General features: G+C 37.5%; 7 protein-coding genes across 9 annotated transcripts in view; 3 read left to right on the forward strand and 4 right to left on the reverse strand.

Annotated features, from left to right (window-relative positions):
* Positions 1-1,856: 1,856 nt before the first annotated feature.
* pde9ac (phosphodiesterase 9ac) lies at positions 1,857-16,984 on the reverse strand. Of its 2 annotated transcripts, XM_089121256.1 has the most exons (22): positions 15,945-16,984; positions 14,674-14,842; positions 13,516-13,609; positions 12,748-12,899; positions 10,480-10,550; positions 10,277-10,354; positions 10,140-10,183; positions 9,943-9,997; positions 9,770-9,840; positions 7,894-7,981; positions 7,671-7,752; positions 7,497-7,571; positions 7,338-7,424; positions 7,135-7,239; positions 6,968-7,050; positions 6,626-6,782; positions 6,273-6,386; positions 5,877-5,981; positions 5,668-5,796; positions 5,485-5,580; positions 5,036-5,113; positions 1,858-4,836 (listed from the first exon to the last, which is right to left on the reverse strand). In XM_089121256.1, the coding sequence occupies exons 4-21, from the start codon at positions 12,814-12,816 to the stop codon at positions 5,063-5,065; spliced, it is 1,560 nt and encodes a 519-aa protein (XP_088977382.1). In that variant the 5' UTR covers positions 12,817-12,899; positions 13,516-13,609; positions 14,674-14,842; positions 15,945-16,984; the 3' UTR covers positions 1,858-4,836; positions 5,036-5,062. The 2 variants fall into 2 exon arrangements, with proteins under 2 accessions (XP_039526362.2, XP_088977382.1); XM_039670428.2 differs by lacking the exons at positions 13,516-13,609; positions 14,674-14,842; positions 15,945-16,984 and having other exon boundaries at positions 1,857-4,836; positions 12,748-12,852.
* A 1,151-nt stretch (positions 16,985-18,135) lies between these two features.
* On the reverse strand, positions 18,136-24,596 carry hepacama (hepatic and glial cell adhesion molecule a). Its single transcript, XM_039671274.2, has 7 exons — positions 24,347-24,596; positions 21,932-22,264; positions 21,572-21,853; positions 20,164-20,257; positions 19,809-19,876; positions 18,767-18,837; positions 18,136-18,677 (listed from the first exon to the last, which is right to left on the reverse strand). Exons 1-7 carry the CDS (start codon positions 24,432-24,434, stop codon positions 18,345-18,347), a joined length of 1,269 nt encoding a protein of 422 aa, XP_039527208.2. The 5' UTR covers positions 24,435-24,596; the 3' UTR covers positions 18,136-18,344.
* Positions 24,597-30,811: 6,215 nt separating this feature from the next.
* Positions 30,812-41,782, reverse strand: nrgnb (neurogranin (protein kinase C substrate, RC3) b). Of its 2 annotated transcripts, XM_039671294.2 has the most exons (7): positions 41,737-41,782; positions 41,229-41,406; positions 40,981-41,051; positions 40,842-40,888; positions 38,984-40,415; positions 33,298-33,496; positions 30,812-31,558 (listed from the first exon to the last, which is right to left on the reverse strand). In XM_039671294.2, exons 2-7 carry the CDS (start codon positions 41,380-41,382, stop codon positions 31,509-31,511), a joined length of 1,953 nt encoding a protein of 650 aa, XP_039527228.2. In that variant the 5' UTR covers positions 41,383-41,406; positions 41,737-41,782; the 3' UTR covers positions 30,812-31,508. The 2 variants fall into 2 exon arrangements, with proteins under 2 accessions (XP_039527228.2, XP_088977384.1); XM_089121258.1 differs by lacking the exons at positions 38,984-40,415; positions 40,842-40,888; positions 40,981-41,051; positions 41,229-41,406; positions 41,737-41,782 and adding an exon at positions 35,326-35,463.
* A 1,496-nt stretch (positions 41,783-43,278) lies between these two features.
* LOC120478553 (uncharacterized) lies at positions 43,279-46,908 on the reverse strand. The gene is made up of 8 exons (XM_039670483.2): positions 46,785-46,908; positions 46,334-46,654; positions 46,195-46,236; positions 44,610-44,912; positions 44,403-44,535; positions 44,269-44,312; positions 43,619-43,731; positions 43,279-43,524 (listed from the first exon to the last, which is right to left on the reverse strand). Exons 1-8 carry the CDS (start codon positions 46,828-46,830, stop codon positions 43,384-43,386), a joined length of 1,143 nt encoding a protein of 380 aa, XP_039526417.2. The 5' UTR covers positions 46,831-46,908; the 3' UTR covers positions 43,279-43,383.
* A 1,400-nt stretch (positions 46,909-48,308) lies between these two features.
* On the forward strand, positions 48,309-96,412 carry LOC120478543 (uncharacterized). Its single transcript, XM_039670472.2, has 102 exons — positions 48,309-48,422; positions 48,509-48,596; positions 48,928-49,116; positions 49,211-49,316; positions 49,478-49,720; positions 49,808-49,909; positions 51,298-51,489; positions 52,768-52,878; positions 52,971-53,163; positions 53,351-53,487; positions 53,580-53,804; positions 54,499-54,640; positions 54,716-54,839; positions 54,964-55,155; positions 55,272-55,409; positions 56,235-56,417; positions 57,059-57,253; positions 57,344-57,492; positions 57,781-57,949; positions 58,023-58,157; positions 58,358-58,510; positions 58,591-58,792; positions 58,878-59,018; positions 60,208-60,393; positions 60,487-60,558; positions 60,646-60,772; positions 60,859-60,992; positions 61,089-61,292; positions 62,150-62,299; positions 62,373-62,552; positions 62,637-62,753; positions 62,842-62,991; positions 63,083-63,235; positions 63,344-63,559; positions 63,658-63,762; positions 64,074-64,218; positions 64,298-64,509; positions 65,146-65,364; positions 65,589-65,695; positions 65,789-65,942; positions 66,035-66,134; positions 66,704-66,870; positions 67,050-67,283; positions 67,365-67,552; positions 68,433-68,541; positions 68,617-68,767; positions 68,844-68,983; positions 69,062-69,211; positions 69,294-69,419; positions 70,386-70,541; positions 70,813-70,929; positions 72,053-72,214; positions 72,297-72,515; positions 72,608-72,775; positions 72,854-72,988; positions 73,536-73,751; positions 74,003-74,181; positions 74,806-74,908; positions 74,981-75,139; positions 75,237-75,399; positions 75,514-75,617; positions 75,707-75,886; positions 76,053-76,259; positions 76,363-76,542; positions 77,742-77,933; positions 78,031-78,180; positions 78,509-78,612; positions 78,694-78,896; positions 79,338-79,558; positions 80,111-80,257; positions 80,331-80,495; positions 80,901-81,052; positions 81,133-81,301; positions 81,376-81,484; positions 82,321-82,460; positions 82,614-82,739; positions 82,867-83,046; positions 83,902-84,126; positions 84,219-84,345; positions 84,577-84,776; positions 84,871-85,083; positions 85,859-86,004; positions 86,084-86,211; positions 87,706-87,853; positions 87,995-88,127; positions 88,304-88,453; positions 89,190-89,316; positions 89,609-89,820; positions 89,919-90,081; positions 91,536-91,615; positions 91,711-91,871; positions 91,965-92,055; positions 92,137-92,288; positions 92,812-92,878; positions 92,961-93,098; positions 93,399-93,719; positions 94,361-94,464; positions 94,619-94,725; positions 94,817-94,896; positions 94,969-95,003; positions 95,096-95,227; positions 95,316-96,412. The coding sequence occupies exons 1-102, from the start codon at positions 48,310-48,312 to the stop codon at positions 95,565-95,567; spliced, it is 15,816 nt and encodes a 5,271-aa protein (XP_039526406.2). The 5' UTR covers position 48,309; the 3' UTR covers positions 95,568-96,412.
* A 7,224-nt stretch (positions 96,413-103,636) lies between these two features.
* Positions 103,637-111,635, forward strand: scn3b (sodium channel, voltage-gated, type III, beta). Its single transcript, XM_039671036.2, has 6 exons — positions 103,637-103,733; positions 105,757-105,920; positions 106,006-106,240; positions 107,852-107,990; positions 109,670-109,751; positions 110,446-111,635. The coding sequence occupies exons 1-5, from the start codon at positions 103,679-103,681 to the stop codon at positions 109,731-109,733; spliced, it is 657 nt and encodes a 218-aa protein (XP_039526970.1). The 5' UTR covers positions 103,637-103,678; the 3' UTR covers positions 109,734-109,751; positions 110,446-111,635.
* Positions 111,636-134,888: 23,253 nt separating this feature from the next.
* The window catches only part of drd2a (dopamine receptor D2a), a 12,235-nt gene continuing 2,944 nt past the window's right edge, over positions 134,889-144,179 (forward strand). The window contains exons 1-6 of the mRNA XM_039670364.2: positions 134,889-135,211; positions 137,423-137,727; positions 140,558-140,667; positions 141,073-141,209; positions 142,798-142,997; positions 144,029-144,112. Of these exons, the coding sequence (XP_039526298.2) occupies positions 137,449-137,727; positions 140,558-140,667; positions 141,073-141,209; positions 142,798-142,997; positions 144,029-144,112 (810 nt within the window). The 5' untranslated portion in view covers positions 134,889-135,211; positions 137,423-137,448. The remainder of the gene's footprint in view (positions 135,212-137,422; positions 137,728-140,557; positions 140,668-141,072; positions 141,210-142,797; positions 142,998-144,028; positions 144,113-144,179) is intronic.

The raw sequence follows: 144,179 nt of genomic DNA on the forward strand, positions 1-144,179 counted from the left end.
ACAGCAGAGGTTGATAGGGGTGACAAAATGTAGCATTCAAATGCTGAGATAAGGCAATTCTCCAAGGACATGATTGCCAAAATATAAACTTTGCTCTCCTAAATCATGGCCGAGGCATGTGTGGCTGCTTTGCAGGAATCTTCAGGCATAAATTATGGACACAGTGTATTTTGTGATGTTATGAGCAGTATGATCTCATGCAAAGGGAGGCTAATGGGTGTCGAGTCCTCCAGACTTTTCAAGGAAACTAGCTTGTCTGTTCCATCTCCCCTGAGGCATGTTGTTTTTTTTTCCCCATTTTTTTTTAAACAAAATATTTATCGGCACATATTATCCTGACTTAACTGTCGGGTTGTTGATGAATCTTGAGATATCCACAGATCTTGTCTCATGATATTCATGGCTCTAGTCTGGTTCACAAACGGACAGTTGTTTTTTGTAGTAGGCTAGCCTATCCTGAACGCTTCACCGTTTAGACTGCATATGACCTGATGAGCACTACAGGTGTTCCCTGTCTGGAAAGTGTGAGGTGTCCTTTAAAAGCTGCCTGTCGAGGAGATTGTGCTTTGACTTTATCTAAGGAATGCCCCTGAAGCCATGCAGACCTCACATGAAGAGAATTCTCATTTTGCCTTCTGATACTCTTATATTTAATACATTTCTATTATATTAACATAACAGTGGCTTTTAAGCTGTGGGTCATGTGGGAACACGTAGCCTATATCCCAACTAATTTAGCAGGTTTTTAAATGAATCCTTACAAACGACTCATAAACTCAGGAATCAGCCTGTTGAATCCTTTTCATGAATCCTTCACTGAACGAACTCACTGAATCTGCCAGGAGATGAATCAGCTGCATGTGATTCAGGGTTCTAGTTCCATATCATAAGTTCAAGGCGAATAAAAAGGTGTTAATGTCAATAGCCTAAGTGCATTTTTTAGCGGGTTTTAGGGAATAAGCGGGTCCCACCAAACTCACAAACAAATGACTCTTATGAGCCGGTTCTTTTACGAATTATCCTTACAAACGAACGTACCGGTTTGAATCAGTCTGACGACTCCTTCCGACACTGAATTAAGAAACAGAATCCGCCAAAACAGTTGAATCAACTTACTGAACTTTTTCCGAGTTAATGGTTTGAATCAGTCAGATGAATCTTCTCACAAACACTTCACTGAATCATCAGATGACCCACTTACTGCAAATTCCATCATGCTAATGAATCTTTACTGCATTCAAAAAAAAAAAAAAAAAAATAGAAGTTAACTAAAAGAGAATAAACACATTTTCCCCATTATATTTCAATACAAAGCTCATGGTGGGTCTCAAGATGGTAAAAAAGTTTGGGAACATAGGAAATGAAACATTCTGTTCTGCACTGTTTCTTTCACTAAGGAAAATGATTCATACATATGTGGTGAACTGAAATCTAGACACCACCCCCCCAAAAGAGAGGCCCCTGACAGCCCAAACACTGACCCTTAGCTCTGGGCCCCTCTAAGAAAACACAGAGAGTAGACGCAGACTGGTGGAGACATATGTGTTTAGACAAAGATCGTATCTGGAAAGGAAATACAGTAAGAGGGAAGAGTTCTGCAGCTTTGAAGTTTAATAGAGTCTGGATGAGGAATGTCATTAAAGCTCCACTGCTGTCTATTACTCCAGAGTCATGCTTCTAAATTACAAATAGACATACCACGTTTAGTTTTTAAATCTTTTATTTTTGCTAATGTATGCAATTATATTTTAGATTTATAGATTTATTGCTAGTTTATATATATATATATATATATATATAATTCTGAGTTGTTGCACATGTGACAAACTTTTTGGCATAAAATGATTCCATTTAAAATAACTTGTTTGAATATGACACAGTTGTCCTCATACTATCCTGAAAAACATAAAACTTCAAACGGGATTCAGTGGTGGAAACACCCCTAATTAGCGAGAGGGTTTTGGAAACTAATGACAATAAAGGAAAGCAAAACAGCGTGGCCCTTTAAAGAGAATCCAAATCACTTTTAATTGGACTTTACAGTTTACACCACATCGACCGCAGTGACACAAAGCAGATTTAATCTGTTTTGGAAAACCCGTTCCAGGGAACTTATCTCCAAAACACTTTCACTGACAAACATGGCTTCAAGTTTGACACTGAACTGATAAATGATACTGATAAGGAGTTCAGAGAGAATTTTACTCGAGTCAAATTACCCAGGGAGCCGTTCTTCACACAGATAATGAGTGCTGGTTTCAATTGTGCTTGTGTTTTCTCTAGAAAAACAGAATTGATGTGCACCAGTCGCCAAAATATATTTCTCATCAACATTTAAAAACAGAGTCCATGATTTATTGATACATTTATTTGCTTACCAAGGCTACAGTTAAAACAGTAATATTGTGAAACATTATTACAATTTAAAATAACTGTTTTCTATTCTAATATAGTTCAAATGTAATTTATATCTGTGATGGGAAAACTGAATGTTCAGCTTCATTACTTCAGAAATCATTCTAATATGCTGATTTGGTGCTTAAGAAACATTTCTTATGATCATATGATCATGATACATTTGAGGTGTAAATTAAAATGTTGAAAGTATATTTTAGTAAAGATAGTAAAAAAAAATCAAAGTGATCTGCCAAAAAAAAAGACAGTAAATGTAGAAAACGGTGGCAAATTCTACAATACCAACACAGTTCAAGTAGGTTTGTTATATGACCAAAAACCAGGGGCGTTTTATATCTCTGGGTGTGACTTTCTTTATCGTTTTAAGTTTCCACTCTTGAGAATTTTTCTTTTGTCATATAATTGCTCTTCTTTTAGTCGTCTGAGTGGAAAGCACAAAAGAGCTCTTTAGATAAATGTTGCCACCATGTGAACAGTCAGTAAAGCACAGGCGACACAGAACCTGAAAGTGTCAGGACACAAACAAACACATCTCTTAATGGGTCAGTCTGTGCCTTCTGGGTACAAAACATTTTGAGATTATTTTAAACCCTGTTTTGTTGATTTTTAATTGGGACTTTTTGAAACATGTCAGAGACATAAAGAATGCCTCTTCCACTCAAGAGCAGTTAAAAAAAAATGCAATCAAAGTATAAATATATCTCGCATCTAGCTAAAAGCAAAGGTGTTGCCTGGATGCATTGGAATCAGAATGAGCGTTGTTTTTTTTTTCTCTGAAGTGGGTGATGAAACAGGCTTTGATAATCTGTGAACTCAATATGTCACAGTCGAGTGGAGACAAAGCAAGACATGCCAGCAGATGGATAATTGAAAGCTTAAATTGAGGCTCATTATCTAATAGAGGCAACAAGAGGAAGAAATTCATATCAAATGATGCCATTTATCATGAAAACAAGCCAAAGGCACTAACCTATCCAGCCAGGATGGAAAAAGCGTGACTTTAAAAACAGGTTCAGACGTACATGTTCCAGTCTGTGCACCAGGAACAATGACAGACGAACTGCACTGTGTAATTTGTGCGTGTGCTTTAGCCCTTGCGTTTTGGGTCACGTGACTCAAAACTAAGCCTATTACTTTCCATTCACCTCTTAAAATCGGCTTTAATTGATAGCTTGCAATGACAAACCTTTACACCCCAGTCACGTTTCAACAAGTTACGCAGCCCTTAGCGAAGGAAATGTGCCGTGATCTTCATCAATCAAAATTTGCTGATCTATAGAGCACGACGCCAAACACTGACAGCAAAACATATGAATGATATGATGCGTACAGGCCTAACCTTGTCATAATCGCAAACACGTGTGACCTCCTGGCGAGAGTTTTTATTACCACATTGATAAAAGGAGAAAAGAACAGCCAGGAGGCAGAACTCCCACAGACTTTATTGTCGTATTTTGAGGAAGTATTAGAAGCAAACCAGAGTAAATAGGATACAGAGAACAGTGAGAATATGGGGCCACAGGGTAGGAATACTGAGTGTGGTTAGAAGGTATGACTCACGGTGTTTAAAATTAAAAATTCTGCAATTAAATACCCCTCATGTCGTTACAAATCTGTATGATATTTTTCTTCTGCAGAACACACAAGAAGACATTTTGAGAAATGTTCAACGATTTTTGTCCATACAAAAAAAAAAAAAATGGAAAATTTTCTGAGGCGATTTTTAAAACGTCTTATTTTGTGTTCTGTAGAAAAAAGAAGATTATGACATTAAGCAAATTATGTTTATTTATGTTCTAGTGGAAATGCATTGATTTCAAAACTCAACGACCAACTAAACAATCCAAAACACATCTAGTTCGGAAACTCAACCAAAACACTGCAAAAGGAGTTCCCGGGTATCCTTAGAATGTGATATTATGGTTTACCGTGGTATTGTGCTCACACAAAACCACCTAAAATGTGAACTGATATGTTCTAAAAGGAACTCAGGAGAGAAATAGTTGATAAAGGAACAGCGTCATATTATGCTGACCTTTTATAATCATCAAAAAGCACTAGTTAGGGTTATACGTCATGCTGTAATCTGTATCTCAATTGCTTTGGGACCACAAAACGTGCAGATGCCTACTACTACGTATATGCAATAGAAATGCATATTTTTGTTGTTGAACACAGTAAATAGAAAAAAACAAACAAATCAAAAATCATATCAGCCAAAAAGGCTTTTTAACTGATTGATGACAAAAAGATTGGCCTAGTAGTCTGTTGGTAAAAGGAAGCGAGTCATGATTTCATGAGTCGATCAGGTGACCTTTTAGATTTAGTGGATTCAAACCAGCCGTCGTCAACACCAGCCCAGTGTCTCACAGATCCTCACACCGGAACTCTGTCCACACAGTGCAGATGGGCACGGGCCTCCTGAAATTACACAAGAAAACACTTCAAACATAGCATCAAGTGCCACTAGAAAACGTACAGATTAGGAAAATACCAGAAAGATGCAAGTAAATGTATAATAGTAAAATGAATGGCTTTCTTAAATGTGGAAATGTCAAAACACTGCACTCAGTGTATAATGTATCAAGTCAAGTACATCAAAACTATATTAAACACTTACACAGTATCATTACAATCGCAGAAGTCCTTATTTCTTCTTCCCTCCTAATGACATATTTTCCGTTTTTTTCTTCTGCGTCTCATTGAACAAAAAACACACCTTTATGTTAGCAAGATGGGACTCTATGATCTCAGATAGTTACATACATTTGCATGTATATTTATAATATAAAGATATATATATACACACACATTAATGTTCAGAAGTTACCTAAAACTGCACTAAATTGATCAAAAGTGCCAGTAAAGACCTTTATAATGTTATAATGTATTGAATCTTGACAATATTAAATAATTAAACACAAACATATTAAGCTGTTTTCAACATTGATAACAATAAGATTTTTTTCTTGAGGCCCAAATCAGCATATTAGAATGGTTTCTGAAGGGGAATGTGACTATTTTATTTCCATACAATAAATTACAAACTATGAGCTGAGGAGCATTTACCTCGGTCATGGCGTCATCAATTTGCTTCAGCTCCTCATAGTGGTCCCGCGAGTCTCTGAGAGGCTGCACCATAATCTCTTCAATCTGAGGGAACAGCTGAGAGGAACATATGAGGGTGAGGAAATGGTGTAAAGAGTAAAAGTAACATTTGAACGAACAACAAAAATGACTTATTTCACTTACCTTCATGACAGTTTCAAACATGGGGATGAGGACAAATTTAATGAAGCCAATCTGGGCTGTGGGCTTGGTGACCTTTTCTCTGTCCATGAAGGCTGCCACGGGAAGGCCCTCAGATTTCTCTCTATCACTCTGAACAAAGACAAGACAGCATAAACAAACCCACCTGTCACTGTAGAGCAATTACAACACAAGTTGGAGAGTCAGCAAACCTGCATGAAGTATTCCTCCAGCAGACAATCCACCCACGGCTCTGCCACCTCTGTAGGCCGGACTTCATTGGAAATGTCACAACATTTGATAAGGACCATCTTCAGCTGAACACGTGACAAACAACAAATCTTTACTTTACTTGTCAAACTTTACTTGTCAAATTCATGCCATATCCCTGCTGAAAAATACTATTTTCTACTGGTCTTAGCAGGTCTAGGCTGGTCTTGGCTTTTTAAAAATGGGTCTACCAGTCTGCTATTTACCAAACTGCCAAAACAAGTCTAAACAGCTAAAATGTGCCCCAAACCCCTCTTAAACGGACCATATAAAGACCAGCAAATCATCATAGACTGGTTTAAGATGTGTTTTTGGCAGAGAGGGTGTATAGTACATACACAAGTCACATGCTCCTCATTGGTGAAGTCAAAACTGTCCACTTTGTGCTTGAACGAGTCCAGAATCTCGCCATGCCTGGCCATATCCGTGGCCAAAATCAGTGTGATGATAGCCTGCCAATACATTACCATATAATAAATATAAATATATATATATACATACATTCTAAATAGTATTCTAAAAACACAGAGCTCAAGTTAAAAGAGGTTCCTCTTTTTAAATAAAAATAAATCTTGAGACTTCTCCTCTCTTCATTTCACTGCCCTGTCTCACATTTATAAATGCAAAAATGCGTTCTGTGTGAACTCACCCTTAGATTCCTCAAATGGGAGCTGATATTTCAATGCTATACCTGTCGGATCTGTTTAAAGGCCTCTGGGTCCACATTGGCAAATATGTTACACTCCGGCAATGAGAGTATCTGGAAGGCCACGGCGCAATGGTGATTCTCTAGAGGCGAGATGTCATTGTAGCGCACTGCCAACTCAGTGCGAGCATTGATTTGATACCTGCATTAGAAATGAATGCGCTAGATTATCTCTTCATATGTCACGTGAAATGGTTACTGAGATAAACAGCACAGATATAGGACTGTAAAATTGTCATCACGACGTGCAGGCAAATACCTGGGTACACCTGTATGTTTTTATGATAACGGACTGAGAGCATAATTACACAGAAGCGAAGATCTTACGTGTTGTTGTATCCAGGGTGGTCTAAGTCGTGACACACGGCAGCAGTCATTAAAATGCCCAGATCTGTCAGTGTGAGATTTTCCTGTGGGCCACACACACACAGGTTTCCACTTTTACTCTTCCACAGTAATTGCTGTACTAATTGCTACTTACTTAACGTTCTCACCTGGAGGTTGCAGAGGTGGATCATGCCATACATCATCTGACTCACGCAGAAACAATGGCGGAAATTATGGAACGGGTTGCTGCGGTAATTTTCCTGAATGCCCAGCTGAGAACATATAAAAAGATCGAGGAACATCAGAGCTGTTAAACTGGAAAATTCAGTGGAAATAATTCTAATTTCTACAATTATACTCATTTTCTTACCAGCCAGCGTTTGAGAGTAATCGGGTTCATATTAAACTCCTTCACAAGGCCTAAGTCATGGTACATGTACTCCAGGCAGCTCAACATCTGATGAATAAACAGTACACCATGAAAAAAGTGTCTCTACATGCACTCTATATCTCACCAAGTTAGACTTACTTCATTGTGCTCCCAGTGCCAAACATCGAATGTTGGTTTCTTCAGTGCTTCAATGGTCTCGTGAGAAAGCGTGTACTGAGGAAATCAAGAATAATAGAGATTAATTCACATAAAGAGAGACAAAATGTTCTCCCGCAGGGCCCAATCAAAGCACGTCATAAATCCTTAAAGCACCTTTGGGTAGCTGGGGACATCACGTCTAGGATTTAATTTCATTCCTTCGTCTGAGAAATTGTATTTGCATGGACAATTCACTCTAAAAGGAGAGTGGTTGATTAGTAATTTAGATACATTTATGTTTTTGAAAACAGACGCATGATGGCGGCTCTAGATGGATAAGCAGATAGATTGTCACGGTCGCTTTGATTTTCTTTGGAAAATGTTTTCTTTCACTTACCTTCCTCCTGCTCTGGATGTCATCTCATCTCTCAGTTTCTTTAGGTCGTTTTTGCACCTTTCAATCTCCACCACCTTCAAACCCTCCACTGTATAGAAAAGCAAAATAATAATAAGATTGTTTTTTAATTGTGTTGCTATGGTATTCTGAGTGTTTGCAGCGAAGCTGGTTGTTTTGCATTGCTATGCAGTTGCTAGGGTGTTTTTATCATACTGTAGATATTTATACATATGCCACATTCAACCAGTTCCTGGAACGGCCTGCTTGTTGTCTCGCACAGTAAGAATCAATGATGCCACAACAATCCATGAGTGCTTCTCATTTCTTATTTGTGCATCCTCGTTACCTTTACTCAGCTCCACCACCTGTAGGATACGAGGGAAGCCTCCAAGGAAAGAAAAGGAGGACGGAGGAATCGAATGAAAGCTTTTTTTTAATACATTGGAATACTTCACTTCACAGCGTCACCATGTAACGCCCAAAGGATTTGCCCTTATGTTGCTGAAGTTTGGTTAAATTCATAATAAATAATAATATAGCAAGATACCCTGTTGAAATATGTGAGATGTGTGGATTATATAAACTGCAAAGGTAAAGTATAAATTAAAATGATTGTGATTGATGTGAAGGGGGAGGAGAATTTATATGTGCGTCATGTTTAGGTGATAAAACACTTCCGCATAGGTAACACCTGCGTATCCTCGCTCATGACTCCTCTGGAAGCCTCCTCACTCCTCGATTCCTGGCGGTGCAATTAGAGAATTGAGATGTCCTACAAGAGGGCTGAGCTTGATTGGTTTCCGGGTCATAGGATGGAAGATGGAGGAGCAAAGAGACTAGGAGGGATATTGAGGATACTGGACACTGACAAATCAGAGGAAAGGGGCGTTTCATTCCCGCCCACATGTAGATATTGAATATGCACGCAGTTTTTAAAATTTTTCTACCTTAGAACGAAAAACAAAAAATGAAGCTGAATTCTTATTTTTCAGTTTTTTGGAACTGTTTTCTCATTTTTCTACTTTCAATATTAAATCGCGCAGTGAGGGCAATCGTTTCGTTGCGTTACTTCAACTGTGTGATATAGTCACGAGGAGTGACCAAAATGCCAGAAATTCATCCGACCATCCGATTGTTGATCGGGAGAGGTTAGTTGGCTCTCGTTTCTCCCTGTACACTGCACGACAAATGACGCACGACAAAGCTGAAAATCGGTCCGACCTGAAAAAGAGTCGCATGAGTCAGAATTCGGCTCAAAATCGGATGACAATTGCACAGTGAATGGCTGTCATAACTGTATGTTTTCAATTCCTATTCAATTCAATGAGCAATTCCCAAAAAGTGGGCGATGGGAGTGGAAAGTTCTGTGCATGATCTACTGGCGACATCAACAAAAGAACACAGATACAGCTGGATCATTTCCATAATGACCAATGCAATATACATTGGTCAGCACAACTTAGTGTCTGGTTTAAGACCAGCTTTTTTTCTGCTTTTTTTGGGGTGGTAAATAATGGTGGAAATGCCAGGAAATTGACTAGACTTAGTAAATCACCTTGCTTGATTCATTTAAAAATACTCTCCTCCCATAAATTTTGCATCTGAAAAGGAAACTCAATTGTACATACAAATGTACATGCAATAAAGTCAGCAACAAAAATAACCCTGTCCATGCGTTTTCAGCGCAAATTTTTCACTGTCTCTTTAGTAAATCCTGATCCTAAATCCTGCACTCTTAGTAAAGCTAATCTGTGTTATAAATCTGTGTTGTAAATTAGTGTTATAATATCTGTTTAGACGTTAAAAGTCATATAGTGTAAAAAAAACAGATACAAAATTAAGACAAACAGCAAACCGTAACATTGTCATTACATACGTTCAACTCTCTTCTCCAGCATAGCCAGTCTGTTGGTCACTTCCGTTTTCAGTTCGTTAATCCTGAACGCTCTGTAGAGAGAAGAACAAAAAGTTTTAGCTGGTTTTAGTACAGAAACATTACGGTAATAGAGATTCATCTCCAGTCCATGGGAAAACAAACATGTCCGTTACCTGCTGAACTGCTCTGCTATCTGTGAGATCACATTCTGAAACATATCTTCCTTTTCTGTGGAGATAAATACACAGGCTATAAATCAGGGCAGAACAAATCTTGGCTCGAAACAATGTAATGAGTGAATGAATGTAGATCTAGGGGTACGAGTAAGAGTCAAACACAGTGACAAACAGTGAAAAATGATGCACGTTACCTCCCAGCTGGCCGGTAGACAAAGGAATGACTTTGTACAGGGAGCTAAAAGGACAAAATGGGCTCATTAACTGACAGATCAAACTGAAAATTATCATAACTGCTTATACAAACAACAAGGGCCAGGCTGCATTTTACTTGGGGGTGTTGGTGGGCATTGTGGGATCGATAGACACGAAAGCACCTTCAGGGTTCACCATCATTATAGCAGTGTTCCTACAGATAGAAGAAATACAAAGTGAAATTTGATGGATTTATGATGTTAAACACAGAACATGTTGTCCACTGCAGAGAACTTGGATTGCGGTGTTGATTAGTGGTGATATCAGTGATTTACAGACCTTGGGATGTTGGAGGAGGAACACAGCAGTTCTTTGATATCACATGGGCTGCAGTGACGACTGAAAAGCACCTATGAAGGACAGATAAGGGTGTGTTAGCAATATTATGTCTGTATTTTTTGTCATACCTGTACTACAATGAGAGACACTGCAACCCAACTGAAATATGTATCTTGAAATACAAATTGTGAAATGTCATTGAAAATGTTGTGGGATTTTAAAGCAAAGAATTTAAAAATGAAAGTGTGGTGTCATACAAATCTTTAACATCTTAATAGGCAGCATAAGATTAAATTGAGACTTTGGCGTAAGGCTCTTCTTTCTCTGGTTCTTTCATTGCCAAAAACATCCTAGTAATCTGACATGCATCTCATAGTTTTACTCTTTACACTTTATTCAGATTTACAAAGACACTGGTTTGCAATAAAAAGTCAGAGCCTATAATATATAATCAAACATGCTATCCACATCATAATGCCATTTTGTTTGTCTTTTTTTTTTTTGTCAATACTAAAATAAAACTTAATTCAGAACTCCAAATCTCCCAAACTATGGTAGAGCAACCTCTGAGCAATGAAATGTTCCTCTGGGGTTATACAACAAATTATGAGATTTAATATATATGTTAGAATTTACACACTACCGTTCAACAGTTTGGGGTCAGTAAAACTTTTACTTAAAGAAATTAATATTTTAATTCAGAAAGGACACATTAAATTGATCAAAAGTGGCAGTTAAGACATTTATAATGTTACAAAAAAAATTTAATTCGAAATAAGTGGTGGCACATTTTGAAGTTTATGTTTAATGAATGAATCCTGAAAAAATTTATCTCGGTTTCTACAAAAAGATTAAGCAGTACAACTTTTTTCAACATTGTAAATAAAAAGAAATGTTTCTTGAGCACCAAAAAATAAAATAAATAATCATAATAATAATATATACTGTATATGTGTTTGTATAAGAGTATATATGAAGAGTTCAGATGCAAAAGCCTCTAAATGCCATTTGAAATTTTCTTCTTTAATGATGATTTTTATCAAACTTGTATATTTAAGTTCAGTAATTTCACTTAAATGGCAATGATAATTACCTATTAATTGTTATTTCAGTGATATTATTGAACTTAAATATACAAGTTTGATAAAAATCATCATTAAAGAAGAAAATTTCAAATGGCATTTAGAGGCTTTTGCATCTGAACTCTTCATATATATATATATTATATAATGATTTCTGAAGGATCATGTGACACTGAAGACTTGACAAATAAACAAATAAATGCAGCCTCGGTGAGTATGAGACTCATTTCAAAAACATTTAACCCTAAAGTTTTGAACTGTAGTGTAATCATTCATCTAAAAATAAAATTATTTTTTTGGCACTTATAGGTTCATTGAATCTATTATTGAACCGAGATTTAAAAATGACGAAGAGAATAGCAGGCTTAGATCCCTAATAGATCCTGTACTACAGTAAACCATGCCATTCTTAATGTTCTCAATGTCCATTTAGTCTCTCCGAGGTCTTAGGAGGTTGTATGAGCTGAAGATGAAGTGCTGAATCTGAAACATGCATGTTCTGCCATATTCTGTACAAACCTCCTGCATTTTGTGACAAAAAATAATCTTGGTGAAAAATTAATGAGTTTATGTCAAACATTTTTCATCAATCATGGATAATAATGTGAACACTTTAGAGCATGATTGAGCATCTGTGAGTTTCCTACGTAGAAAAACACTCTAAATTGGACTTGACCAATTAACACAACCATTAACAGCACTTCAGCCAGAAAACAAAGTGTCACAACATACAATGTCAGTCACCAGCAGAACAGCTCTTAAGCTTTATTTTTAACTCATACACACTGATCTCCCAGCACTCCTTTTGACAGATGAACTAGTACAATGATAAACTGCTAAACATCAGGTTTAGATTTACCATTTCAGGACTAAGATAATAGAGATAGACTGATACACTAGCCAGGCCCATTTGGCCTTTTTGAGCAAATCAAAAAGTATTTTTTTTTCACGAAATATTTAGTACATATTTTCATTTAATTTTAATAAATTTGATTAAATTTATTAAATAAATTAAATTTCAATTACACTGAATAGTTAACATTATATTGGTATTACTATTGTCAGTGAAAAACCCATATTGGTCAGCCACCAGTAGTATTCCGTAATCTTATGACAACCACTAACTTGCATCCTCGAGTTTAAATTCAGATAAACACGAGTTCCTTAAAACACTGAAGACACTCACCTTCTGCACTTTGCCATTTACATCCAAATAGATGGCTTTGGAAGTGTAGGAGGAGGAGCCAGACCCCATGTTGACCAAATGAACCGTGAGATCCACCTGTCCTGGTACCCCAACCAAGAGCAGAACCACCAAGACCAGCTCTCAAAGGTTCTCTGCAAATAAACGAACGAAATTCACATCTACAGTAGAGTCTATTAAATATTTTACCCTTTAGTATAGTACTTTCAACCAAGCAAATAAACCCTTCATATTGTGTTAACCCTTCTCTAGTGAGGAGCTACAGGGTCAAAATGTGACACTTTGCTTAACCAAGCATCAAACAATTAAAAAACATTTTTTGTTTTATTCATACAATGAGTCCAATGTTGTTTGGACCCACATCGACTTTCAAAATATAGACCAAAAACGCTAAAACAGAAGAAAGAAAATTTTCATTTTTGGATGAATTGTCCAATTAAAAGCCATTTACTATTCTCATTAACACACATCGGTTTCTTTGACTGAAAGTAGAAATTCAATAAAATCCTGTCAAGTTCACAGAACACACTTTAGTGCACATCAGTGCATAAATACAACTTTAAATTTACTCTACACCTCAATTATCATGACCAACAGACAAAGTGTCACCTGAGACTTTCTTGGAAACTTTCTTGAAGTACGCAAGGCCACGTTTATTTTAGACCATGCAACTTAATCTGTACATAATGAAATGTTCTATTCGTATAGCATTGCATCTAGAATCGTTGAGTCAGAAAATAGCAGTCTTGCCTGTGCACCGTCAGCAGGTCCCGCTTCCCTCCGCGTACAGACAGACGTCCCAGGTGCTCAATGGAGGCAAATACAGCAAGTGAGCAAGAGAAACCTGGGGGCATTGAAAGACCTGAATATAATTGTCACTCTAACTGTTGTCAGGGGGAACAGTTACTACGGCGGAAAAGTGCCCAACCCCCTTGATGTCTGTTGTAATCATTTAATTTAGTCCTTTCATTGTCCATCTCGCTTAATTTAGCAGCCCACCCCAGAGTCTATATTTACATCTGAAAAAATGATGGCCCACTGTGTAAAATCCAGCTTTTAAAATTTGAACATGATGAGTCTTTACTGGAAAGAAATTGGAAACACTTACAGAAAACTAGCTGCAGCAATTATGTGCAGACATAACTGGGGGTGAATACAATAACATTTCTGTCATCGTAATGTGCCCCACAGCCTCCTGTGCCCACTCAGAGCAACATATGTTCTGGTCAGCGGAGGAAAGGACAAAGGGCTTGTGTGTAATCACTTGAAACACTTAAAGTCAGACATTTTCAACAAGCATCACACAATGAAAAATTATGGCTCTGTCAGGTTTGCAATGAAGAAGTGATGTTGTTGGCATGTGTGGCTGGATCATTAACAGCCCTAACAAACTAGGGATGGAAGTGTGAGCAGTGGAGACAAGCGCAAACCTGTTCTCAGCCTCCTTGCTCTTTGATCTCATACCCGAGGGGCCAGGAAAGCTTCCTACGTCTTAATTCTCTGAGTCTCATGTGCCATTGACTACACTCCACAGCAGAAACGGATTAACAGCCTGGGTTGCCCAGAGGGGTTGTTTTACTGTTGGCAAGATTTTGATCAGAACAGGAGACTGGATATAGGGCTAATGTGGTTGATAAGAAATCAAAATTGTTTTTCCAAATCATTTGCCCTATGGTTAGGGTTAGTCCTTGTCTAAGTTTTACCAAAGACAGGTTAAAAGGGGACCAGCGCAAAAAGGCATACATTTAAAAGCTTACGCAACTAGGTGAGAAAGAAAAAATCACACCTCAGGTAATCAGAAATGCATGGGCTCTCTGCTAATCATGGGACAAAGGAGAGGAGTCCAGTCATATTTCAATAATAAAGGATCTAAGGGGAAGGCATTATCCTAATAATAAAAGGCTTTACGGTTGTTCAGTTTATGGATGTGTGTTTGGGTCAGATCTGGGCTGGAAAATGGAAAACTCCTCCATTAGGGTCCTTTCATCTTCTCCTTTTGCTTTTCAGCATCCTTAATGTTTCACCCGCCCTCTGTGTTTGGAACTGCAGGAAAGTCTTCTTGAAGGATTCGCATTATCTGAGAAAAAATAAAACCACACTGCATCAACTGTATCAAAATTCACACAAAACATGACGGACGAGAGAGAAGCATTTTCTCCCCAAAGACCGACTGCCTATGTTGAGGTCAGTTCTGTAGGTATTAAGCACATGATTTCAAAATATTCTTTACTAAGTATAGAAAAGGTTAAAGAGTAAGTGGAAATATTTTTCAATCCTACCACATTTAAAGTCAGACATTCTGATTTGCGGTTTTTTTTTTCTGGTTTGATTAGAGTAACTACTCAAAAATGTTTCCATGAGCATTTTGATTGCACCATTCTACATAATCACCACTTACACACAGCACTTTTCACCAAGTCAAGCGTTCATAGGCAAAAGAATAGTGCTGCTAGTGCTCTCCAGTGTAAGATAAAGCAATTCTAATGCCAAAAATTTTAATAAATCAGTTAAGTGCTTTGGTGGAGTTAATAGAATATAACTCAGATATTAATAACATCATCCTTAACCAGATAGCTACTGTATCTCATATCTCATAAAAGAACTGCTGCACATTTGTACTCATCCTTACACATTTTAAAAGAATGTGAATGTGCTATTTATGGAGCTATTCTGGGTTTCTGTTTTGTTTTTCAAGACAATTATTGTGAAAAGAAAGTCTTCTCTAGTTTGTTGACTGATCACACAGCTAATGTTTGACAGTGCGACTAGCGACTAACAAATTAACAATGCATTATCAACTCATATGATGCTCACTATTATATTTAGCTACTGTATATTGTATCCATGGTTTCTCAAATGGCGAATGTAAAATGCCCTAGTATAAATTTTATGAAATACACATGTTCCATTGGTGACAGTAGACTAAAAGATATAACACACTCATTGCTTTATAAAATGTCACCAAAACCATTAATCCCAGATAAGTATGTACAGTAACTTCAGGCATACACAATAAATATATATCTTGTGTTTATAACCATCAATTAGATTTTTATGACCCATAACAAATTTAATAATAAAAAAAAAACATTTTAAAAGTAAAAAAAAAAAAAAAACACTTAGTTACAATCCAATTGTTAGCCTACATCTAAAATAAATAGCCCTATATTTTATCTCACCTGTTCGTTTTAACTCCTACGGTGGTCAATGTAGTCCAAGACTAACGTGGCTTCCAGTTCGACCTCGTCCATGAGTGTTAACTCAAACGTAAACGCGAAAGGCGAAGCTTGAATTAACGGGTATGTCCCTCTTTAGCTAATGTACTTTCAAGATGGAAGGGCAACATGGCGACCGACATTAGAACCATAGATAGACAGAAAAAGTGTTTTTAGCTAAGAATAAACTAAAAGAGTTGCACAGTGTAGATATAATGTAGCTGACTAGTTCAACGTATGTATTTAAATTATCTTTTAAATTGTATTTAGCTAACAAAAGCTAGTAAAACTTTTGTCATTGAGGAGAAAATATAAAAATATATGTAACCTACTCCGTAAATCAAGATGAAGTGAACTATTTCTATTGTTCTACAGAAAAAAAGAAGCAAAGAGAGAAAGGTTGAAGAGGAGCCTAGTCAAACAGCACGTTCTGGCTATGTGATCTAGGCTGACGCAGATGTTTTATTGATAGATAGTGATGTAGGACCCTCTGGTGGTTGAAATGTGTAAATTGACAATTGTGTTCATAAAGTCTGTCTTCCCCCCTTGATTCACAGACAAGGCTTAAACCTAATCCCAGACTAAAATGCATGTTTGAGCTGTTTTAACTGAAAGCAACTTGCACTGATATATCTTCAAATATGCCATAGTGCCATTGTTTTGTCTCAAGAAGGAACCAGGCCTTTATGTCCTTGTCGTTTTAGACATTCAGAAAGAATGTGATATTATTTGAGAGATTTACTTTTGTTTTCTGTCACAAAAAAGGAGGCAAAAAGAATAAAATCATTTTAATACTGGCATAAAGAAATCATATTTACAGTAACCCCTAACAGATCACAATAATGCTCAATTATAGCTGAAATTAAACACTATATTTTTCTATTTATAGTATTTTTTTTGGGTTTAGTTTAGTTTGAGCCATTTCTTTAAACCACAGCCGACAAAAAGTCCTGAAAATGATTAATGAAAGCAAATTGTTCTATTAGTATATACTATATATATATATATATTAGTGTTGTCAAAAAACTCGGTACTTCGGTACCAAGTCGGTACTAAAAAAAAAAAATGTTACGGTACCAGCTTTTCTAGGTACCGAGTACCAGGTTAATCCAGTTCTGTTCTAGACGCGCTGTCTGAAACGTGCACAGTTGCGTCCTCTTCATAACGCTGATATGGCTCTCTCTCTCTGAATCCACTTGTTGAAACGAAAGGAGGAAAGAGCCACATATGGAAATATTTTGGATTAGGCTAATGTCACGTTGCCATAAGAGGCCGATTACATGCAAATTCGCAATTTCAAATATAGGCGTGATTCAAGCGCGCTCCTAATAAAAACTCGTTGGCGTTGCATAGCAACGACAGACGCCGCGTGAGAGCAAGCGCTTTGGAAAGAATAAGCACGCGCAAAAATATCATTAAAAAACACGCGCGACATGTGAACGGCCCCTAAAGTGCTTTCGGGGTAGTTTTACGAGTACATGAGCACAGTAGTATCCACCCGACACCAGAGTACTGGTATTAGTATTATCATTTAATGTCAATGCCAGTTCTAGGCGTATTCTTGCCTTTATAACTCAGCAGGTTTAAAAAGCCTTTTTAAAATTAAATATGAATGCAGTTTTAGATTAATAAAAGGACAGTCAAGTCAAATAAAACATGTTTTATGGTAATGCTACAACGATACCATTCATAAACATTACTTAGTTATCAACACAATGAGTGAACAATATATTTTTACAACATTAATTAATGTTTGAAAATGTTATTTATTACAAACACCTGATTGTTCATGTTTGTTCACTTAATTCATTGTGCATTAAATAAATAATGGATTAAAACTTTACAAACAACTTTAAAAATGTGTTAGTGTATACTATTGTTTATTTTAGGTCATTTTATCTAATCTTTTTCTAAAGTGTTTATAATACGAATGTACAGTTTCCATACTTGTAACCGTGATAAACACTTAAATATATGTAAATTTAAACTAAGCTTTGGTACCGAAATTGGTACCGAGAACCGTGAATTTTAACTGGTATCGGTACCGAATACTGAAATTTTGGTACCGTGACAACACTAATATATATATATATATATATATATATATATATATATATATATATATATATATATATATATATATAAATCCAGCACATCCATGTAATCAGTTTTTACTTTATAACTACTGATTTAAGTTTTGGTCTTGTACACAATTCATTCATCTAAGCTTTTGGAAAGCATGAAATACTAAATGTACATGGTTTAGCTAATAAAAATGACAAATTAAAATACCCACACATACATAATCTCATATTCTGATATTATCCTTGATATTTTACATTTAAAACTATCCATCCGTCCTGCTCATTGGGGAAGGCTGTGGTAGTGCATAATGTTGTCTGGTTCAACTGGAAGTTCTTCTGCATGTGGAGGGGAGGGGCTTAGTCCTGGGGGGCGGGGCTTGCGGTTTAAACTGCCCAGCTGTTGGGGACAGGAGAGAGGTGGAGTGAGAGTCGAATGAGGAGTTGATGGAGGAGAGGGGACAGGCGTACGGGGGTATCTTCTTCCTGAATGCATATAAGCATCTGGAGAGTGTGCATCGCAAGGTGGAGCCATGTTGGAATAACAAGGTGGGCTGAGGGGATCAGTAGGACTGATATAATTACAAGAAGACACATCTGTTCCCTCAGGGAAATCCTGGAAATAATAATAATAAAAAGTAAAAAAAAAAAATGAAAACAACAAGAACAGCAACAATTAAATTAATAATAATAATAATGTCGTACCGTTTCTTTGAGGACATATAGTCCACCTGGGTTCCGACGGTTATGGTAATTTCTAGCAGGCACGATATCAACTGTAAAGAGAGCATTCAATATTTCATAAAAATATATATTTTTAATAATTAAAAAATAACAAATAATTTCTTTGTATTATACACTGATTTGAAAAAAAAGTGTAAAATGTGCACTAAGTAATATTTTATGTTGCTCTGTTTGATATGAAAGTGGTCTTGGACTGACACCTAGCGTGGATAAAGAATACAGCAAATATTTTATGTAACATTTTAGGATTGAAATATTTACAGTCAGTCGTCATGAATTTTTGTCCAATTACGGAGGTTACAGAGATAAGCAACATATTATTCTGCTGTTATGTGATCTCAAAATTGCTGACCCACTAAAAATATATATATATATTTTTTAATAGGCCACTGATATTACTCTATATATGTGATCAGTGTTGCTAATGTGCTCTAAAACTAATAAAATCATTTTGGTAATTAAAATAAAATAAAATATGAATATTAAATGAAAAACATAAGAAAGAAAAAAATCAGAAATGTTGCCTTGGCAAGAGATCTTGCCTTGGCAATTAAATCTAATTTATTACTTACTTTTTATATATTATTATTACTTTTATATATATATATATATATATATATATAATTCACACACACACACACACACACACACACACACACACACACACACACACACACACACACACACACACACACACACACACACACACACACACACACACACACACACATATATATATATATAATTCTTTTTAAAACAAATAACAATAGCTCGAAACAAAATTACTAAAACTTAAATTAAAACTTAAAGTGAAAACTGAAAATAAAAAAAAATAAAAGCAAATTCAAAATATGATAAACATTTTAATATGATAACATGTTTTAAAAATTTTTACTATTATAATTTAAAAAAAATAATGAGGGAAAAAGTACTGAGTGCACCTTTATAATATTAAAATAAGAGATTTATCTTGAGATTTTTCTGCAACAATTAACAAAATTACCATCATGATTGTCGTTACTCTGCTCTGCTAAATTTTGTCTGCTCTGTCGGGCAAGCTGTTGCCTTTTTCTGTAGAAAGAATAACAATGTATTTTTGTTAACAGCATATCTGACTGTGATAGAAATTTCAAATGCAATATCATATTAAACAGAAAACTAAATGTGTACAAGACGAGTTCTTTCCAATGTAATCAGTTACTTTGGTCTTTGTTTTCATCTGATCTGTGGAACTTTGGCCTCTTAACATTTGAAGCACAAAGGCTTTTCTTACAAGAACAGTACGAGCTGCTGAGATTTATTGTGGCTTGCTTTAGACTTATCAAAGAGAATGGATATAGGGATAATAGAGCTGGTACTTTTTGGAGGGTTTCCAACAGGCGCAAACAGTCACCAAGGTGATGAGTAAGAAAATGCCTCCCATGGAGAGGATGATATACAGAGAACTCCGTCCTGCAAAATTTAAAAGGAGAATACAGGTTGACATAGTACATCCCCCCCACCCACTCGCTCTCTAAAAAAACTAAGTGCTCTGAAACACCAAACTACTCTGTAGACAAGGTCCAAATTAAGGACACCTTAAATGGAAGATTGATTGCACAGGTTGCCAGGAATACCAAGTGCAGGAATGAATGGGGCAACTTGGGGGCTTTTTTAAAGGGTAGACTGTGCAGAGGGAATGCAGGACCCCGCTGAGCTCAGTGTTTTGACAGAAATGTGTGCAAGTGGAGAGTATCAGCTGAGCACCAGTGGAGCAAAACTCCTCGTAAACACTCTCCTTCATCAGCCTTTTTTATAAACACTCACAACTGTAGTAATGTAGTATTTATTTATATTGTTATATATTCAGTTTTTATTTAAATTTAACAAAATGACTAAAGCTAGAATTATTGTTATTGTGATTTTGCCTTTTATTGTAATATTTCAATAAATATGTATTAGATTTATTTCAGTTTTTGAAATTTTAGCACTTAAATGTAAACTTATTTATTTCAGTTAATTGTTAAGGAAACATTTCTATCTATACATTTTCTATTTATACTTTATTTAAGTTCAGCTTTATTTCAATTACTGAAAACTATACTTTTAGTTTTAGTTAACAATATCAACACTGCTTTGCAAGACTTGGAATAGTGCACAAGTCATATGGACCATTTTATTTATTCAATTATTAATTTGGAGTTTTACACTTGTGGTCCCTGTGAACTATTGTTGTATGGAAAACAGCTACAAAACGATTCTCCAAAGTTTTTCCTTTGAGGTCCATAGAACATTTTTGGAACAGGATGAAACGCCTCTATTTATTTGTTTGTCTTTTTAAAAAATATATATAGGCTATTATAATTGTTTTCCTTACTAAGCATTGGCATTTCATTTTCACTGTTCTGATTGCCAGAGTTCTCATCCTTGTTTGTAACTATTTTAAGGAGTTTCACACCTGATCCTTGTTTTATTAATTATCATTCACTGTGCCCCTAGTTTTCCCAGTTCTGTGTTCATCAACGTCAGTTTAGTTGTTGTTTTTTTCTTTTCTGTCCTCATTGAATTCTCTGATATCTTGTTTATTCTTCATCTCTCTCATTTATGGATTACACTACAACGTAATTGTGACACATTTCATGCAGCTCTTCATCTTTCCATGACTTTTTCGATAATCCTTTACAAGTTGTTTGTGTTTTCATCCTGTATGTAACATAGCAAAAATAAAACTTGACATTTCAGGCCATGGTTCATGCATGAAGGTGAAATTGGAGTCTCAACACCTACTGTAGACAGTGAGTTTGACCGTCAGGCTCTTCATACTGCTAATGGGGTTTTCCACCCTGCAGCTGTAGATGTCATCATCTGACATCACAACACGGGAGATGGTCAGGACCTTCTGGTCATGTGACAGGAGCAGACGCGAATCATTGGTCAAAGATTTCCCGCCTTTCAGCCAGCTATAAGTGGGTTTGGTGCCACTATCATGAGTGCAGTTGAGTATGAAGAACTCAGTCAGCTCCAGGACGGATGAGGCCACCATGTGAACAAAAGGCCGGGACACTGGAACTGTGATAGAACAGGACAACATGAATAAGGAAAGTTACTCTTCACATACTGTAGATGAAATGTCCACGGCTGTCTTACCATCCACGGTTAGGTTGACGCATCGCTCCCCAGTGAAGGTATCATCAGTGATGGAGATCTCCACCTCATACACACCCTCATCAGACAGCTGCAGGTGATGCAGGAGCAGGGAGCCGTTCTCGTACAGGAGGATTCGACCGCGGTACTCGGGCCTAAGGTTCCCAATGATTTCCGTACCAATGGATTGGACCACAGTGACTGGTTTGTCTCTCTTCAGCTGCCACTTAATAACGGGCTGGTCAGAGCTGGTGCTGCTGTAGGTCACAGAGAGAAGGGCCGAGCCTCCAAGTGTTCCTCGCACTATAGGAGACGGGCTGCTGATGTTCACCCCACCTATAAACACATCCACAAACAGACACATTACAGTGGAACTAAAGCTTGTTGTCGGAAAAGGTCAGTGTGTGTGTGCTAAATGAACTGTACATTACTGTAAACCCACTCTGAAACAATATTCACTAAAGTAAAGCATGTGACAAGTTGCCCCAGTTTACCCTACATACTGACAAATTACCCTGAATGTACTGTAATAGCTTTGGATGAACATTTCTGATAGATTAATAAATATATGCCTACATTTGATTAAAACCGAGTAGTTCACTTTTTAAAAAAAATGTTTGCTGATAATACTCATCTCCATGTCATCCAAGATGTCCATGTTTTTCTTTCTTCAGTCAAAAAACAAAATAAAGTTTTTGATGAAAACATTCCAGGATTTTTCTCCATATAATGGACTTCAGTGGGAACCAAACGGTTCAAGGTTCAAAAGACATTTTCAGTACAAACTGCAAACTGTTCAAAGGGCTTTAAACGATTCCAGACGATGAATAAGGGTCTTATCAAGCTTTCGTTTGGTTCATTCAACAAACGAAATGAACGAATTGACTCGGAAAAAGATTCGTTCATTTTGATGAATGAGTTCAAACAGGAGAGTCACGAACAAGCATCACAGAACAGAGCAAGGCGACCATTTGAGCTTAGAAAACTTAAACTTTTTTTTTTAAATGAGATAAGATAAGACCCTTATCTTACCTTATCTCATTTAATAAGACCCTTATTCATCGTCCGGAATCGTTTAAAGCCCGTTGAACAGTTTGCACTGAAACTGTCTTTTGGACCTTGAACCGTTTGGTTCCCATTGAAGTCCATTACATGGAGAAAAATGCTGGAATGTTTTCATCAAAAACCTTAATTTCTTTTCGACTGAAGAAAGAATGACATGGACACCTTGGATGACATGGGGGTGAGTATAAATTATCAGCAAAAGTGTTTTTAAAAGTGAACTATTCCTTTAAGTAGAGCCTATGCTTACTTTATTAAATATAAATCATGTATATTATAGAAGTATTTGATGTGTGTGTGTATATATATATATATATATATATTTAAACATTCCATAAAATATTTCTATTATATATTTATAGGATATACATTGAATCAAATTGATCATATATATATATATATATATAAAATACAATTTAAATACAATTATTTCTATATTCATTTATGATATTTATAAACCATCTTATTTTCAGCAGCATTTTTTTTTTTTTTTTTTTTTGCTGAAGCATGAAGTGCAAAAACACATTGCCTGAACTCTCCAATGAGAAACCTGCTGGTAAATTTCGTTGTGCTTATTGCTTCTGTGTGAGTCAACATGTCTTGCCAGCTTTGCCAGGGCAGCGCGAGTCAGCGTGGCATGGCTCAATCGCTGTGGTAACAATTCTCAGTGCTGAGGTCTTGCCAGGATGAGCTAACAAAGGTCTGGATTGTGGGCTCGCTCTCCTCCAATCAGGGGCAGCTGTGCAAGAGACATGCTCTTTTGTGGATGGGGGGATGTAGACAGTGAGGCCCAGTGATTCTGCTAATCAAAGCTCTCTGAGGAAGACTGGGCTTTAGTTAGGACATATTCTTGCCTTCGGCCCCCCTGGCACATCTTTACCTGATAGTCACAAGAAAATGTGATTTCATCAAGCTAATGCCAACTGACTCATACCATTGTGATGATGTGAACTTGCTGTTTGTAACTTTTGCACAAATGCATAATTTAAAATGAATCTAATGCATGGATGGAGATGAAAGATGAAAAAACAGGTCTGTCATGTGATTATTTATTTGCATTTTTGAGCGTTTGTCTAATAATACAATAATTCAAATTGTCTTTTAATGTCCTCACTATTACATTAATACTTATAGGCAATGTTTCTAAAAAACAAAACAAAACACACATTTCAAATTTTATCGAGTGTCCTAATTAAACTTGACTGATCGCTCTATTTGCGATGTGTTTCAACCAGCCACCCACAACAAAACACACACTGAAAAGTGCAACTGACAACAGCGTACACTTTTTTCTTCTCCCTCTTTAGAAAGTTTTCCCTCAACATGAACCGTAGAAAAGTCAGGATGTTGTCTTACCTGCCACGGAAAAGATAAGAAGCCATACGAGAAGAAACAGGGAAGGAACGGCTGTCTTTTTGCATGATGCCTCCCTCTCTGCCTTCATCTTGGGAGCAGCGCTGGGTTTCTCTCCCACACAATCAGCATGATTTGTCCACTCAAGGCACGTCGCTGAGAATGCAGAGTGCTTCCTGCCAGACGGGACACTGGCTGCTCTGAACCCCACTCTCAGGACCCCAGCCTGAACAACAGCTCTATGTGTGATCCTGTGTGTGTGTGTGTGTGTGCTTTGCTCGCTTTATAAGCTTCAATCTCCACAGTGATTATTTTCAGGGCCCCTTTGTGTGTGTGCATTTGTGCATGTGTGTGCTTGTCTCCTCGGTAAAGGCACTAGGACGAGTGTGAGATGGTTGGAGACGTGTGTTTTGTAGTTATATCTGTTATGTGAGCTGTCAAGTATTAGAGCGTGTTTGTTTGACATGATATGATACATCCACAGTGGCATTCAAAAGTAAAATGCAATGACATATTTTGTCAAAATTAAGTTTCCGCAAAGGAGCTGCTAGTGGAGAAGAGCAGCAGAAGATTTTAAAATTTAAATAAAATAAAAAAAAAACCTGTTAAGTCTAAGTCATTGGTAAGTAATTCAGTATAGACGTTTAAGTGGCAGCCATTAAGTCACTCAGTCAAATCAGTCAATATAAAATTTGCTATGGTCTCCAGTCCCCAATTTTAATGAGGGTTCAAGGAGGACTAATTCAAACACTTGACATAGAGTTTACAAAATGAATGAAAGGAGAACTTTTTTGAAGCTGCTATACAACTACTCAAGGACAAGTGCTCAGTTTGAAAAAAACTTACTCCACCAACCCCACCCTAACCAGGCCCTCCCACATAAGCACATTGTAAGCCCCATCTTTGACCCACCAGGCCATAGATGAAAAGAGGACCTACAGGTTGCCAAGGCATCAGTCTTCAGTCAAAAGGCTGAAAGAGTTGGATTGTTTTGTTTAAAACAATTCTTAGACACAGTTTCAAATGTATTTATTTTAATAATTCAATTAAAGCAATAAAATATTATAATATTTTATTATAAGTATATTTTAAAGGGTTAGTTAAGTCAAAAAATTTAAATTCTGTGATTAATAACCCTCATGTCGTTCCAAATGCGTAAGACATTCGTTCATTCTCAAAACATTTTTAATAAAGTCTTAGAGCTTCCTGTCCCTCCATTGACAGCTACGCAACTGCCATTTTCAAGACCCAGAAAGGTAGTAAAGACATCATAAAAGTAAAATCATAAGCATGCTTTGTTTGCACACAAAAACTTAATTTTACCACTTTATTTACCAAATGTTAATCTCCAACGTGCTCTCACACAATCACACATATTTTACATCATTGACAAGGAAAAAGTCACTATTCACGGTGTCTTATAGCTTTCTGCTGCTTATCTTTCAAAGCAGTGACGAAACGCTTTCATTTTCTCAAAGACAAAGAAAGATAGCCAAAGCTCGGTTTAAACCAATTGAAATTTCTACCCACCGTGGGACCATACACAGGCTAGGGAAACTATTAATATTGATGTTAAAAAACCTCAGAAAGTGAAAATTTCAAGTCAGGGTATCTTTAAGCTCGAAATGTGCATTTTCATGTCTATTCAAAAAAAGTGGGGTGACACTTAAGAGGTTAACTCTTCGTTGTAACAATACATTATTTGCACTGCTGAAAAGAAAAAAAATGTGCCAGGAATTGTGGCCTTGCCATCACATGTCTGTCTGGGAGCTGCTGATGTCATGTCTCGCAGAGGTCAGCATCTGCGGTGGTCACAGACCCCACAGACAGAAAGAAATTCACAATGAGTGTAGCAGAAAACACCATGTATCTAGTAAATATGGAAAAAAAATAAAGCCTTAGTATGAATGCTTAAAGTTTTAAAAGGAGCTTGTTAATGCCAATTATGAGCAATAGTGATGCTAAACACGGCTATTGTTTAGCACTCAATGAAAACATTTAAATAACAGATTCCGTTTCTAATAATCTATGCCGACCCAAGACAGCAAGTTGAGAGCTAAAATTGATGATCCAAACTGGGTATTGCCTCCCACGTAGCAAAAAAGGAGCAGATTATGTATGCAAAATGGAAAAGAATGTCAGAACGAAAAAGCTTTTTAAAGGAACATACAGTCTGTTATCCTCAAGGGCTTCCTCTGTTCTTGGTGATCAAAGCTTTGGGACTCTGAGACACAAACACTCACACAAAGCTTGGAATTAGCCTTTGTCCTCTAGAGGATAAAAGTCTTTGCCGGACTCTCTCATCTTGTGAGGAAATCTGTCAAGTGGGAACATCCAAGGTCAATAGTGCAGCGAAAGCATGAAAGATCCCCGCACACGTCTCCGCTGGAGAATATCCTCTTGAAGCTATAGTGCACATGCACTGGACTTCATGAGACATGAGGACATTTAACGAGCAGAGTATTCCCGAGAAACTTTGCATTAACTCGTAAAACTTTTGCAAATTTTAATGAGATATTTGTGGTGCTTTTTGATTCTTGCCAGCTCCTGGACCATATATGCTTTTGTTATATATATATATATATATATATATATATATAACAGCATTAAGCTTTTTCAAAACATCTAAGGGTAAGGGTCAGTAGGCTAAATGGTGACAAAAGTTTTAATTATTACTATATCAATTTTCTTTTATTTTAATCTCAGTTTTAATTTTAATTGTAGTTTCTTTTAGTTTCTTTAGATTAAAATAATTAAATAAGTATATAGGCTATATATATATATATATATATATATATATATATATATATATATATATATATATATATACAGTAGTGTGAAGTTAAACATTTATTTATATTAGTTAAAACATTATTGGGGGCGACTAGAGAAAAAAAAATATATTCCGAACTGATCGTCATAGAAGGTGTTACGGAACGCCACGAAAAGTGTCATCATCGAGATGACGTCATCCGTCGGAAAAAGCCGAACTCAACTCGTGATGAATCTTAAAAAAAAAAAAAAAAAAAACCTCGTGATGAATCTCTAACAGGTGCGCTTGTAATTAGAGCGCATTAACCCAAACAGAGTGTGAACGATTGTCCTGCGTTTTTTTCCAGCTTTTCTCCTTGTGAGGAAAAAAAAAACTTTGACTAGAAATGTTATGAAGTATGAATAAATGAGTAGGTTACAGAAATTGGATGCGCATAAGTGATTAGACAACCCGAGACGCTTCTGGTTGGATGACTGTTTGAAGCTCAATTAACTTATACAGATAAATACCATCTTGTGTGTAAACATTACAAATAACATATTTTGAGACATTTTACTTCGATTATGGTATTGCTGCATTAGAGTGCATACGATAATTCATATATGAAAATGTTGAAAATGTGTATTGTGGTAATGCATATGTCAAATGTTTGTTTGTAAATACTAAAATAGTAATTGTCTTTTTCTTCGGTTATTTGAACAGTTCAAGGAATGAGTGTTTCAAAAATATACATCTAACTGCAAAGAAAGCTCATCTGTTTCAATCTATGAAATCAACAGACTGCAAGTCAAGATTGTAACAACTTACGTTTTATCGAAGAGAAAGTAAAAGCTAGATGTTTCCTGTGTCTGTGGTTGATTAAGCCCCTTTTCAAGTTAGAGGCAGAACTGAAGAGTGTGAAATCCAAGAAGTAACTTGATAGTTAAGAATAACACTGCTATGTGCACATTCTGTTGCTTTTTAAAAATGCATACAGTAGATTAAGCATTCATATGCATTGTAAACTTGAACCACAGGCTCCCTCTACTGGAGATTTTATGTAATGCTACCGTTAAATAAAAAAGAGCCAATTAAGCACAAAAACAGAACAGTTCAAAGAGAGTTGAGATTAAAACAGAATTTTCAGATGTGGAGAGTAGTCTAATCTCAACATCAATCCACTACTGATATGCTATGAGATTCTACAGATGTAGCAGCCAGCCGGTGCTAATGCTAACTCACTGAGCATGTTTCTGTGAGGCAAAACAGTAACTGGCTTTAACAATTTTGCAAATCCACTCTCCTTTTTTGTGTTAAAAAACACCCACACACATTGTCAATTCTAATTTGATCTTTCACAGGCTATAAATACATAATATGTGTGTGTGTTGTGCAGGTTAGCTGAATGTTTTTGCCGGTCTGGCAGCTGTTAGGTCGGCGTTGTCAGCAGCCTGTTGAGGGCAGGAATCATGGGATACACACAGCAGCAGTCTGAAAGAAAACTGTCTTTTGACACTTGTGTTGCCATAGGCAACCTGTAGAAATGCTGTTAGGAGACTGTAAGTCCTGGAGCCAGTGACAGAATTAATACTGGGGAGGTTACATTGGAGCCCCATAAAGCCGAGGCCTGCGCGCGGTGCAGGGAATGTGGGCGACTGAGTTCAAGCACTCACCTGGGGAAGAAGAAAAGTTGAGCCACACAAAGAAATGACAATTATGGCAGGTCTTTGTTACTGTGCGGATGACATCGTGTCCAGTTACTCATCCTGCTTATCCAAGTTTAGAAATGTTAAAAGTCAGTATAGCCTACGAAAACTGATTGCAACTTGAATTTGAGGAAATCAACTTCATATAAAGTTAGGCCGCAGACAACATCAAATGTTGTCAAAAGTCATTAAAAGTCTCTGTAAAATATTAAAGGGGAGGGTACCTATTATGCAAAATTCACTTTTATGGTGTTTGAATGTGTGTCTGCAGTGTGTGTACACACCACCATATAATAGAAAAAATAGTACACAGTCCACCATGTTTATCTCCTCAGAGCATTTAACAGCAGCATTTAAGAAAGAAATGTATTCTTATTAAAGCTACTAAAGTTGTTCAATCCAGAGCAGTGAGCGATTTTTATTTATTTATTTTTATTCCTTTTGTTGTTTGATTTATATTAACAGCATATCAGAATGTAGCCTGTATATTACGGCATGCCAGAACTGATAGAACACACTGTAACTCAATACTACGAGTCAGAAATCAATATGAACTGAGGAGGTCGTTTGACACAGGGGATTTGGTGACATGTTAACGTCATTTTAAATCCATTTAAAACATAAGTTAGCTCATTCGCATTTAAAGATACATGCACAAAAACAGCATGTTTTCCCTTCTCACTCAAAAATGTACATGGTACTTACAACATGGTATAATAAATAATCTGTATTTTGAGCTGAAACCTGACACTTTGTGGGGAGACTTATATCAGCTTATCTTGTAAAAAGGGGGTAACAAGTCCCCTTTCATCCATTTAAAGCAGGATTTATGAAGTCACTCCAGTATGAGAAGCCATATGAGAAGAAACAGTGAAGGAACAGCTGTCATTAACAGCTGTTAAACATCCAGAATGTGATTCACTGTGTGTGATAAGCTGAGACACAAATGAAAAAAAAGTGCTGTATATGTTTAATTATGAAGCGAAGTACACAGTCTAATTTGCAACTCTTTATGCAATGAGTAATTATTGTCATGGGGAAATATATTCACTTTTTATGTTCTCAAACCTCTTATTCTTAAAGGAATTTGATGAAGCCATTCAAGCTTCAAAAATAAAAGCACATTCACATTCTGTATCTTTGTATGTATTTTTAAAAAGTGGGGTGCCCCCCCCCCCCCCAAAAGCAACAGAATGTTCACATAGCAGAAACAAAATAAAACCCCTTGTTGTTGATTGAAAAAAAACTAAACGGAAATCTATAAATATCAGATAAAAGGCAATCTTACATTTAAAGTTGCCTTCTAAACAAACTGAAACACAATCTGAAATAAGAATAATAAAAATAACAGACCAAAAAATATAAGATTATTCACTGAAAACACACGCACACACACTAATAATGATTCTTCAAAACCAAAGAAATGCTCAATTAGTGAGAGAAAACACTGACCAAATTGCATATTCACTGATTCTGATTCGATCTGAAATGGATTCATTATTATTATTAAACTTTTTTTAACTGGAACTTTTTGTATTATTGTCTTAATAAAATAATGCTTGTATATTGTATATTATAAATATTTTTGCAACTAAACTTTCTATCGAGATGACCTTTAGTCGCGAGTATAATCCCAACTGTAGCACGATCTCACATATCTTACTGTTTACTTATTATATTTAACAAACAATATTTCTTTGATAGTGCTTTCGTGGTAGCTTTGCTATGTGCACATGTATCAGAAAATAATAATCCTATTATAGCTATAAGTCTAAATGTTGATTTGATTGGGCATGTGACAATCTGACCTTGATAAATGACTGTCCAGGTCTCATTAGCCCAGCCTTCCAGCTGTGAGCCCTCCAGCGAGATGCTCCAGCAGGACTAATGAGACTGATGCATAGGTTAATATTTCAATTTCTGCTGCTTATATATATAACTGCCTGTTTGTTATAAGACTCTTCAAAAGACTAATGATCAACCCCTGTCTACAAATCAATGCATGCAACACACATTTCTGAGCTTTTATTCGCTTTTCAACTGATACAGAGCTTGATGCTGATGTCAACATGCAAGGTGAACTTAGCTATCACTCATTAAGCGGTTAACTCAATTTCTATACTTCTAATGATATGCACTACCTTAAAGAAAGAATAAATTATTTTACAAATTAAAGTAAATTGAAATAAATCAGTCGATCTAGCCATGCCATATGCTGCGTTGGAAGCTCTGATTTTAACATATTACAGGGTGCAAACCAAACAAACAGTCAATACAGTTATAAACAACTGATAACATTCCATTTCATGACAATAAACAGATTTCATAGTGGTAGTGGCTACATGGTCAAATCAAGGCATTCATAAACATACTACCACAGAAAAGGAATATCAAGTAACAAAAAAAAAGACAAAACTCAATCATGATGCATTATTTTAAGTTTACCTGACTGTCTGACTGAAGAAGCCTGTGTTAAATACTCGTACAAATATCAGACATCCAGTATACGGATGCCTTTTGTGGGATGCAAAAATCATGCTGGAGCAGAAATTCATCCAGACTGGATAAGAAGCAGAAAATAGAAAGAGTTCACAGACATATCCAGCCTAATTTCACTACTTTTGTCAACACACACACACAAAACAAACAACAACAAAAAAATCCCTGGAGAAAGCATCCAATAAGTCATCCACCTTCAGAATGGTCTTCATTGCTCTGGACCAGATGTTGCATCTGTCTCTACTCCGTCTGTTCCCCCTGCTTGCAAAACACACTTTTATTAGGTTTACAGTACTTGAATATTTCAGTTTGTCAACAAACAGCTGTCTAATTAACTATGAATTAACAGGGAGATGATGTAACATCACTTTTTTGGTAGGTTTTCATTACAAATATGTAAAAAAATAAGTACACTCATAAATATAAAGGTCCCAAAAGAGGGGTTTACGGAGTGATGTCATAGAAAAACCATTTTCGCTTCCTCAAAGAACATTTCAAGGAACAGATTTTAAAAGATGTTGGATAAAAACCTTTAAATCCTTACTTGTCTGGTATATACTACTTTGTATTTTGAGCTCTTCTTGTGTTGTTATTGCCTCTTCACGATGACTTGTTTGATTTAGTCCTCAGATGTCAGTCGCTTTGGTTAAAAGCGTCAGCTATATGACTAAATGTAAATGTTTGTCTTGTTTTAAGCAAAGTTTTAACATCTTAAGTCATTTTGCTTCTCAAGTAAATGTATCTTGATTTAAGAATGTTTAGATATCTGTACTGGAAAACAGAAAATATTTTGTTGCCGTGCTTGATAGCTTGGCATTCATCACAAAATATTTGTGACAAAGCTTTACTTATTGATTCATTTTGCCAGAATATGAGCTGATCTTAGCCGGTCTTTTTGTCGGAGTAAAACAGAGCACAGCCTCATTTCAGCGATGCAGATGCACCTGAGGATATAAATAACACTATCATACATAAAATGCTTAGCAACCGAGAACTGGGTTGATGTTGCTCGGGAAAGGCCTAAATTCGGCACAGAGGTGGGTTAGAGTGGAGCGACACAGCTGAAGGAGAGATATTTGGGCCCGACTGGAGTTTGGAAGGACACCTTCATTCTCATTGCTTGCCCCAATTTTTACATCAAATGACCAGATTCGCTTGGTTCCTCGTCAAAGGATGACGCAGATGAAGGTGGTTCAGATGGAAGCTGTGGTGTGAGAACATTAACTGTCTTTCCATCAGCGCTGGCCTATTTGTTGCTTCAAATTAGAATCTCAACACACCTCTGGGGATCAACCAATCGAGAACCATTTGCATACATACTGAGCGGAGGGAAACTGTTTGTGCAGAACAAAACACATTACCCGAAAGGAAATTGAAAGGGGGAAAAATCTGTGCAAGGCTTTAATATTGAATCCTGGAATTGTGGAGGCCTAAGCCACCCACAGAAGAAATTAAATTTGAAAGATCTCTGTCTCAAGAAACTGAAATAATAGAGAATACAGAGTGACTCTGAAAGTTGGTGAAGCGGCTACAATCTTAACAATCAGGGAAAATGATAGATGTGCTCATTAATAATTACTTGATTGAGAAAATTAATATCTAAAGCACTCAGAGGGTAATTAAAAAGCACACTTGTGCATGTCTTATGTTTAATCAGTATAAAGATATGACTCATTGAACATAACTGATGGATTTTTCATTTTGTTCCATTTTTTATTTGATTTTATTTCATTATTTTTTTCAGTATTTTCATGTTTTTTATTCTAAATTTTTGGTACACATTATAGCAAAAGGGTGAATCAACATACTCTTGAACTCTCATTAAAGTTCAAAGCTCCAATTGTTTACTTCAGATCTCAAAGCCAAATTCTGCAAGGATCTGTGAGGGTTTTTAAGTGTCTTGCCAAGCTGAGTTAGATCAAGATAGCTGGCGACCTCTGCACAATGTGGGATGGTGTTGAGTCATGGCTCTTTGACGGTCAGGGACAGTGACTGACCTGAGTCCCCTTGGCTGCCGTTGAGGGCCTCACCACTGCTGCTCACCTCCTCATTGGGCTTTTCCCCAGGTTTCATCTTCTTCCGAGTCATATGACCACGGAAGCCGGCCTGGATTTTGGCGGCCGCTTTATTGGCCTCTGGGTCATCCAATGGGATGTCCATGATGTCCTCTTCCTCTTGTGGCTGGCTGCATTCCTCCTACCAGGGATGAACAATAATTTCAGCAGGGGTGTATTGCATATTGATTTAGCTCTTTCTTAAAATGATTCAGAATCTACTGAGATCTTATATACCCTAGTGGGTTTAGCATGATGGATCTCTTGACCATTTAAGCCCCCTTGCAATGAATCACTATCCATCAAACTTTTTTAGGACCAGGTTCTCCCGCACATATAATCACCAAATGAATGATCAGGTTGGATTATCAAAATAACCTTTCTGTGACAAGAAACATATTTTTCATAATAAGAAGAACATTTTTACAATCTGAAGAATGCTTTTCCACTATAAAGCACCTTTTGTGAAACGGGAAGAGGGTCCATACATTTTTGTTATTCAGAAAGTTGTTCATGGAACCATACAGATGCCAACAAAGAACCTTTAATTTTAAGACTGTGAGAAACCTATTACCTGTACCAAATGAAAATAAAATGAGCAGAAATGTAATAAAACCAAACCACCTTGATGCAAGGACCAACAGTGACCAGCTTCCTGTGCTCTGTGAAGCATGTAATCACACATCATTAAAGAGTGTATGGTGGGATGTGATGTTATTTGTCTCTTTATGTCTTTCTGAAGCTGTGAAACCACATGCTTTCTCCCACAACAACCAACATCGCATATGTAAAATGGCTCAGCAGAGGCTGGTTGGCAGTCTTTAAACAGCTTGTGTGAAGAAGATGAGCAGGAGTTCATTGTAAAACCCTGTCCACCCACTTTTGAACTAAGAATCAGCCTCTTTTCATATTAACCAAGCATTTTGCCAAAATGCTTATATGGCCACAGGCAGAGGCGTTCCACAATCCCCTATAAATAAGCATCTGTTCATATTACTGTTATCTCAGAGACTATGCTTACCTCCAATGAAACTCCACAGTCACAAGCCTTTCCAATGTCTATACCAGTCCATTTAAATTATATGATGAAAGATTTGTCATATGCATAAACAGCAAGCAGAAATTATGGAAGTCTCAGCACATGAGCTCACAAATTTGTTAATTGTTGACACCAATCCATGCACAATAACTACATTCATTTTGTTTTTCTACTATTATAATAATGACACTTTATAATGCCACTTTCTGGCTAAACAAACTTTGCATGCTTAAACAGGATTAATAAAGTTTTGTGACAATTGGCCAGTAATGGCTGCAGAAAGTTGTTTGGCAGCTGATCATTTTGAAATATGCAAATGTAGTCACGACCAAACATGGCATTCAGAACAAGAAAAATGATACATTTAGCCTACTAAAATCCATAAAAAATGACTTACTCCATTATGAGATTATAGCCACACCCTACGTCCTATACTAGCTTAGGCAACCATGATAATTGAAAGTTCAACATAGTTTTGATTAATCTTGGTGATACCGACTACTTCAAAAATGACTACTTGGCATTGTTATTTTATTTACAATAGCAAATCCAATATACCTATAGGCTTTAGCGCCACCATAATTATAACAACACAGAGAAAAATGTGGGATCTTTTGAAGTCTAATAGCTAAAGCATAAAATTGAATAGAGCTTAGACGGTTAAAAAGTGTGAAATGATAATGAGCACAAAATATGCACATAAATCCACAATACCGTTCATAAATTTACTGGACATGAAAATTACCGCCATTGAATACTACAGTTCCAAAACAAACACGTATCTTCAGAATAAGTTTAACATTACTATTTCATAAAAATCTAACTCATTCATCAAACTGGTTCAGTTTTTTTTTAAAAGGATGCTTAATATTTATTAAATACTTTTCACATACAAAAAAGACAAAAGTTGTCAGTAGGCTAACGTTACTTACGACATGACAATCCATGACGCGCAATTACAAACGCTGATAAACGTGTTTTCGTCTCGTGCAAGTGCAACAGCGCGTAAACCTCCTCACAGGGCAAAATACCTTGGACGAATACTCATCTCCTCCAACTATCCTTATAATTCAGAGTCTTTTAGGGTGGGAGGAGAGAGAGAGAGAGAGAGAGAGAGAGAGAGAGAGAGAGAGAGAGAGAGAGAGAGAGAGAGAGAGAACGCGCGCGAGCATCATCATTTTGACACCACTGACAGTTCGGTCTTTACTCTTTGCATATGTTTTCTTTAATGTTGACGTTTACATCGCCATTATTCTCACTTTCCTAACACCTGCTACCAAAAGAGATACATCAGAGATTCGTGGTTTAGCCTTGCAGTGTAGAAAAATAAGATAGAAAAGGGACCCACCATGGTCTAAACTCTAAATCAATTATATTACATTATTTCTATTATGCACAGTCCGAAATATTGCTGATCGAGGGCTAACATCATAAACTAAGAAAATACTAGAAGCAGCCCTCCACATCTCAGTCAGTCCCACACAGTCCGTGCCTCCTCCACCCTGTGGCAATATAGACAAATAGACAGTAAATCCATTGCCCTTTATTTCTCTAGAACAGTGCTCCATCTCCTGCCTCCTACCCTACCAAGATTAAAGAGAGAACATGCAGCTCTGTGCTGTAATGATATCACTTCTCTTTTCTTGGCAACTGTTGGACGTGTAAGCCTGGGAGCATATGGTTCACAGAGCACGGAAGTGTTAAAACAGAGTTTCCTAGAAGAAGATGAGGTGACTTTTCAGTCGTGCCAGAGATTGATGATAGCCATGAATATTGTTCCTGAAAATAGAACCTACATGATTCCCTTGCCCATTCTACAGCATATAAAGTCATTGGACAAGAGTTGATATAGGTCAGGTTAGATGACCTACATTGGAGTGAGAGGAAAAAAGCTGCGTGTCTTTAACCCCTACAGAACTAAAACACTGCACTTCGGACCAAGGATTGAAAAGTGAAGCAGCTAATTGGGAGCATTTGGTATTATGTTTCTTTGGAAACATATCACACAACTTCAAAATCTAGATCAGTTTCTCCCTCAGATAAATGGTTGGTAAAATGTTTCCATGGAAACACCACCAAATCTGTCTCGTTCAAACCCGCTTAAAAAAGCTTATGGATTATGTTCTGACCTTTTGGTAAAAGATCTAAACTTCTTTTTGAACATCTCTTTTATGAAATGTTGCAAACATTTCTTTAAGCTTATGCATAATGTTTTATGATGTAAGATGTATGCATAGTTTGAGCTTTTTTTTTTGACTCTTGTTGTCTTGTGCTCACCAGCTGGACTATTTCAGGACATCTTCAATCACTGTTCTCCAGAGAGGAACAGAGCCATGCTGTTGATCAGACATGTCCTTGAAGATTTTATTTTTACTTATTAACTTGGGACAATAAAAGGAGCAGTCTGCATCCAAGTTAAGGATGACGTAGGACTGTTTGATTGTGGCAAAAATCATAATCATGATTATAATTAGTTCACCAAAAAATTTAATTTATCCCATACTTTATTCACTCTCAAGCCATCCTATGTGTATATGACTTTCTTCATTCAGTCAAACACAATCTGAGTTATATTATAGCATTGTAAGGACATTGAATAGTGTATTCATCCATCCATCATAAAAGTAATCCAGAAATCCAAAAGCAATCCAAGCCTTTGCCAAAAGCCAGTGATTATTAAAGGGGTGATGAACTGAGAAATCAAATTTTCCTTGAGCTTTTGACATCCAAGAGGTCATCATATTATAAGAATATCCTGTAAGTTTCAGAACTGAAAACGTCCTTGTTAGTCCAATAAAAGCTTTTATTGACACCAGGCTCAGCAAATGACTCGTTTTTCAAAGTGGGGAACTATGACGATAAAGAGGATAAAACCCCACCTCCGAAGAAGAAGATCAACGCCTACTTCAACACGGCTGGTTTAGCCCCGCCCCGTCCACCGATTCGCGCATTACACGCATAGCTAAATGACATAGGCCTACCTCGTGATGACAAACCAGATCGAGCTACCGAGCACAAAATATTGTGCAGTGTCTGGTGGTGGAAGAAGACAGTTGCTGCATATGCTTCCTCTGGATTCCAATAGGAAATTAGCATGCACTACTTTTAGTGCCGTTCCAGCTGATGAGGGTAAAACATTGTCCATCTGTTCGCTTCATTTCACTGCGGATTGTTTAAACAAGACTGAATTTGCAGACTGATTAAGATTAAAGAACGGTGCTGTGCCGTCTATATTATATATTAGAGGCCTCTATACGCCTCTATATTAGAGGTGTTAGTGAGGCCAGCAGGGGGTGCTCACCCTGTGGTCTGTGTGGGTCCTAACGCCCCAGTATAGTAATGGGGACACTATACTGTCAAAAGAGCACCGTCCTTCGGATGAGACGTTAAACCGAGGTCCTGACTCTCTGTGGTCATTAAAAATCCCAGGATGTCTTTCGAAAGAGTAGGGGTGTAACCCCGGCATCCTGGCCAAATTTGCCCAGTGGCCTCTGTCCATCATGGCCTCCTAATCATCCCCATATATACCAATTGGCTTCATCACTGTCTCCTCTCCACCAGTAAGCTGGTGTGTGGTGAGCGTTCTGGCGCACTATGGCAGCCGTCGCATCATCCAGGTGGATGCTGCACACTGGTGGTGGTTGAGGAGATTCCCCCCTCTATGTGAAGCGCTTTGAGTGTCCAGAAAGGCGCTATATAAATGTGATGAATTATTATTATTATTATTATTATATTGGATCTGACAGGAATGGTGCAACACACGGACTCTGGGTCGAACATGTATAGACCTTATTCAGAGCAGCGCCATGACAGGTATGAAAGTGAGGCTGTGAGGGATAGACTTACCGTGTTTCCAATGGCATCCGCTGTAAAAAGCTGAATAAAGCAGCTAGATTACTTACAATTTTCCACAGCTTACATTTTTTTGAAAGATATTTTTCCAGTGTTTCATGAGCAGAACAATCCGAAAACACATTAAATAACAGTACAGCCCATTGAAGAGATGCAAGTCTATCCCTCACAGCCTCGCTTTCATTCTCATTAAAAATCAAAGATGGCGCTGCCGTGAATAAGGCGTATGGGTGAATCATTCCGGTTGCCATTTTACAACATTGAAAGTTTTCAGAACAATTTCCCCCACGTGCACAGATGAGGTGAGTTGAAACTCATTATAATATGCAAAACTGTTCTCCACTCACAGCAGTGGGCGTTCAATTCCAACTCTTCAGTGTGAGACGCCCAAAAAAAACGAACGTTTTTGAGCTGGCTCAAAGTTGGATACAAAATAGCCTATTACTTATTAATTTTGATGTTTTCGAATGCAAAAACCAAGCGAACGTCATAAATTGACCTCAGACAACAATATAATAAAATAAAGCACACAGCTGTAAAGCAATGGAATATGGCACAATAGTTGTTGTATCTCTCAGATGTTTTACTCCAAAACACGTCATTCAAAATAAAATTTCATTATTCGGCCAGCCTTAAGATGAGGCTTCTATCACAACATGAAACAAATTATGCAATCCATATTTTTTTCATACAAATACCATACTTTTTGTTTATCAAATGGGAAGGGAGTGAAGGTACCTTTGGTTCACTGCTGTCAGGATACTCCTGGTTCTCACTTTCAAGTGTTGATTCCTGGCTTTTATCTCTTTGCTCCTCCAACTGATCTGCATCATTATCAGTGTGTTCTTGTAAATCTGTAGGATGTTCTTCCCCGATTACCTCTGTTTCTCTCTCTAAATGCCTGGGCTCAGCTTCTTCAGCATTCTTTGGTTCAGTATCATGGGTTCCATCATCCTCCTCATCCTCAGTTTTCACCATATTTTGCTGAGGTATGTCTGGATCCATCTCTTCATCATCACAGCCATCACTGTCAAGATCACTCCCGTCATTTACATTCTCTGTGTTTAGATCTTTCTCAGAAGCTTCCATTACATCAGTGTTTAAAATTTCATTGCTTATCATATCCTCTGTTACTTCTGATTCACTGTTGTTTAGTTGGGAAACTGGCTTTGGGGTTTCTAAAAGGTCTTCCTCAATTGCATCAATATATTTAGATGTACTCAGTTCATCATTGCTGTACTCAGCTTCATGCTCACCAGTACGAGTAGGAACGTGATGGTCAACTTCATCTAGAACATCTCTGACTTCACTTTTACTGTCATTTGTTTCATCAGTGTAGTCAATATATGCGTCTTTCATGTCCATCAGTGATTTACTATTGATATCAGATGTGGAATCCGCAACATCTTCTACTAAGTCATTGGTGCTGCTGTACTCATGATTGGTCTCTTCCTGATCTTCATTGTCTGGTAAGTCATCCTTTTCTTCAATATGTTCCTCTGATTCCTGGCCTGCTTCAACTGCACTTTTTTCCCAATCTTTTTCAATTGAACTTTTTTCTGAATCCTCTACATAAACCTGCTCATTGCTCTTTTTCTCAGAGTCAGTGTCTTCTAATAAAGTATCAAACATTTCTGCGACTCCCTGTTCAGCATCTTCAATATGGCCACCATCATCATCACCATCAGACATTTCATTTGGTGGTTTGCCTTGCTCAATATGTGAAGGGGTTTCAATAAAATATTCATCTTGTGATTCCGACTGTTTTCCATTCGGAGGCGATGGATTTGGGCTTCCCAAATCTCTGTTGGTCTCAGTAGATTCAGATGGGTGGTTTATCTCTTCAGCACATACATCAACATTTGCTAGACCACCAATTTCTACAGCTTCTTTTACGACCTCTTCATCTTTCAGTACCTCTGATGTTTGTTCTGGAATCCCGCTGGGGTCCTTCAGCTCTTGAGCACATATATCAACATCTGCTGTTCCAACATAGGGAATTTCTGCAGGAGGTCTGTGGTCCCTCTCACTGGATTCCTCATCGAGCTTCTTTTCTAACTCATATTTTTGATTTACTTCAGTGTCCACTGAATTATTAGTGTTGAGGTCTTTTAATGCAGAATGTTGGGTTTCGTTGTTTCCAAAAGTTTCAGAACGGCCAGTGTTGTTTCTGAAAATTGACATGTAAGGTATACGACAGTGATTAATAATACAAATAATTAAAAGCACAAACAAGTAGAACAGGAGTAATAAATTAATCCTTATGTACAACCCAGATGCATATCTGTGCTCTGACACTACAATCAATCGTCCGAAAGCCGCCCTCGGCTTGATCAAATGATCGAAGCTCTGCCTCAGAGATGGAGAGCCAACCGCAGAGCTTCATCCTGCTATAATGTTTTAAACCTGCTGCACTGCAAGAATGTACAACCCGAATAAAGGAAATCATACCAAAACTACAAGTTTTATTGTCTAAATTTTCATCTAAACTCTCACTCGGTGTTCACTTCAGTCTGTCTTCATTTCGATTCTTCTCTCATCGGGAAAACTGTAAGGGAGAGTGAAAGAGTGAAATCACATTTTCTCATCCACACACCTTGTATTTATTTTAGGCAAAATGGAGTTTCCTTGTATTGATGTGCCCTGTTTTGAAAAGAACAACACATGCATGTTATATAAAGGAATAACTGTGAAATAATCTAAAGGTTTAGAGTTTTGTCTTATTTTTTAGATACCTTAAACGAGTGATTATTGTAGAACCTATCTTCCATCTTTGCACCCCATTCTGCTGGATCTAGGCCACTTTCTGGAACAAAACACACTATGTTCAAGCTTGAATTGACTATATAGATTTAATACAAACAAAATTATTTCTGCCTTCGGACAAAGACATATTGTATGACTAACTCATCCTGTATATGAGTAACTCACATATCATCAAACACTATTAAACATCAGGATCAGAAGAAACCAGCTCAGTCACCTTCTCTGGCTTTAAGAAGCTCTGTGAAGTAGAGAGCAGCATAGGTAGGGATGTCCTCAGGCTGGTCTCTCAACACTTCTCTGGCAAGACCCTCCAATAAATTCCCAAAACCTTTAGGGATCCGCAGGTTTGTGTTGGAAAAGGGAACAGACATCTTATACAGCACCTCAAGACAAGTCTGATGAAAAATAAAATAAAAAAAATAGGGAAAAGATACATTCATTAACAATTAATGGTATTGCAATAGTACACAAAATAATTTAATACACATGTTTAGTTTAATCTCATTAAGATGTTTGTTTTACTGCATAACATACACTTATTGGCACTGCTGTTGTCTCTCAAGATGAAAGACAAGCAGGCGTTTTTTTATCAGTAAAATGAACGATATATTCTAACAATAAGTTCTGTCAATCCCACATTTTCTTGTTTGGTTAAATCGGTAGTTGCATTAATTATATATTTAATAATGTTGCAAGGTGGACTGGCGTGATGTATCTTAACTTACCGGTTAAAACGACCTGAATAATGTTGTCAACCGTTGCTATGCAACCAGGATATGGTTCCCAACTACCGAAAGCGGAGAGGGTCAAAACGATTCAGAGTCAGAGTCAAGTAACCTAGTGCCAGTATTTAAATCTATGTTAAAAATGTCAAAATATTAGTAGCCTACCAATATATTTATTTAAACACGCAATGAATAAAATACAGCAACAACAACTTTAAAAAACCAAAGAAAATGTATTTATTTATTGTCAAACATTAAACAAAACATTAAAACCATTTCAGTAGAATTTAAGAATCGAATTTTGCTGGTATTCGGTAGCATTAATTTAGCTATGGATAACACTTGATTTTACAATTATTCAGGATTAGCCTACCTGAGAAACATTTTCCCTCACATTAGCTATTGTCTCATCTTTCTCTTGCTCGATTCGTGAATCGCAATCAATTAAATGTTGTTCTAAAGTTAAAATCGATTCACAAGTCAGTCTGAATCATTCAAACGGTTCCCAACACATCTCCGTTGGAAGCAGTTTCTTACAAAGAACAAAAACAAAGGTTGAAGTTGATATTTCCCTACAATCAATTAAAACCAAAACTGTATTCTTTCGGTCATCGATGAAGTCCATGGAATTCAACACCTGGCTGCGCTTGCAGCAACGAATTATGCAGGTAAAGACATTTTCCAACAGTATCAAAACAGCTAACAGTAGCTAGTCTATAATTAAATATGACAATATTTTTGACCATATAAACACCTTTCATTGTCCTAACTCCGCTGAATGGGTAGTGTGTGAACGAATTTCAAAGGCGTTTCTAAGTTTTCTAACCTTTCCTTCACCAGTAGTAGTAGGCCAGTTCCCTGCAAAAAGGTAGGGTAAGATGTTTTGGGGCACGTTCTCCCTGGAATTCACAAAAAGGATTTTAATTTAAGATGGGTTTGAACTTTTTTGTAGCTACTATTTAAAAAAAAAAAAAAAACACATTTTGTGTAATTGAATTTAAACTAATAAATTATTTATTAAATTAAAAATAGTATATTTTTTATTTAAACTAAATAAATTACTTTAACCATTCTTTTGAAGTCACCATGAAATCATGATAGTAATAAAAAATGTATGGTGTATTTTAGTATTTATTAATCATGACTTGTGTACATGATCTGTGGACATTAGTATTATTTTTTTTTAATTCATGTACAGTATCTTCTCTAATGTGTTAACTGGCGTGAGGGTGGGACAACCTGTCACTCACACGACATCACAGCAATAGCAAACCACATCCAAATTAGATCCGCCCTACATTTTTTGGAGTAAAAATCTATCACTATCACAACTTCCGTTTCATTCCGCCTTAAAGTCAGACAGATATTCCTGGTTAAAAAATGCAAAGATGCCAACAAAGCAATGCAAAGCAAAGCAAAAAAAAAAAAAAAAAAAAAAAAATATATATATATATATATATACTGTATATATAGTTGCAAAACAAATGTAATACAATAATATTTTTCTTCAAGAATATAAAAGCATGACACATGTAAGTTTACACAAGCATTCAAAGTTTAATGGTTTTTAATTACAGTTAACAACAATTGTGAAGATTTTCACATTTTGCCTTCTTTTTTTATTAGAGATACAGTTTTTTGAAGTAACTAACTAAGAGCCTCAGAGGAGTAGGTAATTACAGCATATTCAGACGTTGTGCTTAATTTTCTAGTGACCTCTTTAGAGTGGATGTGCAGTCTGTCAGCTGAAGCATGCAGTAGTCCTGCTCTGGCCTCATCTCTCCATCTCTGCAAAACACATTAACACTGTCACTCATCAGGTCACATGCTCCATGCAATTATATAATTGTATTTATTTATAATACTGTATATTTTTTCTCACCGGTCTTTGGTTTTTTGAAGTCTGGGTAAAGGTGTCAGATAGATCCGGATTGCTGGATCCCCTGACAGAGATCACAATATCAGCGTATGGGACTTCATGATCACTCTGGGTGTCTGCGGGAGAAAAAAGAAAAGAAAAAAGTTAACTCTTGAATCATACTGCCATTCAAACTTTCTCCAGATGAGTGTAAGTTTGGGGTTGGTATAAGGTCGTGTAATGTTTATGAAAGAAGACACTTATTATTACGAATTAAAACAACTGTTTTTTTATTTGAATTTATTTTAAAATGTCATTTATTCCTGTGATGGAAAGATTCAGCATCATTCCTCCAGTCTTCAGTCTCACATGATCCTTCAGAAATTATTCGGATATGATGATTTGGTGGTCAAGAAATATTTCTTATTGTTATCAATGCTGAATACAATTGTTAAACAGATTTTTCAGCATTCTTTGATGAATTGAAAATCAGAAAAGCATTTATTTTTGTCTTTCTTTACTGTCACTTTTGATCATTTTAATGCATCCTTACTGAATAAAATAATAATAATCTCTCAAGCTTATATAAAACTTTTGAATGTTAGTATTCTGTATATATGTTATACATTATGTATAGTTTATTTTTATATTAATCCTTATAAATTGAGATTAACCTTGAGCAATTGGCCTCATCACCACGGCATTTCTGGATGGATCCCTGCAAGAGACCAGATACTGCTGGTGAAAGTGATTTGATATGTTTTGCTACTTCATAATGATTCATTTTACATATGCAATTGTGCATTACCTTTCATGGACTATGTTAGTGGAATCCATTATCTTACACCCTCTTCTGTAACACAGATACACCAGATGGGCCGTCAGGACAACCACTGCAGACACTGCAAAACCTGCGAAGACCTTGGCCCAGGTGAATCCATCTGTATGGCAAAATGCTGACTTGATGGACTGTATTTTATGCGTTGATATATTTTTGGAAGTGTAAAACACTCACCTATTGTGTTAACCTCTATATCCACAGTGAAAGCCTGGTTTGTGCAAGGCTCTTTAGTTTGGCACCTGTATCGTCCACTATCCTCTCCTTTGATTTCACTCCATTGTATTACACCATCATTTTTTGCGGTCAAAGGGAGGGTACTGTTTTCCCTGACCCACTGGACCTCACAGTGTTTGATGGCAACGCAGTGAAGTAAGAGTGAGGTTCCTGCCATCACTTCGATAGTGGAAAATGATGTAAGTACCTCATCTGACTCCCCCTGACCCCTATACGACTCTACTCTTAAAGATGGACCTAGATCTAGACCAGTAAGACACAAGGACACAAAAATAATACAAAACAATAGTCTTAAAAATAGCACAGTAAGTAGAACTGACGTAGACTCACTGTATTCCGGACACTTTGCACAGTAAAACGTCCCGTAAGATATCAATCCGTGTAAAGGTAAACCTGATTGGCTTGTCTGTCTTTGGAGACATGACTTCCACATGTTCCAAAGTTTGATTGACACATTTTGGACTAATCATTTTGGAGAAATGTTGAAAAAACTGGACTCGCGGTAAATTTCTACTCCCTGTGTTTCGGAGAGTTAAGGAGGAGTCATTTCTAATATAAAACACATACATTTTAACAACTATAAGTTAGTAAAATAATCATATTAATCTTCATAACTTTGTTGTATAAGCTGTTTTAATTGACAATTGCTCATGCGAGAATTATATTCTAACGTTACATTTAAGCATTTTAAATATTTAAATTTTTTAAATCCTTAAAAAAGTTAGGTTAAATATTTGCAAATTGTAACTCATAATTATTTTATAAGACCATTTCTGGTGGGTGATCATATTTTAAGAGCCGTTTTCTATGGAGGTATTCTACCCCCCCCCCCCCCTTATTAAAGCTACACTGTGATTTTTACCCCCATCTAGCGGTGAAAAGATATATGACCATCCGGTGAATATTAGTTTCTGTTCCTCTCAATTCCGATTTCGTTTTAACTCCTACGGTGGCCAATGTAGTCCAAGATTAACATGGCTTCCAGTTCGACCTCGTCCATGAGTGTTAACTCAAACGTAAACGCGAAAGGCGAAGCTTGAATTAACGGGTATGTCCCTCTTTGGCTAATGTACTTTCAAGATGGAGGGGCAACATGGCCCATACATTAGAACCCCTTACCCGTATGTATTTTCAATGGCATATTATACACTCACGAGAATACTTTATTACTTGAATGAAGTAAATATACATTAATGAGCACATATATTTTTGAAAGAACTAAGTGTTTTAGCTAAGAATAAACTAAAAGAGTTACACAGTGTAGCTTTAACTGCCGGAAATCCTTCCCCCCGCCATTTTCTGAACAGTCATTGGTGTACGTTAGAAACTCACGTTGATTTCTTTTAAATGACTGGCTCTGGAAACATAGGGTTGGTCGGAATCGAAAGAGGAGGAGGCAAAGGTGACATGAATATATACAGTACATATGCCGTGACCTAAAAGTGTTTATTTCTAGAATTTGCGAGAAAAGGTCAAGTGTCCGGAATACAGAGAGTCTATGTGGATACACAACTTACAGACTCACCAGCTTGTCCTGTTGAAGGTGTTACTTGTTCTTTGGATTCATCTATATGAAGCATTATTGCACATATAGTAAGAAATGGCCTGGGATAAATTAATTCATGTTATTCATCATAAATAATAAACTCAAAAACGCATCTTACCGTAAACTTGCAACGTTACCAGAAGCTCTGTTTTCCAAGGAATGCCCGGTTTGTCACTCTCTTCAGAAAAGCAAGAATAGTTATAATGCGTTTGCTCCATAATTAGATGAGCTGTGTCTATGCTCACAGTGCACATGTCTCCTAATGTTAATGTTTTATGATTCCAGTGGCACTTGCCACATACTGGAGTTTCTTCCCATTTCCAGTAACCACGAGCGAATCCACTGGAACAGTTGTAGGTACAATTTAAAGTTAACGGTTCTTGGAGTCTTGCATTCTTAATTTCACGCTGGATTTCAGAACTCGTACTTCTTACAGCATCTGTGAAGAGCCATAAAGTTAACAGCAACTTGAAATTACACTTATATTAGTATTGAAGTGAAATATCTAATTTACCACATTTGATATAGATCATCATAAAAATGATATATAGCATTTCCAGTGACATTACCTTGGAATCCTAATTGTAAAAGCATCATCACAGGAATCAGAAACATGTTTTGGCATTCATTCAAGATACTTGTTCATATCTTGCATGTGCTTGCATCTGCATGCATAAATGATCATTTGTAGATATCAAATGGGAAAAACAAAGGGAAGCTCCTCCCCAAAGGGTGGGCTATATGTTTACTGCCTCCGAAAATGTGGTTAACTGAGCTGTTGGTACATCATGATGCATGGCAAAATGTCATTGGTCGTTTGCAGCTTGATTTGCATGGAACTGTGGTTTTGTTTGATAATTTAACAAAAAAAAATATGCACATTATGTAATAGATATTTTAAATAAATTAATATAGAGTATGACTTAAGGAATTTGGATGTCAATTAAATGGAGCGGTTCAATGGTTTTGATTCATGATGATGTTATTCTCAAATGTTGTTTTTACCTAATTAACATTTTCCATCTAAACAATTTAAATGGAAATCGTGTGAGTGATATTTAAAGAAGTTCACAGTCTGATAACATCCATGTTAATGAATCAAAGTGACTTTCGCAGGAGTTTGATTAATTTATCACCCCGTTGCTGCTGTAAACTGGATCACATTCATGCTTTGCAGTGGAAAGCGGAGGTTAATACAGTTTGCAGCTGCAGAGGTTTGAAGCTCCATTTCAACGTAAAGGAACAGGAAACCTTGTGCCTTCGCATAACCACAAAAACCTACAATCTATTTTAACTTTTACTGCACTGGATGCTATTTAACATGTATATGTTCATTTTTTAAGGTGTTATTATTATTTTTTTTTTTCAAGTGTGCACTGTAACAGTGAATATTATAAAGAAGTGTCAAATTTAATTACAAAATCAAAAAGGAAAAAATTCCAAGTGTTATTATATTTCCATAAGTCCTTTTATTTTAGAGTTTTATTTATTACATTCACTTTCAGTTATCAGTACCATAGTGTAAAAATGCTGCAAATGATCATTTCTTTCTATATTAATTTTGGGGAGAATGTCTATTCAAATGTAAGTGCATGTAGGCATCCAATATTTATTATTCTAACATTAAGAAATCGGAAGGTAAATAAGATCATGTACAGTCCATGGTTTAAAAAACAGACTGATATTCTAGACAGTAAAGTTCACAGTTCTGCCCAGATCACTGGCTTCTGACTGGAATTGAGTTACATGGCTTGAATTTCACTTTCAATTATTGAGGTGTCCCTATTCACTGAAAGACTTAAAGGGGCTATAGAGCGACTGAGGACAGAAGTCCGCTGCGATGTACCGAGGAGCTTAAAAATGATCGGCGTGAACCAATATTTTATTTTATTTTTCTTCTGCCTCACATGGAGTGGCTTCAGACAAAGATTGGGTGTATATGTATCAGGTAGGCATCATCAGCATGAGATGAAATTCAGTACAGACTGTGTAAAATAAATGAAACCTGCTTACTGATTAATCAAGTGTGGATATATTGATAACTGATGCAGTTAGTAATTCTTTTTTTAATATGTTGATGATGCAGGAGCTGACATGAGGCCTGAGAGTTCAGATTGTTTAATCTGTTGTAATCAGACACAAATATCCTGCCCGGAGGGAACCTATTTTTCATCAGGGATCTGCCTTGAGTGTCCCGCAGGGCAGTTGTAAGTGTAATTTTCGGTTTATAGAAGAATTTGTGTAATTGCATCAAACCTTAAAAAAAATATTAAACCTTTTCCTGGCATTTCAGCTGTCCTGGCAATGTGTCTGCACCCAGAAAATGCCCCACTGGCATGTTTAACCCTTATACTGGGAAAAGGAGTATCCAGGATTGCCAGGTATCCTATCATTTTGTATACTTTTTCTTTATTTTTATTTATTTATGGACCATATACTCTACCTTATGGGGACAAAATGTCCCCACAAAGATGGCTTTAATTAAATTCCCACTTCAATGTCCTTGTGGGGAAATTGTTTTGTCCCCTTGGCATGAGGAAAACAGATCATACTAAGTGATGTTTCTTGAAAATCTAAAAGTTTTCTGTGATGGGTAGTATAGATTATACAGTTTTTACAGTACTAAAAATCATTACGTCTATGGAATGTCCTCTTAAACCATGAAAACCCAACGTGTGTGTGTTTTTGTGTAATTGTTGGGGTCTTTTAAAGCCCTGTGTCCCAGGTTTGGTGAGCACAGAAGACCGTGTGGAATGCAAGCTTTGTCCTGCTGGTTTCTCATGTGACAGGGCATCAGGCAACCTTACAGCATGTCTCTCAGGACAGTATTCTCCAGAGGGGCTCACCCAGTGCCTGCCATGCCCCTTTGGCTTTGTTTGCATAGAGGGCTTTCAAATGAAGGTGGGTACAAACTGATATGAATTACCATATTTGCAATCTTAAATTTCATCTTTGTACCGTAAACCATTTTTATTTGTTTGTTTTACCATTTTAGTGTGGCCCTGGAGAAGAGTCAAACTTCAACCAGACTGAGTGTGTTGACTGTGCTGAGGGCTACTACTCCACTCTGTGCAGTGCTCAATGTCACCCTTGTCCCGCAGGTAAACATGGACTCCCATGTTTAATTCACATGCAATTGATGTCTTACTTGCACCTGCTAAAGCCAAAGTAAACATGCACATCAATATCACAACAGACACACACTTACAGACACATAATTCCTTGTATGTCCCTTTAAAGTATATTAAATTTTCTCTTTAAGGAACCCACTGTCCATACAAAAAGATGTCCGCACCTCTTCCTTGTCCCGTGGGCCATTATTCATACATGCCGGGCCAGACTGAGTGTAAAAAATTGAATGGTTCCTTAGCCTACAGGAGTACAGTGACTCCGGTCTGGTCAAGGGGACAGTCTCATCTTGGTCAGAGGGCAAGACAGCTTATCTCCTGTCCTACTGGGACATACAGAGACGGAGAAAGATCAGACTGTGTTGTGTGTCCTGCAGGTGAGGCAGTATTTCAGGTGAGGCTGCATGCTTTTCACATTCAATACCACAATTTTGAGTGTTTATGTTTTTTTTTTTTTTTTGCAGGACATTACTGTGTTGCAAATATTGCGATACAGTGTCCGGCTGGAACTTATGGACCAAAGGAGGGGCTACAGAGAGAGAGGGACTGTGCAATCTGTCCTGCAGGTACTAATATTGTCCTACAGTTTTACTTATTTTTAGTGATTTCAGTTTCATTTTAACTGTGGGTCTATTTGCTAATGTGACAATTAAGCAATATAACATTGCATGAATGTACATTTTAAGTGACCTTCTGTGGCGAAACATGTGCAATCCAGTGATTCTAATCAGAATCTGTGTTTTTTTTTTTTAATCGCTGCTTTGATGTGGCGTCTTTGTGAGCAATGCTTCATACCTCACCACACCACACGACTGACAAGAGATAATGGACCTTTTTCCCCAGCGAAATATCACTAATGTGAACATGATTTAATCTGTTTTTGCTCCACCAGCTAAAGTAGTTCCAAACAAAGTCAAATCACAATGAACCATTACATGTTCTTGTGCTGTTTGTTGCTGAATTAAGAGTTTTTAAAGGAGTAGTTCACGTTTAAAAAAACTTTTGCTATTAATTTACTCACCCCCATGTCATCCAAGATGTCCATGTCATTCTTTCTTCAGTCAAAAAGAAATTAAGGTTTTTGATGAGAACATATAATGCACTTTACTGGTAACCAAACGGTTCAAGGTCTAAAAGACACTTTCATTGCAAACTGCGAACTGTTGAAAGGGGTTTAAACGATTCCAGACAATGAATAAGGGTCTTATTATCAAGTGAAACGATTGCTCATTTAAAAAAAACAACAACAAAGTTTATGTTTTATAATGCTCGCCTTGCTCTGTTCTGTGACTCACCTGTTCGAACTCGTTCCTCAAAATGAACGAATCTTTTTCCGAGTCAATTTGTTCATTTCGTTCGTTGAATGAAACAAATGACTCGAAAAAAGATTTGTTCATTTTGATGAACGATTTCGAACAGGTGAGTCACAGAACAGAGCAAGGCGAGCATTATAAAACTTAAACTTTGTTTTTTTTTTTTTAAACGACCGATCGTTTCACTTGATAATAAGACCCTTATTCATCACCTTGAATCGTTTAAAGCCCTTTGGACAGTTTGCACTCAAACTGTCTTTTGGAACTTGAACCGTTTGGTTCCCAGTAAATATCTTTATATCTTGGATGACATGGGGGTGAGTAAATTGTCAGCAAAAGTTTTGGTAAAAGTGAACTACTCCTTTAAGAATTGGTTGGTTCAATTCAATGAATCACTCATAAAGACAGTCACTTGTCGCCACCTACTGGTGTAATGATGTAACTTGCAGAAAGAGTCGCTGTAAAATCCCTACCACTAACACCTAGACTGACATTCTGTCTGGAACACTCAAACAGAAAAGTGGAGAGAGACAAAGAGACAAACGTCCCATCCAAACAAATTCGAGGACCAGAACTAGACGTTGTATAATGAATATTTGGAATATGCATGATAATAGCTGGAAATGTTTTGTTCTTCCCAGGATTTTATTGTTTGGAGGGCACCTCTCGGAGGCCGAGCTCTCAGTTTCTGTGCCCACAAGGTTATTACTGTGAAGAAGGCACGGGTGTGCCGCACGGGTCACCTTGCCCTGCTGGAACCGCAGGAGGACAACTGGGTCAGACAAGTAGGGCAGCTTGCAAGAGGTGTGCAGAGGGTCGCTACTGTCCCACAGGTTAGGGCATGAACCCATAACACACTTATAGATGATCACGTTTATACTGTTCACACTCATGCATTTATTATACACACACATTTATAATACACGCACATTTATACACACACATACTCTACAATACTATTTTTGTAGAAACATTGTAATTACTTAAATGTTATGAGTGTGTTTAGCAAAAATTATAGTACAATGGAACTTTTATTTTACAAAACCCACAAGAACGACTGCTGTTGAACCGTTTCCTGCCTTCAGCTGTTTCCTGACTGATAAGTGCTGTAGTAGAGAGTGTGTGATGTGGGTCAGGAGTGCAGAGAAGATGGAAAATTTGTTTGTGATGTTTTTCATGATATGCTAAAACGCATCACCATTTCGGTTTAGTTTATTGTTGTACTAAACTTAGATTAATCTAAAAGAGATTGTTTTAAAGGAGTAGTTGACTTTTAAAAAGACGTTTGCTGATAATTTACTCACCCCCATGTCATCCAAGATATCCATGTCATTCTTTCTTCTGTCAAAAAGAAATTAAGGTTTTTGATGAAAACATTCCAGGATTTTTCTCCATAAAATGAACTTCAATGGTAACCAACTTCAATGGTAACCATAAGACAGTTTCAATCCAAACTGTTCAAAGTGCTTTAAACGATATCAGACGATGAATAAGGGTCTTATCAAGCGAAACGATCGCTCATTTAAAAAAAAAAAAAAACCAAAAAAACAAAGTTTAAGTTTTATAAGCTCAAATGGTCACCTTGCTCTGTTCTGTGATGCGCATTCGTGACTCTCCTGTTCAAACTCGTTTATCAAAATGATCAAATCTTTTCCCGAGTCAACACGTTCATTTCGTTCGTTGAATGAACCAAATTACACAAAAAAAGATTTGTTCATTTTGATAAACGAGTTCGAACAGGAGAGTCACGAACACGCATCACAGAACGGAGCAAGGTGACCATTTGAGCTTATAAAACTTAAACTTTTTTTTTTTAAATGAGCGATCGCTTCGCTTTATAAGACCCTTATTCATCGTCTGGAAGTGTTTAAAGCCCTTTCAACAGTTTGCAGTTTGCACTGAAACTGTCTTTTGGACCTTGAACCGTTTGGATCCCATTGAAGTCCATTATATGAGAAAAATCCTGGAATGTTTTCATCAAAAACTTTAATTTCTTTTCGACTGAAGAAAGAATGACATGGATATCTTGGATGACATGGGGGTGAGTAAATTATCATGCGCTGTTTGTATTCAGTATATGATTTCTAGTCATTATAATATATATTTATTAGGTTCTGCAGGTCCAGGTTTGCTTTGTGCCCGTGGGAGGTACTGCCCAGCAGGTACACTCAGTGAGATCTTATGCCCACTAGGGACCTTCACCCCTCATCAGGGGGCGCTGAGTAAGATTTCTTTCTCAAAATCTTCAATCTTATTAAAGCACATACAATTAAATCTGCTGTTGGGTTGATATTTGTCTCTATTTTCATCATAGGTGTAAAGGACTGTTTAAAGTGTCCACCGGGCTTCTATTGTCCAGAAGGAACAAGTGACCCTATGCCTTGTCAGCCAGGCACCTTTAACCCACTGGAGGGGCAGGATGCTCTGACAGACTGCAGGCCTTGCTACCCGGGCAAATCATGCACACAAGTTGCACTGAAGTTTCCTGATGTGGATTGTATGCCAGGGTTAGTGTCATTCGTATTCGAGAATAAAAAAAACAAAAACAGTCTAAGCTTGTTTCTCAGATTTGTCAGGCCAGTCTGGTATTTTTGGGCAGGTACTTGATTTAAAGTTCTGGTCAGGCTGGGGGCTTTGATAAGAGCTGGTTGAAAGCTTTTTTTCTAGCCAAAACATCTGTGTGTGTTTTTTCAGGTTTGTGTGTCCACCAGGTTCTACCCGACCAAACGACCCATCCAGTGCTTGCCCCCCCGGTACCCTTAGTAACCGTACAGACCTCACTGACCTCTCCCAGTGCCAGCAGTGTCCTGCACGTTATGCCTGTCTTAGAGGTGCATTCAGAGCTGGATGTCATGTACTTTATACATTTACAAGTTTTATTTACCTTTAATTTTTAACTATTTAACATCTTTCGCCTTTACAGGCACGGGTGGAGTCCAGAGGCCTCCGCTCTTTTGCTTTCCTGGACATTACTGTCCTGTAGGCACTATGTTCCCCACTCAGCACAAGTGTCCCGCTGGAACCTGGAATGATCAAAGTGGACTGGAGTCGGAGCACGAGTGCCGGCCATGCCCAAAAGGCTGGTACTGTTTAGCGGGAGTGGGCAGTCCATCTGGAAAATGCAACTCTGGGCACTACTGCCCTGAAGGTATTAAAGCTTTGTGAAATATCTGAATGTTCTTCCACTTTGAAGAAAAACATTCATTTTAAGTTTGGACTACAGGAACATCTGAACATTGTAACATTAATGTATTTGATTAATTTCAAAGCCATTAAAAGAATCATTACCTTTGAAATTATTCAAATAGTTTTGGAGATATCTTGTGGAATTTCTGAGCAGACTGGATTCTTTTGTTTTGTCTTCTTTTTTTTTTTCATGATATGCATTTCATTTTATTTTGTGATGTGAGAGGGCAATGAGCATGGCATTAAAAAAATAATGTTGAAAAAGTTAAAGGACAATAAAATATTTAGCAGAACTTTAGACAAAATATTTAAAATAATAATATTATTAGTACGTTATTACACACACATATATATATATATATATAAGTACACAAACATTTATTATGAAGTATTTAAAATATACTTTATATATATGTGTGTGTTCCCGATCTGCTCTTAACTTGATAAGTTCAGCATTAAACAAATAAAGCACTAAAAACATATCTTACCTATGAAAATGTTTTAAACAATATGAAATGCATGATGAAAATATGTATAAAGTATCACAAAAAATCCACTTGAATAATTATGTTTATACAGTACATTTGTACATACAGTACATACATGGTTGCAAAATCGGAATTTGTAATTCACCCATACTGTATGTATCCTTACAGGTACATTATATGGCTCACAGCACCCATGCCCTCGAGGCACCTACAGCACAAATATAGGAAATGGTGGAAAAGAGGATTGTCTGGTCTGTCCAGAAGGCTATTACTGTAAGGAGGGTACATCCAAACCCACTTCCTGTCCACCGTGAGTAACTGTCCCATTTGGCTGAAATAAAGCTGGGTAAGACTTCAGTGGATTTGACTGTTCCTGTGTGTCCAGGGCAACATTTCGTCAGATAAAAGGGGGACGGAGAGCAGAAGATTGTTCTGTGTGTCCTGCCGGCTACTTCTGTCCACATCCGGGCACAGTCAGTCCAAAAGTTTGTGGAACAGGAAGTTATTCTGTAAGCCGGACAGCTAATTGTAATTTAATGTACAGTATGTTGTCTTACTGTATCAAATAAATGCATTCATTTCATTTATGCATATCCCTGTCTTCTGGTTCTCTGTATTGCTCTTTTTCCTTAGGATGAGGGATCAGAGGAGTGTCTACCATGTTTACCGGGTCACTACTGCAGCGATGAGACCACCAGTGAGGAAGCCATGCTCAGAGTAATGGTCTGCCCTCCTGGTTTCCTCTGCTCACAAGGCATGGATCGAGAACCCCAGCGCTCAGCGGTATTCTGCCCAATCGGCTTTTACTGTCCCGGTGGAAGTGTTGTAAGTATCATTTCAAGGTTCAGAAACATTACAACCATCGTCGATCATCATGTCAGATGATAAATGGAACGAAACATAGCAATTATTTTCTTTTCTATTATTTACGGCCTAATCAGGATCCTAATCCTGTTCCGTGCCCCAAAGGGACCTACAGTCGACAGCCAGGTCTACGTGACCCTTCAGACTGCACAAAGTGTCCGGAGGGAAAATACTGCTACACAGAGAATTCCCAGGAAGATCCCATTATTGAACCAGTATGGCTCCCTTGTAGTTTTTGTATAAACAGTTGAAACCTGTTAGCTGACTATAATATAAAGTCTATTAGTGGGATAATTGCATGATGGCCTGGTCTCACAGACAGGGCTAAGATTGAACCAGGATTAGGCCTTAGTTATATTAAGACATTTAAGTAGCTTTTATAAACTTGGTTTAGAGAAAAACATTACTGGTGTGCATCTTGAGACAAAACTATTGTAAGTTTCTTTCAGTTAAGTCAGCACAAACATTAATTTTAATCTGGGACTAGACTTTGCATTTGTGTTTTTGTTTTTGTTACTATTTAAGTAATATTTGCTCGGGTGAAAAGTTCCATTTCCTCAGGCCTGAGGTTTATTCATTTCACTTTTGATGTGAAAGGTTCTTTACATTTGCCAAAAATATTACTTTTTTTGTTTTGTTACTATAAAACAATCAAGCAAACCCAGCCCAGGTGAGAAAAGTACAAAAGTAACATAACAGATTACTTTTAATAAAAAGTTACTACCGCAATTAGTACATTTTTAGGGAGTAATAGAATATAGTAAATTAATTCAATACATTTAAAGGTAACATATGCCTTTTTCACACAATGTAATATAAATCTATGGTGTCCCCACAATGTGTCTGTGATATTTCAGCTCAAAATACCCCCCTTTTGGGTGTGAGCAAAAGGAGTTATCTAGAATAATGTCTTTTTTTTTTCATAAAATGTAACTGAATTGTGACCATGGCTGTGTAGATTTCCCATCCTCTTTCATTGTATGGAAAAAGAGTAGGATTTGTGTGAACTATCCCTTTAACGTGTATATTATTCCTATCAGACAGGAAATTGTCCTAATGGTTACTTCTGTCCACTTGGTACCGGACACCCAAACTCGTTTCCATGTCAGACGGGCTTCTTCAGGAATGACTCGTATGGCCATGGAGGAGAAGCTTGTGTGGAATGTCCTCCTGGTCACTACTGTCCTACTCTGGCCACACACTATCCTACAGTCTGTCCACAGGTAAATGTAAAAGTTGGCATGGTATAACATTTTTTACTTTACTGTATAATAGATTTTTTTCTTCTGAAATAAATAAATAATGAATAAAAAAATAAATAGACCAAAAGCGACAGTAAATACATTTATCATGTGTAATAAATTATTAAAGGTGTATGTATGTATGTCACTTTTTCACTCTACTAAAGCATAAAAATACCATAATATGTTTGCATATATTAAGGAAAAATGCCCATTTCTCTGAAAAACACTTCTAGTTATTTTACTTTGAAACGTGTGTGTTCAAACTGGCAAACCTTGTGAGCCCCGTCCAGTCTGACGAGAAGGTAGCAAGAGAAATTACAATCTCCGATATTTTGAATTGGACTGCAGTACCTATTTCGATACATTACTTCATTCTTACAGACTGCACCTTTAAATGCTGCTCTTTTTATTAAAAATCCTGAAAGAACCCTGGTTTCCACAAAATTATTAAGCAGTACAACTGTTTTGAACATTTATAATATAAGTAATGTTTCTTGAGCACCAAATCAGCAAATTAGACTGATTCCTAAAGGGTCATGTGACACTGAAGACTGGAGTAATGATGCTGAAAATATAGCTTGAATGTACCTAAAATGCATTTTCTTTACTTTAATATTCAGGGCTTCTACTGTACTGAGGGGAGCTCAGTCCCAGAGCCATGCGAAGAGGGCACGTATGGATCCCGGCCAGCCCTGAGTAAAGCATCACAGTGCACCCCATGTAGTGGTGGGAAATACTGCACAGGACTGGGCAAATCTGAACCCACAGGGGACTGTGAAGGGGGATTCTATTGTAGACAGGGATCTAGAAGTCCTGTAAGATAATTACACAAAAAAAACTTTCATTTTAATATAATTTGCTTTTGATTATTTTAATAATCAAACTTTCTTTTTTTGCCTTGACAGGTTCCTCCTGATGGCCAAAATGGGGGTGTGTGTCCTGCTGGAAGTTTCTGCCCACCGAGCTCAGTTCACCCACAGCCGTGCCCTTCGGGAACATACAGTAACAGCACCGGTCTCCAACATGCAGAGCAGTGTGTCCTCTGTCCTCCAGGGTATGACTGCAAAACTGTGCATGTTGTAAATAAGCATTCAATTCTCTTTCTTAAAGGGATAGTTCAGCCAAAAATCAATTTCTGTCACTATTTACTTGCTCAATTCGTTCCATACCCGAATGCCTTTTTTTTCTGTGGAACACAAAACTAAAGATTTTGTAGAACGTTGGGAACTGAACAAATATCTTAAAATATCTTCTTTTATGCTTTTTTTGGTGGACTATCCCTTGAAACTATCTTCATAAATCTTGAATTCCAGTTCTTATGGGTTTTTTGTTGCTCTCTCAGTTATTATTGTTTAGGAACAAACTCTACATCCCCTTCTGGTCCGTGTTCTGCGGGGTATTATTGCAGTGGTGGTTCAGCCACACCAGTCCAACATGAAGCTGAGGAGGGACACTACTCTTTGGAAGGAGCTGTGAGGGCTGAACCGTGCCCTATGGGAACTTTCCAACCAGTAAGCCACGGCGATAGAGAATTTACCCCAAGTAACATTTTAATTTAATTGAGTTTTACTTCTTTTCCATCAGGGAAGAGGCTACAACTCTTGCATTGAGTGCCAATCTGGAAGACTTTGCAACAGGACAGGCCTATCCCAGCAGCCCCTGTGCCCACCTGGACACTTCTGCCCTGCTGGCTCCTTAATTGCTCACCTATGCCCTCCTGTGAGTATGAAGCTCCTTATTCCATCTAATATGTATATTCAAATTTTATAATGCTTTTGAAAGTCTTTTATGCGCACCAAGGCTACATTTATTTGAATAAAATACACTAATGTTGTGAAATATAATTAAAATGTAAAATAACTGTTTTCTATTTTAATAAATTTTAATTGTAATTCCTGTGATTTTTTCATTATATGAAGGGTACATACACTGCAAGTTCGGGAGCGGAGGATCTGCAGCACTGCGGCCCATGTGATGCTGGTCAGTACTGCCACTCTCCGGGACTAACTGCTCCTCAAGGACCTTGTGAGCCTGGTTTTTACTGCACTGGTGGATCCCACATTGCCACTCCGGTAACAACATACTGTCTGACACACGTTAATCAGTGGGATTCATATCGAGCTCAATGATCCAATTTTTTTTTCTCTTACAGATTAGCTCCAGGTATGGTGACATATGCCCCATGGGTTATTACTGTCCAGCAGGCACCAGACACCCTCATGAGTACCCCTGCCCTCCTGGAACCTGGAGTAATGCATTGGGGTCCCAGTCTGTGTCTTCCTGTTGGCTCTGCCCCTCTGGATTCTTCTGCAACAGCTCTGGCCTCATTCAGCCCACCGGAATATGTGCTCCAGGTACAAAATCATAATCTCATATCATGAGATTCATATTATTGACTTTTGGTTATAAAACTGAGTTCTCCACTGTTCTGTCATATAGGGTTTTATTGTGCAGGTGGTGCTAAAACAGCCATGCCTGACGATGGGGCAACAGGAAACAGGTGTCCGGCACGGTATTACTGTCCACAGGGTTGTACATCGCCTCTACACTGCCCTGATGGAACACATTCAAATACCACAGGTATACATTTACTTTATATACTTAAAAGGTATACTTTAATACATTTTCCTAAACCTGAATATATCCAGAGTTTATAACCTGAGATTTGTGAGGCTTAAAACGTCAAACATTCCTTTAATGGTGGTTTTAGAATAATTTGCGAAAGTTGATTGGGATTAATCAATGCGTTTTAAAATCATAGTACATCAAAAGTTGTGTCACAAGAGCTTTGATTTTTAAAGGTTTGCATCCATCCATGCATGCTTTTTGAGTTAATACTTTCCAGAATTACTTGAGGTCTGTAATTGGTTCCTTTTTTATCCGGTGAGGGTATAATCAGTTTCAGGAAATTATAATACAAAAAATATATGCTGCGTCACAATTCACCTACTTATACTTAAAGTGGATACTGTTTTTGTGAAGAAAAAGGATGTACTTTTGAGTGTGTAGCAGTATACAGGCAAGCTTTGGTACCACTCTGTCGCTTGGTTACATGCATTCTGTCACAGTTTAAACTGCTCTGTCAACCATCTTGTCACAGTTAAAATCCTCCACATTCAATTTAATTGAATTTCCTACCGTATCAGAGAGAAATGTAGTAACATCTCCCAGTCGTGGGTCTATCATGAGGATGACTCCTAATGTGTTTGCATAATGATACATTTAAGATAAAGTTCACAGTTTTGTTGCAGGTGAAATAAAACGTAGACCATCCGGGTATCTTATTTCAACTACGATCTGGGATGAACTCATTTTACTTTCGAATACTATTTAGGAAGGATAGTATGCAAATTGGGACGCAGTTATAGTATGTTATTTACCAGTGAAGTTCATTCTTCCTCACAATGATACTTGTAATCTGATGGTGTATCAAGAATGCAAGATTAGGATTACTGTGCCTCAAACTATAGTACTTTGAAAAAGGTTTGAGTTTTGATATTTGAAGTATGCATCCAAGCATGCTTTTTGGGTTATCACAACCCGTTATGTTATCATAGGGTATTCGTTTTGTGCTCTTAGATCCAGATCCAGAAAACTTTGAATTATATACTTTACCATCGCCAGTGCAGTACGTACTTTTCATCTTTTCTGTTCTTTGCCTTCAACTGGTCTCTGCCAGCTCATACACATGTCAACTCATTCACAATGTCAACTCAAAGCATAATAAAGTAAGTTGTGATCATTATATTGTTAATGTGTCTGAACACAGGTGCTGCAGAATGCAGTGACTGTCCCACTGGATGGCTGTGTCTGGAGGGGGAGGAGCTCCAGTTGTGTCCAGAAGGACATTACTGTCTGGGGGGCACAGTGGAGGACATCCTCCCTTGCCCTCCAGGCACATACAGCCCTAAAGCAGGACAAAGCCAAGTAGAGCAGTGTTTACTGTGCTCAGCTGGTGAGAGCAGTGCCCCTGCTTTACTTACACCTTTGGCAGTTTTAATAGCATTGGTGTAGTATTATGTTCATCATACACACCTATCATTTTAAGGAATGTACTGTGAAGATTGGGGACTAGTTGAACCTACTGGTCCCTGCCAGGCTGGGTATTTTTGCCTCACAGGTAATAATTAGTGACCTCATTCTGTTGATTTGAATCATAGCATCTTAGCAGTTGTGGTTATGGTTATGGTTCTCTTGACTTTTGCAGGCATAAACTTCAAGAATCCTGATTCAAATATAAGCACAGGGGTGGGTGGGCCGTGTCCTGTGGGTCATTACTGTCCTGAGGGCACCAGCCTCCCTTTACCCTGCCCACTTGGCACCTTTTCAAACAGGTACTGTAATACTGGGTCAAATGATCATACCATACCAATATGATGAATGAACATAAACAAATTCTTTTTTTTTTTTGTCTTTGTAGTCTTTATGGCACTAAGAAATCGGGGTGTACTGCGTGTCCTGCTGGGCAGTTTTGCGGTTCGGTGGGCTTGAGTAGACCATCTGGACCCTGCCGAGAGGGGTTCTACTGCCCTGCCACGGCATCGTCATCCACTGGTGCGACCATCCAACCATTTTTGTTAATTTGATAGCGTCATTAGCTCATTGTCTGTTTGTATTCTACTATTGACTGTGGTGTTATGGTTGGTACAGGTTCTGATTCTGAAGGTGGTCTCTGTCCTCAAGCGCACTTCTGCCCCACTGGCAGTGCCGTGCCTGTTCCCTGCCCTGCGGGCACTTATACCAACCTGACAGGACAGATTAAGTGCAGTCCCTGCCACGCTGGATACTATTGCCCAGAGAGTACCAGCAAATATACTCTGTACCCCTGCCCTCCTGGATTCTACTGCCCTGATGGTAAGAGACAGAATCATATATAAACATATGCTTACAATACAAAAAAAAGTTGATAGATACCCTAATTGTTAACAATAAATAATCAATTTCTTGTTAATTTTATTTTTTATTATATATACAGTACATATATATATATATTGCCAAAAGATGCTTGTATATCTACACCAAAACAAATTGTGGTCAGTAAGATTTTTTTAAACCTAATTAATACTTTCAGTAGAGTATTAGAGACATTTTAAAGACATAATTAAAGACATTTATAATGTTACAAAATATTTCTATTTCAAATAAATGCTATTCTTACGACCTTTCTATTCATCAAAGAGTCCTGAAAAATATATTATGGGTTCCACAAAAATATTAAGCAGTGCAACTGTTTTCAACAGTGAAAACAATAATAAATTCAGCATATTAGAATGAATTCTTAAGGATCATGTGACACTGAACACTGAGTAATAGCACACTATTAGTAATGATGCTGAAAATTCAACTTTCCTGTCACAGGAATAAATGACATATTCAAATAGAAAACAGTTATTTTAAATTTTTAAATAATTTTTTTAAATAATTTTTAACAACATTAATGTTTCAACTGTATTTTGATCAAATAAATGCAGCCTTGGTCCGCATAGGAAACTTTCAAAAACGTTCTAACAGTAGTGTATTTGTACATTAAAACACTTAATATACTGCTTCAGTGAATTAAGTGTTTTAATTTGTACATTAAAACACTTATTATACTGCTTCAGTGACAAAAGTACTGCTACTTTTGCCTAGTGAAGCTTCACTAGACAAAATGCACTTTTTATTAGAGGAACCACAACTCAGTATCATGCAGTGCTGGTCTTTGTTTACAGGAACAAAACATGCCACCCAGTTCCCGTGCCCACGAGGGTATTACAACCCCGAGCCGATGACCCACAGCCTGGACAGCTGCTTACCCTGTCCTCCTGGCCACTACTGTGAGAAAGAGCGCCTGTCCGCTGTGTCTGGGAAATGTAAAGCTGGTTAGTACAGCACCTGAATTACCTGATTATTTTTAACTGAATATTGAACTCAACCAATGACTTCATCACACAGGATGGTTCTGTGTATCTGCTGCCTGGAACGCACAGCCCTTTGACCTGGACAACTACACTAATGCTAACTGCCTATGCCCTGCATCCTCCACTGGGGGCAGATGCCAGGAGGGGTTTTACTGTCCATCAGGGACCTCTGAGCCTCAACCTTGCCCTCCAGGAGCTTTCTGCAATGCAACCGGTGCGTAATCACCAGATAAAAAGCAATGAATTCCCTGTGTGCTTTTGCAAAACAGTTTGCTCATAACCTGACCTTCTGAAACAGGTCTAGCCCTACCGAGTGGGCCGTGCTCTCCGGGGTATTACTGCACGAGAGAAGCCACTTCCTCCAGGCCTATAGATGGCATTACAGGCAACATCTGCCCTCCAGGCACTTACTGTGGTAAATATTGGATGGATTTATGTCACTTTTCAGCAAACCAGCCTTTCCAGAATACATTTTAGTTACGAATATCTATCGTTTTCCCCAGACGAGGGCTCCAGTGCACCACAGCCATGTCCAGCAGGGACTTTCTCCTCAGCAGCAGGCCTTGTTAGCAAGGACAAGTGTCAGGCCTGTAGAGCAGGATACTACTGTGCTACCGTGGGCCTTCAGGCTCCTACTGCCCCCTGCAGGGAGGGTGAGAAAACCTATCACTGCCCTAAACTTAGACTAGTCAAGTGCAGTTTATATAATTTATCCATCGTCTTGTCCTTGTCCTTATTCGGTAGGTTACTGGTGCCCTCCTGGTCAGACAGATGACCTAGCTCTGCCATGTCTGGTCGGTCATTACTGTCCCCCAGGAAGCTCTGTCCCAATTTTTTGTCCCACTGGGACATATCAGGACAAGCAGAAGCAGGCAAACTGTACAATCTGTGAATCAGGCAAGCTGCAGTTATCCAAAGCAAACTGTGACACACTCCCACATTTCTATTTCTGAAATTCACATTGAAGCTTGTATCCTTTTTTTTTTAATTTTTCTCCTACACCAGGTTTTTATTGCGATGCGACATTTGGGGCTGTAAATATGTCTGTCCTCCAGCCTTGTCCAAAGGGACATTACTGTCCTGAAGGAACTGGTATTGCCAAACAATTTCCATGCCCTATCGGCACTTATAACCCCCGTGAGCTCATGGACAGTCAAAGTGACTGCCTGTTGTGTCCGTCAGGACACTATTGTCCAGATGTTGGACTTGAAGAACCTACAGGTGAGACTTCAGTAAAAAAAAGCCTTTCAGTCAAAATTCTGAAACAAATGCCCCATATTCTTGCATTACAAGCCCTGTGTTCAAATGCTTATTTGTAGGACTGTGTTTGGCTGGTTTCTGGTGCAGAGAGGGCTCCTATTCACGCAGTCCTATGGATGGTTCTACAGGGGCCCCATGCCCAGCTGGTCACTACTGTCCTAAAGGTGATAAAATAAAACACTAGAAACTAAAATTAATTATGTTAAATTCTACAAGTAAATTCTACACCATAATGTCGGACGTAACTGTCGTAACTGTGCCTCTGGGCGACCCGGGTTCGAATCTGACTCAAAGTCCTCATTCCTCTCTCTTCACCCAAAAGCTTTCCTGCCAATCTCCACTATCCTGTCTGCCAAAAAAACAAAAAAACAAAAAAAACAAACACAAAATGTTAACTGAAATATCACAAAACACAAACTGATGTGATTTCATTAATATAAAAGTGTTTTTTAAAGGTCTCCCTGTGTTACTATAGGCACTTCCAGTCCTATGCCCTGTCTGGTGGGAACGTGGTCTAATAGTACAGGACTAAGTAGTGCTGAGGAGTGTCAGTCATGCCCTGGAGGGTTTTACTGTGCCTCTACCGGTCTGATAGAGCCCAGTGGACTCTGCTCAGAAGGGTATGTGCAAAACAATATACATAGTACAATTGCAACACAGATGCCCAGTTTAACCTATGGTGTCATATGTCCCCAAAAGGTTTTATTGTGCTGAGAAAGCTGAGATTCCCACTCCCACTGATGGGGTCTCCGGCCACATCTGCCCAGTGGATCACTACTGTCCTCCAGGAACCACTCACCCTGTTCCATGTGATCCTGGGACTTTTGTAACCGTCACTCAAGCCTCCCAGTGCTGGCCCTGCACAGCTGGCTGGTACTGTGTGGATGGAGCCCGGCTGCTGTGCCCAGCTGGTTGGTGCTTTGGTCTCTCGTTGGCTATGTTTGGAATGGAGTACTAGTGTACTGCTTACTGGATGCTGAACAGTATATACTGCCTACAGTTTAACAAAAGTACGTGAAACAGTGTGCATTATGCCACTGTTCATGTTTTAAACAGTAGTTTGCTACATTTCCGTCCTCATCACATTGCTTAATTCTTTGCGAGGCATCCAGTTATTTGTATTATATAATAATTGTCATTGTGCATTAATGTTTTATGTTAAAATAATGGTTAATATAAATCTGTCTCTCTCTACAAAGCTTCTATTTCTTTCAGTTCCAGTTCTGCTCGTATACAACATATTTACTATATTATACACTATACTATTTACATCAGATATGATTATAATAGTATGGTAGTATGCTATTCTGAACATATCTATTTTATGTTGCTGCTAGAATAGTAGTGAAAGTAGTGTCAATAGGTTACTTCCTAAGTATATGAAATTGACTCAATTAAATGATTTACTTCCCAAGTCTAAGTCCAAGAAAATCAATTAATTTGTAAACAGCACCACTCAGTGGAGAGAGACAATACACAAACAAGCTGACTGATTCCATCCAAATCCAGCAATCATATTTAAGCTGTTATCTTATGTCTGCCTGTAGGTTTCTATTGTCCTGAAGGCACAGGGTATGACTGGAGGCCTTGTCCAGCAGGGACATACAGTCCTGACTCTGGTTTGAGTTCCCTCTCTGAGTGTAGGGAATGTGATGGAGGACACTACTGCCCTCTTCTGAACTCCACCTCTGTCACAGGAGAATGCTCTGAGGGATATTACTGCGTGCATGGGAACATCTCACCTCGACCTCAAACGCAGTCTGCAGGTAGCTGGGTTAACATCCACAGATTTGCAGAATTTACTGTACATAACAAATTCTGAATGAAAGATGTGTTTTAGGATACATTTTTTTAATAGTTAAATATATAAAAATAAAGGTCTGCAAACAGTTTTTGAAAAAGCAACATCAAATTGTTTTTGCCTTACCTGAATACTTTATAAATATATATAAAATAGAATTTAATAATGTTTTTTTTTTTTTTTTTCAAGGAGCAGGAGGACCTTGTCCTGTGGGTCACTTTTGCCCACAAGGCACCACTCAACCTCAACCTTGTCCAGAGGGCACTTACAGTAACAAAACCAAACTGATCAAAGTGGTAAGAGGAATTTCTCTATCGATAACCGCATGACCACACACGTCCCATTGTCCTGTTGCATCTGTAAGGACCATGGATACCCTTATCTTATAGGAAGAATGTTTGCCATGTTCTCCTGGTCATTATTGTGACATATCTGGGCTGACTTCACCCAGCGGAGAATGCTGGGAAGGTTTTTACTGCACACAGGGAGCCGTACTCCCCAACAGCCCAATCAACGATCACAGAGGAGGACCGTGTCCGACAGGTAAATGACAGATCTCCAATTCAGGGCAGATTAAAAACGCCCACCTTCCCCTCACACCGGCCCACCTCATCCTGTTTTCCGCTCCCGCGCAGGTTATTTTTGCTCTAGAGGCTCCAGTGCTCCTCAGATCTGTCCAGAAGGATCCATCAGCAGTAGAGAGCGACAGGACAGCTGCAGCCTGTGTCCCCAGGGGTAGATAAAAAATGGTTAACATTTAAAGTTGAAGTGTATATGTTTTTTTATTTTATTTTTTTACGTTAAATTACTTTCTAATGTCCCAGATTGTGCCGAGCCATCAGCCCACATGGTTGTATTTTTCTCCAACGTTTTTATTTCAGCTGTGTTATCCGCAATGCTTCATGGGATTGCAGTTCATTCCCTCATTAAACCCATTAAGTGCATAGTCTTGTACATTTGTCTTTTTGTCTGGTTTTTATATTTTTTATTGCTTCAAATCTAAGTTTGTTATGTTGTGAATGACCTTGTAGCTGGTTGATCTGGTTCATGGCTTATAACTCTTTAATGAAGACATTTTTAAAATCCCTGTGGGGAAAATGAATCAAGGCCACTGGAAAAGCAAAGTTGCACTGTTGTGAGTTTTGGCCGGGGCTATTTGTTTGATCACCCAATAGCAGACAGTGGAGTGTTCATGAAGCCTGCCATTAATTTTGCATTCTGTTTGGTGGAGCAAGTGCAGCAAAAATTACATACTTTACAATCAAGTCATTCATTGTAAAGTAAATATCTCTTTTCACTTACAGTTATTACTGTCCTGCCTCTGGTTCCTCTTCTGAACGCATTGAATGCCCAGTAGGCCATTATTGCCCTAAGGGGACCCATCTACAAAATCAGCACCCCTGTCCAGCAGGGACTATTAACCCACATACAAGGATGACCAGCCGTGAAGACTGTTTTCCCTGCCCTCCAGGTACAATTTCGACTGCATTCCTATTGAGTCATTCCTCAGAGTTACACATCTCTTATTCTCAGAGGGTCACGCTGCCCTATTTCTTCACAGTATTTGCGTAATATCATTTTCAGTTGCAGCCCCTTGTGTTTCTGTCAAATCTCAGCTGTGAAATTTCCTACAAACTTTCCACCCGGCAGGTTTCTTCTGCAAGTCTCCTGGACAGAGTGCTGTGTCTGGACCGTGTGCGGCTGGACACTTTTGTCTCTCGGGAGCTGTGTCCCCCACACCCGTGGATGGAGGGACAGGTGATAAATGTCCTCAAGGACACTACTGTCCCCTAGGGTCCTCATTCCCTGAGCCTTGTCCACCAGGCAGCTATAGCAACAGCAGCCAGAACACTAAGCTGTCTGAATGTCTGCCCTGCCCTCCAGGTCAGTGCTCCTTTTTTGGAGACTTCAGACTTCTTTTTTGATCCCTTCGTTTCTACTGATTTGTGGACATTTTCTTTGTAGGATCTGCTTGTTCCAGTAGGGGTCTCTCCTCCCCTTCTGATGTGTGCCAGATAGGATACTACTGCCCACATGGTCAAAATTCCAGCCAGCCTGCCGACTACATCTGCTCACCTGGACATATGTGTCCAGCTGGCACACCTAACCAGATCCCCTGCCCGCTTGGGACCTTCCAGAGCCTCCTGGGGCAGGTCAGTTGAGAGAGAGTCAGGACTGTTTAACATAAAAAGATTGTTCTCTTTAGCATTACCATTAGTGTTGTGATTAAGATAAAGTAAATCTAAGTTGAAAAAGTACAATTACTACAACTAAAACTAAATTGAAAATAAATTAAAGCTAAAAAGAAATGACAAAAACATAAAAAATTGCTGAAACAAATTAAAATCAAAACTAAAAAAATATAAAAATAAAAGCTAACTCAAACTATTAATAAACACGATAATAGTATTTAAATAATACTAAAGCAAAACTGATTTCCAACACATCTTAAATGATGTATTTTGTTTAACAGCATTTTATAGTGGAAATTATGTTTATGTAAAATTAAAATGAGCAATGTTTGAGTAAAATTATAGACTGGTTATTTATATTGCAAAATTTCTAGCATGGTATATAGTGCTGGTCAGAATTATTTGCCCCCTTTGGTAAATATGATCAAAGATGGCTGTAAAAAATAAATCTGCATTGTTTATCATCTCCTAAACACATTGGGAACAATTATTTACCCCTTTGTATTAAATACTTTTTGCAACCTCCTTTTGCCAAGATAACTGCTCTTAGTTTTCTCCTATAATGCCTGATGAGTTTGAAGAACACCTGACAAGAGATCAGAGACCATTCCTCCATACAGAATCTCTCCAGATCCTTCAGAATCCCAGCTTCTTCTCTTCAGTTCAGCCCACTCATTTTCCATGGGGTTCAGGTCAGGGACTGGGATGGCCATTGCAGATGCTTGGTTTTTTTGCTCAGTGACCCATTTTTGTTTTGATCCAAACATGGCCCAAGCTTTTTAATGTGATCTTAATATAACAAAGCTTAAAAAAATATACTTTATCTACATCACATCCTTAGGCAGAATGTTCTGTGTGTCCGGCTGGATATTTTTGTGCTGGTTCAGACACAGTAACAGAAGGAACCTCTATACCTGTGCCATGTCCTAGGGGATATTACTGCCCTGCAGGTAATTACAAAATTACTCCGAGTACATGATGAGTACACGTGAACCCTTTTTTACTCTATTTTGTATTTTGAACAGGCTCAGAGTCCGGAGTGAGCTTCCCTTGCCCTGTGGGCACTTTTAATGGCCAGTTAGGCCTGTCCAGGAAGGATCAGTGTGTCCCCTGCCCCCCTGGTAATTACTGCAGCTCGTCTGGCCTGGAGACCCCTACGGGCAACTGTTCTCCAGGGTGAGTTTATTCCACTCAAATGTCCGGTTGAATAATATAGGCCTGTTTTCTTATGCTAATGTCTTGGATTTTGCAGTTATGTTTGCAACCTGGGTGCCTCGCTCTCAGAGCCAGTTGGAGATTCCACGGGAGGAAGATGCGCAGCTGGTTTCTATTGCCCACCGGGTGCCAGCCATATGGAGCCCTGTCCTCTGGGCACATTTGGCTCATTAGAAGGTCTTATTCCAGCATATGTAGCATGCTTGCACTGTTCAATATGGATGAATGGAACTAACTTTGTGGGTGTTTGAATAGGAGCAGCATCTGTAGTGGTGTGTCAGTTGTGCACACCAGGACATTACTGTGCAGAACCAGGGCTGAGTTCACCCTCTGGGCCCTGTAGTCCTGGATACTACTGTATTCAAGGATCACACACCCCTATGCCTCAGTACTACAACAACACAGGTCATTTTCTCCACTTACCGCAGTGTTTGATCATGGTAATGAGTCTAAGCATTGCAACGGTAATTAGTTGAATTTGTTTCAGATGGTGAAGATCCTGGGGCTTGTACAGTGGAGGATGTTCGTTCTCAGATTCAGTTCATTGGGGATCTCTGTCTTGCAGGGCACTACTGCCCGATTGGCAGCGCACGACCAGAAGCCTGCCCACCAGGTAGAGTTTGAGCTAAATATGAAAATTCTGACATCATTAACTGATTATATCTTTCTGTGGGACAAAAAGGAGACGTTTAACATAATGTTTACGCTGCTCCTTTTCATACAATACTGGAAAGGATATAGTGACGAGGAGTTTTCAAGCTCCAAAATGGAGAATTTTCTCAGAGAATTACCTTGATTTTGGTCTGTTCCTCACACAATGCTATTATATTGTCTCAGAGGACTTGGAAAATAACACACACATTGTACGTGCTACTGCTTTTTTGGAACTTTTTGGCTGCTGACCGCAATATGCTTCCATGCTTTCATATTCCTTTTCATATGCATCCTTTCTAAGTAAAATTATTGATTTGCTTGATCAAAAGTGACAGTTAACAGATCTATAATGTTGAAAAAGATTCTATTTCTGTTTCAAATAAATGCTGTTCTCTGAGCTTTCTATTCATCAGAGAATCCTGAAAAAAATAATTCAAGGTTTCCACAAAAATATGCAATCGTTTCAACATCGCCATTTATAAGAAATGCACCAAATTAGCATATTAGAAAAACTTTTGGAGGATCATGTGACACTGAAGAATAAAATAATGGTTGCTGAAAATTCAGCTTTGATAGGACAGAAATAAATATTTTAAAATACATTGCAATAAAAACAGTTATTTAAAATTGTGAAAGTATTTCACAATATTTCTGTTTTTTTATTAGATTTTTGATCAAATAAATACAGCCTTAGGGAGCACAAGAGACTTATTTAAAAAAACACAAAAAGTGTTTTTCAGTTTTTGTTTCCACTGAAAAAAGAGCAATGAAATATGTAGCAAAAAATGTAATTTTCTAAGAAACGTTACTATGTCACCTCCAGTTTGATTTACAGAAGAATAATCAACATCCAACTTGACAGTATTTTGTTAGTATCTCTCTAATTGCGTTTAATCAAATGATCTCTGATTGTTCTATATTATAGGTTCATTCCTGGGCCAGCGTGGTGGTGTGTCTGAGACAGAGTGTCATCCATGTACCCCTGGATTCTACTGTCCAGACTGGGGTCAGAGCTCTGCAGAGCTCCGCTGTCCTGAGGGCAGCTTCTGTCCGGCAGGTTCTGTAACAGGACATCAACCTGGTAGGAGGCAACACTGACGAAGCAGAAATCCATATGTCCTCTAGGCATCAGTTAAACTGGGGTACTGGATATACAGAGTGCTGAGCAAGTTTAATAAATAAAGAGAGACAGCGTCTGCTTCCTCCTTCCATTTATCTTATTGACTCGCCACAGCATCTCTACAGGGTTGCCCTAGTGCTGTCTGAATTATTTAGTACCGTTGCCATAATATGTCTAGACATCGTTTATTTTTATACTGCCAGTCTTTTACCTTTATGATCTGTCTGTTCAGACCGTCAGTGTCCGTCTGGTCACGCATGTCCATATGGCAGTGTCAAGCCTGCCATCTGTTCGCCTGGTACTTATCAGCCTCTGCTATCCCAGCCTTCCTGTCAACCATGCCCACCAGGTAAATATTATATGGCTGAGTCTTTCTAAGCCTCTTAAGGAATGTCTGGGTCATATTTCACTCTAATATCATAAAGAAAACAAATAAGTAAATGTATTTTATTAAGAAAATATTAAGCCTACTACATTTATAATTTGCCTTGACTAATCTATGTATTATTTTTAGGATAATTACACATGGTTTACCATACATTTCTATAGTTACTCTCTGACTATCCTGATGTTTTATGTTACTGCAGGGTATTTTTTTACATTACAGTGAAACAATACTGTAGCACAAAGTTGAAATAAGGACATTTTGATTTTTTTTTTATCTTAATGGTTCTAAAAAAGGGCTTAATTTTCTTCAAGCTAAATTTAATAAAAAAAGAAATACATTTTGAAATAAGAAAATTAGTAAATAAAATGATTTCTTTAGATTGTTTTATTTAAATATGACATTGATATTTTTGTTGTTGTTATCAGATTCCCTGTATGTCAAGAAATGGAAGCATAGAAAAGCCGACATTTTAATGTTTTACATTTACCATTCTCATTATCAATTATGATTTTCATTATAATAATACAGCATTTTTTTTCACATTACAGTAAAAAATTTAGATCTGTATGGTCCTAAAAATAAGTTTCAGAATTTAGATTTACGCGTGAAATATGACCTAGACATTTTCCTGACAAGTTTCTTGACTTTCATGAAAAAATCTGGATCATATTTCTCTTCAAATTCATAAGAAAATTGAAAAATGTATTTCACAAAGGAAATTAAGTATTGACATTTTTTTTAGGACAATTGTACCTCCCAATTTTCCCTACCATGATGTTTTTCTTTAAATTCAAATCAGCATTTGTATTTTTAAAGAAATGTATTGTTTTTTTTAATTATTCAACCAAGTTACTGTACTTCATTTTATTTTTGATACTGTATTTTATTTTTATTATTATGATTTTTTTTATTCTAAACTGTTTTAATTATTCTGATTTCTTTTGATTATTTTAATTTCTTCCATGTAAAGCACTTTGCATTGCCACTGTGTATGAAATGTGCTATATAAATAAACTTGCCTTGCCTTGCCTTGCCAAGCGAATTGTATTATTTTTACAGTATTAAATGCTTTTTCTTCTACAAGGTTTCTACTGTATGGAGGGTTGCACCACCCCGCTTCCCTGCCCTCCGGGCACTGTGAATATGATTGAGGGGTTGCAATCACAGCTGGATTGCTCTCCATGTCCTCCTGGATTCTACTGCAACACCAGCGCACTAATCATCCCCTCTGGACCCTGCTCCGCAGGTCAGTGTCACAGAGATGACCATTACAATCTGTTCTGGTGGTGTATCTCTTAATTTCACATCTGGTTCTCCCTCCATAAAAGGTCATTTCTGCTCATCTGGGGCCACAGAGCCTGCCCCAGTCTCTCAGATGTATGGAGATATATGTCCGGCAGGATATTACTGCCCTGAGCAGAGCAGTGCTCCGTTACCCTGTCCTGTTGGTTTTATTCTCCAGGACAAAGGGGCCACCTCCTCTAATGACTGCTCCCCTTGCCCTCCAAGAAGATATTGCACTGCACCAGGCTCCTCTCAGCCATCAGGTTGGCAGATAATAAATATTACACTGCAGACCACAAAATAATTCAGCTGAATGATGATAAATGATGCATATATTATTTTTGCCCTTCTGCAGGGTTTTGCGCTCCAGGTCATTATTGCGTTGGTGGTGCAGATACTGCCATACCTCATGCCACATTTTCGCAGAGGACCTGTTTTTGTGACCTCATATCTTTATCCCACCTCCAAAAGTATGATCTTTGCCTTCTGAAGCACAACATAACCTGTTCAATTCACATTCCAGGTAGGATTCTTGGTATGGCACTAAATCATTTATATGGTAACGGATGAGGCTGTTAAAACTGACTGACACTTTTTCAAGGAGATGGTGCCGGAGTCTGGGATGACCTGGATCCCAGACCTCTATTCGATATATCCGAGTCTGAGGGTTATTCAGAATTACGCCTACAAATCACAGAATCGTGTACTGGTTTCAAAGGGGACCTGTGTCCTACAGGTACACAATGCACACTGATATATTTGTTAATAAAAGTCTTCTTTAACATTGCATTAAAAGGATTGTTCACCCAAAAAAAATGTTAATGGTTAATGTCATTGCAAACTTTTTTCGGAACACCAAAGGAAGTATTTCAAATAATTTACCGGTCAGTCTTTTCTATGCGTCAATGAACTAGAACTGGAGCTTAAAATGATGCAAATGTACCAGAAATTCATCGTAAATGTAGTTTATATGACTTGTGCACAATATTCCATATCTTCTGATGTCATATTATTTTTCTGGGTTGAGCAACAGACCACAAAGTTTGCCATTATTCACTAAAAACTTTATTAAAGAGTAATGTTATTTGATTCATTAACAATTCAGACCAGTTGTGAACCCATTCATTGAAAAGTTCTGACTCAAATCACTATTTCAAAGTATATCAAGACAGAATTATCTTTTTTTTTATGGTGAAATATCTCTTTAAATCGGCCATCTCTATCTGTATAAGATCATGATGATTGTGTTCTGATGGCTAAAGCTCAATGAATCATTTCTACAGGGTCTTATTGCCCAGTGGGTTCGTCTCTTCCCCAGCCCTGTGATTCGGGCTCTTATTGTAATCAGACTGGCCTGCACACTCCTGTAGGCCTCTGTTTGGCTGGATTCTTCTGCCCCACAGGATCCTCAAATCCTAGTGCTGTGCTTTGTCCTCCTGGACACTACTGTCCCCGAGGCACACCGCTACCCCTGCCCTGTCCACAAAGCACAATGTGTAGTAAGTGAAGCTAGCAGATTAATGAACATTTTCATTATTTTGCAAGATGTATCTTCAATTCAACTTCAGTATTTACCAGCATACGTAGATGTTGTTTGATGTCCCGTCTTTATTGCCTATTAACATTTTACCTGCCATTAACCAATTAAAAAGCTTTTAAAGCACAGCGCCTATTTTTAAGTAGGACAAGTCATTTTTCTGGTTTGAACTCTTCCGGAAGTTTTATGGTTTTATTATTTAATATTCACCAGGAACTGCTGGTGCATCCAGTGCAGAAGATTGCCTTGAATGTCCACCGGGATATTTCTGTGAGCGAAGAGGCCTAACTGAGCCCTCTGGTCTGTGCTCTGAGGGCTATTACTGCCCTGGACGACAGAATACATCCAGACCACCTGAGTATGTGTGTAGTGCAGGCCACTTCTGTGAAAGGGTAAGTGGAAAACTCACGATATTCACTAGTGAATTGATTGATTGACAAACATTTTTTATTTGTATATTATTAAAATATATTGTTTTGCTTTTTGCTCAATTGAACATGCTCATCTGAACAACTTTAAACATATTTCATTACTTATAACATTAATGACACCAGAATACAGGAACAAGCTTTTTTTATGTATATTATTAAAATATTAATAATAATTCAAGAATAAAATGCACTTCTTAGGTCTTGTTTAGCCTGAAAAAATAATTAATATTTAATCTATAACAAGTATATACCTTTAAAAGTCAAAGTTATACTGTATGGTGTACAAATTCAAATTTATATTGAACTTTTTCTTTAAATATAACATTATAAAATAATCTCATTATGTAATTATTTAATGAATTTATTTAAATTTAAATTCATTATTTAATTTTTATGGGGTTTCTGTAGTATTTGAAGTCTTTTTCTGGACTGAAATTTTTAATTTTGAGTGACCCAAACAGTAAATGGCATGAATTTACTAAATGACTTGTTAATTTAAATCCTATTTTTAAAAATTAATTTAAATATTTTAAAAGAACAGTGTGACTTCTACAAAGCATACTCATGTTGTTCCCACTCTAACAGGGCAGCCTCATGGAGAGGCCATGTTTCCCAGGTAGCTTTCAGCCTAGTCTCGGCCAGCATAGATGTGAACTGTGCCCTGCCTCCTTTTTCTGCCCTGAGAACGGTACAAATAAAATTTCAATAAATGAACAGATGAAATGTATGCCTTTGCTTAAGGATGTGTTTCTTGTACTAGGTATGACACACCCATTCCCGTGTCAGCCTGGATTTTATTGTCCAATCGGAGCATCCAGTCAACATCCATGTCCTCCAGGCAGTTATGGGAACCGGTCTGGATTGGCCGAGTCTTCTGAATGCTCTCAATGTGACCCTGGGACCTATTGTATTGGGTCAGGTATGACACGGGAACAATGATTATTTCCCCTAGAGAACATGCTAATCCTGCTTGGTCTTATACTGTATGTTGAGCTGATATTTGTTTGTTTGTCCAGGAGCTGTGTCACCAACTGGCCCTTGCAGTGCTGGATTCTTGTGTTTTGGAGGAGCCATCACTCCCATCCCAAATGATAATGAGACTGGAATACCATGTCCATCTGGATCGTATTGTCCAGCCGGAAGTTTTGCTGCAATACCTTGTCCCAAGGGCACATTTAGGTACCAGTGTGACACATAATAGTACAAAACAACCTTTTACGTTATAAAATATTGTTTTTAAATCAATTTGAAAAATCTCATTCTATTAAATAAAATAAATAAATTGTTTTACAGCAATCTGCATCAACTATCCAACATAAGTCAGTGCCAAAACTGTACAGCCGGGTTTTATTGCTCAGAACCAAGCCTGACCTCAGTCAGTGGACCCTGCTTATCAGGTTTGAATACAAATCTACGACAGACATTGCTAAGCCTTTACAGGACTTCTTTTAGATTCTTATTAATATGACATGTTGTATTCTCACAGGGTTTTACTGCAGTGAGGGATCTCCGACTCCAGCTCCTCTGTCAGCCGTTTATGGCGATATTTGTCCTCCTGGTCACTATTGTGAGATTGGTAGCGCTGTGCCAACTCCCTGTCCAGTGGGTACCCAGCGCTCTGATAGCGGGGGAAAGAGCACAGATGATTGCATGCCTTGCCCTGGAGGTACTGTAATACTCTATTTTGGAGATATACTGTACTGTCTGCTCTGTGACCTCAAGGTAATGCTCCATTGCTCCATTTCAGTGTAGTTTCTACACTTTTTAGAAGAGGTCAAATATAAAAGTGATTGTTGTCATTGGTCTTTTTATATGTTGTTGTTTGATCGCAGGTCAGTTTCAGGATCAGAGGGGGCAGAGCGAGTGTAAGCCCTGTCCTCCTGGTTTCCACTGCATCAATCTCACAAGCGGCTCTACGGGGGTCAGCACTCCTTTGGTCTGTCCTGAAGGCTTTTACTGCCCCAATGAGACTCAGCCTAGAAACCCAGTTCCATGCCCCAAAGGCTCATACAGTGATTCTTTAGGCCTCATTTCAGCAGGTGATATATTCTCTATTCTACAGCAATAAGTGAGGAACATTATTACATGCATTTTTCCATTTCTGTCATGCTTATTTTATATATGTTTTTTATATAATTTCAGAACAATGCCTGGTGTGCCCTATGGGATATTTCTGCGGTTCAGATGGTCTCTCCAAGCCCTCTGGGCCCTGTGCCCCCGGATTCCTCTGTTTTGTGCAAGCAACAGTTCCCAACCCCACTGACAACAGCACTGGCACTATGTGTCCACCTGGGGCATACTGCCTTCTGGGAATAAGAGCAGGTTTTTATCAATATTTTAAAGAAAACCTATTACAGTATGACCCTTTTCACAAGATGTAAAATATGTCTCTGATATCCCCAGAGTGTGTGTGTGAAGTTTTAGCTCAAAATACCCAACAGATACTTTTTTACAGCATGTTTAAATTGTCACATTTTGGGGCTCAGAAAAATGCACCGTTTTAGTGTGTATCCCTTTAAATGCAAATGAGCAGCTCCTGCCGGCACAGAGGACACAACAGAAGCTTTCAGCAGCGGTGTTCATTTTCATTTCAATTCAATTCAATTCAAACTTTATTTATCCACGTAGGGCAATTCAGTTTTAGCCTACCAGTCGTATCAACAAGACTTAGTCAAGCATTCAGAAACACCGTCAATGACGTCATATTACATTTGGGCACCAGAACAAAGCAACAAATACACAGGCCACAATACATAAATTTAGCAAAACTGAAAAAAAACCTAAAGTAGCTAAACTAAAGTTTAACTTTACTATATATTTATTTCAGTTTTAGTCATTTTAGAACATTTTATTTCAGTTAGTTCTTAAAGTAATAGTTTTTAATGTAATATTTACATTTTGTTTAATAGATTAGCTTTATTTAAATCAACAAAAACTCATTTGAACAGTTTTAGTAAAAAACCTGGGTGCGCTCATGCATTGCTAATGGATCTTAGTGGCATGATTTCAGATGATAAAAATGTATTGCCCATTACTGAGAAGCTCTGTAACTATAATTGACATTTTCTATTACTCATACTGTATGTTACGTAAAGTGCAAATGAGTCAGGAAATAGCTTCGAAAAGATAACGATTTTGCGATTGGCTCATTATGGCACAATAACAACATTGGTGTGGACAAGCTGTTGAGCTCTTTTACTAAGGGTTTTTCAAAGACCAAAGCTACAGTTCATGCCCCTTTTCCTAATTTTTTTACACACATATTTTTTTTTTAAATTTTCTTTGCACCCTGATCTGGTTGAGCGCAGTGATTCTATTTTTTCTTTCAAACATTTTTAAATAAAATGATTTGCTACTTTTATCCTTTGTGGAACAGGATATACAGTACTGTAGTTTTACAGAACCCTGATTGAAAACCATTACAGTACAGTTAAAGCACTGGTATTATGCCAGAATTTGGAGTGGAATGATGCAACCATGAGTCATATGTTATTATTGTCCATTTCTGTTGTGCCGTGTAGGTGAATGTTCTGCAGGCTACTTCTGTGACTGGGGCTCCAGCAGTCCTGAGCAGAGTCTCTGTCCTGCTGGTTTCTATTGCCCCGCAGGCACACACAAGCCCCTGGCCTGCACTGCAGGCACTTTCAGCTTCGTCTTGGGCAACAGCCACAGAGAAAACTGTGAACTGTGTCCATTAGGCTACTACTGTCCGGGTGCGTTAGTATTTCTATCTACAAGAAAATTCATTTAAAACCATCTCTGTGTTTTTTGTAAATCAATTACAATAGATCCTATTGCATTACAATGCAGGGGAAGCAGTATCAGAGCCTCTTCCATGTCCACTGGGACATTTCTGCCCCATGGGCACATCACTAGGCACTCAGTTTCCCTGCCCTCCAGGAACAATGCAGCCACAGTCTGGCACAGCCAGTATGGAGGATTGCTTACCGTGTCCTGCAGGTCAGACTGAAAATACTACATGAAAATAACAAGACGTATTGCACAAATACAGTACTTTTCGAAAATTTGGGGGAATGAAATGATACTTTTATTCAGCAAGGATGCAATACATACTGTAGATCAAAAGAAATAATTTCATTGTAAAAAATATATTAAAAGAAAAAAAGTTGTTTTGAAAAGTAATTGTAATTATATACTGTATTTTTGCTCAAATAATTAGAGCCTTGGTTAGCATAAGAGACTTTCAAAACCTTTACGTCAGTCTTTTGAACAGTAGTGTATAATATGTGGGGGAAAAGGATCTAATCCATGTAATCTGTTTATCTAGGCATGTTTTGTGCTCGCCATGGCCTTTCAGAGCCTACAGGGCACTGCCAGGATGGATATCACTGTCCTTCGGGTGCCACGAGCCCTGATGGCACTGGAAACATGGTATATAATCAGTTCTGTCTCTAATTAGATTCACTGTGTGTTTATAAAGAGTTCAATTGATTTGAAATGTGTGATTTTCAGATGGAATCTACAGGCAACAACATGTGCCTGGCGGGCCATTATTGCCCAGCTGGTATCAGTTCTCCTCTCCCCTGCCCCGCCGGAACATTCTCCAGCTCCCCAGGGTTGAGTGGGGCAGAGCAGTGCCAGCCGTGTCCTCCCGGGTACTTCTGTGAGCAGACTGCTATGATCCATCCATCAGAAGCAACTCTCTGTGATGCTGGGTAATTATTTATATCAATGCTTTTCAGGCGCTAAACACAGTCATCTGACAACTGTACACCCACACCCACTTGAGCTGAGCCAACCGGGTACACTCATGCGTTGCTAATGGATCTTTGTGGCATGATTTGAGAAGATTTATTGCCCTTTACTGAGATGCACTGTAACTATAATTTATATTTTATATTATGCAAATGCTACTCAAAGTTCAAATGAGTCAGAAAATAGCTTTGAAAAGAAAACTTATTAAAATGACTATGTGGATCCAGTTTCTATCCAGTTATAATCAGTAATGAAAACAGATACAGTGGAGTGGCAGTGAAGTGCTTTTGCGATTGGCTCATTTCGATCAGTGGAGGAGGATTATACATTGGACATCTAAAATCTGGCATTTTCTTTCTTTTGGAATATAGTATGTGACAGCTTTATTTGTCCCCTCACAGATATGTTTGTATGAACGGCAGTCGTAGTGCTCGACCAGTAGATGGACTACAGGGTTATATTTGTCCGAGCGGACACAGTTGCCCCATCGGAGCACCATTGGAAGTGCCATGTAAGCCTGGCACATATAGCAGTGCTCCTGGCGCCGCCCACTGTCTCTCATGCCCTGCTGGCACAATGTGTCCTTCCCCTGGCACACAGGAGCCTTCTCCATGTCCCATGGGTGAGTCCAGCCCACTGCTGAGATTATTTTGGATAATGAGTAATTAATTATGTCTTTCCATTCTGCTAAAAATTAAAATCCGACACTGCTGTTCAAAAGTTTGTAGTCAGTAAGATCAATTATGTTGACCAGGGCTGCCTGCATTTATTTGAACAAAAATATAGTAAAACCTGTAATGTTGTGAAATATTCTTTTAAACAATTTACGTATACATAAAAATGATGGCAAAGCTACATTTTCAGCATCATCACTCCAGTCTTCAGTATCACATGATCCCTCAGAAATCAATTTAAAATGGTGTTGTTTTTTTTTGTAATATTTTTTTTAATAATTTTTTTTATATTTATAATTTTTGTGGAAACCATATTACATTTCCCTCCCAAAATGTTTAGCATTTACTTAAAAATAGAAATCTTTTGTAACATTATTTGTTATTTTTGATAAATCCTTTCTGAATAAAAGTATGAATTTCTAAAAAACTTTAGAACTGTAGTGTTCAATATATGCTATTATGTTTGCTCACAGTCTGCTGTCTTTTCTGTGTTGCATCAGGTCATTTTTGCCCTGTTGGCACTGCTGCAGCTGTACCCTGCCCTGTGGGCACACTGGGACAGGTTACAAGGGCTCAGTCAGAAAGTGCCTGTGTGCCCTGCCCTACTGGCCTCTACTGCAGTTCACCTGGAACATCACAACCACAGGGTCTGATATCATTCCACACTTTGGCTTTGGTCAGTGACTGTATCATATGTCCTAACTGTTGTTTTGTTTGTAGGCCAGTGCCAGCAGGGTTATTTCTGCCAAGGAGGGTCTTCAAATCCTGCACCGTTAAATACGACTGGCTACCTCCGGAATGGCCCCTGCCCACGTGGTCATTTTTGCCCTTCTGGGACCCAAATGCCTCTGCCCTGCCCAGCAGGCAGCATTCGTAACCTCACCGGTGTGTACAAACCATCAACCGACACATTTATTTTAATACAATCTATAAAACATTTAGAGACAGCATTTCTGAATGGAGCAGCATTTAGATGCAAATGAATAATTTAACAGGGTGAGCGCAACAGAGCATCAAAATAAACGAGCAAGTAGTAAAAACAATAGGCTGTGTAGCTTAAAGCAAAGGTGCACAAATATTGCACAGATTCAACTTTAGTTGCTCTCATAAATACACTCGGAATACACTAGCAATAAACATGCACATAAATACACTAGCAATATACTTTTCAAATGAATCACATTCATCTAAACGTTGCTCTTCCCATATTTTTTGTAACCTTTTGCACATTAATATTTTATTTACAGTGATTTGTGTTTATAATATAACTATTTATTGACCTGCCCACAGGGGGTTACTCCATAGAAAGCTGTCTTCCTTGCCCAGCAGGGTATTATTGTGCCAGCGAGGGCCTGAATGCTCCAACAGGCCCCTGTGCTGCTGGCTTTTACTGCCCCATAGACTTCTCCTCCACCACCCCACACGCCTTCCTGTGCCCTAAGGTCAGTTTGGCCTCCTTCACACCTTCTATCCATTTTTAATCTGAGCCTAGCAGACTGACTGACAGGTTTTGCTTTCTCAGGGTCATTATTGTACTTTGGGTTCACCCTTGGCCTTGCCATGCCCCACGGGACAGTACCAACCGAATCCAGGCTCGGATAACTGCATCCCCTGCCGTCCGGGCTATTACTGTGAGGAGGCAATTATTGGAGACCCCCGGCCATGTCCGCCACATTCCTACTGCCCTGCGGGTAACCCATGTTGCTGTAACTCTCTGTGGTGTCATTGTTACATTTACTTTATCCCATTGTGCTTTTAATTGCAGCCACAATGGTTCCTCAGCCTTGTCCAAATGGCACATACACCCCACCTGAGGTCAGGGGTCTGCAGGAGAAGAGAGAGTGTTTGCCGTGTCCACCAGGAAAGTTCTGCAAGTACGTCTACAGAGTGTTTCATGAAGTGTTTCTTCAACTATTAGAAAACAAACTTAAAGGACAGTTTACAATCTCTCATTAGTTTATTTTATCCACCAACAATTTGAGGTCGGTAAGATTTTATAGAATGTTTTTGGAAAAAAGTATCTTATGCTCATCAAAAAGCATTTATTCATTCAAAAATACAGTAAAAACAGTAATATTGTGAAATATTGTTACACTTTAAAATAACTGTTTTTTTTAATTTAAGACTCTTTTATGTTATCGTGTATGGGCTGAGCAGAGTCTGCCGCCATGGGGCCACATTAACACTCGCGCCACCGGCATTGCTCCATTCTCATGGCTCTCTGCCCCACCCATCGCCACTAATATATTTGAAAAATTATTTACATTTATTCCTGTGATGGCAATGCTGAATTTTCAGCAGCCATTACATTACAGTCTCCAGTGTCACACGATCCTTCAGAAATCACTCTAATATACAGAGTTGGAGTTTAAGAAACATTTTTTTATTATGAATATTGAAAACAGATGTGCAGCTTAATATGTTTGTGGAAACCATGATGCAATTTTTTTAGGATTCTTTGATGAATACAAAGTTCAAAAAACATAATTTATATATAATAAAAATATTTGTAACATTATACATGTATAATCACTTGTGATCAAATTAATGCATCTTCGATGAATAAAAGATTCTTTTTTTTCCAAAATAATCTTACTGACCCCAAACCTTTGAACGATTGTGTTATTTGTGTATATGCATCCCATTTTTTTTCTGAATGAAATGAAAATTTGATTAATTTGATTAGTTTTTATGTCTGATTATTCCTCAGGGCTGGACAGGTCAAAGGTCTGTGTGCTGCTGGATTTATATGCATCTCTGGCAGTTCAGAGTTCACCCCTCAGGCGGATTTTCTTCTCAACAGAGACCAGTGTGAGTGGGGAGTGCAATGTGCTGGACCATGTCCTGCTGGTATGTTATTCTGCTTCCTCTCTAAACCCTTCCATGAATCTGATAAAAAGTCTTAATACATGAATAAAGTGATTAACAGTTTTATATGATTATAAATCTGAGATATTTAATCTGAGTGTGTGTGTTTACTCCTGGTGTTTTTTATTTGGACAGGCTTCTATTGCCCTGAAGGTACTGAGGAACCTTTATCTTGTCCCGCCAACACTATAAGAGAAACCCCTGGAGCAAGTGCTATACATAACTGTTTGCTTTGTCCTCCAAGACAATGGTGCTTAGAGGGTATGTCAGTGGCTAAATGCTGTGTAAATACTGTATTTATATACTTATATAAAGTAGTTTTACATGTCTTGCTTCATCCATTGGAATGAAAAAAATAAGTTTTCTTTTGCTTTCTGCCCTCTTATAGGTGAACCCATCCCACGCTTGTGTCCACCAGGCTATTACTGTGATGGCATAGCTGATTATGAGTCTGAGGGGCGGCCCGGGCCCAGACAATGTCCCCCGTTCACATACAGGCCCACATCTGGGGCGGGGAGCAAGGGAGACTGTCTCACCTGCCCACCTGGCACTTTTTGTAACTCCACAGGTCTGACATACCATATGTAACATACTATAAATAATCGTATATTTATGTACACTACCTTTCAAAAGTTTGGAGTTTTGTTTGTTTGTTTGTTTTCAGCAAGAACACATTAAATTGATTAAAAGTTACAGCAAAGAGATTTATAATTACATTTACAGTTACATTATAGATTTTAATTTTCCAATAAAAGCTGTTCTTTTGAACTTTCTATTCATTAAGGAATCTGATTTTTTTTTTTCACAAAAATATTACGAAGCACAATTGTTTTCAATGTTTTTGAGCACCAATCATGTGGCACAGAAGACTGAATTGCTGCTGAATTCAGGGTTGCCATCACAGAAAAAATAAATACATTTAAAAATCTATTAAAATTGAAAACAGTTACTTTTAAATTGTAATATATTTCAACATATTACACTTTTACTGTATGAAGAGTTCAGATGCAATAGCCTCTAAGTGCCATTTGAAATTTTCTTCTAAAATGATCATTTTTATCAAGCTTATATATTTAAGTTCAGTAATTTCACGTAAATGGCAATGAAGATTACCTATTAATTGTCATTTAAGTGAAATTACTGAACTTAAATATACAAGCTTGATAAAAAATGTAATTTTAGAAGAAAATTTCAAATAGCATTTAGAGGCTTTTGCATCTGAACTCTTTGTATATTTATCAAAAAAAAAAAATGCAGCCTTGGTGAGCATAAGAAACGTATTAAAAAATCGCACTGATCCCAAAATGTAATATACCATATCTAAAAATATATCCTTGTATAACCGCTTCATTTCATGTTCAAAATGATTGTCTAGATTATAATTTTGTTGCTTTCATCAGTAAACTATATTAACTGTTTTCAGGGCTCACCGATTTCTCAAGCTTCCTTTGCCCACCGGGTCATTGGTGCAGTGGGACAGGTTTCCCAATGCCCTGCCCTGCAGGCACTATGAGGGCACAGGCCGGGGCAGCTGCTGTCAGCCAGTGTGAACTTTGCCCTCCTGGAACCTACTGCCCAGACCCTCGCACCACAGGCCAGCCTAATACAGCAGGCATCCCATGCCGAGCTTCTTATGAATGTCCTGCAGGTAGGTGCATCATTCATATTTACAAATTCACTAAAAAGTTAATATAAGGCATATTATAACTGTAAAGTATAGTAAAGTGATCCATCATACAGGCTCAGTGACAGAGATCCCTTGCAGAGCTGGTTCGTACTGTAGACTCCAGACAGGAGAGCCCAGACCGTGTCCTGCAGGATACTACTGTCCTGAAGGATCTGACACCTACAGCTCACCGATGCAAGTGTAAGCAACAACCAATTAGGAATGTACGATAAATCGGGACCATATCGGTTATTAGCGAAATTAGACATGTTTGATATTGGATATGTAATTGTGATGCTCCTTTTCTCTATTTTTTTACATCATGTTTGCTGTCTTAAAATTCTCATTTGAAGTTCATCTCTAAAAACACTAGTAATTAAATAAGACTGTTAAATGTAAACATGATTAAAACAAAATGATCTCTTTTTGCAGATGTACTTTTCCACATTACTGTCCAGCCAACAGCTCTGCTATGCTGTCCTGTCCGGACGGCTGGATGCCGCTGAACACCAGTGGACTGAGGAAGTCCCAGGAGAGCAGCTGTGTGCTGTGTGGGGCCGGCACCTATCGGCCTCGTTGGTCCACTCACCTCCAGTGCCTCCTCTGCCCTCCAGGATATCACTGCCCTCCGGGTCAGCACTGAAGAACTCCCAAATTACAATCAAATAGACTAACAATTGCAGCATTGATTGATTATGTTAACTAATTTAATGATCTGTTTACTAGGCTCACACCATTACAGTGATCAATCCTGTCCAGTAGGGTACGTTTGTCCACAAGGCAGCTCTGAGCCTGTTCCCTGCCCGCCTGGATCATATGGAAACCACACTAGTGCAGAATCACTTGAGGAATGTCACAAATGCCCACCAGGCACCTTCAATCACTTGTACGCTCAGAGAGCCTGTTTCCCCTGTGGGAGTTCTTCCACCTCAGATGCAGGTCAGACTGTGTTGTAGAAAACTAAAGGATATTTTGTCAAGCCTTAGGGAACATTCACACTGAACATGTTTTTGCCTCAAAAAACACTATATGCGGGTTAGTAACGAAATAAAAAAAGAAATACTGATACATTTTGTATTGAAATCGAAATTAAAAATTTAATTTAGCCAAAAACCAAAACTGAAAAATAAAGTTTATTTAATAACCATGTATGTACAGTATTGAATGTAAACATTTAAATTGCACATAATGCAGTTTTTATATAAACCTTTTAATGAAATAATTATGTTTCCAGTTCAGTTAATTGTTGGGATAGAAACATTTAAATGGTGTTTAAGAAACTAGTTTTTCGTGGCAGATTTATTAAAAAATATTAAAAAAAATAAATAAATAATGAAAACAACAGATTAATACAGTGTAATCATCTCTATTTAGAAAAATGCTTCTCTCTTGAGTTCTAGCTGACTAAATTAATTAGAAATGAACTAAAATGCATTAACGGAAAACAGCATGGACTAAATGAAAATCAATTTAAAATGAGAAATCAATTTTGTCAAACCAGCCCAAGCTGACATGCTTACCTGCTGTAGCTAAAAACAAAATCTAGAGACATTTTTTTAAAAAAGTTGTATAAATATCTGCACATATTTACGTAAAAAAACTTTGAAAAGGTAGCACAGTAAAAAGCAAAAACATTTTCTGGGTGAATGGCCCCTTATACTCTTAAAAAACAATCAGAGACCATGGAATATATTTATTTGGATTATTTTTACAGGGGCGTCCTCTTGTACCTGCATAGGCAAAAACCGTGCGTTTCAGCAGTCGGATGGGTCATGCTTGTGTAAGACCGGTTTTGTCTTCTACAATCAATTGGACTTAAAAAGCTTCACTGCAGATAGTGAACTGGACTGTCAGCCTGAGGTAAGATGTGTACTGTAGCTCTATGTCTCTTTCATATAACAGTGTGATAATACAGTAAGGAGCTCTTCATTCTGTGAAGGTGAAGAAGCGCTGTTGGGCAGGTCAAGTGAGGCTGGCCTCTACTTTGGAATGTGTCGTCCCATCCACCTACTCCTGTAATGTTACGTGTGGACCTCAGGGAGGGACTTTGGATGTAGGGATGGGCATGTACGTTCACATACAGTGCTACACATACTGTTCCAATGAGGTCTTCTGTGTATTATTATGTTAACACTTTGATTTGACAATAATTGTAATGTTTATGCAAAATACGACATACACTACCGTTCAAAAGTTTGAGATCAGTAAAAAAAATGTTTTTTAATAAAAGTAATACTTTTACTCAGCAAGGATGCATTAAATTAATCGAGTTTTAGATTGTTACAAAATATTTCTATTTAAATTATTTTTATTTATCAAAGAATCCTAAAAGATTTATCACAGTTTCCACAAAAATAATAAGCAGCTCAACTCAAATCAAACCAAATCAGCCTATTAGAATAAATTTTGAAGGTTTATGTGGCACTGAAGTCTGGAGTAATGCTGCTGAAAATTCAGCTTTGCCACCACAGGAATACATTTAACATAGATTTTTAAATATATTAAAAAGAAAATAGGTGTTTTCATTTGTAATAATGTTTCTTTTTACTGTATTTCTGAACAAATAAATGCTGCCTTGCAGAGCATACAGTAAGAAACACCTCACTGACCCCAAACTTTTGAATGGTATTGTACATTAATATTTTAACAGTTAAATAAATTAAGTATAAGTATAAATTCACAAAGTATTATGATAAAAAAAAATAAAGGCCAATTGTATGTGATGACCCTGGACCACAAAACAGTCATAAGTCACACTGGTATATTTGTGGCAATAGCCAACAAAACATTGTATGGGTCAAAATTATCGATTTTTCTTTTATGTCAGAAATCATTGAGATATTGCCCTAAGTAAAGATCATATTCCATTAAGATATTTAGAAAATTTCCAATCGTAAATATATCGAAAATCTATTTTTGTGAGTGGATGCAGCAAAACTTCAAAAAAAAAAGCAAAAAAGGCGATTTTTCTCAATAGTTAGAAATTTTTTTGCACCCTTAGATTCCAGATTTGCAAATAGTTGTATCTCAGCCATAAATCCTAACAAACCATACATCAATGGAAAGCTTATTTATTCAGCTTTCAGATGATGCATAAATCTCAATGTGAAAATATGTACCCTATATGACTAGTTTTGTGGTCCAGGGTCACATATTTGCTAAATTATTTTGGATACATTTTTAAAATTCTGTAAAAAGTTGTTATTAGTTTATAATAACCTAATGCAACAATGCCTAATGCATTAACTAATGTTAACAAACTGACTTTTCTTGTAAGTGTATAATTTATAAGTTGACGATTGTCACTGATAACCAATATTATATGCTGTGCTAGTTGCATAAATAATATAATAATTTTTTTAGATCAATATTTTATAGATCAATATCATTTACAGGCAGCTGGTCATTAACGTAAAATAAACCCCTTCATGACAATACAAGACCACCCTGTCTGGGTTTATTTTGTGATAATGACCATCTAACTGCTCATTATCCCTTACATAATGAGCTGACCCTCATTTAAACTTTATCATGAGAAGTTTATGTGATGTTTTTCTTCAGTTGTCACTGTGAGAGGTATGTGTCAGTGGAGGAGCTGTGTAACTCTTCATGCATGTCCACACTCCCGGTGCTCTCTGCCAGGCTGGATACAGAGGGACAGCTGCTGTTGAGAATTAAAGCCACAGATGAAAGCAAAACCTGGAGCAGGGTGAGTTCTGGACTTTATCAGCTGTTTGTTTTAGAAAGAGGATTCATCATTAATATGTATAGGTTGTTATAGTGATAGAAGAGCCTGTGCTTAGTGATGTCAACTCATCCTCAGTATAACTTTATTTCATTCCTCACTCAGAATATGAGAGATGTACTAGGACCTGATGTTCACGTCAAGAACATTGGAAGGATCCACTTTGTCCAGTTTTCTCCTGAGGGAGTGTTTGGTTGGATTTTAAAAGACCCTGTGCTCATTGACTCTTTAATGTCAGGTAAGCTGACAGTGCTTTTGCTCACCACAGTGTTGGTCTGACCTACAGACTCAAACATTTTGCCCAAGCATCTTTAAGTACAGGTCCAAACCCAGCCTAATGATAAGCTTGTATGTCTTTCATCACGATTGTCCAGATCATAACACTTTAATGCTTGTTGTGGTATTTCCTTTCAGAACCAGTTGAAATTCTAGAGAGAGATTTCAGAGTGAGAAGACATGCTGATCAGAATGAGGTTTCAGCGCCTCTTCCACGAATTCCAAATCCCATAGCATGTCTGTCCCCAAATGACATGCTCATCTTTCAGCTCACGATCAACCACATTGGTATGGCTTTGTTAAAAAAATTGATAACCTGTATTTTTACCTTAGGGAGCTATATCTACCTGATTTAACCCATTAAAACTTTTGAATTTAAATTATGAAAATTATGAATTTAAGTTGATTCAGCAATATTAAATCATGTTTTTGACTTCAACGAAACCAGTTAAAGATGCACTATGTAATATTGACAGCTAGCAGCAAGCTAAATGCAAAATATTGGAGAGTTATTACTTTTCCTGTCTCCTCAGACTCAACACTCACATGGGTTGCCAGATTGAGGACACACAATAAAAATGTGCATTATTGACAATGGAATGTGATGTGCCTTACAGTTTGCAATTTTCGTAATGTTTTTAGTGCCGAGGCTTTTTAGGTCGGGTTGAATTTGCGATCTCTGGCCCTGTTTTTTTGCTGGCTTTCATCACTGTGTTTTCCGCTAACTGGCAACCCGGGGTGTCGGAATGCTATTGGGTGAATTGGCAGGGGGCGGGATCACACAGACCTAAGCAAAAAACAGACATTTCCGCAAGGAACGCATCATTTCAAAATAGAATAAATGGCTGTAACATTGTTTTTCAGAGAAACAAGTATTTGAACTTAGCATGTTTCCTATATCTCTGCAAACATATTTATGGTATTTTATTTTAGTACAGTAAAACCTTTATTTTAGATGTTCATTTCAAGTTACTATTTTTTCAGTGTACATGTATGCATGTTTCATGTCATTCTGCCAATTTAGACCGCCACCACAGTCACTTCCCAGTATACCAGAAGGACCACCTGTTCAGCAGTAACCCAGGCTGGGATTTTGGGTCCTTCAGACGTCTGCAGCATCTCGTCATACACACACAGCTAAATTCCAGCAGGTAAAAATAAAATAGATATATCACATTTAGCTTCAGGCCCGGCCTCATGCAGGGGCTTGGGGGGGCTTAGCCCTCCTATGATGATCTGAACCCCTCCAAACCACACCTGGAGCGCAATTTAAACCGCAAAGCGATCTAATCTGAATGTGATTTAAACCGAGTGGACACAACCCCCACCCCCACCTCCTGGAACACGATTTCAACCGCAAGCCCCCCTGAGAATTATAAAAAGACGCATGTCTAGCTTTCAACAAAGATCTGCATCTGATCTTCATGTGATTTGTCTTAATAGATTTGCACATGTGTTCATGGAGCCGGGAAAGTATGTGTTCCTGGATAACGCAGTGCCGGACTGGAGTCTGATAGTAGTCGTGAGTGAGCAGGGCTCTGAGTGTAACCCCACAACAGCCTCGTTCCAGCCCACGACCCCTGCACAGCTAGTGCGACATGGGATTGTCAAACAACACAGCTTAAACCTGCTTCCAGACTGGGGGCTCATCACAGGTGAACCAAGAGGAGCTTATGATGCATTTGAAATAGAAAGTTGCATTTTTCTTGCCAACAGGAATGCTTAACATTCTGTGCTTGGTATTTCTCCATAGGGATCTTGTCTCTGCTGGTCTTGTTGATAATACTGTTGACAGCCTCTGCTCTTGTCTTGAGGCCTAATCGTTCCAACCTCATCGCTCGAGGGAGGCCAAAGCCCAAGTGGCGCAGCTTGGGTGAACCCAGTGTTCCTATCGAATATGTTTTTAATACAGATGGGTAAGTCAACTGCTAATTTCTCAAGTTTCTAATTTTTTGGTGTTTGTTATAAGCATGTTCACTAGAACTTGCAAGAATACTAGGGATGCACCAATATTTCAATTCTGATAATGCTAAAATCAGTCGTTTGAAATGCTACATGGTAATTTACATAATGGAAATATGTATATTAATTTTGAAATTTGCAATAGATTACATTTAACATTCTTATCAAATTGTAACTGTTATTAAAAACAACATTAAACGGGCTATATGTTAGAATTTTCACATATTAATCACTTTTTATTGCTGGTTTAGACCTCACTCTGAAGTAGGAGCTAAATGAGTTCCTCTAAAAGAGTTCCTAGAACTAAAATTGTTCCTTGTTCCTGCAGTGCGAATGCGCCGATATCCGGGGTACTTTCGCCACAGTTCGAGGAACTATGAAAATGTTCCTCTGGTGCGAAAGCTATTATGTATGGTAATGTCAATGTGTCAGGCAAAGAAAAGAAAATAATTGAAAACTATAGTCTCATATTGCCTGGTCTCAAATATACTTTGTTATCAAACTATCATATCAGTTTAATTTTACTTACCTCATCTGTCGACATGATGCCTGTGAATTGCAGAGATGGTCCAAACATCCACAATAAACAGATGCTTTCTTAAAGTGATACTCCACTTTTTTTGGAAATAGGCTCATTTTACAACTCCTCCAGAGTTAAACATTTGAGTTTTACCGTTTTCCAATCCATTCAGTCGATTTTCTGATATTTAGAAGAATATCAGTAACGAGAAAGTTTCTGGTCTCATTGACTTCCATAGTGTATTTTTTTCCTACTATGGAAGTCAATGAGACCAGAAACTGTCTGGTTACTGATATTCTTCTAAATATCAGAAAATCGGCTGAATGCATTTGAAAACGGTGAAACTCAACTGTTTAACTCTGGGGGAGTTGTAAAATAAGCCTATTTCCAAAGGGTTATTGTGGAGTAACCCTTTAAGAAAGCAGTAATGTTTATTAATCATTATTATTTTATTTTTATTTTATTTTTATTAGTTATTAATTTTTATTTTTAAAAGTCTCTATTTTATCAAAATACAGTAAAAACAGTAATATTTTTTTTTAAATATTCTTTTTTAATACATCTTATTATGTATTAATTTTTTCTTGTGATTTGTAAAGCAGAATTATCAGCATCATTACTCCAGTCTTCAGTGTCACATGATCCTCCAGAAATCATTCTTAAATGTGGATTTGCTCCTCAAGAATTTTTTTTAGTATTATCAATGTTGAAAACAGTTGGACTGCTAAATGTCTTATATCCGTGATACATTAGCGGATCTCAAAATTGATATCCATTTTTCATATTGTACATTATGTTGTGATGACTAAATTCACATGCAGCATTTAAAACGATCAATACCATGCTGAGCACATGGTGCAATTTTGAGTGTGCTGTGTTGTGTTGTAGTTTGGACGGCTCTGAGCCTCTAGGTCTGAGAGGGGTGGGAGAGGGGGCAGAATCAGAGGAACTTGCTCTTTACAAAGGAGGTAACAGGCAATCATCTGAAACGTCCAAAAGCTGACAAATATACAAACACTTCTGGTGAAGTCTGTCAAATCACATATTGATCCAACATGTGAAGGTTTCAGAACTTCACTAATGGACCTGGAGGAGTTCAATGTGAAAACGCTGTATGACAAGTTAGAGGATCAGAACTTACATCTGGCATCCCAGCTGGCGAAGCATCGCAAAGACACACAGGAGTTTTACAGGAACATGTGTCAACAAATTGATGCTTTGAGGGTAAGACAGAAAACGAAAAGTCGATTGAAGATAATAAATCCATTAAACACAAGCAGTCACTATAACTAATCAACTTTTGCATCTTGAATTTAGGACACACTAGAAAATATGGAACCCTCAAAACTGAACCAGTTGAAAAAAATACTAGACAGTGAAGCTCTGATGAAAAGAGAAACTGCTCATGGTGAGAACCTTGAACGCCTTACATGTGTCTCTGCATTCTCAGTCACAGGTCAGTGAAAGTATTTGTGTTTGCACCCACCAGAGCCGTGGATGGGGCTGATGGAGGCCGTGCTGAGATCTTTGGAGGGAGTGCTATGCAGGATGAATGGGGAGGTCTGGCAGCAACAGGACAGCACAGCTATAAATAGCCACAGAGACATCAGAGAGAGTGAACTTCCCACCAGATACATTCAGGTTAATCATTTAAACCAATTAAAATAGCACAGAGACAATTTATAAGCTATGAATGTAAAAAAAAAAAAATCTTAAAGGGATAGGTGCCCCAAAAAGGACAATTCTGTAATTATTTACTTAACCTTGAGACAAAAATTATGCTATCATCATTTTATGATCAGATCACATGTTTTATCATAAAAGTGGTCCATTTGGGACTAGTTTTGATGTGTGAACAAATCTTTCTTTCAGGCTGTGTTGTTTTAGTTAATTGAAATAAAGCTGGAAAAAATTATAAATATTAGATGAAAAATGTTAGATATTCTGCAATAGTATATAAATAATACTAAAATAACATTGCTTTTGGGTTGTCTTTAAAAAAAAAAATCAATTCATTTAGTTTATAAATACACAAAATGGCTTACAGCTTTTGTGTCCCACAGAGGAAAGAAAGTCATACAGGTTTGGAACGACACAAGAACAGTGACAGAAGGTTCATTTGTGGGTGAACTATCCCAATAAGTGTTTCTATATCATTTCACAGTTTTCCCCCTCAGACATGCCCGAGTTTAAAGTGGGTGCTGATAGAGAGGCAGCTTCCTCAGATCCAGGTTTGACCTCGTTGAAAACCAGTTTGCAACCTTTCACCCCAGGACTGCTGCTGTGCTAAAAGTACATGCTCTCATCTGTCAGGTCAACAGCAGAGCACCGTCCCCTGTGTGAGTGAAGAGGAACTGGCCAAGTTTGTGTCTCTGACGCCTCTCTCCAAAACACTGCAGGAGATAAAGGAATCTCTCCAGATGCTTGTCCAAACGCCCAGGACTGAGGACGGTCAGTACACATTTGTGCTTTTGGATTCAGTATTTAATCCTGCTCAGTGAGTTAAAATAGAAAAAGCTCATTGACATGAACAGCCTATTCAAAGTGCAAAGTAATTAATTATACTGATATATACAGTGACAAATAATAAAAAATACAAATATAAAGCACATTCTCTTTTATACTAAAATACATACATATACTGTGTAATAAATTGTATCCCCTCACAAATGTCGGTTTTGTGTGTATTGTAAGATCTCCTAATCGTTTCAGAGTTTTGTAATGACCTACATCTGCTTTTTTCTCCTTCAGTAATTATCTGCCCAGCGGAGAGTGAACCATCGCACCTGATCCCTGTTGCCCTTGACAACCTTTCCCCCCAGCATTTTGCAGTATTCCTGTTTGGCTGCCATGTTGCACGTCTGTTGAGCAGAGCTTGTGACTTCCCCCCTGTCATGCTGCTGTTGGCCAGGACGGTGCCAGTCTCGCACTGTGATAACCTGCTGGCCTACTGTCATAAAGACTTCTATTATGACACAGCCAATCAAATTCTGTACATACTGGAGAAGAAGCTTCAAAATGCTGGCCAGTTCATCTCCATTCTCTTGCACTCTATGGCCTATATAACCTCAGGTAAGAGAGATTGCCCTATCCTTTCAAAAAGAGTTGTCTAGCCAGATATCTCTAAAGCTTTTTTCACCTGGATTTTACAAGACAAGTCACTGTCATTGTAAAGAATTCATGTCGGAAATCAAAAGCAACACTTTGTTTTACAGTGTCCTTGTTACACACATTACATGTAGTTACTGTTGTAATAACTAAATAAATTATAAGCATAATTACATGCGACTTGCCCTAAACCAAACCCCAATCCTAACTTTAACCCTTTACATGTAGTTAATTGTGATTACTCAGTACTTAAATGTATAATTACACTGTAACACAGACACTTTAAAAATTAAGCATAACCAAAAAAAAAAAAAAAAAATGGCTGACCTCAAACTTTTGAACAGTTGTGTAAATTGTATAAAAAAATACTAAGACACAAAATAAGACAATTAAATATTCACACATATATTATACCTTCAAATATGAACACATAACTTAATTTATTTAATCATTTTAAGGCAATGGGTTTCCTCACTTTTTTTAAGTTAAGTCAATTGATCACTTTTCACAATGTTTTCACATTTCAGTGACATCAGCAATGTATTCCAAACTTAAGGAGCGGCAAAATTCAAAGTTAAAATCTTTTGCCATTTAAATTTGTACAGGTTCAAAATCTCTCGACTTCATAAAAGCCTTCCACTTGGCCATATCGGCGTTAAGCATGCAGTTGTTTCATCAATCTTTCACCGAAGACCATAGGAAAGGAAAGGTAAGGCACCTGTTTGGAGTATTTATATGAAATCCAGGAAGCCATCTTGCCTGTTAGAAGAAACACAAACACACAAACCACAAGCAATACCAGAAAAAGAATCACTATAAGACGAACCCAGCTACAAGCTATAACAGACTTTTTCACTTGTTAGATGGACAAGGAAAACACACCGGAGGGCTTTGGAACATTAGTAGAGGACTTCTTCAGTGTAAAAATACCTATTGAAACTCATTTTTCACAGAACCTGCTGGCTGAGAGGTTAGTATCAAATCTAAGGTGCATTTGACTTCAAGAACATTAAAGCATGAACATTAAGGACATATTAACTAAGTTCCTCAATTGATTTTAGACTTCAAGAATATAAGTACTTCAAGTTGGAACAGCTCCTGCAGGAACTAAAACCAACTCTGAACGACAGGCATGGAGATGGTGAGGGATTACTTGTTTTATGAGAACTCTTTACTGAAAACATTCTTATACCTTTTGTGTATATTGTTGCAGGACGAGGGCAAACTGGCCTAAAGACTCAAGTCCCAGTTAGTGAATGCATTTTTACATCTTAAGGTTTATTTATTCCGAAGAGTGTACAACTATGGAAATGCCCCCTTTTCCTCTACTTGTGCTTCAGGTGCTGTGTGTGGAGAGAGAAATAAGCAGACTTAATGAAGTTTACCAGCAGCTCTCCTCTGAACTCCACAGGGTAATGCTCATACGTAGCCCACCGGAAATGACAGAGTCCAAGTTTGACAAACCGCTACAGGTAACAGCCAGTGGAAACCCTTATAACTCCTAAGGGAGTGCCAAATGCTTTTACATTCTATCATGTATTTCTCACTCCTCGCTTTCAGGAGCAACAGATAATGCTGGAGCTGCAGAAGTGTCCGGTGGATCAGAGGCTGAAGGAGATGAGAGACAGACTATCTAAACTGACTCCTAATGAAGACAGAGCAGATCACAGCAAAGTGCTCCCTCAGAAAGACAGCCAGACTCCCAGCAGACGTAAACCAGAGAAACAGACACCTGCCGCAGGGAAGTCCAGCAACAAGAAAAAGCAGAGCAAGCCCATGGACAAAGATGAGGAAAAGCGTGTGACTGCGTGAGGAGTAACGTTTTAATTTCTAATGTAACAAGTTACTGTACCAGCGACTATCAGTTTGGACCTTTCAGAAGTGTGAGGTCGATAAGATTTTATTATAAATGTTTTTGAAGGGAGCCTTCCACCAAGGCTGCATTTATTTAATTCTGTTAAATATTTAAATTATAATACATCAGTGTCACATGATTCTTTAGAAATCATTCTAATATGATGATTCGCTGCTCAAGAAACATTTATTATTATCAATGTTGAAAACAGTTGCTGCTTAATATTTCTGTCAGGACCACTATCGTCAAATTCGATTGGCAATTAGCATACAGTCAGAGGAGAATCAGAATGCCAAATCCTGACTGATGAGAGGAGGAGCTGTGGATGGAGGAGGGAATTGGCTCCTGAGAAACGCGATAGCTGCTGATAAATCTGAAGGGGCTAGGCGTCGTATACAGCCCGGTCTCATCCTCAAGGCGTCATATAAATGACGCTTTTTTTGACATTGCATCTACATCCAACGCACATGGCACCTTTTAGCATCCATATGAGTCGCAGATATATATGGCCCTGAAGGCGCCTCCTAGTGGTCTAACCCTAACACTACCCCAGACCTAAACCTACTCATAACCAAAGTTATATTGACGCTAAAGGGTGCTATGTGCATCGAATTTAGACAAAATGTCAAAAGCGTCACTATGTGACGCCCTAGGATGAGAATGCGTTGTCCTATAAGTAGACGTAGATCAGCTGAGAGTCAGCTGAATAAAACTGTATTTATTTAAAAAGGAAATCATTTGTAATGACTTTAGATAAATTGAATGCATCCTTGCTGAATAAAAGTATTAATTTCTTTAAAAATATACAGTATCTTACTGTTTTTTAAAATGGTTTATCTTCATTTTTGAACATGGTTGTTAGCCCTAAATAAAATGTAAATCTAAATGCTTAAATGTAAATCTCTGCTTTTCCAGTCAGTAATCTAACAGTTCATGCGTGCTCATGCTCTGAGCCGGGCTAAACTCTACTCCTCTGGGGGAACAGTCTGTGTACAGATTGTGAAGGGAAAGTAGTAGCTATCATCACGCTCTATCGGTGTTACAACTCTCTGTCCTTGAGCTGATACGCTCAAGAAACTTCCATTGGCTTTTTGCCGTCGGCCTTTATCACTTAGATTAAACGAACAGTGTATCCACGCGGCATCCAGAGCAGACTTTCCACTTCACATACCTGTCAGCCTCAGTGTACTGCTGCTGAAGTAAATACAGTGATTACAAGGCCCTCGTACATCTTATTACTAGCACATTTAAAACTTATTTTGTAGATGTTTACATTTATCCCTAAATGAGCCATTCATTTTTTAGTGTTAAACTTTATACTTTTGAGCATAATTTTATTTTTTTTTACATCCTCTATTGACACTGCTACAATGTTTTATATCAGCAGTATATATCTTTTTTTTTTTTTGCAGTATAATAATTATAATTTTAGCACAACCCAAAATCCAGAACTTTCTGGAATTGGGGTTGTAATCGTTTTTTTTATATATATATATATATATATTAGTTAAGTGGTAGCAACAACATCACTTATCACTATAGCTAATATATATAAAAAACTATAATAATGGTCATCATTATTATTATAATTGTGACGATAACTGTAATTGCCAGTGTATTTGTGTTTGCTGGTGTTGTTGTTTTGTGCATATCAATCTTTTTGGGGTTAACCTTAATAACTATAACAAAAACTTTAACACTATTATTTTGCTGCTTGGCAAGCAGGAAATGCAAAAATATACAATATTAATGAACAGGTTGTCATGCTGTATTTCTGGAGGAGGTAGCTGGGATCATGCCTATTTCTGTCCTGGCTCTCTTCATTAAATGGACAGCTGCAATACCTGAGAGCACTCCACTTGAGTAATGAACAGTCAGATCTCGAGTCCACTGTGCAGTGTAGCTTATTATGGAAACCACTGTTTTACTGGCAGTAATATTGTCCTCTGTTAATGAGCTGAGGATCCACTGATATGTCCATGAAGTGACCATCCTGCCGTAAGTGCTGTCTTTTATTATTCATATAATGGCATAAAAGTCTCCATTTGTAGATATTCAATCTTCTAGAAAGATCTGTTGGTAATGCTTCTTAGTAGGCTAAACTGCATGTATGACATATGTCTATATCAAAACTGATAGAGAAATATAAACAAATTAACTATGATATAGGTTAGGTACTTTATTTCTTAGGATAACATTTCCACTGTAAAGCTAGACTGATCAAATTAAAGTCCTCAGAAAACAAAGAAATTATTTCATAGAATGGTGCTGCCATGTTTTAGTATTTTTGCCAACATTTATTTTCTCCATAAGGAAATTGATTTTGAACCATAACTTGTAAGCCTTTAAAGACAGACCTACTATGAGCTGCGAGGTTAATCCATGGTGTTTTCTCCTGCTGAACCCATCAACCCACATTTTTTTTTATAATCGTGCTTTACTGCGGAAGCCCTGAACCGCAATGTAAAGGAAAAAAAAAATTCTCTGTCATCAAATATTTCGACTATATTCTCGTAATTTTAGATTTTGTTTTTTTTACGTATTATTATTATTATTTTATTTTATTTTTTTCTACTTTTTTCGGTTCAGGGCTTCAATACATTTGTGTCCAGAAGATCCACGAAAGTCATATGAGTTTGGAAAATGTCATGACTCATGTCATGAGGTATAAATCATCTAACTAACATGATCATTATAAAAGTGTTTAAAAGACAAAAATACAACCAATAAGACATATTTGAGAATCGGAATATCAGATTTCACAAGAAGACAATTGTGTCATCAAAAGCTAAAACCAAGAGGTTCATTTCTTTATAATGGACGCAAAACAAAGATTCTTGATTTAATCCAAAGTTTTATATTTTAAACCTTAAGGGAGCTAGTAGGGCCTACCAAAGTGTAGACAATTTATGCAGTTTAAAGTAAAAATAAATATATTTTTAAATGTCTCACTTGATTCTATTAAATATTACTGTTGTGCAATTCAAACTACTGTATAACATGCAATGTTTGGGTGTGGGGGACTTTGACTTTGCTTGGGGTACTGTAAACCGGCTCCTTGCTCTCAAACTACTTAAAAATTTATATTTATATGCATGTTTTACAATAAACTTAAAATATAGCATTTAACATTTCTAAATGAGTAGTTTTATGTTTTTCCATCTCTTTTAAATTTGATTATGCTGTTCAGAATGCTTCATTGTAATGGTAGGATTGTAGTTATTTCCCTCACTAAAGTACACAGTCTTGTAGCTTTTTGTATGATTTTCAAAAACTTCAGATCAAAATGTGTAGTGTTGTGATTGACCTTGTAACTGACTGGCTTGGTTCATGGCTTATAACCCTTTAACAACTTTTTTTTTAATCCCTATGAGAAAAATTAATGGAAAAAAATACTTCCGGAACCAGTGTCACTGAAAAAGGGGCGGGCACTGTTCCACTCAATAGACTTCCGAATAAAGTAAATATAAATTAATGCAAGTAAACCTGAAAGTCTTTTTTAAATGGTTTACACCAGATAATAGGGGGCCGGAGATACTTTAGAGCAGAGCGATTTCATTTGAAAGGTTTTGTAATGTAGCACATGGTAGTGCTAGACAGTAATATCTCTTCTTGAGTCCAGTGATGTGAGAATTGCTTGTGTTATCTTGCTCCTGGTTGTTATTCAGCGATAACGAATGCGAGCTCTCCATGCGTATATGTATAAAGTCTCTTGAGAGCTGGTCATTTGTTTTGTGTGCATCATTATAGAAAGTGCTCTGTACTGCCACAAACATAACAGAGCATAAAGATGGCTATTAACTAAAGTGTGTCAACTCCTAGTAGATACAAAATAATCTTCCAAAATGTTGGTACTTTAGCACATTCTAGATGAAAATGAGAGCTGCTGCTGCTGGTGGGTACTAATATTTGGGGTTTGTGTTGAAATCTGACGATGTCATAATAGAACACGTCTCTCTTTGCAACAGTTAGGATGAAAACGTCATCTTTGTCAGGAACTTGTTCTTAAACAGCTGAAAAAAACGTAATTTTAATGTAAAAACTTCAGCAGCAAACAATGAGACTACTTTGCTTTTCAATTCATGCAGACTGACAGAATGGGCTCTCTGTTTCTTGACCTACTCAGTACTCAGCATGCTGAGCGTTTCTGAGAATCGTGCTGGTCATGATGCTCTGTCCTGGGATTGATCTACTCCCATTATGAGCTTAAAAAAATAGGGTTTTTCTTCTTCTACATAGCCAACTCAAATGGACCATTAGTGAAAATGTCTACTTTGAAGATGCTCAAAAGTCATATGATGCATTTTTATTTAAAAAAAAAAAATTCATTTTTTTATTATTATTATTATTCAAATTTGGTCACACTTTACTTGAAGGGGTGTGCATGAGACTAACATGACACCTTCATAATCATGACATGACATATGTTATGAATATGCTGGAAGTTTTGGGCATGTTTGTGACAACTGTCATTAAGTGTCATTCGCTCAGTTATTACATTTTTAATGCAAATATGACATTGTTTGAGATGTTTTTATGACACCTTGACATAAACCAATACATCATAACCTGTCAGTGTCTTTGTCATGACAACTTGACATTACTAAGACAACACAACCTGTCATAAAAATGACATAGCAGATTAATTATCAAACTAGCTTTATTGGTTAACATTATATTAAACTGTCATGTGGTTGGTTTTGACATCGGCTATCATGAAGCCATTATAACTCTTTAATGACAAATTCAGTTAGTACCACTGTAGTTGAGGTCATGAAAATATTCATGACACAGTTATAATGGTATTATTACAGCCAATGTCAAAGCCAAACAAAAGCCAAGTTGTCATGACAAAGACACTGACAGGTTATTATGTAATGGTTTATGTCAAGATGTCATAACAAAGGCATCTTAAACAAACACAAAGACACCCAATGACAGTTTTCATAAACATGCCTAAACCTTACTTCATATTCAAGACATATGTCATCATGTCATGGTTATGAAGATGTCATGTCAGTCTTATGTACACCCCTTCAAGTAAAGTGTTACCCATAATTGATTTGTCACAAATGATTTTGTCATAATCATTTCAGCTTCAAAATCTTTTTTTTTTCTTCCTATTTCCAGTTTACATTTTTTTTTAATCCCAGATGTTCTCAGATTTTTTAATAGTTTTTTTTAATATGAAATATTCATGTACTGAAGCTAATCAAGAGAATGTTTTATAGTTCAGGCATGTTTATTCCTAATATTGTTTTACATTCTTACAAAACTATTTTTTTGTTGTTTTCAGTTTTGCATTGCAGATTTTAAATGTGTTCTCAAAGTTTTGGACTGTCAGTTTAAAACATTTTCAAATAGTTTATTTATTATACAAATATAATAAATATTTATATTTAATTATATTATTATGTATTTATCTCTAGTCTAAACTCATTTACTGAAGCTAATAAACAGGCATACAGGTTTTATCCTGCACTGCTGGATGAAAGCATCACTCTGGCCTGCTCTCTCCATGCTGTCATTTTGCATTGCTGTTGCCATGGTTTCCCTGTTTCGTGGGTATAGCAACCACCAGGCCTGCCATTTTTAGCCTGTGCTGAGACCAAGCCTGCTGTCAACATCTCCTGCACTCCTGCCATTGTATTAGAGCTCTGCACAGACACACCTCCCTAAGAGACATCCGCTTCAATCCCTTCCACAATTCATTTCCTGTTTGTCCGAAAAGGTTGGAAAGCTTTTGACACGACTGGTGGAAACACACAATCAGACCGTTTGTTCCAGTTCTAGGACTGTGAACCGTGTGCTCTTTGTTTTCCTGTGAGGTCAACATAATAAAGCAGCCATAATCCCAATGATGAAATCTGTAATCCTTAACTCTGACCTTTGTACTAAGCTTCACTGCCCCCATACATTACATTGTCCAGATTAAATCGTCGACATTTTAATTGTAAGATTAGACGCGTTTGTGTTAATATTCAAACAGGGATCTAATCCCAACAAATGATCCTTCCCGACGGTACCGTAATGAGTCCTAGAAAAGCAAGATAGACATAAATGCACTGTTGATGGCTTAGCCGTCATGAGCATAAACACATATGCATTTCAGACCGTATGGATTACTGGAGTGCAGGAAACACGTTTATCCTCATTCTCAGATGATTTTCATCAAGCATTTGATATATGCTGTCAGTCATGTGACTGAAATTGTTATAACTTCATAGCCATACAGTCTACAAGTGTTTTGATTTTGTGCACCTATTTCAACATACGGCACATTTCAGCTCAACACTCCATTTTGCATTAGTCAGTTTCTTCAGCACTCGTCATCCATGTGATGACTGAAAGCTGGAAAGGTCATAGATTCGGTATAATAATTGCAGTAGAAGCCACTTCCCCGACCACACGTAAGATAAGTAAGGAGTGTGTGGGTGTGAATGATTAAATGCTGTTCTCGAGCGAGTACAATAGAAGCCTTATGCATACAGCTCATGATGTGCTGTTCTCACTTGGGTGAAGAAGGTCTTGAAGAATTCTTGAAGGTCCATTTTTTTTTGTGTAGACACGGCTAAAAAAAAAAAAAGATACTGATACAGTTCACTGAACACTATTGCCTGGTTTCAAAGACAGGGTTTATATAAAGCCAGGATTAGGCATTTAATTAGGCCATTTAAATAGCTTTTGTGAAAGTGTCTTAAAAATATTACTGGTGACAAAATAATGGGACTGACATATTTTATGATATTAATATAACCAAATCTATATAGTGGGGAAATACATGTCACTGTATGGGGTAAGTTGTCACACTGAAACTTGTTATTAAATAGGCTAATTCAGTGAAAATAAATTGGCGTAGAAAGAATTTTCTAGAAAATTGCTAGTCAATTTCACGATATAATAAGAAAGAAATAACACATTGAATTAAATGTGGACTTTTGAGGTAGAACGACTGAAATAGTCTTTAGTAAAGAAAAAACAAAAAAACTCCATAATATTTTGTGTCATCATTTCTATAGGCTTTATAGCTAAATTAAACCATAAAACAATTCGTCTATGAATGACAACAATTTACACAATTTAAACAATTTTCATTAAAATGTGAAACCATTGTTTGGTTTGTAATAAATGTATGTAATGTAAATAAAAAAGAAAAAAAAAGAAAAATTATATTATACAATTATTATGACATTTAAAATACGTGACAAATCCAACTTATTTATGAAAAATTACTTTAAAAAAAATGTTTTATCAGCGAAACAAGTTTTTGATGTTGTTCTAAAAGACGAAAAGCAACGAAGCCAGTTTGAATGTAGATCCGGCAGCGCATGCGCACTAAGAATGTCTGTCATGCGTAAGTGGCTACTTAGTAAGAAAACAAAGACAGGCGTCTCTTATTCTACAGCTGCGGGGGTTTGACGATGGAGCATCTGTACTGCGGATGCAAAAGGAAATCAGCAATCCTTCTCTGTTACTGACATCTTCTGAAGCAGCTCGTTTTGCAGGCGCTGGATTTCTTTACTTCGCGCGCATTTTCTACAGGAATCATTAAGATCCACAGGTCTTTAGATTCACGAGCATCGCTATGGAACAGCAGCGTCCGCTTCTAGCTTAAGCCGTTTACGGATGTTTGTATCTCGGTAAGAAACTTCAAACTTTTTCTTGAGAAACATAAAAACGTTCTTTCCTTCCCTTAAACCTCAGCTCCAAGTTGTTTCATTCACAGCTTGTTATTAAAGTCATAATGTGTCATCTTTACAGACCTCTCTCTGAGATGTAAACATCTGCTGTAAATAGTGAGTAACGTTAGCTATTTGGCAATCGCGAGCGCTGTCCGTGGTGCTGAAACCCATATCCTGTTAGTCATAGATCTAATACTGTGTGTGTGTGTTTATATATATATATATATATATATATATATATATATATATATATATATATATATATATATATATGTAAAGCGTTTAACCTCTTTAAAATTAAGTTTCATTGTCGGTTTTTCTTTTTTCACCCTGTACTAACAGGAAGACTCAATCTGAGACGCCGCCCTGTTATTACAGCTCCCAGCATGGCAACTCACATGAGGCTTGTGTTGCATTTGTTATTGCTGTTCCTATTTGCTGGTAAGTGTTTTGATTTTTTAAATTTCTAATTCGAACGATAATGAAACTATTATTATAGTTTGAGATAATAAAAGTTTTTATTATAGTTTAAATTATTTATAAGAACTGAACTGTATTAAACTGATCATACTAAAAATAAGCATACTAGTTTTTGTCCTGTAAGCCATTTCTAACATGTGTGGTTGTCATATATGCAATACAGAAACATAAATGGACCTCTGAAGATATATTTATACGCAATGTCTTATTTTTTATTGCATTTTTATTTAACAGTTTGTATCTCTCATGTAAATGTAAAATAAATCAATGTGTGGTTACAGCATGCTATTATGTTGCATTTAGCTAAAGATGTTTTTGTCAATCCACTTGAGTTTTTGTAGGGACACGCTGTTCAATATTTTTTTTAAATCAGAAATTATTCTCATTAACTCGCACCCCCCAGCATCTTAAATGACTGTATCATCCTTGGCTACAGAAACCATTTTAACCAATTAATTAAACAACAAAGCATTAGTATAGACAGTGTTTGAGATGTGTTTGAGATGTGTGAGGTGCTTCAACATTACAGTAAGAGCCACAAATTTACATATCAAATACAAGTACAATCCCTGCATACAGAGATGGCATTGATTACGCTGTAAACAGTAACATATGGGTCAATGACTCTCTCTTCACAGACTGTGGCAGTCTGGTGTAATCAAAATATTGTTCTGAAATAGATTTAGAATTGTATTTCATCTACCACCTACTTCACATTCTTTGACTAGTGGCCGAAGTATGTCACAGCTAGTTATTATTATACATCATCTACAGTTTGCTTGTGGGCTGGACAATTACATTTGGTGTTTCCATTGGCCCATATCACCCTTCAAACAGGAAAGGCATGATCAGTGTTGACAGCTTATGCTAGAGGCTGTGAGTTATGTAAGATGGTCTACATTTTAACAATGGCAGAGAGGTTATGTTCACAGTCGAGTGAACACTCCAGAACAATCTTCACATCACCGAGGCCTCGGCCTGGCCCCTGCTCAATGAGGTGATCTCTGCAGTCAATGTGTCTGCAGCAATAAAGTATGTTTTTGTCTGATCGCGAGAAGAATGTGCTGTGAGCTCTTTCTGGAATTGTACTTGTAATGGGTAATAATATCTCTGTCTCTTTTTTTTATTCTCTGGTGCTCCCTTGAGAAAACTCTGCCTCAAATTTAATTGACCTCCATAAAGTATATGCAGATTGAAGCTACATTTTTGGAAAGGTGTTAAATTTTCACTCCATGGCCATTAAAGGCATGATTGTCATACAAGATAGATAGATAGATAGATAGATAGATAGATAGATAGATAGATAGATAGATAGATAGATAGATAGATAGATAGAGAGATAGATAGATAGATAGATAGATAGATAGATAGATAGATAGATAGATAGATAGATAGATAGATAGATAGATAGATAGATATGACCACACATTGAAATGGTGAATGGGAAATGTGAAAAAACTAAATAGATTTTCTTCATGTGTCAAAAAAAAAAATCCATCATAAATCTGAAAATTTTTACACAGATATGAAGGGCTAGTAGTAGAGCATAAATGCTTTATATTTTAAATATTTTAAATGCAAGCTAATGGTGTCGTTGAGGATTTGTGTGGTATGGTATATGGATACAAAAGCACTTTATATCTCCAAAAACACAGCATTAATGAATAGATGAGAAGTAAACAAAAAATATATATATATTATTTGTATGATTAAAAATGTATATTTTTTGTACAATTACTCAATCAATTGTTGGGGTCATAAAGACCCCGAAGCCCAGAAGTTTAAACAGGAAAAGAAGACCATTTGAAGGTTAATCTGACACACCCAGTTCAGTTCATAGAGCTCTTTGTTAGATAGATAGTTGGATATGATCTTTCTTTCTTTTGCATCTTTGGAGTGATGGCTACCCAGAGAGATAGACCAACAGATAGTTTAATGAAGTTTGCATGTGTGTATGTAACAATGCTCTCTGTGCTTTCTGCAGTGCAGGAGGTCCGGCTGGTGTGTGTGGATGTGCCATCCAACTCAGAGGCCATTGTAGGGCATGCTATGAAGTTAACCTGCATCTACTGCATGAAACGAGAGGAGATCTCTGCTGTGACCAAAGTGGATTGGTACTACATCAGTCCTGATAAAGAACTAATGCTGGTGAGGTCACCTCTTGCTTTTTTTTATACATGTCGTATGTAATAAATGAATATATGTCTGACACATAATCATCTCTCCAATACAGATCTATCAGTATGACGGTCAGCCGCAGGAGCCCAAGGACGTAAAAATGCAGTGGAAGGGCCGCCTGATGTGGAACGGCAGCAAGGACCTGCAGGACCTCTCCATTAGTATCAAAAACGTTACTTTAAATGACACTGGCACATACAATTGTGAGGTGTCCCGCTCATTTGAATTCGATTCATTCAAGCATTCTGTCACCAAGACAACCACAATCGATCTGGAGGTGAAAACGGAAGGTAAGTGAGCGTATACACCGCTATACATTTCTCACACTGGAATTACAGTACCTTGTCTAGCAGTAATTGATCTGATTACCTCTTCTCTACAGTTTGATTTGGATGGCTGCACTGTAAGCCATTTTCAAATATGCTGTAACTTGAAAATCAGATACTACTGAGCTCAGTACAGAGTCGGTCCTTAATTACGATGTCCTGACATGTTGTTTGTGTTGTTCTAGTAATGGTGTGCTCTGTTCTTTTTTTTTTATTATTGTTATTTAAGCTTTCTTATTGGAAGGCAGGAAGTTGTTTTCAGGGCTTTATCTAAGCAACCACTTACCTCTCTATCTGTTTTGAGGGGTAATGTAAAGATTCTGGTTTGTATGCTATTCTCTGGATGCCTGAGATTGCTGAATGCAGAGTACTTCCTCTCACTTCAATCGAATATACTTTACCTAATGTATATTTGTCTATATTTAATCATGCAACCCTAATGCATCTCTATCTGTGAGTGTCTCGGTTCGCAGATAGAAACATACAACGTTGTATTTAAGTGATGGGTTTAGAGGATATTTGGAATTGCAGAACCACAAACTTACAGTACAACTCTGCTTTTACATTCCATGCCATTTAAGATCTATTCACCGCAGTGCATGAGACATACACACATAAACTTTTTAGAATGTGATCACATCTTTTTTTTAACAATGATGTAAGATTTAGTAAATCTTTTTTTACAAATAATATTTTCTCTAAAATGTCACATGCGCTGCACTACTGTCTATGTATACACAGTGGTTCTCAACTTTAAAAAAAAAGTTTTTAAATGGATACATTAAGAATATAATCAGATCGATGTGGGTGGGCTTCTGCTCTTAAAGATGAAGCTGAGAACCCCTGATCACAGTCACTCTATGTTGATCTTCATCTGACTATTTACATGCCTTATAGTATGAAATATAACTTTTGAGTCTCACTGTCCTCCAAGGGAAAGTTGACATGAAGTATTTGAGCATGTTTGTATTATTGTGTGGTTTTGTGTTTGCAATTGCATGTGAATTATTTACTGTAATAGTCTTCTAAAGGACATAAGGATATGTACCCATCTATTTCTACCAACTTACTCACTTAAAAATCACATTTACCAAATAAATTCAATTGCAAAATTGCAAGTTTCATAAATTATTTAGATGAATTCTTGCCAGCAGTCAATTCATTCTGATTACAGACATTCTATGCATGTTGTTGTAGTCTTGTGCTTGTGTTCATACAACAGTACAAAAACGGATACACAAACACACATAGAAAGTGCTTAAAATTGTTATATGAAACCAGTTGCTCACAAATGTATCACCTGGATGCAAAGCATGAATGCTCATCTCTTTGTTTTTACTAACCATTATAGCTCCTGGTGACCTAAAATAGCTTTCAACACCGATCTAGTGCATTACAGCAGTGACTTGCCCAATCATGCATTCTGCACTTTTGTCCTCATTCCCAGTACACTTGAGAGAGTGAGACTGAATTCATCACAAACATCCTTATTGGCACTGTATCTGTCTGGCAAGCCTCTTCTGATTGCTCAACTAATTATACAACATTACATCTGATATTATTTTATATTCTCAGCGAGTCAAGACATCGCAGCGCTGTACTCTGAGATAATGATGTATGTGCTCCTGGTGTTCCTCACATTCTGGTTGCTGGTGGAGATGATCTACTGCTATAGGAAGATCTCCAGATCTGACGAACAGGCACAGGACTCTGCGTGAGTATTACATTTTTATGTGAAAAATATAATAAACATAGTTTTTCAGGTATCTAACAGTAGTTTTCAGGTACAGCAATTGAATAAAGTAACCAAATGTAGCAGTGATTATTTCCTTGACTTTTATTGTTTGATTAACATTAAAAACACAGACAGGAAGAATATTAGGCTGCTGTCACTTTAAAGAAATAATGCATGGATCCACACTGATATATATGCGTCATTTTTTTCCCGACTGTTCATTTTGCGGGAATAAATGTAAACACAGATATTGGATATTCCAGTTCTGTCTAAAGTGAATGCAAAGAGGCGGGCCCAAAAAATCGGATATGGACAAAAGATCGGATTTGTGAATTAAGACTCGCAGTGTAAATGCAGCCTATGTCTCTTCTTATGAGAAAAGGGTCCGTTTAAGTGCATCAAAATGTTACTTCCAGTCTCTATAGTTTACTTCATTATTGAGTGCACTCCAAGCATAATGGAAATGTAGGCGTAAGTACGGCCTGTTCGACTGCTGAATAAAACATGTTCTTACTCAGACATGACATTCATCATTATAGACTAACTTGAAAGTTCAGTCATTAGTGATGAATTTAACACTGTATTCTGTAGGTTATTGAGTTGGATACTTGATAGACTACCATAACACACAAACACAGGCATTCACACACACATTATGTGCATTAGTGCTTTTAAAAGGGTGCATTAGTGCAACCTAATTGCATCAGTCATGTAGAGCAGATGGGAATAGGCGGTGGCACATCAGACGTACCTGTTGTTATCAGATTCCAAACTGATACTCATCGATCGCTTCCTGCTCTTTCTTTACCATACGTTTACTTGGTTGTCAGTCATTTCTTGTTGATTTGTTTGTCAGACATATGAATATGTGATTTTGCTGTTCTCACTCTGCCAGCAGAAGAAAAAATGGAGATCCCCAAACATCAGTATCTTTGAATATTCAAGAGTCATTGAGTATTATAGGGATAGCTTAGCGGAAAAATTATATTAGTGAATAATGACTTACATTTGGACTTTTTGGAGCACCTGGTCACTATGAACTCTTGTTATATGGCACATTGAAAAAAATACGAACCTCATTTGGTAGCATCTACAGTACATTAAATTATTTTATTGAACGCAAAATATTACAGTATATTGAATTTAGTCCTGTCAAATCGATTAATTGCATCTAACATAAAAGTTTGTGTTAATAAAATATATATTATAGAAACACAAACTTTTATGTTGGATGCGATTGATCTGACAGCACTAAATATATTATATTATAATATTTTTTTATTATTATTTAACATCAGTGAATCAACCTAAATACACTACGTAGATTTCCCTTCTACATTTCAGGGTTGGATTAAGTTGAAATTGCTCCTAACAAATACATGTTAACACTTTACTGTGCAAGTGCTGCATAATGATTTTTCAAAAATGTTTAGTATTGTGTTATTGTGGGGAAAAAACACCATACAGGTTTGGAGCAACATGATGCCATGTAAAGAAAAAAAGATGCAATTTTTATTTTTGGGTTAACTATCCCTTTAATGTGGTGATGTTAATTGTCCTGACTGCTGCTTTGCTGAAGGGACCCAAGGTGGTGCAGAAGTGCACCCAGCCTCAACTCTTAGTTTTTGCCTTCTTCTTTTGTACCCATGTGTCTACAGGACAGACTACTTAGCCATTCCCTCTGAAAATAAAGAAAACCCGGGCCCTGCTGTAACGGAATAAAAGTCTTTCACCATTACGGTATTTTTGTACTTACCTCTCAATTAGAAAAGTCATTAGTAATTCCCCACTCATCCCGAGTAGCTGACTAGAAATCCTCCACCATCACGGTCTGTTTCGCTCTTTCCTTGTCCACATCCTCTCTTTACATCACTGGATCTCCATTCCCATCCACTCAAGCTCATACCACTCCTCTGTTCACTGCAATTACTAACCTCAGCTGATCTCTCAACATAATTCAATGAGAGGTGAAAGTACAGCAGCGGGGATGCTGAGGTCAGGGATTGTTCTCTGTGTAAACTCCTTGATGGATAGTTTTACTCTGTTTAAATTGTTTTGGAATATGAGATTGCGTAGATAGTTGTGAAATGACATGGATCCATTTATTTTAATTTGCACTGTTTTTTTATTTATTTTATTTCTTCAAAGCAGCTTCCTGCAATGTCATCTGATATGATTTTTAATTTGAGGACGACTTTTTGTTGTCGATGGGGGTTATGTAACATCCTATGGAATGTTATAGAAACATGATTTGATTAGTATGGAAATGTAGATGTTTATTCATGTGGAATAATATATTAGCTGTCTATTTGTGGTTTTGGTGTTCCATGAATATCATCATGATCATGACATGGAACCCAGCTGCAATTTATTTATAGGATTTGTGTTACAAATATACACTCTAACCAAATCTGGACATTGCTTTCTGTTTCAGGTACTGACCGGTCTTTATAGAAACCAGTTTAAAATGGAGAACAGGCACTGATATCGTTCTAACACGCTGAAAGCTGCTTTGAGAAACCAGGAGACCTGCCAGATCAAATCCCTCTCGTCTTGATAATGTGATGTGTGGAACAAACTCTTGACTGGTCCATTATCTCCCACTGTCTCAGTGGAGCTCAGCAGTAACTCGCATCTAATCTCAGACTCATGAAGATCTGTATGTGTCTGTGTCTATCCTCAACTTTTGCCTTAGTAGAGACACGAATACAGCTGCCCAGAGCTGAAGAGCTATCATACTGCCTATACACGCACTTTTCTTAAACAGACGTCAATCATTATCGTCAGAATGCCCATGTGAGCCTTTCCCTCTTTGGTATATACGCTGCTCTTAACTCTTTTGATAGAAATAGATGTAAATAAGTCTGGATTCCAATTAGACTTGGTTTTTATTGTAATGTTTTCTATTTGCATTGTAGTATTTTTTTTATAGTGTTTTATTTAAGAAAAGAACTTTAGAGTCACACAGATTTGCCACTTTGCGATCAATAATAAGTGAAACTGTGGCAGGTAAACAACAGTAATGAGGACATACTGTGTACAGCAGTGAAAGCTCTTTGTGTGACTGAACACATGCCGTCATCTGCGTTTACATTGGTTATTGCAGACATTCTTGCAGCACTGAAGTTTACGGGTTTTAAGGGGATTCAGATTTAACTATCAGTGTCATTACATTATTCCACTGAATGCCTTGTCAACAACGGCAGTTTGTACTGAAGTCACATTGCAACCTTTTGCTATTGTTCAGTGGTGTTCAGCAGCAGTGATGGGATATACAGTAACAGTATATACCGTACCTTGAACATTTGCTTTATAATTCCACAGACTCATTTCAGATTGACTGTTGACAGCTAAGAAGTGACAAAATCTATTCAGCTGTTAAAATAACACTATGTGTTTATATTTCCTTTTCTCCACTGTTGCTGTTATGAATATATAGATTTGTATTTTAAAGTTTTGTTATTTCCAGTGGTGCAGGCTTGACTCTCTTTTAACTTTGCATTGTTTTATATAGGTAATTTACCACCGCACAAACACTGCACTTGCTCTACCCTGTTATAATGGAGCTTCTCATCACTTGTCAAAGCTTGTCATGTCTATTAAACCAGGCAATGCATTTAAAAACACATGTCTGAATGCTTATTATTTAGAGACATTCTCTGCCAGCCTTAACCCATGGCATATGGGTGCTAAAATATATTTATTTTTAATGAAAACTCTTAAAAAAAAAGCGTGCTAGTTTTTCAATACCATAGACAATCACACTTCACTGACTATGTCATAGGATAATGCATTACTTGAAATTTGAGAAAACATACACCGTGAACAAATATTCTGCAATTACATAATATACATGTAATATGTAATTACGTTATTAAACAAATAGGGCGTGCTGTATTGTCAACAATTGGTCCCTCTGGTCTAAAAATGCTTCTTAAAAATACATGTCATCTGCTATCTCCATACTCGTTGGATCCTGCTGATACTGTACTGAAGTAGGCCTATCTGTTTCCCTCTTTCCTATATTAAAAATAACAATCGTTATGTACGGGCTTTGTTTCAATGGGATATTGGCTCCAGACCTGCTATTATATCATTTTGGAATGGCTGTGCTGATAATCTGTTATGGAATAAAATCTGAACATTTTCTAAAAAATATTTAATCACAAACAAAATCAAATAAATTTCACTTAAACTCACTTATTACACGTGTAATTATTATCTTGTGAACAAATTTAATTGTGATGTTGATACATTTTGTGCTCTACATGATGAAACATTTGATAATTTATTTTGAAGTTGTCCTCATTCAGTTTGTTTTTGGTCAGATTTCTGTTCCTTTATTATGGCTGAAAAATAAGAAAGCTGCAAAGTGCGTTTAAATCTATAAACGTTTTCACATTTTTGTTTAACTTATAAGTTTGTCACTTTTTGTATTTTATATTTGTTTATTTAGTTTATTCATTATACCAGAGTACTGTAGTTGTATTTCTTAAAAATCAACAAAAATAAATAAATAATAAAAATAAAAATAGTCAACAATTGGTCTTTGTCTCCCTCTGTAGTTCACACAGTGCAACTGCAGTTGACTCAAGTGGATGTTTTTCCATACTTGTTCATTTTGTAATTAAAATTGAATGCAGTTCAATTCAGTGTGCTGCATGAGTATGCTTGGGTCAGTTTTCAATTGGAGTAGCAAACTTGCAGCAGAATTTATTAAAAGTATTGTTAGCTACTTTTTATTTATATTTTGCCAAGCAAGGCAGTAAAATGCACGAGTTGCCGAGTTGAGATAACCTTTGACCTTTTCAAAATACCGGAGAGCAACGCAAGAGTCGTGAACATAGACAGTATAAGAAGTGGACAGAGCCATCTCATTGGAACTCAATTGAGACAAGTGAAGCCCATTTTTAGCGATTTTTTAAGACTTCCGTTCCTGACTCAAACAGAGTTTGACGACGTAGATCGTGAGCAACCCACCCTAGACGTGAGCAACCCTTTTGTCTTCTGGTGGCTGTGGTATGAGAAATCTTCCGAAACTTGCAGAGGCGGAGAGTGTGAGTAGGAGTTGTCCATCAGCTAGGAGCAGGAGAAACTTTTGCTAGGCAAGTTATTCTGGTTAATTATTTTGTCATTTTGCCTCCACGTTTCCCCGATTGCCCGCGAGCTTCTCCTGTCCATACGGTAATCTCTCTACTCTGTGCTACAGAGAGTCGGTTGGTTATGACGCAATCGTTAGCCTACTTTTATATAAAACTGCTTCTACGGGGCCATAACATAAGCTACAAGGTAATGGAGCATTTTATACATTGTCGTGTTTCTTTAGAAATAAATAATGGACAAATGGAGTCTTCAAACGCCTCAAATGTAAAGTTATTCGCTGTCAAAGTAACGCCAAATTGAATGGGAGTCAATGGAAATGCTAACTCAAGTGAAGTTCTGCTACAATATGGCGGCACTTAGCCGGCTTCAACTTCGATGGATTACCCCCTTGGTCGTAAATGGTAAAAATATGTACTATTTATGATCTAGAAAATATACAACATATTATTAACCGTTTGAGTTTTGATAAATTATTTTCTTGCTGTAGCAGATGACTTAAGCGATCTAAAATAGTTGATCAGCTAAATAATAGGTCTGGATCTCCATCTTTTTACCACATTACACCAACAAAAGCACTTGAACGCAACAAACTGGTAAATACCAGTTCACAAGTGGAAAATATCATATTTTCACATGAACGCACCATTATTCCACACACACCAACTCCTGTGGCTGACATTTGTAAAGTGGTCCCAGGAGACAACATCTGAAAACAAATTGATTTAGGTTCATTTTCAGGCGCTGCAGGCAAGTTGGCTTCTCTTACCTCAGAGTTGTACATTTTTATCCGATTGCCTGTCAACATTCTTTGATGTCCTTCAGGGATTTCTTATGATAGTGCTGTGCTTCCGAGAGGACGCTTCTTAAATTAAAAATGATTCTTTGTTTTGTCGGGTAATTGCCTCTCAAAGTTCATAGATTAGAAGCAGAAGAAAGGCAAATAGAGTCCCGCTGATTAAAGTGCTGTCAGAACATTCCTTACAAAGCGCAAATCCCCACTGAACTCATTTTAGTAGCCTACGCGGTGGAATGCATTTTCAACTCGGAGATCTGTAAGATTGAATAATGGTAGAGAATAAGAAAGAGGCAGAAATCTATTCCTTAAAGTTGAGAAGACCAAGAAATAACCAACTAATCAAAGGAGGGGCGTTGATGATCTGATGCAGCACAGCAGGCCAGAGGAAAAACCAACACACCTCAGTGAGTTTACTTTTATGTCATTCCACTCTCAAATCACCTCAATAACTTTTTGGACTGTTTGTCACACAATAAACTGATACGAAAGACAGTGAGGTCAGACTCAGCATGAAAGAAAAGAGTTTGCTACAAGAATAACAAGTGATTAGCCTATGAATTTACAGGTTTAGAAATATGCAACACACACACACACTGATATTTATAGGGGGAGACCGGGTGTGAGCAACACTAGATTTTATGACCAAAAAAAAATATTTTTCAGGAATTAAAGTAAAAACTATAAAGATAATTGTTTGTCAAACACTCTGGCAAAAACACTGTTTTGTAATCTCTTGCTATTTCTCTAGTTTAATTTGATGCTTTGCATTCATGCTAACTTCAATGCTAAAACAGTTAGCTACTCTATGTTATGGCTGTTTTGGGTGGGGATAGTTTTATAATTCATTAAAAATGTTACAACCTCTTACGAAGATTTCAGTTATCAATCACATCCGCTGTTAAGACCTGAATCACATCTGCTTGTTGCACATTAAGGGATTTGTGCAGGCTAAATAATGATTCCTTCATAGTTTATGCACGTCTTATTATCGGATAAAAAGATTATCACCGACCTAATTGAGCACATTTTGTTCACATTATTAGAATTTATGCACATCTGGCGATTTCCAGCAAATGTGATGTTGTAAACAATTTACATAAAATTAGGTGGATGGCATAGCCAGTGACTGAATGAGACCGGAATACAGTACACTCACAAACACACACAGCAGTTGTTTTAGTACTAGATTTAAAGTCTTAAATAAATACAATAAAACTATTTTAAATTGTTCACATTATTCAAAACAAATTATTATTTGTTCTTCGATACCATTCTTACATAAATTTAGATAGTGTGCATCCTATTTCTATTCCCAGCCTGTGTTACAAATCACCCCAGTAGCGCGGAAGGTTATAAAAACGTAACTCTTTGTGTTTGACATTAACTCACATAATCTGTGGATCAAGTGAGTTTTATTTGTAGGTGACAAATGAGATCTAGCACAAACAACTACTGAGTTACTGATGCTCAAACAAAAGGTGTTACTTTCATCCTCCCCCTACAGGTACTTCAAAATCAAATATAAAAACTGTAATTAATTAACAGCAAAATGAACTTCATCTAAATATGAAACGCGTTTCAATTAATAGCTTAAATAAAAAGTGAATTACAGACGGCCTGTGGTCAATGTCAGGTCTTCCGCAGCAAGGCAATGGGCTTGAGTAATTGGAGCTCAACGTCATGGAGACTGCCCTTGGGCCTCACTTTTACATAAGCTTAAATTACAGTCATGCACCAGTGCCCAGCATGTTGTCATCTCCATAAACGTAAAATAAGACATTCATCACTAAAACACATCTCTGCTTCTCGCGCAAACTGAGCGTTCTGAGAGAAAGCTGAATGCAGCGTACAGCCTCAGCAGTGAATTAATCTAATTTACATCTACGCTAATGAGAATATTGCTGTGAGAGATGACAGAGTTCTTCTTGCTTTATTTAATTAAGGACAAGTCTACAAGAGGACTTTTCCCAGTGCTCTGAGAAACGTTCGCATTGTAAACCTCCTTCCACAGAATTGCATATTTAATATGGAATCTGTCAGATCCTTTTAGAAATGCTTTTCACTCGGATGTTCCTCTAGGATGCTCTGCCATTGCTGTTCCACACTCTATCAATTTCACAGATAGTTAGTTACGGTCTCTCATACTGTCCTCTGCTTGTGCACAAAGATAGTTCTCAGGCTTTGTTGTGAAACAGTTTTCGTGAAACAGGCATCGTGAGTGGCTTCCTTAAGCCAGCCGCAGTGGCGAATTTTTCTATTTGTGGCACTTTCACCCCTATATGAGCATGTTCCGCATCCTAACATCTCAGAGTGGGAAAACAACAAAGTTATGGGCAATGTTGCTCTGTTTCTGTGGACGCCTAAAGGAGTTTATGACTCTGGAATACCTTCGGAATTGCTTGGTCTGCACAGTAATTGTGTATGTAAATGGTTTTGTCGCAAGGCAATAGTGAAATCCCTGGCTCAAAACGTTAGAAAGCAGGAATCAGCAGAAGTTAGAGTGAGTTTAAAAACCACAAACCACACACACTCATATCAATACTCTGGCTTTCTCTAATTTATTTCATCTGTATTTAAAATCCAGGCCAGTGTTGCCTTAAACAAAAAGAGCATTAACAACCCAGGCCGCATTGGTAATGAGTGTCGCAGAATCAGCGTGGACTACAGCACATGGTGACGTATGTGCTCTATTGTTAGTGTAATGAACACCTGGACATCAGTGTAGTGCTAAATCAGACACAGTGATGTAGCAGCTACTCTTCAGTTCTGTAGCGCAAGATGCTTCCCTTTTTTAAAATGAATTCTATGTAATTACAAAAGCTGTAAACATAATCAGCAAAGTGATTTTAGCTCACACTTGAAGGGTTCACCTCATAATATATTTTTTACTCATCATTTACTCACCCGTATCCTACCCTCAATGTAGATGACTTTTGTTTTTCAGATAAACACCAATGAAGATTTTTAAGAAAATACTCCATCAATGTGAATCCATAATGCAAGCGATTCAATGGATGAAAGTCAAATACGTCGGAGATGGCATAAGGGTGAGTAAATTAAGAGTGAATTTTCATTTTTGGGCAACAAATGCACAACAAAAAGATGTTTGAATGTGTGCACCGTTATTATGCCTCTACTACAATAATTAAGGTGTAGGTTCACTTTCTGATGAGTGTACTGAAAATGCTGTGTCAAAATAATGACGGTAAAAAGGGAGAAGTAGTTTTGAAGCCTGTTTGAAAACAGTCATTAGTTTAGCAGTTTAGTTTGGTGTCACCAGTATCACAGCAATTGCACGGATCGCCTTTATGTGGATATATAACAGACAATTTGGGCAAACAAGGCAAAGACTTTTCCATCATTAAAGACTAACTTACAACAACAAAGAACAAAATTGTTGGAAATTTCATCATCAGCCACATTCAAAATCATAAGAACACCCTCCTCCCACAACGGAGGCTGCAGGAGCATGTGCATAATTTATCATGCCAGAATTTCATTAAGTGCAATGATTAAAAATAAGACGTTCTCCTTGAGGGACACTGATGGACATTGATTACAAATTTCCATGAATTGCTGCTAAGGTACATTTCATTAAGATCATTCAGTGGGGAGTCAGTGGTCAGAATGTGGTCCATTCCAGTGCAATGGGTAACAAGTTTTATGATTCAAATGCAGCTGAAGCAAATTCGTCCAAACTGAAGGGACCAATTAAAATCCATAAAAGGTTATGAAACTTTCAGACAGTTATGCCTTCAGTTTCACAGACAAGCAGCTAATATCACAGCAGGAGCCAAAGCTCTTCCTTCTTTGATGATTATTTTATTATACTGCATGTAGAGCCAAGTAGTGGTCCTATGGAGCTAATAATATGACAAACTGATTTGGATTTGAATTTGAATTGTGTAAATTTGAATTACTTGCAAGTGTAATCTAACAAAATTGAAATTAAGGTGGCAGTTTTAATAGTTCTGAATTAGATTTTTTTAAAACGAATATTGAACATTTGAAATGTTTGTATGGCTGAATTTTTAAACAGCTTTTTTTTGTTCTGAATTCTTATACTGCAAATATTCAGTAAAAAAAAACACAGATTCAAGTTTTCAAGATGAAGAAATTCGGAATTTGAAATTCAGTTTTCTAAAATTCAATCTCAAAAATTCAAACTTAAAAATTCAAATCTTACAGAATGTAGGTCACAGGTCATCCACAGGGGAGACTAGATGATCTCAGAAAAAAACGAACAGAGCATTTTGGCCAATTAGGGACTGCAGAAGTTATAAAGTTATATTTTATATAATAATGCTGTCTATCTACAGTAATTCTCTTTTAATATATAGTTTTTCTGTGTTAAATGATAATGAAATTACGTATAAAAATGCAATAAATACATATATTAAAATACAAATGTTTGTTTACTTTGTGTTTCCTCATATTTAAACTCCCGTGAAACAAGAAGTCAGACAATTTTATGTACCCCGGTGTGCTAAAAAAGGTAAAGGAAATATACTTCAGAGATATTTTACTCATAAAAAAATTCAAGGGGTACCAATAATTGTGGCCGACATGTTTTGGAGAAAAACATTTATTTCATAATGTGATTTCCCCCCACATTCAATTCTTTTCAATTTAAGGTTAGATTTTTGGTAATTGTTTGAATGAAAGATCGAAAGATTTATTTTTTACTGCCAGTTTTGATCATATTTACCAGGGGTGCCATTAATTCTGAGCACGACTGTATACATGTCAAAGTGAAAACTGTTCACTTACTGAAATTTATAGCCTAATCAAATACATGAGCATGTTAGCTGTGAAGAGGAAGATACTAGTTTATAATGATCACATCTGTCAGACAACACTAGCTGGCTTTAGCGTGTCTTTGAAGTGCTGCTCTGTGCAGTGCTCTCATTTATTGGAGTTGTCATCCAAATAGCATGCAAAATTGTGAAAAATACGTTTTTAAGAGGACAAGATGCCCAAACCAAGAGCTCGCATTATCACTTCTCAGCTTATCTTAAGCATTTTAGATCAGTTTGTGTAAGGATCACTAACTCTCGAGGACATCGGTTCTTTTTGGGGGCTGCATGTGAACACTCTGTGACAGACAGTCTTATGCTCACACAGCATAACCAATGCCAGTGGAGAGGCTGGGACAGATTGTTCCATCTGCTGATGACTGAAGTTATCATCTTTTGGATGACAGGTATCAACTATTGGCTTTTTATGGCACAAACCTGGGTCAGCATAATAGAGTAATTACAGTAAACATCATATGTGCACATTTCATTTGTGTGCAATCATGTTATCCTGTTGTAGAAATAATAAAATTAATCGCTCATTACATTGGGTGTCACTTTTCATGCTTGAACCTCCTGCATGAGGCATGCTTTTTTTATGTAACCATATTGATGTTTGTTTTTGATTTGTGATTTATCTTCCCTTTCTAGAATCACCAAACCTTAAGGTTCCCAGTCATGTAAGGAAGTATAAAACCCCAAAATAACATGATACGCATGGCCTGATGTTGCACTTTTTCTGATAGAACTGAAATAATGTGTTTTTTTGGTAAATCACCTGTTGAGTGTTTTTATGATTATTGCACTGATGACTCAGTAAACATCATTTGTCACAATAAGGTGTCTTGACAATTTAGATTTATCATTTTCATCCACATGGTTTTGCTCTCAGACAGTGTTTTCTAGCATATGGCTCTAGAATCACAATGCATATCCATCCAAACGCCAAATAAATTAATAAAAAAGGAGAAAACATATATAAATTAGTATAATTATTAGCATTTCAACACAAGAGCATTCTCTCCTTTAGGACTTTCACACCACAAAAAACAAATCCTTGCAGAGACAGAAAACATATATTTTAAGTGCCGCTAAATCTCACTAAATAAACCAAAATGAGTCGGTTTAAGAGAAACTCACTGTGACTAGTGAATGTGAAATCTTTTCTCTTTGAAAGGATCAGTGTTGAGAGATTAACTTTGACTAACATGAAAATGTTGGATTTCAATCCATTCAGAAGAGTACAAGCAATTTAAACACTTGGCAGGGTTCCTTTTGCTTTGCCTCCGATTCCCTTGTGGTGCAGAACGAAGTAGTTTTGGATATTGGCAGGGGAGGAAACTATTCTTAAGCTTCCCAAGCAATGGTTCAACACTGGTTTTAACCTTTCCATCCGAGCTTTTTACAGTCGCCCAGTAGCAGGTTTAGCAGAGCAGGCAATTTTCCCTGCTCAGTATAAACTCAATCATGTGCCTGAGCTCTATTTGTATTCCTGGAACAGGAACAGATAGAATTAATCAAGGACAGAAATCATTCTATAATAACCAAAAGTCGCATTCAGTTTCCACAAAACTTGCCTTGTCTTGGAAAAAATCTGACAGCATACTATAAATCAAGATTGTCCCGTACAGTATGTGTATTCAGTGAGGTATTGAATTTGCATTGGATTATTTAATATATTTCAAAAAAGTGAGCAAGGATCAAGCTCCCTCCGAGGAAAGGTTATTCCTGTTTTAGAACTGAAGTCCTGTAATTGCTTCAGCAAGGTATTATGAGATAAGATTCCATCTGAAGATGTGACCTTTGGCTCCATTAAACATTCAGTCAGTCACCTTATGTGCTCAAATACCTCTAATTAGACCAAAGTGCTCTAAAAATCATCACACTGGATATCCTTGCCCAAAATGTACACCCAATTTATTGCTAACTAGTGCATTTGAGGGAATTACAAAAATCCCCTGAGTATATGAGTTAGAGTCATGCGTATGCAGTGGTGGAGGAAGTACTGAATCTCAGTACTTAAGTAAAAGTACAAATACCCAGATAAATATTTACTTTAGTAAAAGTAGAAGTAACACAATGACAACCATACTTAAGTAAAAAGTAAAAAGTACTTTATTTTAAATGTACTTTAAGTATTAAAAGTATAAGTAGCCTACTTGCATAACAATTTATTGTCTTAATGTCTATTTTCTAATGATTAATAAAACATTTAATTCTAACTCATTCAACCTAATAGCCTACTCCTATAATGATGTTCAATAATGATGGAAAAAAATGTCACCATTTCTGAAACAAGCTTGCAATTAGGCAATATCATGCTTATCCTTACTATATGTTAATAACTATGTTTGGCAGTAAACGCGATTCATTTATGGTGTAATTCTGAACCTTTTGGCTTGCCATAATCCTAACCAAACCAAACATATATTACACACGGTGCGTTTCCTATGCACGTAAAAACAAATTTTCGCGTATGAGTTGCATGATAAACACACTGCGTGCGAGACGCATTTAGTGTGACCGGGTTAATATACTGTATCTATGGCAACCAAACGTCACTGGTGAGACAAACGTGCAACGAACGGATGGTCAGATGACGTTTTGGCAAGGGAAAAACTGATCAGAAAATGTAACGAAAATGTAACAGAAGTTGTAGAAATGTAGTGGAGTAGAAAGTATAATAATTGCTGCAAAATGTAACGAAGTAAAAGTAAAAAGTATGCACTATTTATTGTACTTAAGTAAAGTAAAGATACGTGAAAAATGTACTTAAGTAAAGTAACGAAGTATTTGTACTTCGTTACATTCCACCACTGTGCGTATGCAGACATAAAATGATACTGAAACGTTATACAGCAGTTTAGGGGTCAAGTGGGCTGGTTACCCTCTACTGGTAGATGTTGTAATTGTGTCTTTCTCCAGGTGGCCTTTCAATAATTCCACATTTTATTTACTGGTGGCCATTCAACTTTTTATTTGCAAATATTTCTTGCGTTTTAACAGATATTTCACCATGTATTTCACTATGTATTGTAGACCTGTAACGATAATATATATATATATATATATATATATATAATTTTTTTCCCCTTTTTTTGCGGTGCCGCGGTGGGCAAGTGATGGAACCGGTGTTGCGACTTAACACCATGTAACACCGTGTAACAACGGTAACCCCGACTACCATAGCAAGCCTACTGCCTGGCCTTTCTCCGATACAGCTGAGTTGATGCTTTCTGCCCTGTTTTTTACAGCAGTTCATTTCACTATTCAATAATTACTGGGTTCATTGAACTATGAAAAGTGGGATTCAACTCAAACAGCTTTTGATGAATACATCACGGCACACAGCACCTTCATCTGGCTCCCAATTACACATGCTGAGACATTAAGTTGAATACGCCCCGCTTTCACAACGCTGAAGGTCGAGGTGATCCCAAACCCTGTCCTCTCATTTCCATCTGCCAGTATCCCACTGATATATGTTGAATGTGCAACACTCCTGCCAGACTTCGATGTGTGTGAAAGCAGGTTGAGTTACCAGTATTATTAACTGGACCCCCCACTCCCCTCTGAATATAAAAATAAATTCAACGTTTATTTTATGAAAAGACTTACTTCAGTACCTTTTGCAATCTTGCTTTTTCAAAATTAGTCTGGAAAAAAAACTCCAAATGGCGATAAGTGAGAACGTTTCTGATCCCGAATTATTTTATGGATGCCTCCTAAAGTACTTTGTTCATGCAATTAATAAAAGCTTGAATGTCTCCTTCTGAATTATACAGAGCCCCATGGTGATGGGAAAATATGAGATGGGAGGGAAAAAAATACATTTCAATGCTTTTGTGTAGTGTTGGAGGTAACCCATTACAAGTAATGTAAGTTACGTAATCAGATTACATTTTCAAGTAATGCATTACTTTTAAATTTACAACAAAATATCTGTTAGTTTTAATGTGTTTTCCCATTTATTGGTGTCAATCACTCTTAGTCCCCATGTTGATAGAAATCGGGAGTGAGGATCAGAGGTGTTGTGATGCTTTTTGTAGTTTTAGGCTATATGTGAGCATGCATTTACTTATTTCACTTGCACAAAAACAGATTCAGTCTGAGTCATATTTTACACATTAATTAAAAGTTAAATAATACAAATATGTATTTAATCTAACTTTATTAGCCAATGTCTTTCCTGCTGACCTTCGATGATCCAATTCAACCATACCAATAAGCAAAAATGACTTTAGATAAACAGCACATTTGTCTTCATTTTGTTATATTTTTTTTATTGCTGACAGGCATGAATTTGCATTTCCTTCAGCCTGAGGCTTATTGATTTTTCTTTTGATGGGAAAGAGCCTTAATGTTTGCCCAATTATTGTTTGTTATTAAAAAAACAAACTAGCAAGCCCAGCCCAAGTAACAAAATGTTGCACAAAAGTACATTACTTTCCATGAAAAGTAAATAAGTAACTCAATTAGTACATTTTTGGGGGAGTAACGCAATATTGTGACACATTACTTTTAAAGCTACACTGTGTGATTTTTACCCCCATCTAGCGGTGAAAAGGTATATGACCATCCAGTGAATATTAGTTTCTGTTCCTCTCAATTCCGATTTCGTTTTAACTCCTACGGTGGCCAAGATTAACATGGCTTCCAGTTCGACCTCGTCCATGAGTGTTAACTCAAACGTAAACGCGAAAGGCGAAGCTTGAATTAACGGGTATGTCCCTCTTTGGCTAATGTACTTTCAAGATGGAGGGGCAACATGGCGACCGACAATAGATCCCCTTACCCGTATGTATTTTCAATGGCATATTATACACTCACGAGAATACTTTATTACTTGAACGAAGTAAATATACATTAATGAGCACATATATTTTTGAAAGAACTAAGTGTTTTTAGCTAAGAATAAACTAAAAGAGTTATATAGTGTAGCTTTAAAAGTAACTTTCCCCAATACTGCTTTTGCGTTCTTCACAATAAAATTATATTATACAATAAAATAAAATTTGTATGTGTGATTATACACTTGAATGTTGTACACAATGTGTAACTTTATGTTGCCTTGCACTTTTAGCCTTGTCTTGGCCAGGTCGCGGTTGCAAATGAAAACTTGTTCTCAACCGATTAACCTGGTTAAATAAAGGTGAAATAAAAAAAACAAGAGAAAACAAGCATTGAGAGAAAACAAGCATTTCTCAGAGAGAACGCAAAATCATTGAAATATCAATTGTCCTTCCATCTAATTTTTTTACTATCACCATGTTTCTTTAGTATGTAGAATTGTGCAAAGGAAGTGTTTTCCCCAAAATAAATCGAACTAATTTGATGCGGTATGTGATGATCTCTGTCGAACCGGGGGTGTAGGGGTTATAAACTGACTCATATGGCACATTTGAAAAGTATTCTTTTTTTGCAGAGTGCAAATGGCAAATCCTGGTGAGCTTTTGGACAAAAGAGAATTTTCGTGACTCACTGGTTAAAATATGTTGGACAATTGTATTCCTCATGAAAGTAAAGAATTGTTTTCAGGGGGAAAAAAACAGTCTATGATTAATCTCACATGAGTAATATTCAGATGTTGTTGTTTTTCAAAAGCAACCTTGAAAGTTTTCTCCTATTCTGTCAAAAACTAAATATCTATGTCAGCACTTCTCCTGCTGACACACAAACCATTAAACACTCTGAGGGGTGCTGAGAAAGAGAAAATAATTTAATGTATGGGAAGTGTTATTCAATAGAGCAGTCTGTCTGATTTGTTATAAAAATGGATGACAACACCTGTCAGTCACCCATACACCAACCGGTGGAGGGGAATAGTGAGTCAGTGAGTTGTGAATTTTTTAATGACATTCTAGGAACAGGTTGAATTTTACATTGTTGCAGAGATGGAGTTTTCAGGCTTACTCAGATAAATTGTCAATGTCAGAATGGAAACATTTCTTTGAGCGTGCTTTATCACACTCACCCCATTTGCATGTATTAATGCCCCTCTATAAATATAAAAAAATAAGACATTCAGGTTGATCTAGATAAAAAAAGTCTCAAACTAATAGGAAATAATCAATCTTATATGTGCTTTGCATTTTTTTTTTTGATCAGCCCACCCCCCGTCTTTGTTTTTCAAGTGCTTTGCTGCCTTCATTCTTGCATATATCAGTGGAAAAAAAAAGGATAAGACTCGAAAGTGTTTCCTCGGCACAGTTTTTATCTAACTCTTATCGTTTAGCAGCAGCAGGCTCACAACCTTGACAGCACTGCACTGCTTAACAGGCTTAAAAAGCAGATGCACAGTCAGAGCCAGATCACCACGTTCTGGGTCAAAGACCTGGATGTGATGAGGGAGATCTGGGATGCCTGGCAGATGTTCCCTTATCAAAAACTCAGCCATGATCTCCCTCTGAAAGCCACCCGTAGCAAATTAATGCTGTTTAGTCTGGGATAAGAGAACATAATAAGGAATGAATGGATTTGGTCAATGAATAACTGATTGATTGATTGATTGATTGATTGATTGATTGATTGATTGATTGATTGATTGATTGATTGATTGATTGATTGATTGACTGATTGATTGATTGACTGATTGATTGATTGACGTAGGTATATTTGAGAAAAGCAAGTACTGTTATCATCAATTAAAAAATAGCTTGCAGCAACATATGGAAAAAATAACAAAAATAACAAAAAATAACATACTTCAAAATTGTGAAGTATGAACTATGAACTGAACTAGTTAATTTTAAAATTTGTGAACTGAACTTTGAACTAGTTCATGTAGAAAGTGAACTTTCCCAACACTGCCTGTTACTATAGCTATCATTACAATCACAGCATATCTCAGTTCTGTGAAACATAGCAAAGCCAACGTTCCCTATCGGTCAGTCTACGTCATGACTGACTAATAGGAATCTCGATAGAGAGGCCAATCTACTTCGAGTGAAACAAAAACAAGCCAATGCACATTGGCGTGCTATCATTTGCATCAGCTGTGCAGCCTCGCAGCAAGGGTATTTAACAAGCAGCTGGTGCGATTGCACACTAGCTTTTTGCTTCGGAGCCAAGCACTTTGTACGCTCACCTGCAAGCCTCTTCTGGACTTCTCCACTTTGGTGCGGGCATGACAGCACGGCAGTGTAAGCTTTCTTCTCTGATCTCTCTCTCTTTTGTTTTCTGTTTTTTATTTTTAAACTGAGCAAAAATGTCCTGTCTGTGTTCATGGTGACCGTTCCCCTGTGTGCTGTTCCCCTGTGTGCAGTCCCTAAAAGAGCTTACACAGATAGTTTGAGTCTTTTTCAAGATGACGTTCAATGTGTGACGTTCTGGATGTGGTCATTACCTTCGGTCACGGGATGGTCACGATCGCTGTACCTTCGAACACGCTGAGGCAGGGTTCGTGGATGAGTCATGTGGGAAGTTGACCATCTCTGAGCTGCTGTCGAGACTCTCGTTCCTGCAAAGGGGATCGATCCAATCCTCCTCAGAGGGTTGCTTCTGGCAGTGACACGGGAGACCTGAGGATTACGGTGAGGAACCACGGGGAACCAACCTCCTAGGAACCCTCACCCCCTCACGTTCCACAGCCAGTTAAACCACCAACGAAACATGCTGGACCATCCTCGAAGCGTGTACCAGTTGTTTCAATTGGTGCTCCTCAGGATGATCCGATGTTGTTCTCTACATTGGAGGGTGGGTCAGACTCCTCCACACTCCTTCGGGTGTGCAATTGGTGCCCGATTTGGATCCAGAGATGATAGCCGGCCGGCTGCATTTCCCGGACTGCCAACAGGATCAGGCTCGAGTGGAATCCTCCACCATGTCCCAAGCCCTTGTGGCTGTGGCTGCGATTGGTAGTTCAGGGTGGTGCGTGCTGGTTCTCAGCAACCCACCCCACTACCTTTCTCATGGAGACATGGGCGGCACCTTTTACTGCTAGAAACCGTCTCAGTGGTCAAGGCACTGAAGGACCTGCACAAGGGTGGTCAGCGGGTCATGCGATGCCATAATTTGTGGCCGTGACAACAAATGAGTGACAAAGTCCAAAACTAACGTGATTGTGACAGTGTGTGTGGCTACATTATTATAGATATTTGTGATTTGTATTAATTTTTTTTAGCTCAAAAGGTTTAGCCATGGGTATAGAATAATCTTAATCAAGTTGTATAATATATTACTGTATATTTAATATGGCACCATTCAAAACACAATGAGCACAAGAGTGACATTTTGAAAGATAATTGCTAATTAATTAAAAATTCTCTCAAGGTAAAAGCCATCTTTAATACATTAAAAAAATCATTATAAACTTTTAATAGCTAACTAGTTTCACATTAAAATATAATATAGATTCCCTCAGCTATTAGATAGTCCATCACCGGCTAATTCAGTGAATGTGAAAAGACAAGAAAAAAAAATCAAATAAAATCAATTTTTGCCTACTTAATTCTGCTTCTAATCTCATCATTCTATCAGTACCCCCATTTTATTCTGTTCCGTCAGCAGAATGATTAATTGACAGGAACAAGATTTATGTTATATCAACCTATGCCTTCATCACATCTCTTCTTACTTTGTTTCTTTGCAAATAGTCAATAAGGACTGTTCTATGGACTGGTGCCTTGCTGTGGCGGAGTAGCTTGTGAGTCTCAATGACCCTGAGAGCTATGCTGGCGGGGGCCTTTGACCTGTCTGGCTTGCTTGAAGCAACCTGGGGTACAAGGTAAGAGACCAGACGAAATCCAGTCCATCCAGCTAGCCCAGCAGCAGGGGCTGGTATGCTGAGTATCGGTCTGTCTCAGCTGCCCGGTGAGCAGAAGAGCACCTCGCCAATGGTCACGGGCAATAGACCTAGTTAGTTGGTCACTGCAGGGAAACTCATAACTACACCAACCGTCACACATCTGTGTTCCATTGGAATTTGTAGCATTGAGTCCAGAGGTGGAAGGTTGACCTGGGCAAGCATCCTTTCACTTAAAATTTTGTCCGGGCTCTCTCTACTATAAGCACCTCATCTCTCCATTATGATGTCTAACATTCAGCCTCTACGACTGGCAACTCTGGAGCACTCTGTTCTTAAGAGTGCTGTCATTGCTCGGCAAGGTTCGCATGTACGCCCTCAACACTTTCCATTTTCACTGCTTTCGTTCCATACTGGGTGTATACTGGAAGGATCAGGTGCCAAACTTAGGCGTCTTACTTGAGAGAACTGGTTCCAGTGACCTGTACACCACCCTTCATGAACGCCACCTCCGATGGACTGGGCATATTTATCAAATGAATGACAGTCGCCTTCCAAAAATCTTGCTTTATGGTGAGCTGGCAAATGCCCCCCAAATGAACGGCCATAGTAGTAAGTAGGGATGTAACGATTCAATCAACTCGTGATGCGATACGATTCACGAAACAGGATTCACGATGCGATTTTCTCATGATTTATTTTAACAAGTAAGATTTAAGAAGTTATAAATGTAAAAGTGTCCCTTTTACTATTTCTCAGAAAAAAGGCTACACATTTATTTTAATTTTAAAATATATTTGACAAAAAAACTACATTAATATTTTGTTAGAATTTGTATCCTTACACTAGAAAGAGTAAAAAACACATTTAGAAAAATATGCCATAACCATAAATAAATGATTATTATTATTTTTTTTAATCCATACACATTTAGAGAAAGAGTAGGCAATAAGGATCTAAACTGCTCACAGTTAATGTAAATTAATGAACCCATGAACTGGTAGCATTTAGTTCATATATATAGCATCTTTCATTAATATTGTATGGTACGTGTCCCAGATGCACTTACTGATAGATATTTGTGACTTAGAATGATAGAACGTCAAGAACTGCGGTATGAGCATTCATTAGGATATCATTTCCTGCAATAATGTAGCAATCCTTCTGTTTAGCTAAATACTGAAGGTCACCATGACCCTGCCCCTGTCAGACCTTGAGTGGTGACCAGTTTCTTAATGAAGATGGGTCTTAATAAATACTGTTTGGAGACTAAAACAATAATTTGTCTTAATTAATTAATTTGCTAAAACATTAATTTGTCACCTTGGAGTAATGGAATTATTTTTTAGACAGTACTGGTATATGTAATTTATCTTTATTACACTGTCAAGAGTGAATTGTTCCAGCAAAAAATGGCCTAAAATAACTGAAAAGAACAGTATAGTAAACTAAAATGATGCCAATCAAAACAGGCTTGTTTAGCAATGTCTTTAATGCTTCTGTTGAAAGTGATAGATTCATTATATATTTAAATATATATACAAGGTTGTCTTAAGTGTATGGGCCACGCTCATGCTCAGACAGTGTTTGTGCATGAATGTAGCGATCATGACTCTCGTACTTCTACAAAAGGCCGGGAGTCACCTCACCTGCTTCCTCGTATCCCTTGGTTGAGTTTCTGAATGAGTTGGGCAGTTCACCTGAGGCTGAGCTTAATATCTCTTTTGGAGCTTGAGAGGAATGTGAGCTGTCCATCGGAGGGGTGGCGGCTGGGCTTCCACCGTCCAGCATGTTGGCCCAGTGTGAAGCTGACGTGGAGTCGGCAGCCCTGCTTGCCTGGTCAGCCACAAGCATTGGGCCGGAGTGAACTCCTCCACCATGCCCCAAGTGCTTGCAGTTGGACGATTGGTTCCGGGGGGTGAGAGCGTGGGAAGAGCATCCCTTTCTCCTGGAAAGATAAGCTGACATCGATTACGAAACGGTGGAAGGCCCGGTTTTCTGCCCGGTCAAGATTTTCTGTCTCCTCTGATCTCACTTCCCTCCACAGTGGGGCAGTTTGAGGGTACCCAGAGGTTCCACAGGTGGAGTGTCCGATTGCAGTGCACTTGTACCCGTAAAACGCCGCCACCTGGAGGAATTGTCTGAGGCTCCCATCCAATCATTTGTTTACCTCATCGTTCGTGCCAAGGGCTTACAGCGCAGGCCATGGGTTTGTCTAAACCTTGCAGAGATGCGGGATGGAGAGAAAGTGAGCTTTCTCGACGCCCCCATCTCCCAAGGTGGCCTCTACGGCGACACTGTCGAGGACTTTGCACAGCAGTGAAAAAGCAGATGGAAGCCATCAAACATATTCTTACTTGGTGTGGGTCCACTTCCAGGAAAGTCAAACCCCCAAAGTTTCAGGCCCCACCTTCTCGTCAATAAGGTCGGCCCCCTGCGAAGGCTGCACCGGCCATGCCTCAGCCTAGACCGGCAGGCTTATGACCCCTAGTGTCTCACTCATTTGACTCAACATATCATTACCTTCATCAGGGAACGGGGGTTGCAACAGTAACCGAGGCGTTCCCTTTCTGTCGCTTACTTCGACGTTGTGTCGAACGAATTACACATTTAGGTAATAAGGTCCCTATACCAGAGACAATTTATATAGAGACATGCCACCTCTTCAATACAATTACTGTATACAGTGAAAAGCCGTAATGCCAAAGATGGGGGTTGTATGCACATGCCTCGCCCCTCCCGCTTGAAAGCCAATCGTCTGCTATTAACAGTCAAGCCGGGAAACATGTAAGCCTATCGTCTGGTTCCACTGACGCATACGCACAGTTTAGGTTTGCAAAAGCGGAGACGTGAACCCTTGTGTATGCATAGTAAACGTATAACCTGTGGGGAAAAAGACCTTTTAAACCTTATTTTGCAAAGTCATCGAACATTTTCAGGGATTTTTATCATATTTTACTGCTGTTTTAAAGCAGTTTTTATGTCCCGGTGACCAGTGAAAGTGCAGTTCTTACTCGTATAGATAGGAGCCTGGTCTTGTTAGTCCGAAATAGATGCCCGGAGGCGCTGCCAAGATGGCGGCCGAGTGGCATGACTTGCCTAAAAGGACTTTGCCCATACTAAAACATTTCAAAACAAATTAATAAAAATAAATAATTAAATGTATTAAATATATGAATATGTAATAAATTAGATTTATTTAAAGTTCCTTTTCTGGTGTAATGTTAGGCACTGAACTGGAAAAAAGGGTGCTTAGAAGTTCCATTCATAGATAAACTAGACGGAGAGTTTGCTCAAAGACAGGTGGGAAAAGCAATCATGCTTCTGTGCACCTTTTACAAAGATGTCTTGGCCAAAAGCTCATTGCATCAACCTGCCAAACAGACAGCTCTCAAGGTCTGCATGTGCCATTGTCAAGTCTTTACAACCACTGAGTCAGAAAAACACTTTTTCTACCATCTGTTCTCTTTGGAACTTTAGAATCAACACAAGTGTGCATTTTAAAGGAGTCTTTTCATAGCACTCACTGCCCGTCAATAATTCTGCTTAGAGTTATTTCATAGCACCTGCTATGAAAGTCGGCATGATTTGTTTTGCATGCTATATAAGTCTGCTCATCAGCAGGAGTTAATAGAGGCCACACATTCTGAGTTGGGTTATAATGTGGCTCTCTCTCCCACTATTTTCTGGAATCCAAGGTCAGTTATTTAAATAGAGAAGTTTTTATTGTTATGAGACTGCCCTTAAAGTGAAGAAAATGTTCCTGATCAGACAATAATATCAGTAATCTCCTAAGGGATGGAAGCAAGTCGTTTGGGTAATGTAAGGCCGTCCCTCACATACTTTAAAGGACATTAGTCTCTGAAAGTTTTATGACTTTGTGTTAAGCATGGTGATTTATCATCATTTTAGAATGGCATTTTGTTTTGAGTCCCCAAAACAATCCATTGGAAAGTTTTTAACTAAGCTGACCTTTAAAAATTAGCCCTTAACATTCGTGATGGAGCTCTGCACATCCTGGTGACTTTTCGTGTATATATAAACATCAAACTACCCCAATAAATCAATCAGTCATGATCCAATATTATAATTGTATTATCTAATCACTTCTGTAGTGTACATGAACTGTCATCCAATTAGAGTTATTATGGGGATTTAAAGAGATAGCTTCCCTTATGTTGTTTCAAACCTGTTTAATTTTCTTCTTTGGAACACAAAATAAAATGTTTTGAAAAATGTCTGAGCTACTCTATTGCACAAAATAAAAGTGGATAGGGACAAGGGACTAGCTAAAAACACACAGGAAAGTGGGGTAAATCCCAGGAAAGTTGGGTAAGTGAGTGTTGAGAGTATTCTCCACATTTCACATTTTTCAGTGAACTATTCCTTTAATTCATACACAAACTTCTGACACTTTGTCCTTATGACAAACGTCCTTTCATTTACAACATGAATTTATGCATAGAGTTCCAAGTAAGTCAATCAAAAGAAGGGTTTTCTTTCAACTCTGTTTACTTGGTCTGAATCACCTTGTTGGGAGGAAAATGCGTGCCGACAGCAGAGACCAGAAGTCACATTCACATTTGACTTTCAGAGCCAAATAAATGCTGACTCCTGCATTTCCCACCAGGCTTTGAGCGCTGAACTTTTTAACTTGAGAGCTGTAAGCCACTTCTGAATAGTTTAAAATATAGGGCTTTGGCATAAATATAAAAGGTTTTGGTTTACTGTACAGTGCTGCTTGAACTGTGTTCAACTACAGTATGTTTTATTCTTGGATTAAAGAGATAGTTCACCCAAAAAGGCCATTCTGTCATCATTTGCTCACCATGCTTTTTTTCTTCTGCAGAATCCAAAATGAGATATGTTTGAGAACCACTGTACAACGAATGTCAGGTCAACAGCAGGATGTGAGTAAGGGTGTGAGTAAATGATGACAGATTTTTCATTTCAAGGGTGCTACTTTCGGAGAAATATGGAAGAAAAAAAAAAACGAAGGGCAATTGTTGTCCCCAGTTTCTAAGGCAACAGGGTTTTTTGATTCACCCACATCTTATCATCCTTCTCCAAGGAGTGTAATAGCTTATCTTCTGGCTGACTAGTGAGGCTCTGGTAATGTAGTACACATATATGACATATAAATCTGAAAACGTGATCATAAATCCATCTCTATTCATTAATGTATATATATGAAGTTTACAGTGTTAAAGCTGTATCAGTCTTGCACGCAGTATTTGCACTTATAACCCCGACGCGGTTTCATTCCATTGGCCTATGGTCTCACAGCCCAAGCACACATGGCACCAAATCCATTTTTCTGTGAACTCCACATGCACCATGTCTAAAGTCTGTGATTTCTTTGAATTCAATCCTTGCCCCAGGAGCACAGTTAATCTTCTATGGGTACCAGTGATGCTTGCTCATATCTGGCTGAACCATATAATAGTTTTAGAAAATGTGTCACAACTGTTTGTAATCAGGGGATTGATCAATAACAGATAAAGGCAATTTAAAGGCGGCATGATTGTTGAATTGTGGTCGATTTAATGATTGACAGGTTGCTGGAGCGAATGTTTTCCTGCCCAGTCCTTCCACCGATGCACGTCATCAAGTGCTGTTGTTGAAAGGGAAAGTTAATGTTTTTGATTTAATATTACGAGGGCACATTAGTTAAAAAAATATGTATATATTTATTATGAACACTTAAAAATTCCATGAAAAATAATGACTACGTGGTTTGATTACGTGGTTTGACCAATAATTGTATCGCTTAACTCATCTTTGATCACCAAAATTACATATTTAAAAGTTTTGTTTTTCTGTGTAAGTTTTAAGGAGAAAATACTCCTGGTTTGTCTAAAAGCACAATAAAAACTTGATTTTCACCATAGGGCACTTTAAGAGAAGAAAATACATTTACCCAGCAAACAAATTTAGGTTCTGGGAATGTTAGTTTTTGGTTCCCAGAACGTTCCTAGAACTTTCCCTTAAGGTTAAGGGAACATTCCCGGAACATTCTCCTTACGTTATAAAAATGGAACCTAAAAATAACCTACATGGAACGTTCCTATAACGTTCTTGTTTGGTTCCCAAAAAAATAACCTCATTCGGGTTACAAATAACAATAACAAGACCATTCGGGAACGTTCTGTGTTTGCTGGGTGACATACACTGACTAGACACTTATCGCGAGACAGTAGGTCAGGAAAAGCTTTATTTATACCGGCTTACTCTTGAGCTGATTGGTTGATTACCTGAACGTGCTCCTCCTGAACACACATAACAATGTTAGGCTACATAAAACTTAATAACATTTAAGCAAATGCACTACTTAAAAAGCCATTGCTGTTTCAGAAAAACCTCAAAGGCAGAATAATGTTTTTTTTGGCAGAAAATGGAAAGTTGTGTGGAGTGATGAATTGCAATGAAACACGAGTTGCTGGTGATGCTGCAGAGCGGTGTCTTAAACAAATCTGCTGAGAAATATAATAATGGATGCATCTTTCTCACAGCAAAGCATGAAAGAAGAGCTGTCATTGTGTGGGAAGCCTTTTTAGCTGCTGGTATCTGTGAGCTACTTCAATGTGAAAAGTAATTTAATGCTTTAGAGTACATGAGAACATTGCAGAATGGCTTGCTTCCCATAAATGAAAAGTTGTTATCTAAAGAGGAATGATCAGCTGCTATTTTTCTTTTTATTATTCTCCTGCTCAAGACAATCAAGAAGTGACTCTTGTCGAGCAGGCTCATGTTTTGTCCAGATTTGAATGAATATTTGGTCTCACATTAAACTAAAACGAACTGGGACACAATTTCCACAAATTATGACTAGTAAAAAGCTCCTGTAAAAAGCTGTCTGCAAGATAACACGTTTAAAGAAAACAAAGGGGAAGGCTATTCCATTCTAATTTACTTTATCTATGGTATTTGTGCAATTCTTGCTAATTTCATGACCAGTGATTTTTGATTAAAATGGTTAAGAGCATTAAAAGACCACAAAATATTTTTGCCACGATCATTTTTTTTTTTTTTTTGGCCAAGGTTGGGAATGAAAAAGAAAAAGCTAAATAAATGCAAATCACCTCCTTTATTTTATAATTTGAATTCCAAACGAATTTTTAATTATACCAAAAATATTAAACTAACTATCACTAATAGATAGTTTCCAGTTTAAAAAATGAATCGTTATTAATTTCTAAAGAAAGAAAGAAAGAAATCAGTAGGCCTACTATAAGATTGGTATGGTTTTGAAAAGAAAAAAAAATGTTATTAAAGAATGCAACGCTTGTATTTTATTCTCACTAATGTTTATGTAACAGCCCCGCCTCGTTTTCCAACCTTCTCAATCTCTGTAGTAGGGACTGAGATTGTCCCTCAGTGGATGCTGAAGGTTACCGCGTGCGTAAAGCGCGCGCTCAGATGCTGCGCTCACACGCGCATTGCTCACACTCCGCTTGGACTCTCAAACGGATATGGTTTGCTCCTGCTAAGTGCTGTTTAAAACCTCCACAAAATCAAGAAAGCCACATTTACATCATGTTCACCTTCTTTTAATCACCAAAATGAAATTAACCCGTGGAAGTAGCCTTCGTGCCCGCCGGTTTACAGTGGTTGTATCCACTCGTGGAGCTGTAATATTTGAGACAGAAGAGAAACACAGTTACAGTCGCTCGGATGGACAAGTGTATCCGATGGAGAAAAGTGGATTTAAAATATAAGAAACGGAATACTTCCGCTCTTTGGATGAAAGCTGCGGTTTGAGGTAGGCTACAGCACGCTTCTTCTTTTGTTCGTGAACTAGTTATTTCTGCACATGAATAATTAGGAAACAGTTGAGTTGCTAATTAACAGAAATTCGCTGATGCTGACACTTTCAGACAAACTACCCCACTCTCCGTGTGGAAAAACAAGCTTTTGTTGCTGACGACTATGTGTAAAATCAGGTTGTTATCTTTTATAATTATTTCAACCTTTTTCAAAGAGACTAAATTGCTGTAATGCTGTGTGTGTTTGATGATGTGTGCGAACACTGTGTGCGCGGGTGTTTGTTACAGAGAGCGACAGAGAGGGGGGGGGGGGGGTTGGGGGGGTAAGAGGTTAAGGAGAGAAAATAGGGATCTAACCCATGTTTAATATAGACATTGTCACTGTGGTTTTCAATTAATCTTAACTTAGAATCGTTACATTTAAGTAGTTGTTAATGTATGGGACAATTATACTACAAACTGCACTATGAATGCATTTATGTTAAAGTAATCAAACGTCTCACTATTTGCAATATATATATGCAACTTATCACCATATATGCAATACATCATTTAAGGATAGATTGATAGATTGATATCTTTATGCAAACAGTATCTGCATATTAAACTATATATATATATATATATATATATATATATATGCAAACAGTATATGCATATTATACTAAACTTCTCACCATATGCAATACATCATTTAGGGATAGATAGATAGATAGATAGATAGATAGATAGATAGATAGATAGATAGATAGATAGATAGATAGATAGATAGATAGATAGATAGATAGATAGATAGATACTAAACAGCTGCAGGGAAGTGTGTGAAGCTTTCTTTAAGGTTTGATTCAGTTGTTAATGAACAATTATCTAAAGAAAAATGCACAACCTGAATTGTTGAATCAAAATCCCATTTAAAACCCAACAAACAAACACAATCGCACATTAATAATAAAGTCCAATGGCTGATGTGAGAATGCATGAAAAAACATAATTTGTTCCTCTGCAGGGAGTGTCAACTCTGAGACAGCTTTCATGATCAAAACTGACACTGAGAGAGCTAAAGAGGCAATTATGTGGAAAAACCAATAAGGGGTGCTCCCTTCACACAAGAGCAGGTTACGTCTGTGATTGTGGTGTTTTTGAATGGGTTTTTTTTCCCCCCCAGCAAAATGTTTTTTTTTACTATCATATTGAATGGTTTAAGTGACAACATATTGCTATTAGAGTTCTGCTTATAGCATTTGTTCATTTACATTGCTCAATTGCCGACCAGGCGCTGCTGAGACCCTCAGTGATGTTACATTCAGGGCGCGGCAAGGTTCAAGCGTTCTTGCCTCTGTCTTTTCTCTTACATATCTTTTTGATTTATTTAACATGGGCCAAGGCAGTGCAAATTGACAGGTGTGATGTGTTTAAAATGGAATTTGCCACATTTTAATATGTTCTTATAAAACTTTGATTTGATAAATATCATGTCATTCGAAACCTGTGTGACTTTCTTTTCCTAACCCTCTCAAAGCCATAATTAATAATACAAAATAACTTAAGACGACAAGTAGACTTTTGTTCTGAGTTTGATATCATTGAAATGGCCACAATAGGTTAAATTGTCACGAAATGCAAATTAATTTCATCCATTTCCTCGTTATGGGCTATAATACATTTCTGAGCTGTCACGATTTCTGCAAAATCAGCTAAATATGAAACAAATAACAACTGCTCATTGTGCAGTTTCCTTTTTCTTCTCAATTTGCAGAGACAGTACAAACTACAAGCCCCTTTGTTGTGATTTTGTTTAATGAAACGCTCTCACCTCCCTTTGTCCACTTATTATTGAGCTGATACTGCTTATGTTTCTGTATGTATTCTTGGACATCATTCAAGAGAAACAGTAAGGAGGGAGGAGACTTCTGTCCTAGTTAGTCAAGTCACATCTAGAGTTCAAACACAGGCTTTTCAGGGCAGCTAAGCGAACTATCACCCATAAATAAAGGATAGACTTTACACAGTGTACCACACAGCACAAGGCCACAGCCCTGAGCTTTCTAGTGAAAGTTTCTGCTCAGGTGTTCCAATAAGAAATTGATGTTTCATGCCAAAACTAGTTGATGTGATAAGACACTTCCCGTAATACAAAACATGTGACTTGAAAAAGTAAAATGATGGATTTCTTTTATAAAAACAAGTTTCTTGCCTTTGTTTTCTAGAGTCTCTGCTTGGCTTCAACCATCTGATGGAAGTCTTCACGGAGTATGCCTATAATGAGAGCTTCTTTAAAAATGGATCCCGGGACTTCAATGCCACGGAAGAAGGGGGGCGGCATCAGTACAATTATTACGCCATGCTTCTCACACTGCTCATTTTCGTCATTGTCTTCGGCAACGTGCTGGTGTGTATAGCCGTCTCCAGGGAGAAAGCCCTGCAGACCACCACCAACTACCTGATAGTCAGCCTGGCTGTGGCTGATCTGCTAGTTGCCACACTTGTGATGCCATGGGTGGTTTACCTCGAGGTAGGTTTCCTTCATTGTTGGTAATGCTAAAATGATTTTAACCATGAACCATATGTAGCTTGTAATAATGCAAGTACAGATTTATTACTTTCAACTGATTAGATGTAATTTCATAACTCATTAGAGTCAATCTGGGCAAGAATTAACTAAGAAGAGCTGCAGGCACCAGTGTCTTAAACCTCATTTTAGCCAATCAATTTGCAGTAGCCACTAGCACGTCTAATTCTAGGATGTCTGATCCTAGCCAAGGGTTAGTAGTTATTTTCAACCAAGACAAGCCTCCCTTGTGGTATGTCATTGAGCCAAACATATTAGCAAAGCTATCAGATTGCAAGCAAAATCCATAGATTGAAATGTGCATAAAGATCATAATCTTGACTCATGTTCTTCTGAGATGGAATGCAAGCACGTTGATTGTGTGATTTTAATTGAGCTCTGATCAATGGGTTGAATCATTGTGACACTTTATATAGTATATAGCACTTTCAATTTACAGCCTTATTATAACTCCCTGTATCAAATTACCCTTTTGATTTCTTGTGATGTGTTGTTTTTCTCTTAAAGGGCAGCACTGAGTAACTGTACTCTCAGTTAATAAATGAAGGTCATAATTTATTTCGCTTGAACCATTTGTACGCGTGAACAGAACATTAAGGAGCGCTACTGTGAGATGGATGAAATGAAATTTCTGATTATTGACTAAATAAAATTGCTGTTGGTGCAATGCTAAATGAAAGTCCTCAATGTTATTATTAGGACAGATGAGATCATCATTCCAAAAGACGTTTTTCGTAAACTACTTTAAAATATTTTCAGAACATGATGAAAATGTTTCATTAAAAAAAACCTAGCTATGCTAGCAAGAAATGACCAATCCAATCAAGTGCTTTAGCTTAGCTGCAGGGTTGGGCCAAATGCAGTTTGAGAAATGTCCCCCTTTCTGATCATTGAAGGGATGGATCACCCAAAAATGAAAATTCTGTCATTAATAACTCACCCTCATGTCGTTCCAAACCCGCAAGACCTTCAATCATCTTCAGAGAGGATTCTGACCCCTCCATAGACAGCAACATGACCACTTTCAAGGCCCAGAAAGGTAGTAAAGCCATTGTTAAAATAGTCCATGGTTCCAATAGTCCAGGTTTTATGTCAGAACGCTGGCTTTGTATTGACCAGCTCCTGCATCAGCATCATACACGTGCTGTGGTGCTTACAGTGTCGACCAATTGGCGTCGGCGTTCTGACATAGAACCACTGCATTTACAACGTAAACAGCGTAGGAGACTGAAGAAGAAATTCTTCAATAAAGTAATTATTTTTTTTGTTTTTTGCACACAAAAGGTATTCTCGTTGCTTCATAATATTAAGATTGAACCACTGTAGTCACATGGACTATTTTAACAATGTCTTTACTAACTTTCTCGGCCTTGAAAGTGGTAATTGCATTGCTGTCTATGGAGGGGTCAGAAAGGTCACGGATCTCATCAAAAAGATCTTCATTTGTGTTCTGAAGATGAACAAAGGTCTTAAGGGTTTGGAATGACATGAGGGTGAGGAATTAATGACAGAATTTTCCTTTTTGGGGTGAACTAACTCCCTAAAAGTAATTCAAACGAATTTGAATAGTAATAGCAGGATGAATTTACTGACCTAGTGCCACAATGTCTACCCCATTGTTTTTAGACTTCAGATCAAAATTTAAATTTACTGATCATATAAACATCACGTGCATATGAATAACTATAACAATATTGCAAATTACTTTGACTACTTTTCCTCCAAAAACGAAATTATTTTTAAAAAGCACGAAATTATTTTTTGTGCATATCATTAGTGTTTCATTCCTGAATTAATCAGTGGTGTTTAATGAATTGTTTGAATTGATTCAATGACTCTCGCTCATAAAAACAGTTATTTGGTATCAGCATAACGATGTAACTGACAGACATTCTAAATTAATTCTAAAAGAAGCATACATTTGAAATCAGTTTGTAAATATAGCATTTCCATCCATCCATTCTCCAAACCACATATCCTTTTAGTGTGACGGGGATGCTGTATGCTGAATACATTATACTTTATTAAATATTTTCTCCTTAAATTCCAAAATTAAATTGGAATTTAAATGCCTGTCTGAATGCCACACAACTCTATCTGTGCACAGCAATTTAAAAAGTTTGTATTTCTCTGCCGACTCCATGCTTATTGAGCAGACCCCTATCTCTCCCTCTATTAGTGCAAGGACATATTTTGATCACTAGCGATGTCTGAGAATGATAGCGGTGATGCTCATTTCATGTGAGTTTGGAGATATGGTGATTAACTGATTCCGGCAACTCGCAGCCGCTTTCATTAGAGGTGTCATATAATTCTTTAATCAATGACAGCGATGCAAACTCCAGAGACAGGGACCTAAGACCATAAAGAGCTTTCTGAGTCCCTTGGCTTGCCTGAGGACACGCATTAATCAGAGGAGGTTCAGAAAGCTCTGCCAGCCAACTCAGGAGATGCAAACTGTGGATGAGGCTGACCTATGCTATATTGCTTCTCTCTGCCAGTTGTATCGATTAAACCAGCGAAAATGCCAATATTTTATTGCTTTAAACATTATTATAGTGGTTGAAGCTGTTGCAAATCGACTCCCAGACTTTCGGACGAGTATAGCAAGTGACGGTGATGTTGCCATGGATATTTCCAATCGAAAGATACTGTATTAGTAATATAAAGTGCTTCTAGCAAGTAACTAACTATTGCACATTTACAGATAAACAGTGTAGGTTTGCATTCGGATGTATTGATTTCAAAATAAGCTGCATGTCTGTCCTCATAGGTGGTGGGAGAGTGGCGGTTCAGCACAATCCATTGTGACATATTTGTCACCCTGGACGTGATGATGTGTACAGCAAGCATACTCAATCTATGTGCCATCAGTATCGACAGGTAGGTCCACTACCACTACAAAAGTTGTCTAATGCTGACCAAGACATAATTTGGTTGATCAGAGGGACCAACCTCAGCTTTTACACACCTGAAAATAAACTACATTTGTTGCTGTTGTTGTTATATATAGACAAACAATGAGAACTTCATTGAACATTGTCACTTACATGAGCTCAGAATAGTAAGGAATACTTGTTAGATCAATAGCGGTTTATACAAAACGTCTCTATTTATACTGTAAGTAATCCGATACTAGAAAGAAAGAATAGAAGGGGGTGAACCAAGAATAATAGTCACATGATCACAGATAAATTAGGAAAATCATGTGCAGGCACATGTAAGAATATGAAACAGGTCATATATTAAAACAATAATTAATCCATTTTCGTCTGGTATCTCCCACAGGTACACAGCTGTAGCCATGCCTATGTTATACAACACACGCTACAGCTCCAGGAGGAGGGTCACCGTCATGATTTCTGTCGTTTGGATTCTGTCTTTTGCTATATCATGTCCACTGCTGTTTGGACTCAATAATACAGGTAAAAACTGGTAAACCTGGGGGTTGTAATCCATTTGTAATCCAATTAATCATATCTGATTAATTAATCAGTGTAATTAATTTTATGTATCTGCTGAGAAATGTCTTTAAATGAAGATAAGGACATTGAATTATTGTGGAAGACGAGAAAATGATTGAATAGACATTATTAAAAAGAATCCTTAGAAGCCAATATATCTGTAAGTTTCTTTCCTACTGTGCACAACTGTCCACTTTGCAGCAATTTATATTCTACATGTGAATTAATAACCATAAGGAATATGATAGCTAAACTCTGTGCAAGTGGATCACCTTGTCTTATAAGCTTAAATAATTTGCTTCTGCTTAGAAATATTATTATGGTACAGTGTAACAGCTTGCACTTAAATAGCTGAATTTACAGAGTATTAGTGTCATTATCTTGCATGCACACTGGTGTTAAGGGCAGCTAAAATAAGTTAGGTCACAGCTTCATTTGAAAATTATATTTGAGGAAGTAATATAATCAGCATTCTTCTGCTTGACTGCTTGTAGTGGGAGGATGGGGGTCAGGTACTCGTGGGCATGAACAAAACAAATCACACTGCAAGATAAGTTGGGCGCTTTACTCTGCTCTGTTAGATACATGTTTATTAATGATTATTAATATTTGAATCATTTTTGAACCAAATCAAAATCCTTTGGTGTCCTGTGTTGTCACCAACAAAAATGAAATAAAAATCATTATATCATACAGAGCAAATCCTACCAGTGTGTTAAGGGCAATTCAAATTAATCTTTTCTTGAAAGTTGTATGAAATGTTTTTCAAAACCATATGAAACCATTGAGCCAGACATCTGTGCTAGCTATCTTCTGGCAGACAATACCATTACACATGTTTAAACCGATTGTTTAACCCTAAACCCATATTCTGGACAAATGTGGGCAAAATAATTTTGATTTATTTAAAAAAAAAAAATACTTCCCTTGATCTGAGCGGTACAAGACTTGGCTACTTTTGCTTAAGTTTGCCTCCTGAACACACACAAATTTTTTTTGGCTCAATTCAATGTTGAGTGGGTGAAAAAAATAAAAACTCCTTAATCTTGAATTTGGGTCAAAAATGGGCACCCATAGAAATGAATGGGAAAAACTCTAATTTAGAACATTCTAAAATAAGCCAAAATAAGACACCAGGTGACAGTCACTTCATCTTTAGGTTTTAGCTCTAAGAACTTATTGGAATGATATTTTAATGTAGTTAAAAAAAATTAAAAAAATAAAACATAAAAATAAGCATAATTTACATAGAAAACATGGTACTTTTTGAAGTAAATAAATTCAAAAATACCCCCAAAATAAAATAAAAACACCATAAATGGAAAGACAAAATGTTATCAAAGAGAGTGATATAACATTTTAACATCATAAAAATAAGGATCACACCCGAGTCCTCTGTGCCCACACTTGTCCACAATTACAGGATTAAGGGCTATAAATTGAATACGGTTTGAGGGTTAAAAAACTAGACAAAAACGTATAAATAATGTAACAATGCTGGAATCTTCTGAACTAGCTCATTTTCATTGTATTTTTTTTTTTGTTACAGACACCCATGACGATGCTCTGTGTGTTATCGCAAACCCTGCCTTTGTAGTGTACTCCTCTATCGTATCCTTCTACGTTCCTTTCATAATAACGCTGCTAGTATATGTGCAGATCTACGTGGTACTGCGAAAGAGACGGAAACGTGTCAACACTAAACGCACATGCCCAGTAACAGACATGGAAATGAGCTCGACTTTAAAGGTGAGAACAGCTGCTTGATGACGACTTGTGAAAGTTTCTACTTACTCAGCACTCTAGTTTAGTGAATTGGGATTGTTAAAAAACTGCAGTTTCAAATGAATCTCATAGTAATTCATCAGCACTGTAATTCCCATTAGCAGCGTATCAGTGATTAGCAGTTTGGATAGTAATGAATAGTAGTGCATATTTCAGGTTGTGCATCTGTGATCATAGCTGGTCTAGAATGACCTTTTCCTTCTTTTCTGCTTGTATTGATTCTCCTGACATACCGCAAATCAATGCAGGAAATGACCATTGCTTCATAACACTGTTATTTTAATACATTATTAGTCTTTACATTGTTTTACACAGTGCAGTGACATCCAGGCTTCTCCTTGGAGCGCATGCTGCAGCAGAATAAATTCAATATAGCTTTATTCAAAGAAACTGATAGCTTATCTACCCATCCTAAGCTTCTTCAAGGGCATCAGTGCATTATTGAGAGCCATTTGTGTTTAGGGAGTTCTCATGCTATGTCCTGACGGTATAAGTAAACATCGCTTCTCCTATCAGTGGTTTGTTGTGACTGATGTGAAAACAGGCTTTAGATCAACATCTTGGGTTTTTTTTTTTTCAGGAATGCTTTCATTTTGAAGTGAAAAACTCATCCGTATCCATCTATATAGCAAGTTTTGGGTTTAGATCTAAAAATGATCTTTAGATTTGCAACATTTGCATCCAAAACGAATGCTTTGTAGACAGAGAATGCAAAGCTTTAGCAATCATCCTTATGCCAAGCAGGTAATTTAAAATGTTAAAGGATTTGGAAACCTTTCCTGCGCATTAACTATAAACCTGATCTATAAGCTGACATTTGCACACACAAAAAAAGATCTCTGTTACCGAATGGAATTGCTAACTTTGCCGTTGCATTTTCCTCCGATTTTTAATAATTGCAAATAAATTGAAACTGAACCTGGGGCTGGGCAACTAATTCCTTTCTGGTCTGAATCTGTCAAAGCAGTCTGGTGTTTCTCCCATGTGTGTTTCAGAAATGCACTCACCCTGATGATGTGAAACTGTGCACTGTGATCGTCAAGTCCAGCGGGAATTTTCCTGTGAACAACAAAAATGTGGTACAGACAATTTTACTCTTGCTTTTTAAAATATCACTCACATGATTTTTGAGCTGCTGCTTTTTGT

This window comes from Pimephales promelas, chromosome 16, assembly GCF_988280905.1.
Source record: "Pimephales promelas chromosome 16, fPimPro1.hap1.1, whole genome shotgun sequence".
Taxonomy (NCBI): Eukaryota; Metazoa; Chordata; class Actinopteri; order Cypriniformes; family Leuciscidae; genus Pimephales; species Pimephales promelas.

Coding starts and splice junctions, on each gene's coding strand:
- pde9ac (XM_039670428.2), bottom strand. CDS start 12,816: ATGGGGTCTGGCTCCTCCTCCTACACTTCCAAAGCCATCTATTTGGAT. Junction 10,184..10,276: donor ATGCCCACCAACACCCCCAA/GTAAAATGCAGC, acceptor TTGTCCTTTTAG/CTCCCTGTACAAAGTCATTC. Junction 5,581..5,667: donor TGTTTGAAACTGTCATGAAG/GTAAGTGAAATA, acceptor TGTTCCTCTCAG/CTGTTCCCTCAGATTGAAGA.
- hepacama (XM_039671274.2), bottom strand. CDS start 24,434: ATGAAGGCAGAGAGGGAGGCATCATGCAAAAAGACAGCCGTTCCTTCC. Junction 21,854..21,931: donor CGTCAACCTAACCGTGGATG/GTAAGACAGCCG, acceptor GTTCTATCACAG/TTCCAGTGTCCCGGCCTTTT. Junction 19,877..20,163: donor TGTTGGAAACCCTCCAAAAA/GTACCAGCTCTA, acceptor TTCTTTCTACAG/AAAAAGGCAACAGCTTGCCC.
- nrgnb (XM_039671294.2), bottom strand. CDS start 41,382: ATGTCTGTTCCCTTTTCCAACACAAACCTGCGGATCCCTAAAGGTTTT. Junction 41,052..41,228: donor GCTTCTTAAAGCCAGAGAAG/GTGACTGAGCTG, acceptor GTTTTGTTCCAG/AAAGTGGCCTAGATCCAGCA. Junction 33,497..38,983: donor CTGACAGCAGTGAACCAAAG/GTACCTTCACTC, acceptor CATCCCTGGTAG/GAGGAATGCAGCCAGCCACA.
- LOC120478553 (XM_039670483.2), bottom strand. CDS start 46,830: ATGTTTCTGATTCCTGTGATGATGCTTTTACAATTAGGATTCCAAG. Junction 46,237..46,333: donor GGTAACGTTGCAAGTTTACG/GTAAGATGCGTT, acceptor TGCTTCATATAG/ATGAATCCAAAGAACAAGTA. Junction 44,536..44,609: donor TATAGAGGTTAACACAATAG/GTGAGTGTTTTA, acceptor TTTGCCATACAG/ATGGATTCACCTGGGCCAAG.
- LOC120478543 (XM_039670472.2), top strand. CDS start 48,310: ATGAGGCCTGAGAGTTCAGATTGTTTAATCTGTTGTAATCAGACACAA. Junction 49,721..49,807: donor CTGTGTTGTGTGTCCTGCAG/GTGAGGCAGTAT, acceptor TTTTTTTTGCAG/GACATTACTGTGTTGCAAAT. Junction 81,485..82,320: donor CCACCAGGAAAGTTCTGCAA/GTACGTCTACAG, acceptor ATTATTCCTCAG/GGCTGGACAGGTCAAAGGTC.
- scn3b (XM_039671036.2), top strand. CDS start 103,679: ATGGCAACTCACATGAGGCTTGTGTTGCATTTGTTATTGCTGTTCCTA. Junction 103,734..105,756: donor ATTGCTGTTCCTATTTGCTG/GTAAGTGTTTTG, acceptor TGCTTTCTGCAG/TGCAGGAGGTCCGGCTGGTG. Junction 105,921..106,005: donor CTGATAAAGAACTAATGCTG/GTGAGGTCACCT, acceptor TCTCCAATACAG/ATCTATCAGTATGACGGTCA.